The 113,761-nt window shown below is 37.4% G+C and overlaps 1 pseudogene; it reads left to right on the top strand.

Moving 5' to 3' along the window:
* Nucleotides 1–8,555: 8,555 nt before the first annotated feature.
* Nucleotides 8,556–68,704, top strand: LOC108302437 (annotated as a pseudogene).
* The last annotated feature ends 45,057 nt before the right edge of the window (nt 68,705–113,761 follow it).

Here is a 113,761-nt window from a genome sequence, read left to right as displayed (position 1 = left end):
TGCTGACTGATGTGAGATGGTATCTCACTGTGGTTTTGATTTGCATTTCTCTGATGATTAGTGATGTTGAGCATTTTTTCACTTTTGTTGGCCATCCATATGTTTTCTTTTGAGAAGCGTCTGTTTATGACCTTTGCCCACTTTTTGATGGGGTTGTTTTTTTCTTGTAAAATTGTTTAAGTTTTTTGTAGATTCTGAATATTAGACCTTTCAGATTGATAGATTACAAAAATTTTCTCCCATTCTGTAGGTTGTTTGTTCACTCTGATGATTGTTTCTTTTGCTGTGCAGAAGCTGTTTAGTTTCATTAGGTCCCATTTGTTAATTTTTGCTTTTGTCGCAATTGCTTTTGACATTTTTATTATGAAATCATTGCTCTTGCCTATGTTCTGAATCATATTGTCCAGATTTTCTTCTAGGGTTTTTATAGTTTTCAGTTTTACTTTTAAGCCTTTAATTCATCTTGAGTTAACTTTTGTGTAAGGTATAAGGAAGGTGTCCAGTTTCAATTTTCTACATATGGCTAGCCCATTCTCCTAGCACCATTTATTAGATAGGGAGTCCTTTCCCCATTGCTTGCTTTAGTCAGGTTTGTTAAGGATCAGATGATTGTATATGTGTGGTCTTATTTCTGAGTTCTCTATTCTGTTCCATTGATCTGTGTATCTGTATTTGTACAAGTACCATGCCTTTTTGGTTACTGTAGTCTTGTAGTATAGCTTGAAGTCAGGTAGCATGATGGCCTCCAGCATTGTTCTTTTACGGTTAGGATTGTCTTGGCTATACAAGCTCTTTTTTGGTTCCATATGAACTTTAATGTCGTCTTTTTCTAATTCTGTAAAGAATGTCAATGGTAGTTTGATGGCAATAGCATTGAATCTATAAATTACTTTCGGCAGTATAGCCATTTTCACAATATTGATTCTTCCTATCCATGAGCATGGAATGTTTTCCATTTGTTTGTGTCCTCTCTGATTTCCTTGAGAAGTGGTTTGTAGTTCTCCTTGAAGAGATTCTTTACTTTCCTTGTTAGCTGTATTCCTGCTTATTTCCCTTGTTAGCTGTATTCCTATTTATTCTTTTTGTAGCAATTGTGAATGGGAGTTCATTCATGATTTGGCTGTCTGGTTGTATGTTTTTGGTGTATAGGAATGCTTGTAAGTTTTGCATATCGATTTTGTATCCTGAGACTGCTGAAGTTCCTTATCAGCTTAAGAAGCTTTTGGTCTGAGATGATGGGGTTTTCTAGATACAGAATCATGTCATCTGCAAAGACAGTTTGAGTTTCTGTCTTCCTATTTCAATACTGTGTATTTCTTTCTCTTGCCTGATTGCCCTGGCCAGAACTTCTAGTACTATGGTGAATAAGAACGGTAAGAGAAGGCAACTTGTATATGCTTTTGATAACTTCTATAGATATGTCTATAAATAATATGTAACTTTTAAAAAAATTTTTGAATTTACATAAATATTTTAACGTGTGTATTATTTAGGTACTTGTTTTATTTTTCAGATTTTATATTTTAAATATTTATATTGATATATGTGGTACTAGCTCATTGATATTTATTGCTGTAAAAAAATCATTGTGTAATTCCACCACAATGTATTCATTTTTCGACTAGATATGTATTGTATTAATATATGCATACATATTTGCATATATATATTTTTGCTGTGGTAACCCAGGATTAATAAAAAATATGTATATATACACACACACATATATATAAATATATATTTTGCTGTGATAACCAATGCTTAATAAATATCCCAGGCATAGCCTTTTGTGTAATTGTCTAACGATTTCTCTGCAGTGCATTTCTAGAAATAGAACTGCTAGCTCATTTGTTATATTCATCATCAACTTTGTTATAGCTACTACTATATGACCAACTATTATTATTTTATTACATGTCATTGTAGTCATATAGATATTATTGTCAGTAGCCATTACAAAGTGTTTGTTTAAGTTTATTCTCCTTATAGTAGTATTTAGAAAGTCTCATTTCTTCACATTCATGTCAACACTTGGTATTACAAACTTTTAATATTTATGAACATGATAAATATAAAGTAATAATATTTTACTGTTGTTTTAATTTGGATTTCTCTGATTACTAGTAGATTAATTATCTTATGTGAATTGCCTGATATATTTATCATTTTTTCATGTTTTTCTTGTTGATTTATAAGTCATAGAATATTTTTATTATGGATAATCTTTTGACGAGTCCATGGTTTTAAAATATCCTTTTTCATTCAGTGTCTTTCGATTGAACTGTGTTTATGAATCTTTTTTCATTTAATTCCAATGTAGTGAAATTGTCACTTGTGCATTTTATGTCTTTTTTAACAAGCCCCCTTCCCCCCGCTTTTTTACCCTGAGGTTCCAAGTTTTGAAATTTTGCTTTTTCCATTTGAATTATTGAACTTTCTGGAATGCATACTTCTTTATTTAAGGTTTTGAGTCCCATTTTCTCCCATAAATGTAAGCACTTGTTCCAGGCATTTTTAAGTAGTTTGTACTTTTCTTGCTTCTTTGTGATAGCGGTTAGAAAATTCTGATATTTGCATGGATCTCTGGTCTATTTTTTCTGCTCTCTTTCCTATGCATCAGTACCACATAGGATTATTTTCTGAAATTTCTGTATCTTAATAACAACTTGATTTGTATGTTCTTTATCTTTCTTATTCAAAATATTTGTGGCTATTCTTGGTCTTCAAATTCTATAAAAAATTTCAGGATCAGTTTTCAAGTTTCATGAGCAACTTTTTGGCATGTTTATTAGAAATATATTACTGTCTGGAGAATTAGTAAATATATTTATAAGTTTAGGTATTCTATTCATCTTTATGTTAGATAGTACCCTTCAGAAGAGTACTGTAATTTTCTCATGTAAATCATTTCTAACATAAATTTCTTTTCTATTTTTTTCTTTTTTTTTTGCTAGAATGCTCCTTTTTGCCAATTTGTCTCCTTCAACTGCTTATCATTGGGATAAAGGAATGCTATTGATTTTTGTATTCTGGTCTTGAATCCACCCTTGCTCAATTTTCTTATTAGCTTGAATAATTTATCCATATATTTTCTTGAGTTTTCTGTGTAGGTAATAAATAATGACAAATTTATTTTTAATCTCTCATTAAATTTCATATCTTGTGGCATTAAGTATTTGTTTCACTAAAGCATGTACTAGCAGTAGTATCTGGCTTCATTGAGAATGTCCTATAACTGGCTTTGTGAGCTGTCAATAATTGCTGAAAATATACATAAACTGGTTTTATTTTTTCAAGTATGCCTATTGCATGTCTACTGGATGTCCACTATTTGTGCCCATTGAATTCACCTTCTTCTAGATAAGACTATCAATGTCTCTTTCATACTGTGTAATTTTCTGGTCACTTTTGGTTATCAAAACAATTTCACTTCTCTTCTTTTAGACCCGCCTTATTTATTTTATTTTAAAACTGTGATCTGATTCTATCAAAACATTCTTTTCCTTTCCTTTCCTCCTCCTTCAGTACAAGCTAAACTTTTTTTTTTTTTGACACAGTCTAGCTCTGTCACCCAGGCTGGAGTGTAGTGATATGATCTCCACTCACTGCAACCTCCACCTCCCAGGTTGAAGCAATTCTTGTGCCTCATCCTCCTGAGTAGCTGGGACTACAGGCACACACCTCCATGCCAGCCTAATTTTCGTATTTTTAGTAGAGATGGGGTTTTACCATGTTGGCCAGCCTGGTCTCAAACTCCTGACCTTAAGTGATCCATCTACCTTGGCCTCCCATAGTGCTGGGATTACAGGTGTGAGCCACCATGCCCAGTCGAAACTAAACTTTTTGACATTAATGCAGGAGTTGAACTTTCTTTATGTCCTGGGTTCCTTTGGAAATCTGACACCTGTGGCCTCTCAGAACAATGTTTTCAGATGCATGCAATAAAATATGTAGAATTTATTTGAAATCTTCTCCATATCTATACACACACACACACACACACACACACACACACACACACACACACACACATATATATGGGGGGGAGAGAGATGTGTATTTATCTATCTATCTGTCTATCTATCTATCATCCATCTATTTATCTACTTACCTACCTACCTGTCTTCCTTCTAGATGCAGGTGCGTACCGCCATGCCCAGCTAATATTTTCATTTCTTGTAGAGATGGGGGTCTTGCTATGCTGCTAAGGATGGTCTTGAGCTCCTGGCCTCAAGCAATGCCCTTTCTTGGCCTCTCAATACGCTAGAATTACCAGTGTGAATTACCAGTGTGAACTACCTAAAAATGCCCTACATTTTTAGGAAAGGAAAAGATTGTGAGAAAAATGTCTTCATATAGTCAAGATACAAAATCAGTGCTCAAGAAAATACAAAAACATCCATTCTTTTGGAACTTCTGAAAAAAGCCATGCTGGCAGGTAAATGCTTCTAGAAGGTTAAAAAAATAGTTATAGTAGGTAAAAGCTTCAAGATCAATGAGCAGATCCAGATTTTAGAATTAGGATTTCTTGCTGTATGCGGAGCCTCTACATGTATTCTTACACTAGGTGTTTTTAGGACTAAAAGGCACATTGTTTTGCCTGAGTTTACCAACCAATTCAGGTGACTGGTTGATTTTCCCACTAAACTATATCAATACAATGTCTAAACATTGTGAACTTTTCTGTGGAAAACTTATGGTTCTTTGTGGAAACCAATTTTAAATTTTCTGTAGACAACTTATTGGCACTGCAGATAGACTCTTTTGAAATTAAATTTTTAAAGAAAGATTCATGGCAGTGTATATCTATCTCCCCGTCTTTCCCACAAACGTAAACAACAATTGCCATGTGTCAGATTCTTAGCCATTTGTAGGAGTTTAGGTGCCTCAGAGTCAATCCTTGAGAAAACATTTTACATCAAGTACTTTTTGGGAGATCATCTCAAGACTGGCGTGGGGACCCAAGGAAGTGAGCCAAGGTTATGACGGCAGCCAATGCAGGGTACATTATCAAGCTAAGTACCGCTGTTGGTGATCAGAGCTGAATCCTGTTGGAGAACTCTGGGCGTCAGTCTCTAACACGTGCCTCAGGCTGTTTTCCCACCCACGAGGTGGGAAGTTGTAATGTTTACACGCCACTCCTATCAAGTATTAAGTATTGCTGGAGTTTGCTCCTGGGTGGCAAGGGAGGCTTATATTTCCTAGCCCTTCTGTCCTACTGTGGAAGGAGAAAGAGACCACTCCACTTTCAGGGAAGACTCACAGTTGAAAGAACTTTATGTAAGGCTCAGGTGGGTATAGACAGGCACCAATTGCATTTATTACAAAACACTCTGGGTGACTGGTGCATGGACATATTAAGTAAGTATATTAGATGCATCCAGCAAAATGTGAATATAAATATAAATTTAATGTTTCTATTTAGCAGGGTAGATTTTCAAGAGAGTAAAGATAGTGGAAAAAAAAACTATACAGCTGTAGACATGGCACACAATGCTGAAGTCAGATAACATTTTGTTATTACGATGGAGAAAGGCTAGTTAAACAATATTAGTTAATAATTAGATAATTTAAAAATTCATAATAGCCCAAAAGCCACCTAAACTAATACTGTCTGTTGGAATGGAGAATTATAATAATAAGAATTTATTTTAGAGGCTCAGAAAAGAGAAAATCAGTGTTTTAAAATGAGTCACTTTAATTATCAAGTATAGAAAGGAAGAAGAATTTGTAATATCAAGAGGGCAAATAAGGTAACATGTACAAAATTCTGCCAAGTTATCTCATTCACTGAGGGTCAAATGAGAGTAAGTGGTGAGAAATGCTTGGGAATTTACAATGTCAGGATGAGGCTGTCAGAAGTGCCAGCTGACTTGCTATCCTGCTAACTCATTTGATTAAGTTCATAGTCTTGCGTATTACAGACTGTGAAAGTACCTGAATTTTCATCAATCACTGACAGTGGAGGAAAAGGCTGGAAAATTCTAACAATGTGTCAAAAACTTTGTTTGCCAGTTTAACTATAACAACTGATGTTACGGTCAGTGCCCTTATGAGGGCCACAGTTATTGAGTTGGGGGGTTCCTAATTAAAAGTACTAACTTTATTTTTGGTTGGAAAAAGAGGTACACCCTAATACAACTTCATAGAGTTTGGGTCACAGATTATTAAAGCCAAGAACATTATTCTTGGGCCCTATGAGTGGTGGAGAAAATGGATTCACTTTGATTTTAGATAATTTTATTCTAAATAAAGCTAAAATAAAACACTCATGTCTGGCAATAAGTAAAAAAAATAATAATAAAAAATAAAAACTCTATGGAGTTGAAAATTAAACTCAACCCCAGACCAAATATATAAATTAGTAAACCAGTTGAAATATAACTTGTGAATGGTGTTCTCTGGGCTGTTGGAGTACCCATATCTGAAAACTGAGACATTTGTTGTTTTCAAGCAAAATGTCATTATTTTACCAGGATCATAATTTTGCCTCAAGTGGGTAGATCACTTGAGGTCAGGAGTTTAAGACGAGCCTGACCAACACATCAAACCTTGTCTCTACAAAACACAAAAAAGAAGTAGCCAGGTGTGTGGTGTGCACCTGTAATCCCAGCTACTAGGGAGGTTGAGGCAGGAGAATCACGTGAACCCAGGAGGTGGAGGTTGCAGTGAGCTGAAATCACACCACCGCAGTCTAGCTTGGGTGACAGAGCAAGACCCCATCTTAAAAAAAAAAAAGAACTATGTCAAAACCCTTGTGACTCATGTTTTTCTCTTGTAGTTTTTAGGATTTTTATTCATTCACTGCTTTTAAAATTTAACTTATTAATAAGTTTAGGGTAGGAAAGGAGAAATACAATTCCCTTTCCTGATTGTTGGCCAGGGATTTCCCCTATGTGATATGCAGTTATGAAACTGCAGTCCTTTCCACGATGTATGCTCATACTTCCATTTTCCCTATCCTCCAATTTGCAGAGAAGCAACTTACAGAAACATTTTACATGAATCACCGTATGCATGTTGCATAAGCCATTTGAAATAATTTACATGAAATATGGGTGATATACATGAGAAAAACTGAATAATCTTATTTTCAAAAATCCCACATTGGTTTTGAGGAAAGCAACCAACACAGCAGATGTTTTGAAAATAATGCAAAAATGTGAAACCAAGAGGAGAGTGTTTTAAAATAGTGTAGCATGCAAATGATGTGACAAATTTACTTGAACCCAGCTGTAGACAGAGGACAACAATACAATGAAATGGACTGAAAATAAGAAAACCACAAAAAATAAAGATTAAATTCTAAAATAGTACCTTTTTTCTTAAAAATCAAGATTGGGAAATCATTCTGAATAAAAGTAAGATAAAGGACCTGAACTAACTCTTCTCAATAGAAGACATATGAGTGGCCAAGAAACCTGTGAAAGAATGTTCATCATCAGTAATCATGAGAGAAATGTAAGTCACAATGAGATACCATCTCACCCCAGTCAGAATGGCTATTATTCAAAAGTAAAAAAACAATAGATGCTGAAAACACTGTGGAGAAAAGGGAACACTCACACACTATGGGAATGTAAATTAGTTCAGCCACTGTGGAAAGTGTTTTAAGATTTCTCAAAGAAATTAAGAAAGAGTTTCCAAGTCTCAGCAATTCCATTATACGCAAAGGAAAATAATTCTACAAAAAAGACACGTGAACTTGTATGCTCATTGCTGCACTATTCATAATAGCAAAGACATGGAATCAATCCAGGTGCCCATCAGCAGTAGATGGGATAAAGACTACCTGGTACACATAGCCCATGGAATACTATCTAGCCATGAAAAAGAATGAAAAATGATCAAAAAACATGAATAGACATTTATCAAAAAAAAAAAAGACATATGAATGGGTGCTCAATATAACTAATTATCGGGGAAATGCAAATAAAACTATATTAAGACATTATCTCATACCTGAAAAAAATGGCTATTATAAAAAAGAGAGATAACAAATATTGGTCAGGGTATGGAGGAAAGGGAATCTTTGCACACTGTTGGTGGGAATGCAAATTATTGCAACCACTATGGAAAACAGTAAGATAGTCCTCAAAAAATGAAAAATAGAACTATGACTGTAAATTATTGCAGCTACAATACTATGGAAAACAGTATAGATATTCCTCAAAAAATATAAAATAGAACTATGACCCAGCAATTTTACTTCTGGGTATGTAGCCAAAGGAAATGAAATCCATACCTCAAAGAGATATCTGCACCCCCATGTTCAGCAGCATTATTCACAATAGCCAAGGTATGGAATCAACCTAAGGGTCCATCAGTTGATGAATAAATAAAAATTTGGTGTATATATGTTCAATGGGATATTTGCCATTAAAAAAAGGAGATCCCACCATTTGAGATGACATTGGGGTGGATCCAAGATGGCCATTTAGGAACAGCTCAGGATTGCAGCTCCCAGTGAAAGCGCAGAGGGTGAGTGGATGCCACGTTTTTATTTCCCACAGACTAGGAAATTCCCAGGCAGAGGAGCTCCACGGGTTGCCAGTATGGCTGCTTCTGCCAGCGAGGCTGTGTCGGCTGGAGCCGCGGCTTTGCCAGCACCTCGGCACAGTGGTACAAAATACACTGGTCTGCGTGCCCTTTTGGCTGGCGATTGGAGCCACGGGAAGTCACCCATTCATCTGTTTAAAAAGGGGACTGACTCAAGCCTGTAATCCCAGCACTTTGGGAGGCCGAGGCGGGTGGATCATGAGGTCAAGAGAATCGAGACCATCCTGGTCAACATGGTGAAACCCCATCTCTACTAAAAATACAAATAATTAGCTGGGCATGGTGGTGCATGCCTGTAATCCCAGCTACTCAGGAGGCTGAGGCAGGAGAATTGCCTGAACCCAGGAGGCAGAGGTTGCGGTGAGCTGAGATCGCGCCATTGCACTCCAGCCTGGGTAACATGAGTGAAACTCCGTCTCAAAAAAAAAAAAAAAAAAAAAAAAAAAAAAAAAAAAGGGGGACTGAACAGGGAACCAGGACAGTAGATTCCAGGGCAAAAAAAGCGCCACGAATCTCAGTGTTGCTGTTTAAGCCAGTGCAGTGAGTCGCCCCATGGGAAAACACATAGATCCCAGGGCCTCTTCAACAGGGGACTGGAACACCAACTTAAAAAAAAAAAAAAGCCTCTGAGGCAGGGAGCCAGGCGATCAGGCTCAGCTGGTACCACCCCCACAAAAGAACAGCAGTCAGAAACTCTGGATTGAGAGTTTTACAGCAAGCGCAGCTGAACCCTGGATGGTCCAGCTCTGTGGGGGAGGGGCGTCCACCATTACCGAGGCAGCCCACCACTATGGAGGTAGTCAGCCAATGCTGAGGCAGTCCGCCGTTGCCGAGGCAACCCGCCATTGCTGAGGCATCCCGCCTTTACCAAGGCAACCCGCCACTACAGAGAGACTCCGCCTTAACAGAGGTGGGCCACCATTGCCGAGGCAGTTCTAACTACACCCATATAAACAGGACTGCAGGGATGTTCATTTGACAGCTGGGTGGAGCCCACGGTAGCTCAGCAAAGCCTCTACAGGCAGACAGTGACTAGGCTGCCTCCTTGCTGGGCAGGGCAGCTCTGAAGGAAAAAAAAAAGAAGGCAGCAGTATAATGGAAACTCATAAATAAAGCCCTAAATCCCTGGGCCAGAGCACCTGGGAACAAAAAGCGGTTTATGAGTTCTGCTGCAGCAGACCTAAACGTACCTGCCCAGCAGCTCTGAATGAACAACGGAGCTCACAGCTCAGCATTTTAGCTCCTATAAAGAACAGACTGTCTCCTCAAGCAGCTCCCTGACCCCTGTGTATCCAAAGAGCCACCTCATAAAGGGGAGATCAGACTGACACTTGGCAGGTATCCTTCTGGGACAAAGATAGCAGAAGGAGAAAACTGGTAACAACCCTTACAGTTCTGCAGCTGCTGCAGGTGATCCCCAGGCAAGCAGGGCCTGGAGTGGACCTCAGAAGACCTACAGCAGAGGGGTCAGACTGTCAGAAGGAAAACCAAGAAACAGAAATAACCTAATCATCAACAAACAGAATATCCACTCAGAGACCCAATCTGAAAGCCAGCAACTACAAAGACGACAGGTGGATAAATCTGTAAAGATGGGAAGAAACCAGCACAAAACGGATGAAAACACTCGAAACCAGAACACCGCTCCTCCTACAAGGGATCACAATTCCTCACCAGCAAGGGAACAAGGTTGGAGGGAGAATGAGTGTGATGAAATGACAGAATCAGACTTCAGAAGGTGGGTAGTAAGAAACTTTTGTTAACTAAAAGAACATGTTCTAACCCAACGCAAAGAAACTAAGAACCTTGAAAAAAGATTTGACGAAATGCTAATGAGAATGGACAAAATAGAAAGGAAAATAAGTGAATTGATGGAGCTGAAAAATGCAACACGAGAACTTTGCGAAGCATGCACAAGTATCAACAGCCGAATTCACCAAGCAGAAGAAAGGATATCAGAGGTCGAAGATCAACTCAATGAAATAAAACAGGAAGGCAAGAATAGACATCAGTGAACCTGCAGGCATTAGACTAAGTGACATAAGCCAGATATAGAAAGACAAGTACTGTATAATTTAAATATATGTGGAATCTGAAAAAGTCAAACTCAGTAGCAGAGAGTAGAATGGTGGATTCCAGGGGCTGGGCCAGGTGTGGTAAGAGGGGGAAGGGAGATGTTGATCAAAGAGAAAAACTTTCAGTTATAAGATGACTAAATTTTGGGAATCTAATGTATAGCATGGTGACGATAATTAATAGTTAATGCTATATATGTAGTTACTAACACTACAATTCCTTGAAATGTGATGAGAGCAGATTTTACATATCCTTACTACTTCCACTTCTGCCAAATGGTAACTATGGGTAGTGATCAATTAATTAATTTCATTGTGGTAATTTATACAATGGGTTTATGGATATGTATGTATATAATAATCATATATGCATTGAATATACATGATTTTATTTGTCAGTTTAATATTTTTTTTAAATAAAGGGAAATGACATACACATAAAATCTCTCAAATCTCCAAGCCTCTCAAAGATTACTTAGTGGTCTTTTCTTATCATTGTTATTAACATAAATTCAACTCAAACCAGCTTAAGAAAACAAAAAAGAGATTTTTAGAGTCATAAGTAGAATATCCTTTGTAATCTAAGTTCCAGGATGCATTCCAGGTATAGACAAAGAAGGAATTAGAGCAATGTGTGGGACCAGGGATGGCTATTGCTTTTCATATGTTTTGTCTTAATGTCTCTCGGTGTTAACAGCATATATCAGCTCTAGTTTACATGTACACAGTTGACCCTTGAATAACTTTGGGATTAGAGGCACCGAACTTTCATGCAGTCAAAAATCTGCATATTAATTTGACTTTGCAGATTTAACTACTGAAAACCTTGCTGATATCAAAAACAGTACATATTTTGTATGCTTTATGTGTTATATATCTGTACAATAAAATAAGCAAGGGAAAATAAAATATTAAGAAAATGGTTAAGGAAAAGAAAATATATTTACTGTTCATTAAGTGGTAGTGGATGATCATAAAGGTCTTGATCTTCATCAGCATCTTCATGTTGAGTAGATTGAGGAGGAAAAGAAGAGCAAGTGGAGGGGTTGATCTGGATGTCTCAGCAGTGGCAGAGTTGGAAAGTGTGGAAGAGGAAGAAGGGGAGTCAGGAGAGACAGGCACACTCAGTGTAACTTTTGTTGAAAAAACTCCAAATATAAGTGGACCCATGTGGTTCAAACCCATGCTGTTCAAGGATCAATTGTACATATGTGTGTTTTTCATTGATTTCAGATACAATGAATAAAAGTGATATGCTGATACACACACACACACATATACACACACACATACACACACAGAGAGACACAGACACACACATATATACATTTTTTAAAATTGTACTTTAAGCTCTGGGGTACATGTGCAGATCATGCAAGTTTGTTACACCATGCCACGGTGGTTTGCTGCATCCATCACCCTGTCATCAATATTAGGTATTTCTCCTAATGTTATCCCTCCCCAATCTCCCCAACTCCTGTTATATCCCCCAACCCCGCAACCCCTCGACATCCCCCTGTGTGTGATGTTCCACTCACTGTGTCCATGTGCTCTCATTGTTCAACACCCACTTATAAGTGAGAATATGCCATGTTTGGTTTTCTGTTCTTGTGTCAGTTTGCTGAGACTGATGGTTTCCAGCTTCCTCCATGTCGCTGCAAAGGACATGAACCAATCCTTTTTTATGGCTGCGTAGTATTCAATGTTGTATATGTGTCACATTTTGTTTCTCCAGTCTATCATTGATGGGCATTTGGGTTGGTTCCAAGTCTTTGCTATTGTGAACAGTGCCACAATGAACATATGCGTACATGTGTCTTTATAATAGAACAACTTATAATCCTTTGGGTATATTCCCAGTAATAGGATTGCTGGGTCAAATGGTATTTCTATTTCTAGATCCTTGAGGAATCACCACACTGTCTTCCACAATGGTTGAACTAATTTACACTCCCACAAACAGTGTAAAAGCATTCCTATTTCTCCACATCCTCTCCTGCATCTGTTGTCTCCTGATTTTTTAATGATCACCATTCTAACTGAAATGACATATATCTCAATGTGGTTTTGATGTGCATTTCTCTAAAGATCAGTGATGATAGCTTTTTTAAAATGTCTGTTGGCTGCATAAATGTCTTTTTTGGAAAAGTATCTGTTCATATCCTTTCCCCACTTTTTGATGGGGTTGTTTGTTTTTTTCTTGTAAATTTGTTTAAGTTCTTTGTAGATTCTGGTTATTAGCCCTTTGTCAGATGGCAGAAATTTTTTCCCATTCTGTTGGTTGCTGGTTCACTCTAATGATAGTTTCCTTTGCTGTGCAGAAGCTCTTAAGTTTAATTAGATATATTTTTGATTTTGTTGCCATTGCTTTTGGTGTTTCAGTCATGAAGTCCTTGCCTATGCCTATGTCCTGAATAGTATTGCCTAGGTTTTCTTCTAGTGTTTTTATGGTGTTAGGTCTTACATTTAAATCTTTAATCCATCTGGGGTTAAATTTTGTATAAAGTGTTAGGAAGAGATCCAGTTTCAGCCTTCTGCATATGGCTAACCAGTTTTCCCAACATGATTTATTAAATAGGTACTCCTTTCTCCATTGCTTGTTTTTATCAGGTTTGTCAAAGATCAGATGGTTGTAGATGTGTACCATTATTTCTGAGGCCTCTGTTCTGTTTTGAGCCTATGTGTGTCTTTGCACGTGAGATGGGTCTCCTGAATGCAGTACACTGATGGGTCTTGACTCTTTATCCAATTTGCTAATCTGTGTCTTTTAGTTGGGACATTTAGCCAATTTACATTTTAGGTTAATATTGTTATGTGTGAATCTGATCCCGTTATTCTGATGCTAGCTGATTGTTTTGCCCATTAGTTGATGCAGTTTCTTCATAGTATTGATAGTCTTTACAATTTGGTATGCTTTTGAAGTGGCTGGTATTGGTTATTCCTTTCCATGTTTAGTGCTTCCTTCAGGAGCTCTTGTAAGGCAGGTCTGGTGGAGAAACAATCTCTCAGCACTTGCTTGTCTGTAAAGGATTTTATTTTTCCTTCACTTTTGAAGCTTAGTTTGACTGGATATAAAATTCTGGTTGAAAATTATTTTCTTTAAGGGTGTTGAATATTGGCTCCCACTGTCTTCTGGCTTGTGAGATTTCTGCTGAGAGATCCATTGTGAGTCTGATGGGCTTCCCTTTGTGGGTAACCTGACCTTTCTCTCTGGCTGCCTTTAGCATTTTTTTCTTCATTTCAACCCTGGTGGATTTGGTGATTACGTGCCTTGGTGTAGCTCCTCTCAAGGAATATCTTTTTGGTGTTCTCTGTATTTCCTGAATTTAAATGTTGGCCTGCCTTGCTAGGTTGGGGAAGTTCTCCTGGATAATATTCTGAGGAGCATTTTCCAACTTGGTTTCATTCTTGCTGTCACATTCAGGTACACAGATCAAATGTAGATTTGGTCTTTCACATAATCCCATATTTCTTGGAGGCTTTGTTCATTTCTTTTCACTCTTTTTTTCTCTAATCTTGCCTTCTCACTTTATTTCATTGAGTTGATCTTCAATATCTGATATCCTTTCTTCCACTTGATCGATTTGGCTATTGAAACTTGTGTATGTTTCAGAAGTTCTCATGCTGTGTTTTTCAGCTCCATCAAGTTGTTTACGTTCTTTTCTACACTGGTTATTGTAGTTGCATTTTGTCTAACCTTTCTTCAAGGTTCTTAGTTTCCTTGCATTGGGTTAGAACATGCTCCTTTAGCTTGGGGAAGTTTGTTATTACTCACCTTCTGAAGATTGCTTCTATCAGTTTGTCAAACTCATTCTCCATCCAGTTTTGTTTCCTGCTGGTGAGGAGTTGTGATTCCTTGGAGGAGAAGAGGTGTTCTGATTTTTAGTAATTTCATCCTTTTTGGGCTAGTTTCTTCCAATCTTCATGGATTTATCTAACTTTGGTCTTTGAAGCCAATGACTTTCTGATGGGGTCTCTTAGTAGACATCCTTTCTGTTGATGTTGAAGCTATTTCTTTCTGCTTTTTCAAAGGTTTTCCGTCTAACAGGCCCCTCAGCTGCAGGTCTGCTAGAGGTCCACTCCCTACCTTGCTTGCTTGGGAATAACTCAGGAGGGCTGCAGAGCAGTAAAGATTGCTGCCTGTTCCTTCCTCTGGTAGCTTCGTCCCAGGAGGTTACCCACCAGATGTCAGCCAGAGCTTTCCTGTATGAGGGGTCTCTTAGTGTAAATGGGGTTCAGGAAGCCACTTAAGCAGGCAGTCTGTCCCTTTCATAGCTCAATTGCTGTGCTGGGAGCTCTGATGGTCCCTTCATAGTTGCTGGGTAGGTACGTTTAAGTCTGCTGAGGTGGAACTCACAACTGCCCCTTTTCACAGGTGCTCTGTCTCAGGAAGTTCAGGGCTTTACTTTTAAATCCCTGATGGGTCCCACCCCCACAAACACCAGCAATCTGAAATACTCTGGATTGTGAGTTTCACAGCAAACTCAGCTGGACCTGGAAGGTTCAGCTCTGTTGAGGGAAGGGCGTCTGCCATTACTGAGGCAGTCCACCACTACCGAGGCAGTCCACCATTACCGAGGCAGTCTGCCATTATTGAGGTAATCTGGCAAAACTGAGGCAGTCTGTTATTACAGAGGCAGTCCGCCATTACTAAGGCAGACCATCATTACCGAGGCAGTTCTAACTGTATCTCTATAAACAAAACCACAAGGAAGTTCGCACAGCAGCTGGGCAGAGCCCAGGGCAGCTCAGCAACGCCCCTGCAGACGGTGACTAGGCTACCTCCTTGCTGGGCAGGGCATCTCTGAAAAAAGGCAGCAGCACATCAGGAACTTTTAAATAAAGCACCACCTTCCCAGGACAAAGCACCTGGGAAAAAAGGTGGCTATGTGTTCTGCTGCAGCAGACTTAAACATACCTTCCCAGCAGCTCTGAATGGAACAACAGAGCTCACAGTTCAGCACTTGAGCTCCTATAAGGGACAGATTGTCTCCTCAAGCAGCTCTCCAACCCCTGTATATCTAAAGAGACACCTCATAAAGGAGAGCTCAGACTGACATCTGGCCAGTATCCTTCTGGGACGAAGATAACAGAAGAAGAAACTGGCAGAAACCCTTACTGTTCTGCAACTGCTGCAGGTGATCTCCAGGCAAGCAGGATCTGGAGTGGACATCCAGCAGTCCTACAGCAGAGGGGCATGACTGTTAGAAGGAAAACTAAAAAACAGAAATAACTTCATCATCAATAAAAAGGATATCCACTCAGAGACCCCATCCAAAGCCACCAACTACAAAGACCACAGGTAGATAAATAAACAAAGATGGGAAGAAACCAGTGCAAAAAGGATGAAAACAGCCAAAACCAGAATGCCTCTCCTCCTCCAAGGGATCGCATCTCTTCACCAGCAAGGGAATAAAGCTGGATGAAGAATGAGTCTGATGAATTGACAGAAACAAGCTTCAGATGGTGGATAATAACAAACTCCTCTAAGCTAAAAGAACATATTCTAACCCAATGCAAAGAAACTAAGAACCTTGAATAAAAGGTTTGATAAAATGCTAATGAGAATTAATGGCTTAGAGAAGAATATAAATGACCTGATGGTGCTGAAAAACACAACACAAGAAGTTCATGAAGCATACACAAGTTTCAATGGCTGAATCAACAAAGCAGAAGAAAGGATAACAGAGATTGAAGAACAACTCAATGAAATGAGAAAGCAAGATTAGAGAAAAAAGAGTGAAAATAAATGAACAAAGTCTCCAAGAAATATAGGATTATGTGAAAAGACCTAATCTAGGTTTGATAAGTGTACCTGAATGTGACGGAGAGAATGAATGCAAGCTGGAAAACACTCTTCAGGATATTATTGAGGAGAACATCCCCAACCTAACAAGGCACACCAATATTCAAGTCCAGGAAATACAGAGAACACTATAAAGATATTCCTCAAGCAAAGCAACCCCAAGGCACATAATCGTCAGATTTACCAGGGTTGAAATGAAGAAAAAAATGCTAAGGTCAGCCAGAGAGAAAGGTCAGGTTACCCACAAGGGGAAACCCATCAGACTCACAGTGGATCTCTTGGGACAAACCTTACAAGCCAAAAGGGGGGCCAATATTCAACATCTGTAAAGAAAAGAACATTCAGCTTAAAATTTCATTTGCAGCCACACTAAGCTTCATAAATGAAGGAGAAATAAAATCCTTCATGAACAAGCAATTGCTGAGAGATTTCATCACCACCAGGCCTGCCTTATAAGAGTTCCTGAAAGAAGCACTAAACATAGGAAGAACCAGTACCAGCCACTCAAAAAACGTACCAAATGGTAAAGAGCATCGACACAGTGAAGAGACTGGGTTAACTAATGGGCAAAACAGCAGGCTAGCATCAAAATGGCAGGATCAAATTTATACATAACAATATTAACCTTAAATGTAAATGGGCTAAATGCTCCAATCAAAAGACACAGACTGGCAAATTGGATAAAAAGTCAAAACTCATCAATGTGCTGTATTCAGGAAAACCATCTCACATGCAAGGATACACAGAGGCTCAATATAAGGGGATGCAGGAAGATTTACCAAGAAAATGGAGAGCAAAAAAATGCAGGAGTGAAGTCCTAGTCTCTTATAAAATAGACTTTAAACTAACAATGATCAAAAGAGACAAAGAAGGGCCTTACATAATGGTGAAAGAATCAATGCAACAAGAAGAGCTAACGATCCCAAATATATATGCAGCCAGCACAAGAACACCCAGATACATATAGCAAGTTCTTAATGACCTATAAGAGACAGACTCCCACACAATAATAGTGGGAGACTTTAACACTCCACTGTCAATATTACACAGATCAATGAGAAAGAAAATTAACAAGGATATCCAGGATTTGAACTCAGGTCTGGACAAGCAAACCTAATAGACGTCTACAGAACTCTCCCCCCCAAATCCACAGAATATACATTCTTCACAGCACCACATCACACCTACTCTAAAATTGACCACATAATTGGAAGTAAATCACTCCTCAGCAAATGCAAAAGAATGGAAATCATAACAAACAATCTCTCAGACCACAGCTCAATCAAATTAGAACTCAGGACTAAGAAACCAACTCAGAACCGCACAACTTCATGGAAACTGAACAACTGGCTCTTGAATGTTGACTGGATAAACAATGAAGGCAGAAATAAAGATGTTCTTTGAAACCCACGAGAATGAAGGCATGATGTACCAGAATCTCAGGGACACATTTAAAGCAGTGTGTAGAGGGAAACTTCTAGCAATAAATGCCCATATGAGAAGCAAGGAAAGATCTAAAATTGACACCCTATCATCAAAATTGAAAGAGCTAGAGGAGCAAGATCAAACAAACTCAACAGCTAGCAGAAGACAAGAAGTAACTAAGATCAGAGCAGAACCGAAGGAGAGAGAGACACAAAAACCCTTCAAAAAATTAATAAATCCAGTAGCTGGTGTTTTTTGAAAATATCAAAACAAGAGACAGACTGCTAGCCAGATTAATAAGAAAAGAGAGAAGAATCAAATAGATGCAATAAAAAATGATAAAGGGGATATCACTACCAATTCCACAGAAACATAAACTACCATCAGAGATTACTACAAACAACTCTATGCACATAAAGCAGTAAACCTGGACGAAACAGATAAATTCCTGGACACTGCAACTCTCCCAAGCCTAAACCAGGAAGAAGTTGAAACCTCGACTAGACCAATAACAAGGGCTGAAGTTGAGGCAGCAATTAATAGCCTACCAACCAAAAAAAGCCCAGGTGCAGATGAGTTCACAGCTGAATTCTATCAGACATAAAAAAAGGAGCTTGTAACACTCCTTCTGAAACTATTCCAAACAATCCAAAAAGAGGGAATCCTTCCCAAATCATTTTATGAGACCAACATCATCCTGATACCAAAACCCGGAGGAGACTTAACAAAAAAAGAAAACCTCAGACCAATAACCATGATGAATATAGATACAAAAATCTTCAGTAAAATACTGGCAAGCCAATTGCAACAGCACATCAAAAAGCTTACCCATCATGATCAAGTAGGCTTCATCCCAGGGATGCAAGGCTGGTTCAACATGCACAAGTCTATAAATGCAATTCACCACATAAACAGAACCAAAGATAAAAACCACATGATCATCTCAATAGATACAGAGAAGGCCTTTGACAAAATTCAACAGCCTTTATGATAAAAACTCTCAATAAACTGGTATTGATGGAATGTGTCTCAAAATAATAAAAGCTATTTATGACAAACCCACAGCCAATATCATACTGAATGGGCAAAAACTGGAAGCATTCCCTTTGAAATCTGGCACTAAACAAGGATGCCCTCTCTCACCACTCCTATTCAATATAGTATTGGAAGTTCTAGCCAGAACAATCAGGCAAGAAAAAGAAATAAAGATATTCAATTAGGAAAGGAGGAAGTCAAATTATCTCTATTTGCAGATGACATGATTGTATATTTGGAAAAACCCATTGTCTCAGCCCAAAATCTCCTGAAACTGATAAGCAACTTCAGCAAAGTCTCAGGATAAAAATCAACGTGCAGAAATCACAAGCATTCCTATACACCAATAACAGACTAAAAGCCAAATCAAGAACAAACTGCCATTCATAATTGCTACAAAGAATAAAATACCTAGGAATACAACTAGCAAAGGATGTCATGGACCTCTTGGAGGAGAACTGCAAACCACTGCTCAAGGAAATTAGAAAGGACACAAACAGATGGAAAAACATTCCATGTTCATGGTTAAAAAGAATCAATATTGTGAAAATGGCCATACTGCCCAAAGTAATTTATAGATTCAATGCTATCCCCATCAAGCTACCTATGACTGTCTTCACAGAACTGGAAAAAAACATCTTAAACTTCATATGGAACCAAAAGAGAGCCTGTATAGCTAAGACAATCCTAAGCAAAAAAAAAACAAAGCTGGAGGCATCACACTACCTGACTTCAAACTATACTACAAGGCTACAGTAATCAAAACAGCATGGTACTGGTTTCAAAACAGAGATATAGACCAATGGAACAGAGGAACAGAGCAGAGGCCTTGGAGGCAATGCCACACATCTACAACCATCTGATCTTTGACAAACCTGACAAAAACAAGCAATGGGGAAAGGATTCCCTGTTTAATAAATGGTGTTGGGGAAACTGGCTAGCCATGTGCAGAAAGCAGAAACTGGACCCCTTCCTGACACCTTACATTACAATTAACTCCAGATGGATTAAAGACTTAAACATAAGACCTAACACCATAAAAACCCTAAAAGAAAACCTAGGCAAAACCATTCAGGACATAGGCATAGGCAAGGAATTCATAACTAAAACACCAAAAGCATTGGAAACAAAAGCCAAAATAGACAAATTGGATCTAATTAAACTCCAGAGCTTCTGTACAGCAAAAGAAACTATCATTAGAGTTCCAACCAACAGATTGGGAAAACATTTTTTGCAATCTACACATCATCTGACAAAGGGCTAATATCCAGAATCTACAAAGAGCTAAAACAGATTTACAAGAGAAAAATAAACAAACCCATTCAAAAGTAGGGGAAGGATATGAACAGACACTTTTCAAAAGAAGGCATTTATGAGGCCAACAAACATACAAAAAAAATGCTCATCATCACTGGTCATTAGAGAAATGCAAATCGAAATTGCACTGAGATACCATCTCATGCCAGTTAGAATGGCAATCATTAAAAAATCTGGAGACAACAGATGCTGGAGAGGATGTGGAGAAATAGGAATACTTTTACACTGTTAGTGGGAGTGTAAAGTAGTTCAATTATTGTGGAAGACAGTGTGGTGATTCCTCAAGGACCTAGAAATAGAAATTCCATTTGACCCCACAATGCCATTACTGGGATATATCCAAAGGACTATGAATCATTCTATTATAAAGACACATGCACGTGTATGTTCACTGCAGTACTGTTTACAATAACAAAAAGTTAGAACCAACCCAAATGCCCAGCAATGATAGACTGGACAAGGAAAATGTGGCACATATACACCATGGAATACTATGCAGCCATAAAAATTGATGAATTTGTGTCCTTTGTAGGGACATGGATGAATCTGGAAGCAATCATTCTCAGCAAACTGACACAAGAACAGAAAATCAGACACCACATGTTCTCACTCATAAGCGGGTGTTGAACAATGAGAACAAATGGACACAGGGAGGGGGACATCACACACTGGGGTCTGTTGGTGGGAAATAGGAGAGTGACAGCAGGAGATAGGGAGGTTGGGGAGGGATAGCATGGGGATAAATGCCAGATATAGGTGTCAAGGGGATGGAGGCAGCAAACCACATTGCCATGTGTGTACCTATGCAGCAATCCTGCATGTTCTGCACATGTACCCCAGAACCTAAAGTGCAATAAAATATAAATAAATAAATAAATAAATCCCTGACTGGCTGCTGCCTTTTTTCAGAGATGCCCTGCCCAGCAAGAAGGGAATATAGTCACACTCAGCCTGCAGAGGTTTTGCTGAGCTGCCTTGGGCTCCGCCCAGTTGCTGTGCAAACTTCCCAAATCTGTTTACACAGGACAGTTTAGAACTGTCTACTGGAGCCTCAGCAATGGCAGATGCCCCTCCCCCCAGCGAGCTGGAATGTCCCAGGTTGAGCTCAGACTGCTGTGCTGGCTGCAAGAATTTCAAGTCAGTGGATTTTAGTTTGCTGGTTGTGGGGGTGGGACCCACTGAGCCAGAACATTTGGCTCCCTGGCTTCAGCTCTCGTTTTTTCAGGGAAATGTATGGTTCTGTCTTGGCATTTCAGGTGTCACTGGGTATGAGGAAAAAAAACAAAACTGTTGAGACAACAGCCGCCTAGTTTTGTGCTGGAAACCCGGTAGGCACTGAAGGGACTCTCCTGGTATGAGATTTGTGAAGACCATGGGAAAAGCGCAATATCTGAGTCAGAGTGCAGGAGTGTCTGGAAAAGTCCCTAATGGCTCCCCTTGGCTAGGAGAGGGAGTTCTCTGGCCCCTTGCACTTCCTGGGTTAGGCAACGCCCCTCCCCCAACCCCCACTTTGCTTTGCCTTCTACTTGCACTTTCTAACCATTTCCCAGTGAGATGAACTTGGTACCTCGGTTGGAAATATGGAGATCGCTCACCTTCTGGATGGCTCTTGCTGAGAACTGCAGGCTGGAGCTATTCCCATTTGGCCATCTTGGTGGAAGGTCTTTTTATATACATCTTTAATAATGTTTTCAAACATAAAAAATACAGAAGATATTATATCAGACAACCATATACCCATCACTACTAAAATTTAGCAGTTTGTGGTATTTGTTCAAAACCCAACTCTCATCTTTCTTTACTCTGCATCTCTATGTTGAAATAATCACTATTCTGAATTTCTTTTCGATATTATTCCAATACATATATCTATATTTTTGTACATAGACTGTTAGGGATACCATACCACATTTGGGGACCTTAACTGTTATGTAGGTGATGTCACAAAGTTCACATTCATTTAAATTTTCTTCTTTCTCCCCAGGTATCTTTCCTTGAGTTTTGCTTTTGTTGACAGGCAAAACTGTAGTTTATTCATTGTAAATAATTCGCAATATCTGTTGAATGAATAGCTTTAGCCCATGCTCTGTTGGCTACCATGTTTTTGTGATTATTAAGGGTGCTGCGGCAAACATCTGTGTGAGTGTGTTTCCTGGAGAACATCCTAGAATTTAAACTGCAGACTCAGAGGGTTTGTGCCTTTCATCTTCAGCTTTTACAAGGTATTTCGAAATTGTTTTCTAACTATCAATTTACCTTTCCATCAGAAATGTTTGAATTTCTCTATCTTCATGTCCCCACACAAACTATTTTATAGAAGGAAATTAGCTTTCTTCTGCATGGTTTCTAGCGAAGCTGAACATTTCACTTTATTTATTTATAAGATAATTCATGAGTCTAATACTGTATTCCCATGGAAATTGGAAAATATTAACACCATCAGCAATGAAAGCGTAACATATTAAAATACGTGGGATGGAGTGAAAGCACCAAAGAAAAGTATCTTTTTTCCTTTGGTTCAGAGTGAACAAAGTCCTCCTCTGAGACTTTTGTCTGCAGGTGCCTTGAATGTGTTTGAGTTTAAAATGAACACTACTCACATGGTCCAGGAACACTGCAGTAGACTAAATGTTTTGTGGGAGCAGGGGGAGGTGTCCTTTGGGAGAGTGTGGGATGTGAGACAGCACATCATAAATCCCACTACCCTTATCCTGGCCAAGAGTCAAACACCAGATACTCGGGCTTCCCCAGAGATAAAGCTCCAGCATTTCCAGTCCAGCTGTAAGGCAGCTCTAACTCCACCCCTGGTGTGTCCCTTGATGATGGAGTGAGAAATAGGCAGTTCCCACAAAAGGAGGCCTCTGGGCACATACAGCAAAAAGGTGTCCATTGATATCGGAGTTCAGATTTATTCTTTAGGCAGCTACATCCAATCTTGGATTTATGAAAAATGGAATGCAAGGAGGCCAGAAGAGAATTTTATGTATGTGATCAGAAAAAAATTCTGTTATTCTCTTTTTCTGTGCCAAGACTAATAATTTTTAAAGGCAGCATCTGCCCCCTCTGTCTGTGCGTATATCCCATCTATAATGATTTGTGGTATCTGAGTCTGCATGAAGGAAGCCTAAGGCCTGTAGAGAATATAAATGGATGAATGCACTCCTGTGATGCTGTTCTCACTATCAGAAATTCCCTAGTCCCCGAATCCCTGAGTTTCTACAGGTCCTGCTTTGCTCTCTAGCTCCTGGAAACAGCTCCTTTGCTTACCTTCTCTTTGCCCTCACAGACTATTTCTGCTGAGGTTTCCCCACCCCCATTCTCATTTTTAAATGAGAACAAAACTCTTAGAATGCTGGTAATAGCCTTCTGTGTTCCTCAAGATGTTATACAATGACTTTGCCTTTTCAAAGCCTTTAAGTTAGCTGAAAAGACAAGAAAACAACTTGTGTGAAACAAAAAGGAGGAGGCTAGAATTTTGAATAGTTCCAAGAATGACAAAGCAACACTGATATATGTTTCAACTTTAGTGCCAGAGCAGGGCAATTGGTAGTGACCCTGTGGTTATGTAAAGTGAAGAGTAATTGGTTACAGAGATGTGTAATAATTGGTCGTTGAAGATGACAACCACAAGAATAATGCCATCTACTGTGGGCCAGGCAGGTTACTAGGTCTTTTAATTCACCATTCAATTTTCTCAACCATCGTATGATATAGGCACTATTACAAGATGCAAAAACAGAGGCTTACAAAGGTTATGTAAATTGCTCAACTTCATACAGCAATATTGCCATGGATATGGGAGGGAGCAATGGTAGCATAAATGTCACTGGGTTTTCAATTCATTGTAAAAGAAGCTGTACTTTATTACAGTGGTTGGTAAACTACAGCCAGGTGGGCCTTGCCTCTTTTCATAAATAAAGTTTTATTGGTACACAGCCATATCCTTTAATTTACATATTATCTATAATTGCTTCCACACTACTATGGTAGAGACTGATAGTTGTGACAGAGACCATGTAGCCTGCAAAGCCTAAAATGTTTGCTATCTAGCTCTTACAGAGAACATTTGCCTAGTTCTGCCTTGTGGTTCATTACCTTTAGAGCAGCCTTGTCCAACCTGCAGCCCCATGGGATGCATGCGGTCCAGGATGGCTTTGAATGCAGCCCAACACAAATTCGCAAACTTTCTTAAAACATTATGAATTTTTTTTTGTGATATTTTTTTTTCTCATCAGCTATTGTTAGCATTAGTGTATTTTATGTGTGGCCCAAGACAGTTGTTCTTCCAGTGTGGCCCAGGGAAGCCAAAAGATTGGACACCACTGCTTTGGAGCCTTTTGGAGAAACCCTGTGCTAATTTCTTCCTCTTCACTCCTTCATGTTCAATTCTAAGATCCAGCCTACAGTTGGAGGAGGACCATTCTTTTCAGATAATTATCCAGTGATTTTTAGAATCTCAAGTCTGCACAAATGATTCAAGTTTGGCAACTGCCTTCTTTCAATCTGCTTGGTAAAGCTAATATAGCCCCATATTTTCCCTATGGCTTCAAGCAGAAGTGTATTTTTCTCTGTGCCTTCTAACATAGGGCTCCTTTATGATTCCAAGGCTTCTGAAAGACAAAGGTTCTCAAAAATCTGGATGTGCTATTTTGTATTTTACTTACATCATTCTGTAGCTCTTCTTCATGTTTTCATTATGGGAACTATAAACATCAGTAACCAGTTCATAAATCCCTGCCTTTATCACCATGTTGAATCTGCCTTGCCAAGTGTGTTTTTGGCATCTACTGAGCATATGTTTTAGCATGTTCAGACAATTTTCAAGGAGAAAAAAAGCGAAGAAGCTATTCCTCATGAAGAAGGGTTCTCACTAGTTTTATGGAGTTTGATGCACAGTTCCATGAGGTCAAGTATTTTAGCTGTTGTCTTCTCATCTCTGGCCCTAGCATTTAGCAGCCTGGCTCACTGAGTGTTAATGAATGAATGAAGAAAGGAATGAATGAATGAATAAGGGAACATCTCAAGGAATGAGATGACAGAGTTGACTCTAATATGGTTCCACTAATTTCCAAATTTCTTGTTCAGTGTCTCATTGGCTCCTAGGACCAATTGAACCTCTAGACAGAATAAATATATTAATGCACTGGTTCTCTAATTTTGTAGGTTGGTACAATCTCAGATTTGCAATTGGTCTCATTTAAACATTTTTAGGCCTTTACTATGTGACCAACCACCACCTAGAATCCTACCAAGTCACATTTATAAGAATAGACATATTTCTTTTCATTAGTTTCTCATTGCTGCTGTAGAAAATTACCACAAACTTGGAGGTATAAAACAGTACAACTCATTATTATACTTCTGGAGGTCAGAAGTCCAAAATAGGCCTAATTGTGCTTAAATCAAGGTGTCAGCAAGGCTGTGTTCCTTTCAAAGGGTTAGGAGAAAAGCTGTTTCCTTGCCTTTTCCAGTTCCTAGAGGCCACCTGCATTCCTTGGCCCATGGCCTCTTTTCATCATCAAAACAAGCAGTCTAGCATGTTCAGTCTCTCTCTTTCTCCCTCTCTGATCTCTGCTTCCTTTGTCACATCTCCTCTAACTCCAAGTGTCCTCTCCCTCTTATAAGGACCCTATTATTTGTTGGACCCACCAGAATAATCCCCCCAATCTCGAGATCCTTTACTAAGTCACATCTGCAAAGTGTCTGCTGCCCTGGAAAGTCACATATTTACAGGTTCTGGGGATTGGGAAATGAACATCTTTGAGAAGGTGTTATTCAACCTACTACAGTATCTTTTCCTCCTTATCTAGATCGATCCTTCGCTTTCTACTTTGTATCCAAAGCATCCCAGAGAACAGAATGTCAAAAAGGAGGCTTTCGGGGGCCTCTGCCTTCGGCTTGTTACAACTCTCCTGAGGCCCTCTTGCAAGGCTTCCTGGGATCTAAAGTGACTGCATGATAGTGATGAATCTCTGTAAGTGTTAAAGATAGAAAACATAAGTCAACATGTAAACACTGAAGCCAAACTGAAATCTTGAGTACACTTCATTTGCAAGAAAATTGTCAGAGAAATCCTTGACAGGAAGATTAACAAGTAAGGATGCTCATTTTAATCACTAGGAGATAAATAGAGCTTTTTACAGCTTGAAAACAAAGACTCAAAAACGAGAACTGATCATGTGTTCAGCTGACATATTTTTTTTAACCAACTGATTCAAAGTTTGACCCGTCTTAATTATTTTCTTACTATCCACTGTTTTTTGACTTGATGTCACTATCTAAAAATATTTCAAAATCTTTGAAACTAATTAAAACAGAGAGCCTTTTGTTGAGGCAGCTGAAGCTAGTGACCTGCAGGCTCACACCAGGCTTTCTGGAAGGGTGTTTATTAGGAGAAACTCATGGAAAAGAAGTGGGGGCCCCATCACTGTTCATTACATTTTAGGCAGTGTATAGGGATCTAGCAGGGTTAGAAGTAGGACTTGGATAGAGAAACCTAGCCAAGGCCTCTAGGGTTTTTACGCTTCATGACTGGAAAAGCGCCTACTCCAACCTGGTCTAATCAGGGGCTGGGTCCAGGCCTGATGGTCATAACCTCAGCAGTCTGCCCACACTGTTTGCCTTCAACACTTGGCTCAGCCGAGCAAGTTTCTCTGGATCTCTGCAGGAGGCCAAACTCTGGGATGGTGATATTTAGTACATCAGAGAATGAATCAGAACAAGTTAACCTTACCTGTCAGTCTACTCCCCCAATCCCAAAGAGTTCATGGTTCAGGTTGGAAAGCCTCAGGTCTGGTTGTAGGGTTGGCCAGGCAGTGCCTAGCAAAAGAGTGGTGTGAAGTTGAACAAGGCTGGCATCTGTAGCTGCAGCATGGGGTCAAAAACATGTGAAATAGGGCAGAACTCTCCCTGTTTTAATTGATTTTAAGGATTTTGAAATACATTTAGATAGTGACATGAAGTAAAAAAAAAACAAAACAAAAAAACAATGACTAGTAAGAAAATAATTAATGAATGGGTCAAAATTTGACTTTTTAACTTTGTTGCTTTAGACCACTGATTGCCAGTTAACAGAGAGCAGTGTCTGCGAAGTGAGCAGTTCTCCCCACAGTTTGATGGGCAATGTGTCAAGATTCCCCAGTTGGCCTAGAATGGTGGCTCACATCTGCAACCGCAGCACTTTGGAAGGTGGAGGACGGACAATCACTTGAGCCTAAGAGTTTGAGTCCAGCCTGGGCCACGTAATAGACCTTGTCTTTACAAAAAAATTTAAAAATTAGCCAGGTATGGTGGTGCATACCTGTGGCCACAGCTACTTGGACTATGTCACTGCTTTCTATCCCTGGTGATAAAGTGAGACCCAGTCTCAAAAAATAAAAAAAATAAATAAAAAAAAAGAGAAAGAGAGAAAAAGATTCCTCAGCTGCCCAAGAAAATCACAGGAGAAGAAATAAAAAGAAGCGTAGAAAAGATGTCTAGGATGGAGGACATTTTATTGGTGGGCTGGATGATATCTGGACATCCCAATAGCAAATTTCATTTTCACTCTAATGATTGAATCTTTCCGAGGGCAGTGGAGATCTGGATAAAAGGGGAAGCTCACAACTTTTCAGTCTTCCTTAATTATCCATCCGCTAATCCTTGTGCTGACTGACCACTTTGCTATCGTAAACTCAGAAGAAAAATGCACAGCTTTGCCCTTTGGGTCCTCCACAGCCTCATCTTCTGGATATTATCTGCCTTATGTCCTCTGAGGTTTGTCTGATAGTTTCTGTTAAAAAGAAATCATTTGTGGGGCCGGGCACGGTGGCTCACGCCTGTAATCCCAGCACTTTGGGAGGCTGAGGCAGGTGGATTACGAGGTCAAGAGATCGAGACCATCCTGGTCAACAAGGTGAAACCCTGTCTCTACTAAAAATTCAAAAAATTACCTGGGCATGGTGGCGCGTACCTGTAATCTCAGCTACTCAGGAGGCTGAGGCAGGAGAATTGCCTGAACCCAGGAGGCGGAGGTTGCGGTGAGCCGAGATCGTGCCATTGCACTCCAGCCTGGGTAACAAGAGCGAAACTCCATCAAAAAGAAAAGAAAAGAAAAGAAATCATTCATTTTTTAATAACGCAGTAGTAGGACATCAACTATCTCATTCCATCTGACTTTTTGTCTGAAAACCTGTGACCACATAGCCTAGCAGAGGTGCTTCATCAAGGGGTCTCACAGGATGCATCTCTCAGGTCCATTTACTCCACTTTGCTGTTACTTCCTTCCCTTTTTCAGGCAATTAGGTTGTCACTCTGGACAACGCCTTGGTTTTCCCGCTCCCTGCTGCACGTTACTGGGCACGTAGTAGTTCTGTGTCATCTTGAACTCACAATTCTGTCTTAGGAAGAGAGTCTGGGAAATAACTTTACTCAGATAAAATTATCTAGTATTTCTCTTGTAAGAAGGTGATTGACATGAGTTACTTTCTACCCTCCCAGGTGACAGTTTATCTTTTCCTTTACTGAAATCTCCTTCTTAAGCAACTTTCTCTAAGCTTGTAAATAACCTGGTATATTTTCGTAGGCGACAGTCTCTTGTCCTTCTTCCTTCTTTCATTTCTCCTGTTTGTGCTAGATTCTTGAATAGGAGAGCCTCAGGATTTTCATCAAGAGTTGTCATTTTTTTTCTTTCTGTCCTTCTCATCCTGGGCCATTCTTTCTAAAGCCACTGATAATAGCCATGGAGTATAAGTGATCACTACGAGCAAGTGTAGAACTTCATTGTTGACTGGGGGCATGATCATCTGTTTAGAAAATCTTGGAAGTAAGGTACGAAGATCTTTGGAGTACTCCTTCTTTACTGTACTTTCATTTCAAGTCCATTTTTAGTGAGATGGATATTAGAAATCACTGTGGTTCCTTGGAGGAGGATTCTAGACAGTTGCAAAGCAAGTTAATTTGCTTTTTCCTTTTTTGTTCTTCAATATAATAGTTTTGAATTTAGTCCCCTCCCCTCCCCCTTCCCTCCCTCCTTCCTCCCTCCCTCTCTCCCTCCCTCCCTCCCTCCCTCCCTTTCTTCCTTCCTTCTTTTCATTATTTTTAACAGAAAATAAAACTTGTATCCATAGAGATAAACTGGCTTCTTAAGATCACATACCTCATTAGGAACATAACTGTCATTAGAATCTAAATCTCTGACCTGGATTTGTGTTCTAGTGACCCACTCTAATTGGAAAGTGACCAGTGTGGCAGATTCTACAGCTGACTTTATCATAGAATACAGTAAAAAGAGGACTGAAGTCAAAATTGGAGTTCTCTTTTCTCATGCTAGCTCGGCAACTTAAGGGCTATGCAAGTTTGACAAGTCATTTAAACATTTTAGATGTAAATTTTTCACCAGTATAATATATATAATAACTTCCTTATAAATAAAACATAAAATACGTGTGGAATGTTCTGTATTTTTAAAGGCACTCAATGTAAGTTGTTATTTCGTGGGGTAATTTCGACCCTAAAGATACTTCTTTGTCATAATTTCAGTTTCAATTTAAATTTTATTTGAATATGTAGATTTAAGGTCCCCAGAACCTTCAAGGGCTTTACAGCTGAGCTTCATTGTTGTGTCTTCTGAGATTTTCGTTTCTCTTATTTATAAATTTTCTAATAGCGGCTCTCAAAAATGCAAATGAGTCTCTAATGATTTGCCTTAGGCTATATCCTCATGTATCTCAGGGAAGATGGAAGGTCTTTAACAATCTGGATTACCGAACTTCCTCATGCTAATAAAGCCACAGCACATGGATTTACACATTTGTATGCAGGAAGAGCAAACAGTTGATGGAAGCTCAGGGCTCCTCTGACCTTCAGTGGGCATTCCCCTGAGTACAAAAGAAGCTCAATTGTGCAGATTTAAAAATGCAAGTGCAGTTCTCTCTCCACAGGCTTTTTAAGTTGAGCAGATGAAACTCCTGAAAGATATTCTATGAAAAGTTCAAGGTGGACTTCACCTAATTAAGAAGGATAAGTTTCTGCCGCAAAATGGCACATGAAACCCAACTCTGTTCATTTTTTTCCTCAATGTCTAGAGACTTTACCCATAAGCTCCGGTCAGTGGCTGAGAATCAGTTTTGCTGAGCCACTGCTAGGCCCTATATGCTGTTGAGCTACTGGTCATAGAAAGAGAGCCCCTTCTCGGATCACCTGAGGTCAAGAATTTGAGACCAGCTTGGCCAACATGTTGAAATCCCATCCCTACTAAAAATACAAAAATTAGCCCAGCGTGGTGGCTCATGCCTGTAGTCCCAGCTACTCTGGAGGCTGAAACAGGACAATTGCTTGAATCCAGAAGGCAGAGATTACAGTGAGCCGAGATCATGCCACTGTACTCCAGCCTGGGTGACAGAGAGAGACTTGTTTCAAAAAAATAAATAAATAAAGAGAGGCCCTTCTTCCCTGGAGGACAATTTTATTTACACTATAGTCATGTTTTCTTGAGTCAAACACTGTTTTTGGCAAGAATAAAACCTCAGCATGTAAATCTAAAAGGAAAAAAAATGAAGTGACTAAGTGACTACAGTCATGACACTAAAAGTTCAAATACAAAGAAGTCAAATTGTGTATCTGGAGGAATTAAACATTAAAAAGTAGTGAAATGAATCTGTGTTACCTGTGTCCTGGGACACATCACCATCTAATTTTCTATTCCTGGGTCGCGAAGCACTGCGGGAATAATCTGCAACCTGTCTCTGTCCGCAGCTGCTCACATTCATGCTACCTCACTTCACCTTGCTGTTCTCCATTTCATTTTATTCATCCTACATCACTTTTGTTTCCTCACAAGTTGTTCTTCATATTTACCATTCACGTCAAGCCAACAATTCTACCGCTGTGTCTTAGTAATCTTAACAGAAGTTGTAAAATCCAGTGTCCTTAGGAAGAGTAAAGCTGCCTGACATTGACTGTTTGAACTTCTTTTCTCTCAGCTGCAAACTTTTTATTCTTACTCATCTTCCCACAAAGAACATTTTGGTCATTTTCTTTATTTTGAAATCCCTTTTCTTTTTCAGGTCTAGCTATTCTATCTTTTGTATCCATTTTTTGACCTTATCTGAATTTAGTTTCATAAGTTATTTTCATCTCTTGTTTGAGGAAGTTTCCTTTCAACTGGATTTTTTTTTTCTCTTTTTAAATGGACAGCTTCGACCACCTTATCCTAAACATAAAATGAAAGAAAAAAAAAGATAGTAAAAAAGGTTTTCTAAAAAAATTTCCTTTGCCCTTGCAAATNTTTTTTTTTTTTTTTTTTTTTTGCAAATATGGGATTTTGCTTTGTCACCCAGGCTGGAGGTTAGTGGTGTGATCCTAGCCCACTGCAGCCTTGAACGCTGGGGCTCAAGTGACGTCTTACATCAGCTTCCTGAATAACTGGGACTATATATCCAGACACCTGCACACTACCATGCCTGGCTAGCAAATCCCTCCTTTATTCCCAAACTTCACAGAACTCTAGTCTCTACATACTACTTATGCTCTCTCACTTTCTACTCTACCTCAACCCTAGCATTCAGCATCCAGACTTTTCCACTGTCTAATTTACTCAAATGTGTCAGTTATGCCCAACAATTTAAGAGCAACCTCATATTCCAAAATCAAAGCACTGAATCACATGCAAAAGGAATACTGTAGCTAGATTCAGGATTTTGCAAAATTGACCTCTTCTGCGTCAACACATCCCTTGATCTCTTTTAGATGCTGACGCCAGTCTCTGTTGCTCATTTGGTTACCTGTACTTAAGATGTGGAATAGATACTAAGTGCAGGTAACAAAATTTTATGATCTGGAATCCCACTTTTCTTCGGTGTATTTCTCTTTCTTCTCACAGGGCCTTGTCCTTCATCACTTCAGCAGTCTCAGAGCCCACATGGGCTGAAGAAGTGTTGCTGGGGCTCTACCTTCCTCCCAAAGCAAGTTCAGACAAAATTCTTTACTTAACAATTAGCGGTAATCTTCCACTCATGACATCCAATGGCTTTATCTTTCTTTATTTGTCCTTCTCATCTTCTCTTCATCCTGAGCTACTTTTGACTGCTTGCTTCTTGATATTTTCCTCTGCTTGGACTCCATGACTATGATGTTTCTATTTTTTCTGGACTCTTCATCATTGCCTTGACCTCAGCCTTCCCACCCTCCCCCAATGTCTTCCTTCCATTGCCTTCTACCATCTTTCCACATTTTCTCTAGGAATTGTTATTTACCTGTTGAACTTCAAATATCACTCCAAAGAATGTCAGCCTTCAATTTTACCTCACATTTTCTCACTCTGAGCGTGATCTACTTAGCAAACCCTCTTTGTTACTTTTACCTCAATTTCCCCCATCTATTCTTACCACCCAGGGCTAGTTCAGGCTCTTCTTAACTCCTCTTTCTAGTATTGCAGTAGCTTCCCAAGGACTCACACCACTTCTACTGGCTCTCCCCTTCGTTTCTTCATGACTAGCTGCTAAATGAACTTCCTTAGATCATGGTTTTGATTCCAGACTCCTTTCCTTATAACCTGAAAATGACTGTTTATCATGCAACCTTCTAAACTTCTCCTCACAATGCCTCATACTCTAATAGCTGTCTATTCTACCACTCATTATCACATAAACCCTTCAGTCACTGGCCTGCCCCTCCTGTTTCTTCACACTTCACAGTTTCCTACAGTGTTGCCTGAACTAAAGAGTTTCCTCTTATTCTTCTTGTTGAAGTCGTATCTTTTGTCCAAGGACCAGGCACAATGCCACGTCTTTTATAATGCCTTTCTTAAGGTATTTAGACTAAAAGGAGTTCTCCCTTTGAACTCCTATAGTTCTTTGAATTATTAAAATGTCAGTTATCATAATGAACCTTGAATTACAACTTTTATGCACATATAAAGTCTTATTCCTCCAAATCTCCTGCTGTATCTATCAAACTAACTTGAAAATTGTAGGGAATAATATATGTTTCTTAAATGAATAGTAATTACTTATTTTGGGGTGTTCAGAGGCCATTCCTTCATCATAGGTCAGTTGCAGAGGGAGAAACATAAAAGCTTTGACATCATTAAAAAATGTTTTTATTCCTATGAATTAGCGTATACTGATTATTGCTTTTGTTTTGTGTTTGGTTGCAATCTAGGATGACAATTAATCATTGAAATGTTTGCATGTCTCTCATCCTGCTTTCTCATGACAATTTTGTTTAAACACTTGTTCCAACTTGGGTTCTTCCTTATTTTCTTCCTTCCTTCCTTCTATCCAGAAATTTACATTTGGTGAGAAGCTTTCTTCCTTGGAGTATGCGTAAATCTAACTCACGTGCACTCTGAAAAAAAAATACTCTGGATGTTCTTTGGCTTCACTTTTGTTATGAACCCTGAACTTTGCTGTCTGTTCACACACTGTGACCTTTGGTTCTGGTAATGTATGGTGTTCAGTATCCTGAAAAGAGCACACAAAGCATTTGCTAATCAAGTCAAGGCTTGTCTGAGGAGTTTTTATTGCTGTCACATTCTCTCAATACAAGCTTAAGAAGCAAAATAAACCTAAGCTTTCATACTCTAAAGTTCAAGTGTTACAAATTCAAAAATTGTGGCTACGTTGGGAATATGCTGAACTGTGTAAGAGTTTCCATTTATTTCCTTTTAGGGCTTGAGTTGACTAATCACAGCTGTTTTACAGTTTGCTGTTATGCATAGAATTCAGAACTAGTTTAGGGAATTAGCATTCACAGAGATAAAAATTACTTTTGGATAAACCCTTTTACAATCCTTATATAGTCTCCCATACAGGCAAGACTCCAGTGTGACTTGGTTACTAAAAGTCCCTTGCTGTTTTGCAATGCTGTAATTACACTTAGATATGTATACAATAGCATGTTGTTAGAAAGTTACTTCATGCCCATGGCAACAAGCAGGTATCTGGGAAGTAATAAGACAGTGCTTTTGGCCGAGTGTCCAATGATGTCTTAGTGTCTTTATTAGCTCCTCCTCCTCCCTTTTTTCTCCTTCTTTATCATGCCCAACGGCTTCAACTGTTGACTTTCCCATCATTCTGGAGGGGTCCCACAGCAGATTTCTTTAGGTTGCAACATGTTACACAGGTGAGTCACTTTATTTGGGGAGGGAGCAGATTTGATAAATGAGCATTTGTTCCCTAGAATAGTGAGGCCAGCATGTTGCTCCACTGGGAACAGAATCCATGAACATCCATCTCTGAAAACTCAAACTCTCTTCAGTTTGGTTTTCAGCCTTCTTGCTAAATCTGATTTTTATTGATTTCATCTGCAAACTTTCTGATATACTATCTGGGTGGTCATAGCCTTTCTTTCCCAACATTTAGTTGCTTGGATGTGCCTCTGCTTCCCCAAGCTAGATGCTAGGTGCGTTGATTAGCCAATAAGAATTCATACATAAAGGAGCTCTTATTGTGAAGGAAGTTTGAAGAAATTTTATTAACTTTCTTTATATACCTTTATGTGAAAGATATATGTGGGTTGGATGATAGTATATAGTAGGGTTCAGGGTTGGTTACACGACCAGGATGCTGTTGGTGAGACCACTCCAAATTAGAAAGAAACATGTGTTGAAGGACTCCATCACCACCTGGGTCTTGGTTTTGTTTTCATTGAAAATAAAGACACCAGAGAACGCTGGTAAAATCTGTATATGATGTGAAGTGTTGATGAGAGGTTTATCCATGCCTAAAAGCATACTGGCAAGCATAAATGTCAAGATCTAATAGGATAACAATGTGTAGGAATAAAATTTTCAGCACATGCTCCAAAGGGCAAGTTCATAGGCGTGGGTCAGAAGAGACATAGTTTGCCGGTAAGTTGACTTGTCAAGAAGGCCTGGAGTATTACTGATTGGTTCAAATGCCTGTAGGGAGTTAAGTCCATCACTGGTCATGAAAATCTCAGGTGTCACCAATGAAAGCACTTTCAGATTAAAAGAGATTACAGTCAAGTTTGTGCTGGACATATCATACCTAGAATATTGTGTTCTGAATGGGGCATTACATTTTGAGTGGAATGATGAAAGGCTAAAGTAACTAGGATGATGTACTAGCTCGAAGCCAAGAAATAGTAGAAAAAAATGTGGATGGCTCTGAGCTTGACATAGAAGAAAATGGTGAAGATATTATAGCTGTCCTCCAGCATCAATACATGCTGTCTTTACTTTGCATCACTCCTGAGAGAACGAGAGCAGAAAGAAATCACATGTACTTAGTACCCACCACATGCCCAGCCTGAGCTAGGCTTGTTTTGCACACACACACACACACACACACACCACACACACAGACACACACACACACACAATTTTATCAAAATCTCACAGCAACTTTATGAAGCAGGGGTTGTTATATTAATTTCTAATTTAGAATCCTGAAACACAGGGAACTTTAGAAACTTCTTCAAGGTAACGTGCCAAGTTAGGAAATATAGTTAAAGCTGTAGTATTTAGATTCTATGACAAATACCTGTGATTCTCTGGGGATGCAACCCCTCTCCCTCCGCATTCCATGTGGTCTGGGGGGCTCTGGACTCCCTTTCTGAATGGAAGGATGAGTAAGACAGTTCAGTCTTGCTCAATCACAATATGGGTCTCTGTATTTGAATGACTCAATCCATGCACATGGGATTCATTCTAAGACCTTTGTTAGTGATGTCAGGGAAGAGGCATGCTTGTCTTTCAATGGGATTCTGAAAGTCTAAGATATAAGTCTTGAGCTGCTGGGAGACATTTTGCCATCATGAGGCAAAGTATGGTACGTGACAATGGTGCCAACCCAAAGGGATATGTTGTTAAATTTAATCAGTTCCATGTTTGTAAGGGTAATTCCATTATCATTCTAATCTCATAAGGAATAAAACGGAGTTGTTGGCAATATCAAGTTCACAGTGTTATTCCAGGGAGAGCCAAAATTCATATCCACTTTGTCACATTTCTTAGGTACTCATCAAATATTATCACTGTTTTTACTTGGATCTTAAAAACCAGAATAAGACTGAGTACATGATTATCCACAAGCTATCTGTCTCACCTCATCAAATCTGACCTAATTATAGAATTTCATGTTTTGGGGGTGGGTTAACAGAGTACCACATTTAGGTAGGGTTACAACACTAAGTAACTTTTCAGATGAGCTTTCTCTTAGAGCTTTCTCTTTCCTTTTGTCCTGCCTCTGCCAAATTCACTGCATCAGAAAGTGTTCGCAATTCTCTGATTACATTTGACTATACATGCTTTATTTACTTTTTAAAATTATGATAAAATAACATTTAGATCGACATTTTACTTTGGTAATTTTGCCATTCCTCCTTGTCTCTACTGCTGAGAAAGCCAAAGAAAATTATTTATCATCTGTTTGCACTGCCTCTTGCAGTGAGATGCATAGTGGTTGCCTTTTTTATTATGATTTACTAGTAGTTGTATGAACATCTAAGGACTCAAAACAGGTGTTGAACTGTTGCAGATTGCTAGGGAGTGGTGAGAAATGGTGCTAACTGCTCATAGATTAAAATGATTCCTGAGCTTTTTTACTAAGTCCTAGACCTTCAGCTAACAGATTCATACTGGAAAGAAAAATTAGAAATCCAGCAACACAGAGCACAGGTCCTATGCTCTGCACAAAAATCATGTCTCTAGATCAAGTTTTCGCTCTTACATAATGGTTATGAACTTTTAACTGCTAGCAAAAGGTAAAAGTAATGGAGGTCTTTATACAATAAATGAGAAATATTATTGACTCTTTTTTCCCATATAACACTGAAATCTAAATGTCATTATTTTAGTAGTTTGTGATTTGTCACATTTCACCAAGTCACTCTTTAAAAAAACAACATATTTTAATACCACGCGATAGTGAGCGTCCTCATTGACAGTCCCATTCATTTATAAGCCACTGAGTTTTCTGGCTTATTCAATAGAGCATTTGAAGCTGAATTTATATAAAGACACCAACAATGATAGGATGTGAACCTTATAGATGAGTTATATTTAAATATGTTACTTTATTATTCCTATAGCTCTAGAAAAAAATAGAAATATATTACTCACAGATGATTTAGAACTGAAGTATGCTTTCGCCAACCTAGCTTTTATAATCATTATATTTAAGTTTCCTTTTGTCCTGCCTCTGCCAAATTCACTGCATCAGGAAGTGTTCACAATTCTCTGATTACATTTGACTATACATGTTTTATTTATTTATTTTTTAAAATTATGATTATTATTATTTTTCCTTCAAACTTTTAGGTTCAGGGGCTACATGGGAAGATTTGTTACATAGGTAATTGCATGTTGCTGGGGTTTGGTGTACATGGGAGGGTGGGAGGAGGATGAGGATCCAGAAACTACCCATTAGTTACTATGCTCTTTACCTAGGTGATGAAACAGTTTGTACCTACATTTCCTAAGCCCTTGTTGCTAACACCTGACAGCTCTCGGCTAGGCTGCTACCACAGTCTTTAACCTAGTCTTTCACCTTCTCCAATGGTCCTTCTATATTTCATTCTTCAAACACCAACCAGAGTGATGTTTTTAAGAAATAAATCAAGTTACATTATACTCTGCTTAAAATCCTTCTGGGCTCCCTATGGCACTTTTGAGAAAAATTCTATCCTCTTTATCTTGCCTCCAAGGTCCTATGTGATCTTGGCTCTGCCTCTTCCTTCTCCCTCGTCAGCATGTTCCAGCCCTAGCAGCCTTGTTTCCGCTCCTCAAACAGACCAAGTTCATTAATGTCTTGGGGTTTTCCATCTGCCTCATCTGCCTGGGATGCTTTTTTTTTTTTTTTTGCGATCTCCTCATGGCTGGCTCCTTGTCCTTCAGATCACAACGTGTATAGTATCTCATGAGCAACAGCCTTTCCGATTGCCCGACTGAAGCAGCCAGTTCCAGTTCCGGTTTAGTTTTAGCATACCAATCATCAATTCCTGTATCTGTGCTTATTTATTTGTTTTTTGCCTAGGTTACATCACTAGAATTTAGTTTCCCCAACAACTTGGAAGAGTGGGTGAGAGAGGTTCTTAGCACGTTTGGTGAGAGTTTATATTTTACCGCTTTTGTCGATATTATACTGGAGGTTCTAGCTGGTGCAAAAAACAAAACAAAAACAGGAAAAAGAAATGAAAACTGTATGACTTGTGTTATCTGTCTCTCTCTTTGTGTGTTTGTAGTTTGTGTCTGACAAATATAAAAAATGTGTTAGAAGATTTTCAATAAATTTTAATTTAATAGATATACTTGGTGACGTATTTTAAGTTAACCAAGTTTATAAAAAGAGCAGTTCTTTTATCAGATTTTGAACTAGTGAACACTTGAATAGTCTATTTGCTCATTTCCAGTACTTGCTATTAAATCTTTTTTGAGCCTTTACTTTGTACCAGGCAGGGTACTAAGTAGTTTATCTGCATGACTCTTACTACAGTACTATTCATTTTATTATACAAATGAGAGGATTAAAGAGGCTAAAGTCCTACCATGAATAAGAGTAGAACTGTTATATAAACCCAGATAATCTAACAAATATAAATACCCCCTAGTGGACAGTAAAAGAGTCCAGAAAAAGAGAGAAAGAATAAAGGTCGGGAACGATCAACAAGCTCCACTTAAAGTCATAAGAAAATCAATCTAAGGAAATCTGAGAATATGTAAGAATCAATGTTAGGAAAGAGATTAAGAGTATCACCTTACCTTTATTGATATCTCTATGTAGACAAAGAAAAATATTAAAGGTTTTTGAGAATTCAGGATGATTGGACCATGTTTGTTATTTGTTTATAACATCCCCTTTACCCAAGAAAACTCCTAGAAAATATTCAAAACTTTAAAAATTGAAGTTATTTCTAGATTAAAAAGGAAGGGTGAATGTTGCATTCTAAGTCAGTTTTGACATTGAATATATTTAATAAAGTAGGCATATGTAAGTAGAACAAATAAAAATGAGTAGGCAAAACCCACAGAACTTCAGGAAGAACAAACAAAAAAGAATAATCAAGGACTTCAGCTTCTGTCTGAAGAAACAAAGAAGAATAAACCAAAAGCAAGCAAAAGGAAAAAAAATCAGAGCAGAAATCAATGAAATATAAAGCAGGAAAAAGAAAAGAGAAAATCGATTGAATCGAAGGCTGATTCTCTGAGAAGTTGAATAAAATTGATAAAACTCTAGAAGACTGATCAGGCCAAAGAGACACAGATGAGATAGATAAATAGAGATAAGGATATAAGGAGAAATATATGAGAGAGATGGGGAGAGAAAAAGAGAGAAGGAAGACAAACTACTAATATCAGGAATGAGAGCAGAGACATAGCATAGATTCTACAGATGTTAAAAATATAATAAGCGAATACTATGAGCAACTATTTGTCAATAAATTCAATTAAACAATTTTGGAAAAATGTGCAAATTGTTGAAATTAAAGAGAAAACCTGACTTGCTCTGTATCTGTATCTATTAATAAAATTAAATTTGTAGTTAAGATTCTTTCTTCAAAACAAACCTCCAAGTTCAGATAGTTTCACTGGCAAACAAAACATTTAATAATAGCAGTGCTACCCAAAGTCCTCCACAAAATTCCAGAGAATAGAACACTTCCCAACTTATTCCATGAGTCCAGAATTACCCTGATATCCGAACCAGGAGGAGATAAATACAAAAAAAAAAATGGAGAAAATTTTCTCATAAACATAGATGCAAAGTTTTCTAATAAATGTTAAGCAAATAAAATCCAACATTATATAAATAATATATCATGACCAAGTGGGCTTTATCCAGGATTGCGAGATTAGTTTAACATTTGAAAATAAATCAGTATAGCTCAAAGTGGATGAAAGACATAAACATAAAAGCTAAAACTATTAAACTCTTAGAAGAAAACAGAAGAAAACCTTCATGACATTGACTTTGGCCCTGATTTCTTAGATATGACACCAAAAGCAAAGGTAATAAAAGAAAAGACAGATAGTTTCATCAAATTTTAAAACTTTTGTGCATTTAAGAACACTATCATCAGAAGGAAGGCAACCCACAGAATGGGAGATTTGCAAATTATATATCTGATAAGGGAGTAATGTGGAGAAAAAACAAAGTGCTGCAGCTCAATAACAAAAAAATTAAAAAAAACCTAATTCAAAGATGGACAAAGGACTTGAATGGACATTTCATCAAAAAAGTTAGACAGATGGCTGATAAGTACATGAAAAGATGCTCAACATCACTAATCATCAGGGAAATGCGAATCAAAACTGTGAAATACCACTTCATACCCATTTGGATAATTAATATTAAAAAGATGGAAAGTAAGAAGTATTGGTAAGGATGTGAAGGAGTTGGAACTTTTGTGCACTGCCAATGAGAATGTAAAATTGGGCAGTCATTGTGGAAATCAGTTTCTCAAAACAATTAAATATAGAATTACCTCATGAACAGCAGTTTTACTCTGAGGTATATATCCCTAAAGAATTGAAAACAATAACTCCAACAGATTTTGAACACTAAGGTTGTTTGTAGCAGCATAATTTGCAATAGCCAAAAGGTGGATGCAGCCTAAGTGTCCCTCGATGAATGAATGGATAAACAAAACGGAGTGTAGCAATTACAATACACACCACACTAATAAAGCATAAAAACATATGTAAAGTGAAATAAATCAGACAGAAAAGAGTAAATATTGTACATTTCCATTTCTATGATTCTATGGTCTGAATGCTGTGTCCTTCACCTTCCAACTTTATATGATGAAATACTAATCCCCAAGGTGATGGTATTAGGAGGAGTGGCCTTTTGGAAAGTGGGTCCTAGAGGCAAAAACCTCATGAATAGGTTTGGTGCCCTTATAAAAAAAGCTCTGGGAAGCTTATTTGCTCCTTCCACCATGTGAGGACAGAGCTAGAAGTCGCCATCTCCTGAACCAGGGAATAGGTCCTCACCAGATACCAAATCTGTCAGTGTCTTAATCTTGGACTTGCCGGGCTCCAGGACCGTAAGAAATAAATTTCTGTTGTTTTTAAGCTACTCAGTTAATGGTATTTTGTCATAGTAGCCCAAACAGTCCAAGACATATGCAGTACTTAGAATAGTAAAATTAATAGAGACTGAAAGTATGATCGTGGTTAACAGGGACTTATGGGAGGGAGTAATGAAGAGTTATTGCTTAATGGGTGTAAAGTTTTAGTGTGGGATGATCAAGATGTTCTTGAGCCTGGGAGCGGTGGCTTACACTGCCAATCCCTGCAGTTTGGGAGGCCGAGTTGGGAGAATCACCTGGGGCCAGGAGTTTGAGGTTACAGAGAGATATGATTGCACCACCACACTCCAGCCTGGGAGAAAGAGAGAGATCCTGTCTCTAAAAAAAAAAAAAAAGAAAAAAGACAAAAATGTTCTGACAAAAACAATAATGGTGATAGTTGCACAACAATGTAATGTACTTAACACCTCTGAATTATATACTAAAAAATAGTAAAAATGATAAATTTCATGTTATATGTATTTTACCACAATGAAAAAATTGACTATAGGCTTACATTTAAAACTGCAAACTATAAAACTTCCTTAAGAAAGCATAGGGGAAAATTATGTATGACTTTGAATTAGGCAAAGATTTCTCAGATATGACATTTAACACAATTTAGGAAGGAAAATGATGAAAATTAGACTTCATCAAAGTTAAAAGCATTTGTTCTTCAAAAGAGAGACTAAAAGAAACTATTTAAAAAATACTAATCTGTTAAAGGGTTTGTAGTCTGTATTATAAATTACTCTCAAAACACAATAAAAAAACAAATAACCAATAACATTGAGCAGAAAGTTTGGACAGTCACCCCCTAAATATGAGATATGGATGACAGACGAAAAAAGCACGTCATCCATTGTTATGGAAATGCAAACCAAAATCACAGTGAAATATCACTATATTATAATACCAATTAAATTTAAATTTAATGATTAAAATGGCTAAAATTTATAAGGCTGAGCATGCCAAATGTTGGTAAGAATGTGGAACAATTGGAGCTCATATGCAACTTACAGGAAAGTAAAATCATACAACCACTTTGGAAAGGAGTTTAACAGTTTCTTAAAATTTTAGATATACACTTGGCATATTATTTAGTCATTATAATTCTGAGTATTTACCCCCAAATATTATATCATGTACAAGTGATGGCAGCAGTGGGCCTTTTGGAGCGGCTGCTGCCATTGTGCCGGCTGCAGTGGGTTGTGGGGGCAGTGGCCATGGCGACGGAGATGGCAGCAGGAGTGGCTGTGGGAGCAGTGGGAGCCCTGTGTTCCCCGTTTCCTGTACCCTGGTGTCCCTGAGACATCTGACTGTATGGTCCCTACCTTCATGCAGCTGAGCAGGACCTGCTTCCAGGCCTAGAACTTCCAGCACTCTGGACCCTAGCCCCCCACTGTCACTCTTGCCTGCCACTCTGCTGCAGGTATGGTGTGGGGAGGAGGCAGACAGTCCCCAGAGCCCATTCCTTGGAGACCCTGGAGCCTGACATTCTAGGGGCTGTGGCAATGGGGCTGGGTCGAGTCATCAGCTGGCAAGGGAGCAGTAAAATTGGGTATGGAGGGGCAGGCAGAGAGAGACCAGAATGTGGAGATGGGCCTGAGTGGTGCCACGTTCCATGGAACCAGCAGGAGCCAGGAACAGGCATCAACCCAAGTCGTGTCTGTGCATATGGGCCTCCCTGTGCTCTTGAGGGCTGGGAGCAGGCAGGAGTCCTGCCCACCCTGGGTACAGATACAGCTGCGCAGCTGTGGCTACAGACCCAGGCATCTCGGGCTGGGAAGGCCCCACTCACCCCTGCATTCTTGGAGGTGTCTGCTCCCACTGCCTGTCCTCTCCCTGCTTCCAGTGCTCTCTTTGATTTTGGAGCAAGGATGGGGCTAAGCCCATCCCGGCTGGATGTGTATGTTCCTGGGTCAGCACTGAAACACCAACCCCTTGCCTTCTTGGCCACCTCTGAACTTTGGGCACCAACAAGCATGAGAGGGAAATCAAGGGCAGCCTGAGGACAACCTGGAGCTAGCCTGCAGGTACCCCTTGGCATGAACAGCCTGGGTACTACGAATGGCGGCAGGAGGAAGACAGGCTCCTGGGCAGAAGGGGGCTAGTCCCTGGTGAAGCCCCACCTTCAAACCAGGGGGGGCCTGAAGCCTAGGGGCTGGGCCACTAGTCCCACCAACAGAGGGGTATCTTGTGCTTTTCCCTGGGTCCACCCACAGCCACTGATGGACCAGTCAGCACCCACTTTCTTTGCTATGAGGCCCATAAAAATGCCCGGACTCAGCCAGACTGTAGAAGAGGATGAAGAGAGGACAGGAAGACAATGGAATGACTGGTTGCTGAGAGGCGGTATCCTCTCTGCTGACAGCCCAACACTCATGGGGACGACCTGCCTAGCAGAGAGGAGCTACCCTCTCTGCTGAAAGCTGAATGCTGGTTGCAACACCCTAACTGCAGAGAGGAGCTTCCCACTGCAGATCTCTGAGCTGTTCTCAGTAAAGCTCCCCTCATTCTTCCCGGAGGCAGAACAAGAACCCTGACTCCCCAAATGGTGAGGGGGAAAAAGAGCTGTTATTCAAACAGTGCGGAAACACATCCCTTGCTTGCCACATTGTGGGTGACAAGGAGAAGAGAGGAGAGTAGAGCTGTGGCCCTTCGGGAAGCCCAAACCTGGAAGTTCCCTGAGCCACGGCTGTGAGTCCTCCTTTGGCGCCCTGTGGTTCCTGGAGTTTCCAAGCTTCTGGGCACCACTGCATTCTCTGGTGCCAGCCATGTAAGCTGCTTGCCAGGTCCGGTGCAGACTTGCAGTGTGTTAGCACCTGGAGGAGCTGCCTGCCCCATTGCAGCAGCTGGAGTGCCTGACTGATTGTGCAGTGGCTGGACCCCATGCCAGCTTGCTCATGTACCCCTCACTGTTCCACACCAGTCTCTTTGGAAGTGTAGAGTCTAGGCTGGTAGCATGAGCCAAGTGCAGCCTGTCAGGACGAGTGGGCCCAGTGGGCCCGAGCAAAGCTCGGGCAAACGTGTTTCCAGCCAGAAAAGCAACACCCCCTTAGGATCCCATAACACAAGGAAGTTAATAGCAGCTGTATTTGTAATAGTCAAAGACTAGAAACAACCCACATGCCCACCAATAGGTGATTGACTAAACAAATTGTATATCCGCACAACAGAATACTGCTCAGTAACAGGAAGGAATGCATTATTGATATTTGCAACAAGATGGATGAAGCTCAAAATAATTTTGCTAATTGAAAAAGTCAGATAAAAAATACAGTCTCTGATGCCATTTCTATAAAACTCTTGAAATTACAAACTAATATAGGGACAGAAAGCAGATCAGTGGCTGCCTTCTTCTGAGAAGAGAGTGAGAGAGGGAAGGCGGGATCACAAAAGGCCAAGAAGAAACTTTTGGTGGTGTTAAAATAGAGATCATAAGACTGACAGAACAGTCTTTGAGGCAATCAGATACAAATTATGAATAAGACCTAAGGTGATGCCAGGCAAGGGTTATGTCATGCACCTCTGCACTTAAAGAACAAACTCTATTCTAAGGGCCACAGGATTTTTCCTTTTTTCTGTAGCAGGTAAGAACTGCACTGGCTTTGAGATAAACAATATTGAAACAATTGCGGCTCACCTATCACCGGACATTGATTGACACCCCTGTTCTATAAGCCATAACTGCAGCTTTGATTGGACAAGAGACTGATTTCAGTAACTTTCCCTGAGGAGACACAATTGACCATAAACCGGTCTTGGCTGGTACACAGAGGTTGTACACTGAGTGCCTTCGTGTCCCTCTTTCACTTTTCAGGTATAGAACCTAATTGTAATACATTTACATGTTAAGTCTCCACCCCAAAGTGAATATAGGATGCATGTAACATGCATGCTTGCTTATTATGCATGTGCACATGCCTGTCTTTGTGAATATTCATAGCTTCCCTTATAGCCTGTTGAATATGTACACTTGGCCAACCCATTCTGCATAAATTCCTGTCTGCCTTTCTTTCTGCGGCGTGCCTGCTTTTGGTCTGTGCTGAAGGGTACGCTTTCCAGCTGTCAGGATGGCTAGCCTGCATGCTGCAACCCTTTATGAGAAACAAAGCTCTCCTCTCCAAATTTATGAATCTTGAGATTCTTTGATTGACAATAGTGATGAATGTGTTCTTTATCTTGATCGTGGTGATGAGTTTATTTGTGCATACATGTTACACACTATTAAATTGTGCCCTTCAAATAAGTATAGTGTATTTTTTTTTTTTTTTTTTGGAGACGGAGTTTCGCTCTTGTTACCCAGGCTGGAGTGCAATGGCGCGATCTCGGCTCACCGCAACCTCCGCCTCCTGGGTTCAGGCAATTCTCCTGCCTTAGCCTCCTTAGTAGCTGAAATTACAGGCACGCGCCACCATGCCCAGCTAATTTTTTGTATTTTTAGTAGAGACGGGGTTTCACCATGTTGACCAGGATGGTCTCGATCTCTTGACCTCGTGATCCACCCGCCTCGGCCTCCCAAAGTGCTGGGATTACAGGCTTGAGCCACCCCGCCCGGCCAAGTATAGTGTATTGTATGTCAATTAGACCATAATAAAACTGTTTAAAAACATAATGAAAGAGAAAGAATGAAAGAAGAAAGAAAAACGAAAGAAAGAAAGAAAGAAAGAAATGTATGATGATGTAACTATTACCCTTCAGTAGTTTGGTTTTTAACTTAATTCTATTGAGTGTTAGTATTTAAATGTTTAGAAACTATCTTAGTCTTCTTACTTAAAACTCCCATAAAGAAATAATTTTTAAAAACAAAGTTAATTTTGTGTGAAAGAATTTTATTCACGATTTTGTCACTATTTTGGAAGGGCACCTATTGATAATGTTTAGGATGAATGAGAAAGAAATTTAATCAAGATTTGCTTTTTTTAGCTTGCTTTGGAAAAATTTTTCCGAGAGAAATACAGCCTTTAGCTTTTCCTTCCCAATGCACTGACAGATGTCCAATTTTGTCTTTTCTCCCTATAATACAATAAAATTATTCACCTTAATAATGTAATAATTTACTGTAAAGCATTCTACATTATTTTATTTTAAAATAATCACAACTATACATAAAGTTAGTGTTAAATGCTTGTCTTTATAATTTTCTATCCTAAAACTTAATACATTTTTATAGAAACAGCCTTACATTTTACAGTATTCATACAGCACAGCTAGCAGGTGGGGTGGAGGGATCTCTCCTGCTCACTGTGTTCTCATGCTGCCTCATGTTTACTATCTTCTGATAAGACCATTAGATATACAGTAAAAGAGTGAGACTTTGATTACATTACTCATTCCTTAGTCAGTTTTTCCTGCTCTTCCTGGAGTGCATTATAGTGCAAGTAAAACAGACAATCTTCCTGTCTCTGTTTCTTTCTGTTCTTCCTATTCTACATGGATTGAATGATGTACAGAGACACACACAGTTTTATACCGTATCTTATATTTTAAAAATGACTTTTACATGACAAAAAGGTGGATGGCTTAACTTTACCACCCAGTATGTAGGCTTTGAAGCTAATTAAAATCTGGTGGCTTCTGAATTACTTGTGGGTCCCTACAGTGATGGAAATTGCCTCTTTCAGTATTATCGACTGACAGAACAGGTGATAACTTGTTTGCATCCTTTGAACAAATTCGTTAGTTTCCCATGATGGCTGTTTCAGGTAAATACTCCAGTATTTAATTAGCTGATTCTCTTTGGTGAACGCATAAACAATTATAGAACCTTTTCTCTCCGTTTGTATTCAGGACTCCCATGCTTTTTATGGCTTGTGTGACTCATCTTCAGTCTATAGTTGTATGCCTGACAGTTGCCATTAATAACTATTAAAGCAGCTGCCTATGTATTTTTTCATGATCTAAAAATAAGATTCTATCAATCTTGAAGATTAGCTGCTCGAACAGCAAAAGTTTTAAGCTTCTTCAATCCAAGTTCTCCAGTTGACATCACTAAATCTAAATAATCTACATCACTGCCTCATACATTGAAGTGACTTGTCAATGTTGAAAATTTCTATACGGAGCTCATACAAGTGTTACATCGACAGTAACCTGTGCAAGTGAACATTCAATGTCAACACATATTGAGTACCATCCATAAGCTTGTCCCTAAGGATACAAGGGGTACTCAAGACCTAGTCTCTGTTTTAAAATAATTACTAAAATAGTAGAAGAATAGATAAATATTCAACCATATTACCTTTTTAAAATTTAATGTTAATCTGATGAAACTCAGAGAAGTAACTCAGAGGAATATTTGCACATGGGACAGTAGGACTTTGAGGTAGTTTCTGTTACCACTTGTAAAGGGGGGAATAAAGAAGAGAATATCATAACATTGAAAACAGTTCTTGAAGAAAGAAGATAGCAGTTTTTTAAAAATAGCACTTTGTGTGACTCTCTGGTAAGATGGAGATATCTCTAGAGAGGATGTTAGGAAATTTTTGTCAAAATGCTTTCCCTTAAAATGTGGAAGCCTGTAATGAATATCTAAATTATTACTCAAGGCTTCTTTTTTGGACTTATTTTTCCCTGGAATGTTCACTATACTCAGATTAATCACTTGACTTAGCTTTATAAGTTGAACATTTTGGAAAGCATCACGTTCTATTTTAGACATTAAGGTAAAGACTGAGTGGCCTTTTGAATACAACCATTACTCTGGAACTTAACCAAAACCCCACCTTTGCAATGACCATTCAAATGTTGAAATTACAGTGCAAGAAATTGGATATTCATAGGACAAAAAGTGCAGCTAGTTTTTTAAATAACCTAAATCAGGAAGAGGACTTTCTGGGATTAGAATTATAAAGTTTATAAGAATTTGCTCTTCAACGCTGGATTTTAGCTAGGTGTGGTGGCTCATGCCTGTAATCTCAGCGCTTTGGGAGGCCCAGGTGGAAGAATCCCTTAAGCTCAGGAGTTTGAGACCAACCTGGACAACATAGTGAGACCCTATCTCTACAAAAAAAAAAAAAAAGGAAACAAAAAAACATATAAGTGTACATGGTGACATGTGCCTGTAGTCCCAGCCACTCTGGGTGACAGAGCAAGACTGTCTCAAAAGACAAACAAAAAACAAAAAAACTGGGTTTTATTAAAGCAAGAAGAACTAAATTTATTCAAAATTTGTCAAGTCACTAAATTGTAGAAAGTTAAGCAGCTCCTTCTTTATGAAGTTGTAAACTGAAAAGTGTTTTTTATGCAACAATCTTAGATGCAAAGTTTCCTGACAAATTAAGTCTTTCTTGGATAGAGAGAAAAGGACAGTGGTCCAGTTGAAGAGTTTTACTTTCTAAGTCATTAGCTCCTGATCCTCAGGAACTTGGCAACTCCTGGGAGATTCAAAGACAACTAGAGTTTGGTATTTGAGGTATGGGTTATTTGCTACTGGAGTAAAACAAGACTGCTAGAGGACTTTAAAGCAAGTGTCTCAAACTCAATGCCAGCATTGGTCAACATAAATTAATGCAGCAGGTGGGTGTTTCAAGACATAAAACTGAAAAGCACAGGTCCTGTCTCTCTAAGGAGTTCAGCCACTATGTGGGTCTTGTAGACTATTGCCATGCAAGAGCTAGTGCCTAATTTTTGCCATATCTTCTCAATTTCAGACAGCAACTGAAATACAGCATTTAAAAAATATTAAATTCCCCAATTTAAAACTATTATATACCAAAAATGTCACCAATTTTTAGCATACTCTGGACAATCCTTATTAGAACCAATAAAGCAGCTCTGTAGCCCAAGTCTTGCAGAAAATTAGTACATACAGTTAATAACCTTTGTTGGCAGATTCCATATTTGCAAATTCATTTACTTGCTAAAATTTTGAGACCTCGAAGTCAATACTGTGACAGTTTCACTGTTATTTGTGGATATGCACAAAGTGGCAAAAATTTTTAGTTGCCTGAAGCATGTCTTCCCAGCTGAGGTTGAACCTATCAACACTCTGCTTTCTTGTTTCAATTATTGTACTGTCAAGTGCAAGAAGACTGTGGTGTGCCTTATGGAGAAAATACCAGTGCTAGAGAAACTACATTTGGCCACACCATGAGTTATCGTGCCTTTGCTTGTGAGTTCCTTGTTAATAAATCAATAATATATATTGATATGGTTTGGCTGTGTCCCCACCCAAAATCTCATCTTGAATTGTAGTCCCCATAATCCCTATGTGACAAGGGGGAGACCAGGTGGAGGTAACTGAATCATGGGAGCAGTTACCCCATACTGTTCTCATAATAGTAAGTTCTCATGAGATCTGATGGTTTTATAAGGGCCTCTTCCCTCTTAACTCATTCACTCTTTCTCCCTCCCAATACCTGGTGAAGAAGGTGCTTTGTTTCCCCTTTGCATTCTGCTATGATTGTTTCCTGAGGCCCCCTCAGACATGCAGAACTGTGAGTCAGTTAAACCTCTTTTCTTTATAAATTATCCAGTCTTTGGCAGTTCTTTACAGACGTATGAGAACGGACTAATCCATATATTAAATAATATGTCTTTAAACAGAAACAGATAAGTTTATATCTTGACTGGCTTACAAATATGTTGTGACCAGAATCTTGCATGACCCCAACACTGTATTTTCTCAAGGAGCAATGGCACAGTATTTGCTAATTCAGTACTTGTGGTGACTTTTAAGAACATAACTACTGCAAATAATAAGAATCAACTGTAATCTTTTGTTATAGTTATGAGTTACTAAACAAAGCCAAGCTTCATAAAAAACTCAGAGTCTCAGTTGGTAAAGCGAGTTGGGACTGAGGAATAGTGGATCAACAAGTGGAGCTCTGAATGAGATACCTGGTAGAGTGGGGAGCTCTGAGTGACCCAAGTGCCCTTCACACTCCCAAAGATGTTTCTCCTTACACACACAGTTCTGTTGAGTGTTGGGGAGAAACGATTTGCTAGTCACCTATGAGGAAATTCCCACAGCTAGCCCAGCACTCAAGTCAGAGATTACCCCTTCTAATTCACTTACAGAGCAACTGAATTAGTAAGAGGTAGGACGACTATATGACTACCTGGGAATTAAGCCTCTGGCATTCTCAGTTCCCATTAGTACACTGAAAATTGAGACATCCTCACATCATTGTACTCATGAAGTGATGAAGGTATTTGTGGACTAACCACACTGACAAAGAAGAAGGTAGGGTGAATCATGCACCTTGTCTCCAAACTGATGACATAGACATGGAGGTGCTGGATTGAAATTGAATTCTAATAATAATAAGTTTGCTCATTTGTACACTGCTAATATCCCAATTGCAAGGTTTATTAGAAGAAGCTTTATTATTGTAGCCAGGTGGACAAAGGTATCCCATCCACCTGAGTAAGAGAGAGGATTAAACCAGCATGCAAAGAAGAAAGGGGAGTTTGAAAATCAGTCAGAAAAGGCTGAGGTGTCTCAAATCAACATTGAGCTTTCTCTTTTCACCTGTTCATTTGAAAGAGTTACACAATAGTTTTGTTAGGGTGTCAAACAGATTTTTCAGAGGGAAGAGATAGCACAATGAATAAAATGAATTTTATTCTCCAAGCTTCCAGACTCCTCCTTTTAAGAAGCAGTCGGTTCAGAAATAAATTATATTTCTTGGGGGACTTCCCATGGATGAGAAGATTGCATGATTGAAAAGCAGGGCTTTAGAAATGGGCGATTGAGTGGATCTGAGGAGGAAGGGAAAAAAGAAGCATGAAAACTGGGTAGTACTGTAGCAAGAATAGTAACGTGGACAGGTTAGAAGAAATTTCTAGTAGCTGCCATAGAAAAAAACTGCAATTGGATGTTAAAAAACATAAATTATTTACTCCTGATTCATCATTTCAGTCTTACTTAAATCAAGAATTGAATCAGTAACCTTCAGCTCCAATTGAATAATCATGAAAACACCTGCTTGATTTAAGTTTTATTCTGCAGACATCTTTATCACTGGCTTTTGTTCATTTGCTTGTTTGTTTGTTACTGAGACAGGGTTTCACTCTGCTGCCCAGGTTGGAGTGCAGTGGTGCGATCACAGCCCACTGTAGCCTTGACCTCTTGAGTAGCTGGGATTACAGGTGGACACTACCGTGCCTGGCTAAGTTTTGTATTTTTCATAGAGATGGGGTTTCGCCATGTCGCCTAGGCTTATCACTGTTACTTTAAAACTTTTCTTTAAATCCCACAATGTATATTTGTTTCCAGCCTCTTGTCTTGCCTTAATATATCCTCTGGTTTATCAAGGATTTGTCTCTGGTTCTACCAGGCAACGATTCACACTTCTAAGCCAAGGCATGCATAATGAGGTAAAATTCCATGGGCAGCAACCCTTGCCTTATGATGTAAGCAGAGTCCTCTACACAGCCTGCTTCTTCCTTCGTATTTCAGAGTCACCGATTGAGAAGTGACTGTTTGAGAACATCTAAAAGAGTCACTCCAATATTTTATTTAGCTTCCTGAAGCAGAAGAGACTTCAGAACAGTTTCTCACATTGCTGACCTTGTTGTATTTCAGGTTTGCTCGAGTGGGATGCACATGAGACAGCTTCTCATGGGAAGCTATACACATGAGATTTGATTCTGGCTACAAACTGGGTCAATTAACTCTCCCACACCTCTCCTCCTGTCATGCTATGCTGGTAGATGTAATAATGTAAGGTCTGCAATGAATTTACTTATAGTTACATTTTTTTTTTTTAGGCAGTGTCTCACTCTGTCACGCAGGCTGGAGTGTAATGGTATGATTAAGGCTTGTCTTCTGGGCTTGACCTCCTAGGCTTGAGCAATCCACCCTACAGTTATTTTTATATTGTGTGCACCCTCCATTTTTATCTTCTTCCCACTTTTGATGTACTTCCAAATCTATATTACTATAGCCTGTAAAAAAAAACAGTTCCGGCCAGGCATGGTGGTTCATGCCTGTAATCCCAGCACTTTGGGAGGCTGAGGTGGGCGGATCCTGAGGTCAGGAGTTTGAGACCAGCCTGGCCAACATTATGAATCCCCATCTTTACTAAAAATACAAAAATTAGCTAGACATGCTTGAGGCTGAGGCAGGAGAATTGCTTGAACCTGTGAGGCAGAGGTTGCATCAAGCCAAGATAGTGCCATTGCACTCCAGCCTGGGTGACAGAGAGAGACTCCATCTCAAAAAAATCCAATGCATTACAGGTATAAATGTATACACTTACTTTCTTAGACTTCCTCTGAGCTTTTCAACCCTTTGGCAGAAAGGAAACCCTATATTCCTCAAGGCACAACCTCCTGGAGTGGCCTGCACTCTCAATTTTGGGCTTATATTAACTCCATATTCCATATTCGACTGAACCACGTAGCAGCCATTTTCACAGTATTCCCTTAGGTGCTATTAATCCTCCTGTATGCAAAGCCTTAGCCTTTTATGAGGCTATGCCCTGCAACTGTACTACCATCTTACACTCTATTTTTGTCATCTACTGATTAGATTACTATTTTCAGAAATTATTGAAGCTCTTGGCCTTTGGCTCCTACTCTTCCTTCTTATGGTAACCACTGCTTTCCTCTTCGCTACTCCGTCCTGTGATATTTCAAACTCCAAGTGGCTCTGGAGTTTGAAATATCCTACTAATATAGCTAACTATTGCTTCAAAGTTTTGTGACTTCCTCAATATATGCTATTGTATCTTGTTTAAGAAATCTTTCCCAAAGTCATAGAAAACTTTCTTTTATTGTCTTCTAAAATTCTATAATTTTGCCCTTCACACATAGATTCACACAATTCCACTGGAATTGAATTTTATGTATTATAAGAAGTAGGGACCTAACTTTATATTTTTCTATGGTAGATTCCTAATTTCTACCACATTTATTGAAAAATAGACAGTTCTTCAAAGATCTAGATTTCCAGCTATGTGATAAAGCAAATTTCATTCTCTATGGGTACATCTGTTTTTGATATTTTTATTTTATTTTATTGTTTGATTTGTTTATCCTTGTGCTTATGCTACACTAGCTTAATTATAGCTTTATAGACATTATTCATATATGTTAAGGCAATTCTTACTATATTGTTCTTTTGCAAATTTTTTGTGGGGGCAATTTTAGGCCCTTTGATCTACCATATCAATTTTAAAGTCAGCTTGCCAGGCTTCCTAAACACTCTGTTGGTATTTTATTGGGATGGCACTAAAACTATAGATCAATTTTGGGAGAACTGACATCTTTATTATGCTGAGACTTGCAATCCATAAACATGGCATATTTCTCCTTTTATTTAGGCTCTCTTAAATGTCTGTCAACAAAGGTTTATGATTTTCTCTGTAGAATTCTAGAAATCCTCTGTTTGACAAATTCCTGTATAGTTTATAGTCTCTGATGCTGCCTATGATAAATGGTATTTGAAAATGAAATTTTCTAAATCTTGGTTCTTGGCATATAGATACACAATTAATTTTTGTGTATTAATTTTAATCCAGATAATTTGATATACTAAAACACGACTGAGGATATACTGGGTCTGATACATTGACTCATGAAGATTCATTTGCAGGTGACATTATTTTTTTTTCCTTTCTTATTTTGTAATGTTTCTTTCTTTTTAGGCCTTCATGTGCTACTGTGATCCCTAGTATAATATTTATTAGAACTTGTGATAGTTCTTATACTTGCCTTGTTCCTTAAATTTAAAAAAATTCTTTTGAATTTTGCACCCTTAAATAAAATGTATATTTTAGATTTTGTATAGTTATTCCTCATCAGCATAAGGCTATTATGTTCCGTTGCTGCTTTCCTAAGAATTTTTACTATATTGTACAGCAAAAGAAACAATCAACACAATGAAAACCCAACCTACTTATTGGGAAAAAATATTTGCAAACTATATATCTGATAAAGGATTAATATATAACTTTTACATAGAACTCTGACAACTGAAAGAAATGAACAAACATTTGATTAACAGATGAATGGACAAAGGACTGGAATAGACATTTCTCTGAAGAAGACATAAAAATGTCCCACAAGTATATTAAAAAAGTACCACCTCATTGATCATCAGAGAAATGCAAATTAAAACCACAATGAGATATTGCCTCATACCCATTAGAATGACTGTAATAAAAAAGACAATAGATAAGTATGGGTGAAGGCTATAAAGTAAAAGAAACCATTGTACACTATTAGTGAAGTATAGATTGGTGCAATCATTATGGAAAACAGTATGGAAGTATGTTAGTTCATTTTGTGTTGCTATAAAGAATACCTGAGGCTGCTAATTTATAAGGAAGAGAGGTATATTTGGCTCCTGGTTCTGCAGGCTGTACAAGAAGCATGGCATCAGCATCTGCTTGGCTCCTGGTAAAGCCTGAGGAAGCTTTTACTTGTGGCAGAAGGCAAGGGCGAATTAACTGTGTCACATAGAGAGGGAACAAGATGAGGGCAGACATGGCAGGTTCTTTTTAACAATCGGATCTCATGGTGACTCATAGAGTGAGAACTCACTTATTACTATGAGGACAGCACCAAACCATTCATGAGTGATCCACCACCATGACCCAGACTTTTACTGCTATGTCCAACTCCAACATTTGAGATCAAACTTTAACACGAGATTTGGAGAGGACATACATTCAAACCGTATCAGTTTACTCCTGATCCCCCAATCTCATGTCCTTTCCACATTCAAAGTACAATCATCCCTCCCAATAGTTCTCCAATGTCTTAACTCCTTCCAGCATCAACTTAAAAGTCCAAAGTCTCATTCGAGACTGGAAGATTAAGCTCTGATTTTTTATCTCACACAATTTTCTACCTAATGGGTCTAGGGAGTCATGCCCTATAAACCATAAGTTATCATCAAATGGGTTTTATTTGACCCTATATATTGTAACAACTTTTCAACTTGACTCTGCCATATATTATGAGACAAGGAAAAAAAAATTAACCCCCAAATATATTTCCTTGACATACCTTGAAATTGCCCTGCAAAGTCTCTTGTGGGGAAAATCCACCTTCTACAGAGAACCTCCTTGTCCCTTTGTTTTTCTTCCTTCCTTTCCAGATCCGGGAGATAATCAACTAAGAGCCAGGCACTCTTTCAAGTCTGATAAAAAACAATTTACTACCTGCTCTCTTTAAAGTCTGCTATCTAAGAGCTTCCTCTGTACAATAAAACTTTGTATCCGCAATCCTTGATCTTTAAACTGAACATTCCTTTCTATTGATCTAGGTCTTTAGAGAAACTCAACCAATTGTCAACCAGAAAATGTTTAAATTTACCTATAGCCTAGAAGCCCCCACTTTGAGTTGTCCCACCTTTCTAAACCAAAACAATGTATCTCTTAAATGTATTTGATTGATGTCTCATGCCTTCCTAAATATATAAAGCCAAGCCGTATCCCGATCACCTTGGACACGTGTTCTCAGGAACTCCTGAGGGCTCTGTCATGGGCCATAGTCACTCATATTTGACTCAGAATAAATCTCTTCAAATATTTTACAGAGTTTAACTCTTTTCATCGACACACTCAAGGCAAGTTCCTTCTACCTATAGCCTGTAAAATTAAAAACAAGTTATTTACTTCTAAGATACAATGGTGATACATGCATCGGGTAAACATTCCCATTCCAAAAGAAAGGGATCAGTCCAAAGAAAGGGGCAATAGTCCCCATGCAAGTTTGAAACCCATCAGGGCAGAAATTACACCTTAATGCTACAAAACAATCTTCCTCGACTCCATGTTCTGCATCCTGGTGTGAGGGCGGGCTCCTAAGACCTCAGATAACCCTGCCCCCATGGCCATGCTGGGTTCAGTCCCCATGCTTACATTTATGAGTTGGAGTCTCATGCCTGCAGCTTTTCCAGGCTGAGGGTGCAAGTTGCCAATGACTACCATTCTGGGATCTGGGACGATAGGAGCTCTATTCCCAGAGCTTCAATAGGCAGTTTCCCTGTGGGGACTCTGTGTGGGAACTCCAATTCCACATTTTCCCTAGGCACTTCCCTAGTAGAAGCTCTCTGTGGGGGCTCTGCCCTTGTGAAAGGTTTCTGTGTACCCACTGAGGCTTTCTCATATATTCTCTGAAATCTAGGTAGAAGCTGCAAGGCCTTCACTTTTATAATCTGTGAACAGCTAAGGCTTAGTGGTGGCCCAAGCAGTACCTGTGGCCATTTGAGCTGTGGCTGTAGCTGTAGTGGCCAGGATGCAGGGAACATATCCTGAAGAGGCACAGGACAGTGGCTCCTTGGTCCTGGTCCCCAGATCCATTCCATTCTCCTAAGCCTCTTGGCCTGTGATGGGGAGGGCTATCCTGAAGGCTTCTGAAATGCTTTTGAGGCCTCTTTCTCATAGTCTTGGCTGTTAGTACCTGTCTCCCTTTTAGTCATGCTAATCTCTGTAGCAAGTGGTTGCTCCACCGCACAGCCCACTTGTATTTCTTTTCTGAAAATGCTTTTTTCTTCTCTACCACACAGCCAGGTTGCTAATTTTCTAAATTTTTAGGTTCTTTTTCCCTTTTAATTATAAGTTCCAACTTTAAACTCACTCCTTTGCTACCATATCTGATTACAGGCTGTTAGAGGCAGCCATGTCATTTCTTGAATACTTTGCTACTTAGAAATTTTTTACACCAGATACCCTAGGTCATTACTTTTAAGTTCAGCCTGCCACAGAGCCCTAGGGCATGAAAACACTGCAGCCAAGTTCTTTGCTAGGGTATAGTAAGGGTCGTCTTTGTTCCACTACTCAATAAGTTTCTCATTTCCATCTACACCTCTTCAGCCTGACCTTCACTGTGTGTATTTCTGTCTGTATTTTGGTCACAACCACTTAACCAGTCTCTAAGGAGTTCTAAAATATCCACCTTCCTTTCTTCATTTGAACCCTCCAAACTCTTTCAATCCCTGTGTGTTACCCAGTTCCTAAACCTTTCCACATTTTCAGGTATGTTTATATCAATGCCCTGCTCCCAGTACCAATTTTCTCTATTAATTAGTCCATTTTTTATTGCTGTGAAGAAGTATCTGAGGCTGGGTAATTTATAAAGAAAGGAGGTTCATTGGGCTCTTGGTTCATGCTATACAAGACGCATGGTACCAGCATCTGCTTGGCTTCTGGTGAAGCTTCAAGAAGCTTTTACTCATGGCAGAAGGCAAAGGGGAAGCAGGCATGTCACATTATAAGAGAGGGAGCAAGAGAGCTAGGGGAGGTGCCAGGCTCTTTTTAGCAGTTAAATCTGGTGGTAACTGATAGAGTGAGAACTCACTTATTCCTGCAAGGACAGCACCAAGACATTCATGAGGGATCTACTCCTATGACCCAAACACCTCTCACCAGGCCCCACCGCCAACACTGGGCATCAAATTTCCACATGGGATTTGGAGGACACACACATCCAAATAGTATCAAGAGGCTTCTAAAGAAATTAAAAATAGAACAACCATATGACCCAGCATTCCTTCTGCTGGATATACAGCCAAAGGAAAGGAAATAACAACCTTCTAAAGATATCTGTATTTCCATGTTCATTGCATCAGTAGTCACAATAGCCAAGATATGGAAACAACCTGAGTGTCCATCAATGGTCAAATGAATTTTTAAAGACTGTGACATGCACACACACACACACACACCACACAATGTCACATTATTCAGCCTTAAAACTGACATCCTGCTCTTTGCCATGAATGAACCTGGAGGACATTATGTTAACTAAAATCAGCCAGACACAGAAAGAAATATATTACAATTTCACTTGCATGTGGAATTTAAAAAAAAATGTCTGGAGATAGAGAATAAAGCAGTAGTTACCAGGGATGTGGTCAGGGGCAGGAAAACGTTGCAAAATAGCAGATATGTAGGAGGGGCAAGTCTAGAGACCTAATGTACAAGAACTATGGTTAGTAACATTATATTGCATTTAAGATTTTTGCTAAATGAATAGATTTTAGCTGCTTTTGCTACAGAAAAAAAGGTTACTATGTGAAATGATGGATATTTTAATTTGCTTCACTCTAGTAGCTATTTTTTATTATCTATATGTATCTCATATCATGTTGTATATTTTAAATATATACAATACAATTTATAGGAAGGACTTTTTACTACAAAAGATGTAATATCCTTCTTAAAATATGTAAATGGAATGAAGTACGTTAATAGGATTTCTAGTGTTGATTTGTTCTTATATCTTTGGGTCAAGACGTATTATTGGCTTACACATTGTTGAATTTGGTTGCTAATTTATACAGTTGTTAGAAGTTTTCATCTATGCTTGTGAGTGAGGTTGACAAGCAACTTTCCTTTTTTCTTAGTGTCTGTACATGAAGAGAAATATTTTTGGTATTGAAATTATTCTATACTCAAAAATTACATGTAGAGTCTGTTCTACACCTTGGAATAATATTTATATAAGTTGGAATTATTCAGGTTTTCCCTTTCATAATGTCCATGACTTTCGGAGTTACGTATTTTCAAAAAATAAAATATATAGATGTTCATTTCATCTAAGTTTTCAATTTGATTGTTATAAAATGTTTACAAAATTTTCCTTTAATGTTATTAGTGTTTTTATGTATGAGTTCTCTTCCTTTTATTGCTTAATAATGTTCATTTTTTCTCTCTCTGCCTCTTCTCTTTCTTTCTTGCTCTCTCAAGACAAGCCAGAGATTTGTCAATTTTATTAGTGTTTGTTGGGGAACTGACTATTATCTTTAGAAATTTTATTTATTCTATGCTTATTTTCTGTTAATCTAATGATCATAAAATACAAATGTACACACAAGACATTTACATCTTAACTTGCATTTTTGTCTTCTTTTTGGTGTACTTTGAGGAGTAGCTTCTAAAAATTAGATTCAGTTAATTGTATCAGTCATTTTGGAGGTTTTTGTCGTTGTTACCTAGGTAAGAAATCTTTGCTTACTGTAAGATTGAATTATTCCCTCCTAGCTGTTCTTTTGAAAGTTCTGGGTTTTAGCTTTTGTGTTTAGGTATATGATTTATTTTGAGTTAATTTTTGTATATGTAGTTAGATAGCATCAATGTTTATTTTTTCTATATGGATCACTATTTGTTGAAAAGACTATTATTTCCTAATTCCCAAAAAGCATTGATAACTTTATAATAAATCAGTTGACTGTATATGTCTGGGTTTATTTCTGGTTTCACTATAGTGCTCTATTGATTTATATATTTATTTTAGAAACACTGTACAGTCTTGATTACAGCAATTTTAAATTTATCATTAAAAGTGGTGTCCAATACATTTGACCAACAAACATATTTTAAAAAGCTCAACATCACTGATCATTAGAGAAACGCAAATAAAACCACAATGAGATCCCATCTCACACCAGTCAGAATGGCAATTATTAAAAAGTTAAGAAACAACAGATGCTGGTGAGGCTGTGGAGAAACAGGAATGCTTTTACACTGTTGGTGGGAGTATAAATTAGTTCAATCATTGTGTAAGATAGTGTGGCATTTCCTCAAAGACCTAGAGGCAAAAATACCATTCCACCTAGCAGTGCCATTACTAGAAAAGGAATATAACGCATTCTATTATAAAGACACATACATGCCTATGTTCGTTGCAGCACTATTCATGACAGCAAAGACATGGAATCAACCTAAATGCCATCCACTAGACTGGATAAAGAAAATGTGGTAAATATACAATATAAAATACTATGCAGCCATAAAAAGGAATGAGATCATGTCCTTTGCAGGGACATGGATGGAGCTGGAGACTATTATCGTTAGCAAACTAGTGCAGGAATAGAAAACCAACTACCATATGTTTTCACTTATAAATGGGAGCCAAATGATAAAAACACATGGATACCTGGTCTAGGGGAACAACACACACTGGAGCCTGTCAGAGGGTGCAGGTTAGGAGGATGCAGAGGATCAGGAAAAATAGCTAGTGGGTGCTAGAATTAATACCTGAATGATGGGATAATCTGTGTGGCAAACCAGTATGGATACACATTTACCTAAATAACAAACCTGCACATCCTGCTCATGTACCCCTGAACTTAAAATAAAAGTTGGAAATAGAAAAAAAAATAAAATAAAAGTGGGGTCAAATTTTATTTCTCCTTTCTCAAATTTACTTTGCTATTTTATATCCTTTGCATTTCAGTTTAAATTTTAAAATTAATTTGTTGATCTCTATGAAAAACTTGACATTTTCAGAATTGCACTGAGTCTCTAGATCAGCTTGAAAAAAAATTGAATCTTTCAATTTATGTATCTATTCTCTACATCTTGTAGAACTAGTCAATTTTTAGAAGTGTTATTATGTCTTTTGATGGGTTTACCCCTTTATCATTATGACACATACCTTTTTCCTAATTTCTGATAATATTCCCTGTCCTAAATTTTTCCATATCTGATATTAATACAGCATTCTTCTAATAATTACCATTTTCATGACATTTTTCCTATACTTTCCACTTGTTTTTGTTGTGATATTTGTGTCTATAATAGTAGTATCTTTGTTCCCCTATTTGTAGTGTATTCTTTTAACTCTGGCAATTTTTCAGATACTTTTTCCTTTATCACAGTTGTTTGTTAATTTGTTTTCTTCACTTTAATTATCATATATGTTGATTCGTGTTTACTTTTTTTTTTTTTTTTTTTTTTTTTTTATTTGTTTTTTTTTTTTTTTAAGTTTGAGTTTTCATCAAATTTGAAATTTTTGGCAATTATTTTTTAAAATATACTTTCTGTCTAATTTAGATCACCAATTAAACAGATTTTGGACTGCTTGATATTGTCTCACACATTTTCATTTTCTTAAGGCCTTCCTTTAAAAAAAACTGTATTTATCTCAATGCTTTAATTTGGATAATTTCTATTATTATGTCTTTAAGTTAACCAGTCATTTATTCAGCCCGATCGAAACTTCAGCTAAGTCAATTTTGTGGATTTTTCACCTCAGATAATTGGTTGTGTTTTTAGCTCTGGGAATTCTTTTTAAAAATATATGTCTTTCCTTCATTTCCTTGTTATGTTTATTCCTTTAAAACATTACAGATATTTAATATTAGTTTCAAGTTCCTGGGTTTTGCTATGTTTGCTTCCAGGCTTCCTACAGGCTACTCAGGCCTTGCTAGAGAGTCCTTGTTTATGCCATACCAGTTGATCATGCAGACTAAATTTCCTGTAATGAAGCGGATATCATTTTATCTAGCAAGGCATATACATGGGTATAAGCATTAGCAATTTATCACTAAGTGGAAAGGACATAAAAGACAATTGACTGAGTCAGGTATAGAAGGTACAAATAAGTTGTGAGTGGGTAACTCAGACTCCTTTATCACCAACTTCTGCTACATTGCCTCCTCTCTCAATCCATCTGGGAAGTACTTTATGATCAGTTGGCTAAAGAAGAAAAAACTCAAAGCCTAGTTACAGAGAGGTAGGTCTGCAAGAAATGCTGATGCCAACTGAAAGAGGATGACTAGAGCATTCTAGCCCCACTCAGAGGTGATCATAAAGGAAAACAGTGAAGGAAATCTTTCCCTGTGGGCAAAATTTGGTTGCTTAGTTTGAAGCAAGTTGCCAGAAATATACTGTTGACCCTTAAGCAACAAACATTTAAGTGTGCAAGTCCACTTACACAAGGATTTTCTTCTCTGCCACCAGAGACAGCAAGAATAATCCTTTTCCTCCTCTTCAGCTTATTGAATGTGAAGATGATGAGGATAAAGACCTTCATGATGGTTCACTTCCACTTAGTAAATAGTAAATATATTTTATCTTCCTTATGATTTTCTTAATAACACTTTCTTTTCTGTAGCTTACTTTATTGTCACGTCATGATATATGATACAGGTAACATGCAAAATATGTGTTAATCGATTGTTTATGTTAATGGTAAGGCTTCCCATCAACAGTAAGCCATTAATAGTTAAGTTTTGGGAAAGTCAAATGTCATACATGGATTTTCAACTTCATTAGTGTCTCTGCCCTTAACTCCTGCATTGTTAATGGGTCAACTGTGTATCTACAACAGTTTGAGGGCTGTTGCTAAGTCTGGTTTAATGGGTGGAGGCTTAGAAGAAACAGCACTGTAAAGTGGATAAAAAGGAAGTCAGGGGAGAGGCATGTAGCTGGATTGCTTGGAGGTGGCACAGACTGTGAAGATAAATATGTCTCATGTGAATACCATAAAAGGGTATCTTACTAAGGAGGGGGCTGGTAATATTAGAAGGCCAAAATGAAGCACTCAGAGGATGTCAGTTAACCTCTTTCATCAGCCACCCTGGTGCTTACTCAATGGGCCTGTGGACATAGTAGCCAAGGTGGCAGCAATGAAGGCTATGCCTGAAGTCTACAACATGGCATCCCTTTGTTGTCTGATTTGGCTGCTGTGACTGCTGAGTGTCCAATCTGCCAAAATAGATGCTAACATTGAGCCCCTAAGATGGCACCATTGCTTGTGGGATCAGCCAGCTACCTGTGGGTGGCTGATTACATTGACCTTTTGCATTATGAAGGTGGCAGACTCAGACTCATCCTCACTGGGACGAACAAGTATTCTGCATATGAATTTGCCTTCCCTGCCTGCACCGTGGTACCACCCATGCACTCACAGAATGCCCCGCCTGCAATCTTGGTGGTGCTTCACAGCGTGTTGCTAATCATCAAGGAATTTATATCACAGAAAGAAAGTGACTTGGTCATAGTTTAGTTTAATGGTGACATCTTTTTCTTTCTAAATGGTTTATAAAATAATAGTCTGAAAATTATCACATATATTCTCTGAATATGATAAATCATCTTTACAGGTTTGAAATGACATGTTACATTAATTAAAAACTTGCCTTCCTATAATTGCTGTTAAGTTGACCTATTTCTGAGATCTGGCAATATTGATTCAGAATAAATGTGGAAACTAAGGCTCAAAGAGGTTAAGAAATTAGCTCTCATGTCACCCAGCTGGATAGTGGCAGAGACAGGTCTAGAACTGATTTCCTTGTCATACAATAGTGAAATGTATTACCACCTTAAACTGCCTGGGCAAACAAACATAAGGAAAGACATCAGATTTCAGAGTTAGAAAGAACATCTTTTTGTCACTTACTTGGGTTATCTCCTTAAACAATTCATTTAACCACTCTGGAGTTAGTCTCAATTTCCTTGTATTCATTATTAAGCAAATAGTGCCTCCATTCACTATAAATGAAATTTGTCTGGCATATAGATGGGTATACAGTAAGTAGTTACTAGCCGAGCAAAGAATGCAAAAATTTTAAACCTTTCATTTTGATACTATTATCAACTATAACAGAGTATTTTCTAAGGAATCAGTGAGTTCCTGACAGTAGATGCCTTGCAACTTGCTGTCCGGCACTAGGAAACACCTCAAGCGAATCCCGAGTTTTAGATTGTTTTATGCGTGTTGCTCAGTTCAGGAAGGAGAGGAAACAACATCAGTTTTATATTTTTACAACTCTGAACATGTTTTTTTATGTGAGAAAGAATTTTTTCTATAATTGATGCTGGACCATGCTTTGCTACCTAAAGAGTAATTTAACCACTTCTTGGGAAACTAAATTCAGGTCTTCTCTGTTAGTTCTCTTTTTGGATGTAGACATATTTCAAATAGATGGTGATGTTAAAAGTATCAATTTGCTAGATATTCACTTCATTAAAACTGTACACTGGAGGCCTGAATGGTCTAGACTGCTAGTCATTTTATGCTGATCAAGCATGTTTGGTCTCCTGCCATTTCCCATGGTACTGCAGAGACATATTCTGTGGCTTTTAACAGCTATAGATCAAAACAAAAATACAAAACCGTCAATACACAAGCTCTGGTCATAAAAACCACAGAAACAAAAGAACTATTATTTAGTAGGAGTATTCAACATATCAAGTGGGAAAAAAAGCTCTCCGTAATATGAAATTAACCCATTTTTGAAGCTCTAATCTTTAAAGCAGGCAACAGCTCCTTAACTTCTGTGCTGTAGGTTAAATACTTTTATAATGATTGAAACAAATGTAAGCACATCTGAGTTTTGCTACTTTTCTACTCTTTATCTAAATGTGTGATGTAACCTTCAAATGTGTCTTTTTTTTTTAACCGTTTTTTGCAAGGTACAAAATAAATTAAGTACAAATATATATAATTAAGCTAAAAGCCATATAGTATAAATTAATTAAAAATTATTTTGAAGTATTTTAGTGAATTAGTAAATATAAAATTGATAAAATTCTATTGACAAATCAAAATTCTTTAATAATATTAATTTTGTTCATGTTTATTTAATGTCATATTTTACATAAAAATGAGAAAATCATTCTCAGGAGTTAGCTTTGCTGCTAACCAGAAACCATCTAATGTTTGGCTGCCTGTAATGAATAGTGTGCTTCTACGATTTTATCAACTGAAAAAGATTTAGAATTAAGGTGGAGATTTGATTCTAGTTCTGGGATAATAAGGACACTTGGACAAATTATAATCTGCTTCAACCTAGTTTTCCTTTTTTAAAACATGAAAGAATGAGTGTTGAGGACCCATTTAACTCTAAAAGTTAAGATCGTTGATAAAAATGGATTTGATAGCTATTATGATCAGCCTAGGAAAACTTACTTTTAGGTGCCTATCTGTATCCCTTTTTAGCTTGTAAATTTTACAAATGCGAGATTGCAACGTGTTTATCTTAGTACATCAATGACAAATATGATGTCCAGTATATATCCAGTGCTCCATAATTGCAGAATAAATAAAATGTCATTGCATCAAAGTTAAAAACCAGAAAATAGTGTTCTATTGTGACTTGCTAAAACAAAAATAGGAAAAAAAAAAACATACACCCCCCCTGCCGCCACACACACACCTCTTGAACCTCGTTAGAGGACTTACAGGATAACATGAGAAGTTTCACATGGCAATTGTTAACGTGAAATCTTAAACACTGTGACATTATAAATGGTGCAAACATTCAATTAAAACTATAAAACCCAAACTTAAAAGATCATGTGTAATTTATCTGATGAAACAGTGTCTTCTAGCTTGATGCGGATTCTTCTTAAATTACTAATGAGCTAGACCTTTAAAACCACTTGGCAAGATAGTTTTATTGGCTCGCTAATCAGGCTGCACAGTTTTACAACACAGTCTTATGTAAAACTGAAAGACTCAACAACTTTTCAGATATTTGAAAAACAAAACTCAGCATTTGCCTATTTCATTGATTCTCTTCTTATCCTTTCTATTTCGAGATCATTTTCTTTCATTTAAGGTATGTAGATAACACTGGAAATAACACTAATCTAATTTTTTCTTATAGAAAACCTTTCATTTGGGCCTTTTGAGTTTCTTTAGCCACTTTTCTTAATGCTTCACTGCTAGTGAATATACATAATGTCTCCCTGTTCTGTGGAAAGTCGAAACATCAAACTATTTGGCAGGACCAATTCAGAATTTCTTATTGCTGTCTTTTCAGGCCCCAATTCTTGTTATCAGAGAGCCTGTGGTGAAGTTTTGCTGGGTACAGGGACATCAAGTGGTCTTGTCCCAGGGCCTGTGTCTGCAGTGGCAGATGGAGAGTGCCTGCCCTTGGGCCCCAGGGCAGCACGTCCTGTCCCCAGCAGTAACTGGTTCAGGTGGGCTGGTTGTTGGGCTTCCAGGTGTCCTGCTTCGGTGCCAGCAGTGGCGGCAGTGGGCAGGTTTTCAAGGCCTTGGGCAGTAGGTGTGGTATGGGTGACAGCAGTAGCAGAGAATGAACAAACCCTTGGCTCACAAGCTATCCACACTGGTGCTGGTGTTGGCTGTGATGGGCTGAGAGCCCGTCCCCAGGTCCCTGATAGGAGTGCTCAGGTGACACCAATGGTGGACTCAACTGAGCACTGAGTAGCTCCCAGGTCCCCAGATGGGACAGCATGCTCTGGCCCTGGAGGTGCTGAGCCAGCCCGGCGGACCTGACCTAAGGGCCCTCAGTGGTGCCTGCAGGGGCTGTGGTAGGCAGGAGCAGGGTGATCCCTAGGACCCAGGTGAAGTAGGTCTATTTTCAGTGGCAGTAGTCCTATGCAGGTGGCTGGGGAGCTCACGCTTTGCTCAGGCTTTGGCCCTGGCTGCTGTAGCAGCTCCTGTGGATAGGGGAATTTGTCTTCAGGGCATGTGAAAATGTATAGCTTCTTCACTGCTGGGGGCAGTAGGGTCAGCGGAGTCTTTGGAATGCTTCACCACGCTTCAGCCCTGGCAGCAACAGCACCAGCCAGTCACAACAGGGGCTGCAGGCAGGGAATATTGATGTGTGGAGGATGTGTGGGGGCAGGGCTGTTGGGGCCCCGGGGCAGGATGCCCTTTGGTGGGAACTGAACTCTCTGCATGGTACTGTGCTGTTGTAGGGATGATGATGTATCTCGTGTCAGCGTCCCCTGTCCCCTCTGGAGCAATGCCATCCTGCGGCCTCCAGGCGGCACCCTCTGTTAAGTCTGCAGGTGGATGGAGGAGCTTTCCTGTGGCTGGGATTGCAGGAGCCTGTGGTGAGAACGTGCACTGCTGGGATCACACATTGAGGAGCACCCCTAGGCTCCCAAAGGATCCAGCCCAGCAGGCTGCCTCAATTCCTTCCTCCTTGCTGTGTTTCTTGCCACTTCTCTCTTGATCCAGTGTTCTTTCAATGATCTATTCAAAGTGTGATTATCTACTCACTATGTTGGTTCTTGTTTTGGAGGTGGCAGTTCCAGATGCCTCTAGTCAAGCATCTTGAAGCTCTTCCTCTTTTTGTATAGTTTTGGCTTTTAAAGTATTTATCCCACATATTAGAAATGTAAGATTAATCAGTAAGCATGGGAAGAGGGAACAAAAACTGAAAGCAATGTGAAACAAAGGAACCTACTATGTTCCAAATAAATAAAAAGAAAGAGGGAGAGAAAAGAAGAGAAGAGTGGTTGCAAATAAGCTTGTGTGGCTCCTTGGAGGGTGGCAGAGTTTGCTATAGTGGTTCCTCCTGGCCCTGTCAATACTGGAGTCAGGCCCAGCCAGGATGGTGCCTAAAAGCCCGGCCTTGCCAGAGTAGGAACAGGAGGGGATGGGGTAAGGACTGGTCAACTTTGTGACCCAGAGTCTACTACGGCACTGGGGAACCAGTTTTAGGAGAGGCACCAGCTTTGACTCTTGGAGCCACATGGTGGAAGTGATAGACAAATATTAGATATTAACAAGACTTCTACAAAAAGAGGCCCAAGCTCAACACTAGAATTCACAGAAGAACAAAAGAAAACCACGGGCAATGTTGCCACATGCTTGGAATTGTGAAGTGCAGCTTTATGCTCCACACAGTCTCAAAAGGAACTGAAACTGGAGGACCTGAAGAAACTAGAACCAATACTAAAAGAACATTTTTTACATATAATAAAGAATTTCCATTTGATGTTCAGCCTGTTCTGTTAAAAAGAACTTTAGTACCTGGTGAAAAACAGCATTTGGAATTTGAAGAAGATGAAGAACAGGTTGGTGCTGGAGGAGGATCTCCCGATTCTTTTCCTGCTGGATTTCCTGGCACTTTATTGCTTGTGTTAGTCTATTTTCATGGTGCTGATCAAGTCATACCTGAGACTGGGCAATTTACAAAAGAAAGAGGTTTAATTGGACTTACAGTTCCACATGGCTGAGGAAGCCTCACAATGATGTGGAAGGCAAGGAGAAGCAAGACCCATCTTACACAGATGGTAGAAGGCAAAGAGAGAATAACAAAGACGCAAAAGGAAAAGCCCCTGATAAAACCACCAGATCTCGTGAGACTTATTCACTAACACGAGAACAGTATGGGGGAAACCACCGCCATGATTCAATCGTCTCCCACCAGGTCCCTCCCATAACACGTGGGAATTATGGGAGTACAATTCAAGATGAGATTTGTGTGGGGACACAGAGCAAACCATATCACTATTTTATTACCAAAGTTGCTATCAGACCCAAGAGCAGTGTTTCTCACTACAAGAACTAAGAAAACTGGTCTAAAATATGCTAAGAAGCACATATCAATACTTTATTACCAAAGTTGTCCTCAGAATCAGGAGCAGTGTTATCCATTATTAGAACTGAGAAAATTGGTCTGAAATATGCTATATTACAGTTAGTATAAAGGAGCTGAATGACACAGATTTAAGTAATGTGCAAGATACTTCTGTGGCTTTAAGAAGATACATATGTTCATTTTAATGAACACTGAGCTGCAGAATTATATTTAAAAATTAACCAAAGGTGCAGCTCTCTCCTTTAAATTCAAAGACTACAAGCCTACAAAAATGTTTACCAGCACCAAGTGTTCTGCCTTCATGGAGATGGATGTAATTAAACCTGGGCCACTTGCAATAGAACTATACAAGAAACCTACTGACTTTTAAAAATGAAATTGCAATTACAGACCAAGAAACCTCTTGATCTTCATTTATTAATACATCAAACTTTGCAAAGGAATGATCCTGACATGAATAATTTGGAACTTTTGTGAATTTTATTACTCATTAGAAACCATCATAGCTCTGTATATCACTTTCACTCTCAGTAGGCAGGAAGCGTGCCATACCCATGTCAGTAGACCGGAGTTTCCATACATCTTCTGAAATCTAGGTGGAGGCTCCCAAACCTCAATCTTGATTTCTGTGCACCCTCAAGCTCATCACCACATGGAAGCTGCCAAGGGTTAGGGCTTGCCCCCTTTGAAACCATGGGCCAAGCTGTACCTTGGCTCCTTTTAGCAATGGTGGGAGCAGCTGGGACGCAGGGCACCAAGTCCGTATGCTGGACACAGAATGGGGGCCCTGGACCCAGACCACAAAACCATTAGGCTTCTGGGTCTGTGATGAGAGGGGTAGCCACGAAGACCTGTGACATGCCCTGGAGACATTTTTCACATTGTCTTTGGCATTAACCTTCAGCTCCTTGTTACTTATGCAAATTTCTGCAGCCAGATTGCATTTCTCCTCAGAAAATGGGTTTTTCTTTTCTACTGATCATCAGGCTGCAAATTCTCTGAACTTTTATGCTCTTTTGCCCTTTTAAAATGGAATGCTTTTAACAGCACCCAAGTCACCTTTTGAATGCTTTGCTGCTTAGAAATTTCTTCCACCAGATACCTTAAATCATCCCTCTCAAGTTCAAAGTTCCACAAATCTCTAGGGCAGGGGCAAAATGCCACCAGTCTCTTTGCTAAAACATAGCAAGAATCACCTTTGCTCCAGTTCCCACCAAGTTCCTCATCTCCATCTAAGACCACCTCAGCCTGGACCTTATTGTTTATATCACTATCAGCATTTTTATCAAAACCATTCAACAAGCCTCTTAGGAGCTTCCAAATTTTTCCACATTTCCTGTCTTCTTCTGAGCCCTCTAAACTGTTCCAACCACTGCCTGATCGCCAATTTCAAAGTTGCTTCCACATGTTCAGGTATCTTTTTACCAATGTCCCACTCTGCTGGTATCAATTTACTGTATTAGACCATTTTCACGCTGCTGACAGACAAGCCAAGACTGGGAAGAAAAAGAAGTTAAATTGGACCTACAGTTTCACATGGCTGGGGAGGCCCCAGAATCTGGCACTACTTACGTGGCAGCAGCAAGAGAAAATGAGAAAGATGCAAAAGCAGAAGTCCCTGATAAAACCATCAGATCTTGTGAGACTTACTACCACGAGAAGAGTATGGGGGAAACTGCTATCATGATTCAAATTATCTCCGGCCCGGTCCCTCCCACAACATGTGGGAATTATGGGAGTAAAATTCAAGATGAGATTTGGGCAGTAACATAGCCAAACCATATCACCTATGAACAACATAAAGCTACATCTGTTACCCAGAGCACCTTTTAGTGGGAGAGTCCATTTACATATTTACAACCGATTACAAGTTTACAAATTTAGATTGTGTTCTATGTGCTTTCAATCCTGCCCTATATATTTAACTTCTTTTTGGGTGTCTATATTTATAGTTTTGTCTTTCCTCTTTTTCCTTTTTCTTTCCTTTGACTTGGAATGCATTTCCCTTCACATTCCGTTTTGTTTTATTCTTTGTTACTCTACAATTTTTGGATTGAATATTTAGCTTAAATTCTGGCCTTAATAACTATGTTTACTCACTTCTCAAACAGTACAAAGGACCCATTACAAAGACTTACTTTACTAGTTGGTGTTCAAGGACATCTGTGGTTTATTTATTGAGAAAACCAGAATTGCCAAACTGGTTTGAGTAATCCCCAGTTCAGATCAACTGCCAGATTATGATATCAGGGGATCCAGGAGACACCAGTCAAACTGATGTTTCATTTTTATGAATGACTGGAGGGTGTTGAGCAGCAGAGGCCAGGAGGCACAACTAGGCGAGAGAAACAGAGGAAAGAGGGGACCAACAAAAGAAAAGCAGACTTTATTGATAGCACACTTTGCCTAAGCAGTTTTCACAGAGATTTTGGAATCAAAAGCTTGAGGAAAAATGGGTAGGATGCAGTGGCTTACAACTATAATCTCAGCACTTTGGGAAGCTGAGGCAGGCGGATCACCAGAGGTCAAGAGTTCGAGACCAGCCTGGCCAACATGGTGAAACCCCATCTCTACTAAAAATACAAAATTAGCCGGGCATGGTGGTGGGTGCCTGTAATCCCAGCTACTCTGGAGGCTGAGGCAAAAGAATCATTTAGAACCTAGGAGGTGAAGGCTGCAGTGAGACAAGATTGTGCTATTACACTCCAGCCTGGCTGACAGAGCAGGACTCTGTCTCAAAATCAAACAAACAAACAAACAAAACTTGAGGAAAAATGAAATCGTAAGATGTGGCTAATGTTTTCTTGAACTAAACCTAACACAGAAATGTCAACAAATTACTTTTTGTTGCTTATACCCAATCCAAGTGACACGTAACTGGTGACAGGCAGATTGGGTCAGCAGTCTCCTTGGGGTCAGCTCATGGATTTCTTTTTTTGTTGTTGTTCAGCATGAATGCAGAGGAAATGTCAGACCACAGGTACAATTAGAAAATAAAAGCAACTTAAGAACAAAAGATAAATTTAAGAATATTACCACCACACTTGCTAGACCTTATAAAGTAATAAAGTAAACTGTTTGAACTTATCTTAGTTTTCAAGGTAGAAGCTATTTAGGGATAATTTTTTATAGAATGAGTGGGAGACTTTTTTTTTAAATGAATGTCACTGTGACTTACACTTGCATTCATTTTTATCTTAGAAAAATATTGAAAGAAATTATACATGTCTAGGGACATTTACATTTCCAGTAGTTTCTATAAAGCAGATTCCATAATGTATAAAGGAACAGGATTTGTTATAATATTGAAGCAAAGATCAAATTTCGCTGCTTCTATCTTGACTAAATAAAGACAGTTGGATTTTCTACCTCAGAGAGACATTATAAAGTCTAATGTGCAGGAGATTTGTGATAATGACCTGGGAAATGAAATGATAACTGTGGGGCTACCGACACGTTTTTTTGCATCTACCATTTTACTTCTGACATCCTACTTACTAGAAAAGAATATATGGTTTTTTAATTTCCTATGCGAGAACTTGGTTATTTCATTGAACTTTCGCGACTGATCATTTTTTCCTTTTTTTAAAAAAAATTGAGTATAATTATTTTTGTTGTGCTTCTAACTCAGCATGCAGAATTTCTCACTTAGCTTTACTAAGTGAGAATTAAAAATTATACACAATTTTTAAATTCTAACTCTGTACCAAAAAAAAAAAAAAGAAAGAAAGAAAAAAGAAAAATCTGCCAAGACAGAGTTAGGAAGGAGACGTGTTAGTTAAATTTTGGACTGACCATTCTGTCTGCAAGGAGATTTTGAAATGATCTCTAATTCCTCATTTCTCATTTGCTGTTAGTTTGGGGTTTTATCTGTGTGAATATAATGCATTTCAACACTGTCTTTTACATGTTTATCCTGCTTGGTATTCATTGAGATCTTAAATAAGTATCAAAATTGGGAAATTTTGGACTATTTTTTCAGATAGACTTTTTTCGTTTATTCTACCTTTTCTCTTATTGTGGAACTCCAATAAATTGTATGTTCGATGGTTTGTTCCTATCTCTAATAGGTCCATCAGGCTCTATACATTTTTCTTTCTGTTCTTCACATCAGATGAGTTCTATTAATCTATCTTATGAGTTATTTGCTCTTTCCTCTAATTTGCTGTTAAGTTGCCTCAGTGAAAATTTTATTTCAAATATTTTCATTTCCAAAGTTTCATTTCTAAAGTCTTTTAAAATCATTTCTCATCTACTGAAGATATTTAATATCTTTGGATTAATCGTAAGCCATCTTTTTTCATGTTCGAGCATATTATACTAGCTGCTTTAAAATTCCATCCTGATAATTCTAACATACGGTTCAAGTCAAAGTCGATCTCAGGTTGATTTTCATTTTATCTGGAGTTTATATCATTTTCATGACTTATCAGCATAATTTTAAATTGTATATTGTACATTATGACAACAAAGTTGTGAAGCCACTGGATTTGGTTATTTGTCTGTGATGCATTATTTTGTTTGTCTCAGCAGGTCATGACCTCGATTAAACTTTAACTACAAACTCTGCTCCTTGGACAGCAGCTCTCATCTGAGTTCAGATCTGTCATTAGCTGTGTGGCTTTCAGTTTCCCCTGAACATTTGTGATCTGGGATTAACCATAGATGTGGTAAAATAAATTTGGTGACACCCTTCTAGCCATTTTGGGATTATTCCTTTTTCCAGTGCCCATGTGTTTTTCTGTATTTATTTTTCTGGCACCCCAGAAAAGTTTGACTCTGTGTTTCCATCACTGCCCACCTGCTATGCTGATTGTTTATAGCTCTAGGCTAACAACAAAAGAAAAAACATCCAAAAAATTGCGGATGCTTAACATGCAAATCTCCTCTACTTTTAAACGCTTCAAGGAATCTTCCATGCTTTATGTAACTGTGCTCATCATCAGGTAGGTATCCCTTTATAAAATGTTTGGGACTTATGGCTGTTATATGAGGAAGATCTTTCCAGGAGAATCTTATCTCTTACTAGATGTAGAAATTCTAGATGTTTTAATACTGCCTGTTGTTGTTGTTTTTTTTGTAATCAGCATTTTTAAATTGCTCTGTAATTTCTATTTTGATTTTTTTAACCCAATTTTAAAAAAAATTATACTTTAAGTTCTGGGGTACATGTGCAGATTTTGCAGGATTCTTGCACAGGCACACACATGCCGTGGTGGTTTGCTGTCTCCATCCCCCTCATCACCTACATCAGGCATTTCTAGGAGTGTTATCCCTCCCCAACCTCCCCACTCCCCACTATCCCTCCCCTAGTATCCCACCCCTAAACAGACCTCAGTGTGTGATGTTCCCCTCCCTGTGCCCATGCGTTCTCATTGTTCAACACCCACCGATGAATGAGAACATGTGGTGTTTGGTTTTCTGTTCTTGTGTCAGTTTGCTGAGAATGATGGTTTCCAGATTCATCTATGTCCCTGCAAAGGAAACAAACTCATCCTTTTTTATGGCTGCATAGTATTCCATGGCGTATACGTGTTACATTTTATTTATCCAGTCTATCATTGATGGGCATTTGGGTTGGTTCCAGGTCTTTGCTATTGTAAATAGTTCTGCAATGAACATAAATGTGCATGTGTCTTTGTAATAGAGCGATTTACAGTCCTTTGGGTATATACCCAGTAATGGGATTGCTGCATCAAATGGTATTTCTATTTCTGGATCCTTGATGAATTGCCACACTGTCTTCCATAATGGTTGAACTAATTTACACTCCTGCCAATAGTGTAAAAGTATTCCTTTTTCTCCACATCCTCTCCAGCATGTGTTGTCTCCAGATTTTTTAATGATTGCCATTCTAACTGGTATGAGATGGTATGTCAATGTGGTTTTGATTTGTATTTCTGTAATGACTAGCGATGATGAGCATTTTTTCATATGTTTCTTGGCCTCATATATGTCTTCTTTTGTAAAGTGTCTGTTCATATGCTTTGCCCACTTTTGAATGGGTTCGTTTGTTTTTTACTTGTACAGCTGCTTTAGTTCTATGTAGATTCTGGATATTAGGCTTTTGTCAGATGGGTAGATTGCAAAACATTTTTCCCATTCTGTTGGTTGCCAGTTCACTCTAATGATTGTTTCTTTTGCTGTGCAGAAACTCTTAAGTTTAATTAGATCCCATTTGTTTATTTTGGCTTTTGTTGCCACTGCTTTTGGTGTTTTAGTCATGAAGTCCTTGCCTATGCCTATGTGCTGAAATTTTTTCCTAGGTTTTCTTTTGGGTTTTTTATGGTGTTAGGTTTTATGTTTAAGTCTTTAATCCATCTGGAGTTAATTTTAGTGTAGGATGTAAGGAAGGGGTCCAATTTCAGCTTTCTGCACATAGCTAGCCAGTTTTCCCAATACCATTTATTAAACAGGGACCCCTTTCCCCATTGCTTGTTTTCTTCAGGTTTGTCAAAGATCAGATGGTTGTAGATGTGTGGCATTGCCTCTGAGGCCTCTGTTCTGTTCCATTGGTCTATATCTCTGTTTTGGTACCAGTACCATGCTGTTTTGATTACTGTAGCCTTATAGTATAGTTTGAAGTCAGGTATAGTGTGATGCCTCCAGCTTTGTTCTTTTTGCTTAGGATTGTCTTGGTTATGTGGGCTTTCTTTTAGTTCCATATGAAGTTTAAAGTGGGTTTTTTCGAATTCTGTGAAGGCCAATGGTAGCTTGATGGGGATAGCATAGAATCTTTAAATTACCTCAGGCAGTATAGCCATTCTCATGATACTGATTATTCCTAACCATGAGCATGCGATGTTTTTCCATCTGTTTGTGCTCTCTCTTATTTCATTGAGCAGTAGTTTGTCGTTCTTGAAGAGGTCCTTTACATCCTTTGTTAGTTGTATTCCTAGGTATTTTATTCTCTTTGTAGCAATTGTAAATGGGAGTTCACTTCTGATTTGACTCTCTTTAAGTCTGTTATTTGTGTATAGGAATGCTTGTGATTTCTGCACATTGATTTTGTATTCTGAGGCTTTACTGAAGTTGCTTATCAGTTTCAGGAGATTTTGGGCTGAGACAATGAGGTCTTCTAAATATACAATCACGTTATCTACAAATAGAGACAATTTGACTTCCTCTTTTCCTAATTGAATACCCCTTATTTCTTTTTCTTGCCTGATTACTCTGGCTAGAAATTCCAATACTATATTGAATAGGAGTGGTCAGAGAGGGCATCCTTGTCTAGTGCCAGATTTCAAAGGGAATGCTTCCAGTTTTTGTCTATTCGGCATGATATTGGCTTGGGTTTGTCATAAATAGCTTTTATTATTTTGAGATATGCTCCATCAATACCTAGTTTATTCAGGGTTTTTATCATAAAGGCTGTTGAATTTTGTCAAAGGCCTTTTCTGCATCTGTTGAGACAATCATGTGGATTTTGTCTTTGGTTCTGTTTATGTGGTGAATTACATTTATAGATTTGTGTATGTTGAACTAGCCTTGCATCCCTGAGATAAAGCCAACTTGATCATAATGAATAAGCTTTTTGATGTGCTGTTGCATTTGGTTTGCCAGTATTTTATTGAAGATTTTTTCATTGATGTTCATCATAGACATTGGCCTTAAGTTTTCTTATTTAGTTGAGTCTCTGTCAGATTTTGGTATCAGGATGATGTTGGTCTCATAAAATGAGTTAGGGAAGATTTCCTCTTTTTGTATTGTTTGGAATAGTTTCAGAAGGAATGGTACCAGGTTCTCTTTGTACCTCTGGTCAAATTCGACTATAAACTCATCTGGACCTGTCCTTTTTTTTAGTTTGTAGGCTGTTAATTTCTGCCTCAATTTCAGCTCTTGTTATTGGTCTATTCAGGGTTTCAGCTTCTTCCTGGTTTAGTCTTGGGAGAGTGCAAGTGTCCAGGAATTTATCAGTTTCTTCCAGATTACTCGTTTATGTGCATAGAGTTGTTTGTAGTAATCTCTGTTGGTAGTTTGTATTTCTGTGGAATTGGAGTTGATATCTCCTTTATCATTTTTTATTGCATCTATTTGATTCTTCTTTCTTTTCTTCTTTATTAGTCTGGCTAGTGGTCTATTTTGTTGATTGTTTCAAAAAACTAGCTCCTGGGTTTATTTATTTTTTGAAGGTTTTTTTTTTATGTCTCTATCACCTTCAGTTCTGCTCTGATCTTTGTTATTTCTTGTCTTCTGCTAGCTTTTGAATTTTTTTTATCTGGCTCCTCTAGCTCTTTCAATTTTGATGATAGGGTGTTGATTTTAGATCTTTCCTTGCTTCTCATGTGGGCATTTAGTACTGTAAATTTTCCTCTAGACACTGCTTTAAATGTGTCCCAGAGATTCTGATACGTTGTGACTTTGTTCTCATTGGTTTCCAAGAACATCTTTATTTCTGCCTTCATTTCATTGTTTATCCAGTTGCCATTCAGGAGCCAGTTGTTCAGTTTCCATGTAGTTGTGTGGTTTTGAGTGACTTTCTTAATCCTGAGTTCTCATTTGACTTCACTGTGGTCTGAGAGACTGGTTGCTATGATTTCCATTTTTTTGCATTTGCTGAGGAGTGATTTACTTCCAATTATGTGGCCAGTTTTAGGATAAGTGTGATGTGGTGCTGAGAAGAATGTATATTCTGTGGATTTGGGGTGTAAAGGTCTATAGATGTCTATTAGGTCCACTTGGTCCAGGTCTGTGTTCAAGTCCTGGATATCCTTATTGATTTTCTGTCTCAATCTGTCTAATATTGACAGTGGAGTATAAAGTCTCCCACTATTATTGTGTGGGAGTCTACGTCTCTTTGTAGGTCATTAAGAAATTGCTTTATGTATCTGGGTGCTCCTGTATTGGATGCATATATATTTAGGATAATTAGCTCTTGTTATTGCATTGATCCCTTTACCATTATGTTATCCCCTTCTTTGTCTCTTTTGATCTTTGTTGGCTTAAATCTGTTTTATCAGAGAATAGGATTGCAACTTCTGCCTTTTTTTGTTCTCCATTTGCTTGGTAAATCTTCCATCCCTTTATTTTGAGTCTGCATGTGTCTTTGCATGTGAGATGGTTCTCCTGAATACAGCACATTGATGAATCTTGACTGTTTATCCAGTTTGCCAGTCTGTCTCTTTTGACTGGGGGTTAGGCTGTTTACATTTAATGTTAATATTGTTATGTGTGAATTTGATCCTGCCATTTTGTTACTGGCTGGTAGTTTTGCCCATTAGTTGATGCAGTTTCTTCATTGCATTGTTGGTCTTTACCATTTGGTACATTTTTGCAGTGGCTGGTACTGGTTGTTCCTTTCTGTGTTTAGTGCTCCCCTCAGGAGCTCTTGTAAGGCAGGTCTGGTAGCGACAAAATCTCTCAGCAATTGCTTGTCTGTAAGGATTTTATTTTTACTTCACTTATGAGGCTTAGTTTGACTGGACATGAAATTCTGGGTTGAAAGTTCTTTTCTCTAAAGATGTTGAATATTGGCCTCCACTCTCTTCTGGTTTGTAGGGTTTCTGCCAAAAGATCTGCTGTGACTCTGATGGGCTTCCCTTTGTGGGTGACTTGGCCTTTCTTTCTGGTTGCCATTAGCATTTTTTCCTTCTTTTCAGCCCTGGTGAATCTGACAATTGTGTGCCTTGGGGTTGGTCTTCTTGAGGAGTATCTTTGTGGTGTTCTCTGTACTTCTTGTATTTGAATGTTGGCCTGCCTTGCTATGTTGGGGAAGTTCTCCTGGATAATATCCTGAAAAGTATTTTTCCAGCTTGAATTCATTCTCCCTGTCCTCTTCAGCTACGCCTATAAAACATAGATTAAGTCTTTTCGCATAATCCCATATTTCTTGGAGGCTTTTTTCATTTCTTTTCACTCTTTTTTTTCTTTTCTTGACTTCTCATTTTATTTTATTGAGTTGATCTTCAGTCTCTGATATCCTTTCTTCTGCTTGATGGATTTGGCTGTTGAAACTTGTATATGCTTCACGAAGTTCTTGTGCTCTGCTTTTCAGCTCCATCTAATTGTTTATGTTCTTCTCTAAGCTAATTATTCTAGTTAGCATTTCATCTAACATTTTTTCAAGGTTTTTAGTTTCTTTGCATTAATTTAGATAATGTTCCTTTAGCTCAGAGAAGTTTGTTATTACCTACCTTCTGAAGCCTCCTTCTGTCAATTCATCAAACTCATTCTCCATCCTGTTTTGCTCCCTTGCTGATGAGGAGTTGTGATCGCTTGGAGAAGGAGAGGTGTTCTGTTCTTTGACAATTTCATCCTTTTTGCACTTGTTTCTTCCCATTTTCGCAGGTTTATCTACATTTTATATTTTAAGTTTGTAATTTCAGCTGAGGTCTCGGAGTGGATGTCCTTTCTGTTGATGTTGAGGCTACTTATTTTTGTTTTTTAATTTTCCTTCTAACAGTCTGGCCCCTCTGCTGTATGAGGCATTTTTTTTTGGTTATACAGGGGTGAGGGAGCCTCTTGAGGAGGCAGTCTGTCCCTTGTCTGCCTGCAGAGGTGCTGTGGGGGTAACTCAGACTCAGCCTGGCTGCTGTGCAGGCTTCCTCTGGCTTTTGTTTACACAGGTGAGATTAGACCTGCTTTGTCAATGGCAGATACCCTTGCCCCCACCAGGCTTGACCATCCTGGGTCGAACTTGAACTGACGTGCTGGTTGCGAAACTCTCAAGCCAGAGGGCTTCAGTTTGCTGGTCTTTTTGGGGGTGGGAAGCGCCAAGCCATATGACCTGTCTCCCTGCTTTCAGCTCTCTCTCTTTCTGGGCGGGGGGAGGGTAGATCCATCCTGCAGGTGCTCTTGGTGCTAGCCAAAACCTCTGCCCAGTTCTTTGCAGACAGCTCATGGTGCCAAGCTGGTTGGAGCTGTCACTCAGATCTGTGCTGGCAACTTGTGACACTTCTCATCCCAGCAGCGTTCTCCTGGACTGTGGGTTGCAAAGGATATGGGAGAAGAGCAGTACCTGAACTGGAGTGCTGAGGAGATAAAGTCCCCAATCCTCTGGTCAATTGCAGTTTCTGGGTGGGGTAGTGCCCTGTCCTGCCTCAGTTCACCCTCTCTGGGCTACACCCACTGTCCAGCCAGTCTCATTGAAATGAACCTGTTATCTCAGTTGGAAATGCAGAGATCACACGTCTTCTGTGTCTCTCTCACTGGGAGCTGTGCTCCGGAGATCTCAAGTTTTTTTTTTTTCTCAACAGTTAATCTCTTTTAAAGATATTAAATTTTCTTTCATCCTTTATCCTCCCTTTTGTTAATTTGTAGTTTATTGTTTTCTTGTCAGAGAATATATTGTATGCTATTTTACTTTTTGGAGTTTGCCCATGTATTCTTTGTGATCAAATATCACATCAAGTTGTCAAATTTTTAAAACACTTGAAGTTAATTTCTGCTATCAGCATACATAGGTTGCTATAAATCATTATTTATTTTATTTTTCTTCCAAACTTCTAATATTTTGGTTACTCAAGCTCTTTTCTACACAGGTAACTTAGTATTTCTCTTTTCCATAATATTTCTGTGGCTTTCTCTTGCATTTCCTGCTGTTTTACATTTAAATATTCTCACTGATACATTATTTGTTATATACATTTATGGTAATTATCAAATGTTCTCATTTTTAATATAAAATTTTTTGTTAGGAAGTACCTTTTATTGTCTAATTTATAAATTTGCCCTGAATTCAACAGTTTCATATAACAAAATTACTATTTGAGCTATCTATTTGCTGCATATTTTTAAGTATAATTATCCCTTTCTTTTTGGGGTTAGGTTTTTTTGTGTATTTTTTATTTATGACACGGATTGAATCTTCTTTTTTTGACTCAACCTGAGAGTTGTATTTTTTAAGTAGTGGGTTTTTTCCATTTATGCTTAGTCTTATTTTCTGTTGCTTTTTGGTTTTTATTATCGTTCTCTGTATTAATATTGTGTTAGTTTAGCCGCTTCTGGTAAACACTGATTTTCCCTTTTTAATTGTGACAGAGACTACTGGTTGCCAATCCCACATTTGTACTCCCTGATTTTTTCAGGAGACCAGTACACACAGCTAGGAGACAGCTTTTCCAGTTTAGTTTGCAAATAGGTGTGATGTATAGTTAAGTGTGATTGAGGAAGTGTAACATAAGTGTGCTATGGGATTTCCGAAAACTTGTAAAAAGAAAGAAGGCATGTATTTCTTCTGTCATTTTTTCTTCCTGTCACCTGGAAAGTGAATAAAATTGCTAGAATTTGGGAAAACCTTTGTGGACCAGGAGATAACATACAAAGACAGCAGAGTCACAAGGTGGAAGAAAGAACCTTTTTCTTGACATCAGGCAACTCCAATCCAACTCCTTAACAATCAGGAGTTAATTTATAAGGAAAAGAAATAATATATCTTTATACCTGTGTTATTTTAGATTTATCTACTTCATGTAGTAGAGCAAAACCATAACCAATGCATAATTCTTTTTCCTTTTATAAAATTTATACTTGACTCTATGTTTATCAAATTTAGAAATGAAATAGTATATTTTGACTTCTGAAAATGGAAGATGAAGAAATTGTCTCAACTACAGGTTCTGTCTCATGACTAGAATTAATTAGCACTGGATTTTTTGGTTTATTTCATTATTTGATAAAAGTATTATTTTGTTTACATTGTGAAGCCTTTGCCTCAGGATTCATCCCATTTGTATTATATTAATTTATATTATGTTCATGCCTATCTAACATTTATTCCCTCCTTCTCTGTTATTAACTGAATTAGACTTTTAACGGGTGAAGTTAATCAATGTACCCTACTAAATACAATATTTTCCTTCCTGCTTTGTAATTAGGGATGGCCATATGATTGCATTATGTCCCATTAAACATAATTGGAAGTCTGAAGATGTCTAGGGAAGTTTTTCATTTCTTATATAGGCCCTGCCCTTTCCTGAAATGAGAACATGATGGCTGAAGCTGCAGTATTGTGCCTCCTAGAATTATGAGGGAAAGGTCAAAGGAATCACAACAATCTTGGATTATTCATCTTTGTGCAGCTGCAGCAGAGCGAGCAATAACTAACTCTGAATCTCTTGTTTCATGAGAAAAAATTAACTTTTACTGTCCTTTGAATGCAACTATATAACCAATGTATTCTCATAATATGTTTTTTTAAAGAAATTGAATACATTTCTTTTAGGTGATTCAGTTTGTTGAGGTACAGCTGTTCATAACCGTCTTTTATGCTCCTTTTTGTGACATCAGTTGTAATGTCTCCTCTTTTATTTTTTTGAAAAAAAAAAAAAAGGAAACAAATAATAAAGAATAGGATAAAATAAGGAGAATGAACCCCCTTTCAGGCATGCTGTATTTTTTATGGCACCTCTACTTGCCAGAGTTGATATAAAAAGGAAGTAATATGGTCTTAGGGCACATTGACATTAAGGAGAAATAGTCCTAAGGTCGACCTGCAAATCACAGAGTTTCTAGGTTCTATTTTTTTTCTGCCTGCTTTAAATCAGCTGTTACATTTCTACAGAGATAAAAACCACTGTTTGGATCTAGCAATGTTGTGTGGTTTTTGCAATCTGGCAAAACTGTATTTATCTCATGGCTAAAGTACTGAAGTAATAGCTATGGGAACTTTATGTGTGTGTATGTGGGTATGTACATATATGTCTATATATTTGAAGGTTTTTATAATAGACTTCTATAATTTTATTTTCAATTGGCAAATGAATCTATTTTAAATTTCTAACATGCCAGGCTATCTCTTCTTACCTGAGGATGTAAGTTTTGCTACCTGATTTTCACCTGAATTTCCTTTAATATGAAAATTTAAGGTGATTTAGCTGACAGCTTTCTAGAGTAAGGAAAAAAGTGGAAAGGAGGAGATCTTTATGAATCTATAAGATGTGCTCTCTCTACATATATGTTGTGTACACATATTTTAACTTCTAAAAATATATAAGGAGCTCTAATCAATTGACTTAAAAATACATAAACACGCTTAACGTTAGATACTTAAAAGACTAGTCAAATGCTTTCTCAAGTTCACATGACTTAAGTAAGATCTTTACTATAATCTAGTTTTAAAATTATTGGCAAAATAATATCAGCAATGTCTTTAGAATTGTTAGCACTTTGTTTGCATTTATTAAGTCATTTTATGTTTATTCCTGCAGAAGACTGTAAGATTTTCCATAAGGGTTATAAACTATAAAACCCAGCCCAAGACAGAATGATTTTTGCTTGTATATGCTTAGGAAATATTGTTGCCTTAAATAAAAACAGCTAAATCCTAAGTTATTGGTATAAATACCCTTAAATTTAATCATAAGTTTTATTACTTAAGTAAGTACCTGAAATCCATAGCTATAAAAATGGTAATTAGGAAAATAACTTTAAATATTGGCTATCACAGTTAATTGTAAATAATCTAGGTAAACTATTAAATTAATGAGATAAATGTAATGGAATAAATGCTTGCAAGCAAACTTGTCATAATTTAGGATCTAAGGTTATTAACTGATATTAAGTATTTGGGCAATTTCCAATTTAAGAATTATAAAAAATCATTTAAAAAATGTTCTTATTAAAGGTAAAGCTTATTTTAGAGTTATATATGAAACAAGGTAAAGTAATCAGGAAATAAGAGCTGTAGAGAAAGTTAAAGATAGCAAGTGGTATTTCTGATGAAAGAGGAAAGTAATTTTATATAAGAAATAATCTTGTGTGGTAAATTTTTGTCCTAAAATAAACATAATGAGGTTGTTCAAGAAAGAGAGATATTTAAGGCAAAACAGTCTAAATGTGTTGTGAATGAACTATGTAAGTTGTAATAAGGTTAGTAAGAAGGACTTTTTAAAGGGTGTAATGTAAAGGAATTGTTCCATTTTGTAGATTCGTATCATTCAGCTTCTTTAATCACTTTAAGGACAAAATTCTTAATTTTAAATGCTATAGAATTTAAGAGCTTTTCTGAATTAATGCAGGATGTACAGCTCATTACTGAGCAATCACTGAATATATGTGATCCAAATGCACGGGGGATTATTCCTGAGAAAGCAATCAGCCTAGTGGGCCAGATAATGCCATTATAAGATCTGTTTTCCCTGAAAAGGGGACTGCCCAACTCTCCCTATAAAGTATCAAGCAGAATGTCCAAGATGCAACAGTTAATATGTTTCATATACAAGCCATGTTAGACTAGCCTTATAACAACTGGGATATCCTCCCATCAAACCATGTCTGTTACCTAGGTCCTGGTAAATTTGGGGGTTAAGGGAGCTTCCTTTACATGGGTGCCCCTCCCACAGAATCATAGGTCTGTTTAAGAAGCCTAATCAAAACTGCTGTCCCTCAGATCTTACAGATGCAATTCCCTACTGGGGACGCCAACCCTTTTCACCAGAAAAGGTAAAATGGTCTGGGGGTAAAAAAATGCTTCCTGGGACCAGAACATAAAAATATACAGGTTAATAGAATTATAAAATGTTTAAACAAACTTTATGTAAGATAGTTGTAACTCCTTTTACCTAAATGTCTTATGAAAATGAACTGTATCTAACTGGAGGATATTTTCCCCTTTCTAATACTGTAAAACTGAAGACACGTCAGTCTGCTCACGTAAATCCACTACTGTATAGCCTTTTGTGTGGAGCATTTATTGGGGCTTATGGCAAAAATTGTGAGTACTTTTCCATAACAACATCTGAGCTAGAGAAGTTCTACTTGATGGGACATTTACTGCCTTGCTTTAACTGACACTACTGCTATATGAATGGAAATGTTTCCCAAAAAGTTCCATGATAAAATAACAATGGTTTACATAGAATCTTGCCACCTAATAAGCAGAGGGCCTTTCTCTTAGGACTAATTATAAGAGGCTGCTAAATTATATAGTGCCTAATAGCTCTAAATAAGCTGTTTGGTTTGTAAATAACATTTCCAAGATAAACATCTAGTCTTAAAAGCTGCTGCTCTGGTTAAAGGAGGGTCAGGAAAATCCTTTTTTTTTTAAGTTATTTGGGTAAAATATGTTTTTGTAAGCAAACTTAGCTTTCTGAGTTCTCCAAAATTCAGATTATAATTTTGTAACAGTATAGTTGTCTGTGCAAGTTCAATAATAGTTAAAATTGTGACACTCAATATTAGATTTCAACCCTAACCTTTTAAGTACAGATTAAATAATTATTTCTTGGCTACAATAATCCTCTAAAAGGTACCAGATTATAATTTTTATTCAGGTTTTTAGTTAGTACACTAATGAAATAGGTTACTTTTTCCGTTCTAAGACACAAATTACTCTTATAACTGTCAAACTATAAATGTTATTTATCTCTCCTTGTTTTGCTTTCAAGAAAACCAAAATCATGGTATTCTGAAGACCAGAGATATGAATCTCCCTCATTTGACATCCTACTCGGTCTGAATCTATTTCACTGCTAATGCTCAGCTGCCAAAACTATACAAGCTGCCTCCCTCTAGGCCCAGGGCTTATCATGGAAGAGGTGGGCGCAAAAGATTTTAAGGGCCAGTTTTGCAAACCTTCTGTATCAAGAAGGGGGTAAAAAAATGCCCAAACAGTTGGAAAAACAGGATTACTTGCCTTCTAAACTATGATGTGTCCCTTTTGCATCTATCTCAACTGTAAAATTTTTCTGTTTGTATAGAATTAAAGGAAAATATTTACTAACAGGATAAAATATCTTGTAACAAAGCCTGCTGGTTTCCCAACTATACTTTGTAAAGATCTCTCTCTCTTTTTAATTTACTTTTCAGAACAATGCTTATGTTTTGTATAGCTAATTGCTATAAGTCTGTAACAGAAGCTAAGCTTACAGTAGCTCAATGCATGAAAGTTAAAAATAAGTCAGTCTTGTAACTTTGTCTTTTGATTTTATTGTCTTTTTTTACTTAAAATAATAATTTTAAGAAGTAATGAATGTCTGTCCATATTCATTCTTCTATGGCCTAGAACAATTAATTGGCTATAAGTCTTTTGACTCTTAAGGCCCTCAGCCATAGGGAGTCCTGGCAAGGAAAAATAACACTGCAGAATTATATAACTTCTCTTACGACAAAACCTTTTCTCTCCCAAATACCAATATATGGTGTAATCTGGGAAAAATAGATTTGACTGCTGTTATCAAGTCTCTAACAGTTTAGACACTGAGGACCAGGCATTTTTTTGCATTTAATTTATACCCTCCTATGGAGATAAATTGCCCAGAAGAGAATTTAAGTTTATTAAATTCAATTTAATGTTGATCATACAATTTTTAAATAAGATTTATTGTTGGGATTCACTCAAGGTGGTTGGCAAAATATTAAGGGAAGTATTAGGGAAAGTTGTATGTAGCCTCAAACCTTTTGGAGGGTTGAAAGGTTTTCATTATCTTGTAACAATGGGGCAGGCTGAAGGCAGCCAGTTCTTAACCTTAGAACATTAAGTCATAGGATGAAGGTTAGGGATAGTAGAAGCTTCCCAGTTAAGTCTTTTTACCCCACATTCCTTTGTCTCTACTTGTTTACTCATGTAAACTTTGTGCTGGATGGTCCTCTCGGGGTGGCTGAAGGGGGGTTACCCATTCATAGTGTTTACTCTGGGCTCTGAAACCAGGGCTTTTATCATTCCTAAAACCAGTCTTTTAACCATGTTAATTATCCACAAGCATGCTGATTTAGAACCTCTGTTATTAAATCTATACTGAATAAATACAAGGAATAACAGCTAGTAAAGAGTTGGGTAGCTACAATCGCCCTCTGAGAGCATCTGACGGCCTCCCTAGCCCACTTGTTCACTGTACTTTGTGTGTTTGAGAGCATTTATTCATCTGTCTTGGAGTCAGGGTTTCCAGGACAGGCCCCCAGACCCCCGCGGGTGGTGATCGATGTCTCCACGTATCACGGGATTCAAATAACCCTTAACAAGGAGGGTTAAACACATTGTGAGTCTGATCAAAAAATATGATGATGTATGCAGGGTTTCTCCTGGCTATTGGGCTGTTTACTGCCCTTTGACCCTGTAGCCTTCTTGGACACCTAATCTTTACTATCTTTATGGTATTTGTCACTGTAGTAGCATTATGTATCTCTTGTAAATGTCATGCCAGATACAGCAAAAGGAAGAAGGCACAACTGAAGACCCAGATCATGAGAGCTTGCAAAATATATATGATCTAGGATTTTTTTAAGACTAAATTTGAGGCCTGACTCCATGTCACCCCTTAAACGATTGGCTATCACATCAGGTCAAACCATGTTCTCCCCCATTATCCAAATCGCTAATATTTAAAACTATTACCATCAAATCAGAGGACTCTAGAAACAAGCCTTCCTAGCACTGTGGGACCTTGCCAGATGGCCACATTAGACAACTCTAGGAATAAGACTTCCTAGTGCCATGGGATGTACGGCTGTTTGTTGGTCTGCACATGCATTCTATGGAATGCTTTTTGGCCAAGAGCGGGGACTGAGGAATAAGCTCTGATTTTTTTTTTTATCTTGCCCAATTTCCTACCTATGGGGTCTAGGGAGTCATGCCTTACAAACCATACATTCTCATCAGATGGATTTTATTTAACCCTATATATTGTGACTTATTTTCCAATCTGACTCTGCCATAACAAGGAAGAAAATAAAAATATTTTACCCCAAAATGTGTTTCCTTGCCATACCTTGAAATTACCCTGCAAAGTCTCTTGTGGGGAAAAATCCACATCCTTTAAAGAATCCTCTTTCCCCTTTGTTTTCCTTCATTTCTTTCCAGATACAGGAGACGATCAGCTAAGAGCCAGGTACTCTTTTAGGTCTGATAAAAAAAAACATTTTACCACCTGCTCTCTCTCTCTCCGAAGTCTCCTATCTGCAAACTTCCTCTGCACAATAAAACTTAGTCTCCACGTCCTTTATCTTAACGTGAACATTCCTTTCTACTGATCCTAGGTCTTGCGATAGATTCAACTAATTGCCAACCAGAAAATGTTCAAATTTACCTATAGCCTGGAAGCCTCCACTTCTCACCTTTCTGAACCAAACCAATGTATTGCTTAAATGTATTTGATTGATGTCTCATACCTCCCTAAAATATATAAAACTAAGCTATGTCCTGACCACCTTGGGCACATGTTCTCAGGGCCTCCTGAGGGCTGTGTCACAGGCCATGGTCACTCATATTTGGCTCAGAATAAAGCTCTAAAAATATTTTACAGAGTTTGACTCTTTTCATCAACAGACCTAATGTATGGTATGAAGACTAAAGTTAATAATAATATTGTGTTGTATATGAAACATTTGCTAAGGGAATAAAGTTCAGGTGCTTTTACCAGATACACAAAAATGTTAACTATGTGAGGTGATATAAACTGAATTTATTTGACTGTAGTAATCATTTCACTGTATGGGAGAAATACAGATAGTGGTTAATGTATATTCATAAATACATTTCAAAATCTCTTCTTTAGATTAAAATTGATGAGTGTATGGATACTCCTAATCCTAGATTCTCCCGTATATGTCTTCTTTTTGAGATGGAGTCTCACTCTGTTGCCCAGCCTGGAGTGCAGTGGTATGATCCTGGGTTACTGCACCCTCTGCCTCCTAGATTCAAGTGATCCTCCCACCTCAACCTCTCGAGTAGCTAGGATTACAGGCATGAACCACCATGCCTTGTTTATTTTTGTTTTTTTTAGTAGAGACAGGGTTTCACCATGTTGGCCAGATTGGTCTCGAACTCCTGATCTCAAGTCATCTGCCTGCCTTGGCCTTCCAAAGTGCTGGGATTACAGGTGTGAGCCACCACATCCAGCTGATGCTCCCATATATATCTTACTGTGAGTTTAAATGAGGCAATACCTGTGAATGGAGGAACTCTCCAAGAAGCAAAGCCTGATTGGGTCTTAAAATGTGAAGAGAATTCATAAAGGTAGTATTAATGTAAAAACCAAATTATGTAAAATAATTGGAAAAGGTTTATTCTGAGCCAGGATGAGTGACTTCATGGTTTGTATGGTGTGACTTAACCCTTGCCTTACATAGCCCTAGCTCTTGTTTATAATTTGGTACCTTATCACTACAAACAGTTTGTTTTGTTAGTCTTGTGATCTCTATTGTAAACTTAATGCTGGTTAGGTGTGCCTAAATTCTAAAGGAAAGGTGGTATAACAAGGTATGTCTAACCTCCTTTCTCATGATGTCCAGGAATTCAATCTTTTAGGTTTCTTTAGGGTTCCCGTGGCCAAGAGTAGGTCTGTTCAGTTGTTTGGGGGACTTAAGATTTATTTTTGGTTTACAATAGAAATACAGAGAGTAGAGGCCTGCAGTACAGTAAAAAGTGTAATTAAAAAATGAAGACATTGAATTCACTACTCTCTTATCAACAGAGAATGCCCGTTACTGCCTCAGAATAAGTTGTTTTTTATTCATGGCAGTCTTTTTAAGAGAATATCTTAAGAACCTGTACAAACCTTCAGATAAGTGTTCCTGTAAAATATACCTTATATATTTTTTAATTATAATATCTATCATTTTAATTCAGCTGTATTAGTGCCAAGTACTAAGTGCATTTAATGTGTGTTATTGTGTTTAACCACAGGCCCTAGCTGCTATTGTTCTTTCCATTTTTATTTAAAAGGCCACTCAGTTTCAACTCAGTTTCATAACAGTGACTCTATTGATAAGCAGTACTGCCCTCAGACAAGTACTTGGGGCTGGTGATGGCCCTGCCCCTCAGAAACCCAGTTATTTGGAGTGCCTTCCTGGAAATTATCTTGAATTCCTACCTGGTGCCTGAGATTTGCTAAGCCAGCAATGCTGTTTAGGAGGGATTGCCTGTGCCTGGTCCAGGACTGAGGCAGGTGGTAGGTGCAGGGGCTAGTCCTTGTCTTACCCCTTGTGAGTCTCTTAGGTTGTAAATCAGACATAAGGTTGACCTGTTACCCTGAGGAGCTCTAAGCTTTCCTGCTATAGAGTAATTGGCTACCCTAAAATCTAGGGGAGCTTCCAGGGAAATACATCTCTCCCACTGGGCTTGTCAGTACTTATTTCCTGGAATTGTGTGGTACTTGGCTACCAGCATGATCCTGGCTTGTTTTGGGCAACTCAAATTAGAGAAGACAGAAAATTGTCTTCTCAGTTTTCTTGTTCTCTCTTATAATTTACTGTAGCTTAGTATAGTCTCATTCTTCACATTGATGATTCCAGGGAATTGGTAGTTAGGGTAACTCCCAGGTCACTGACTTTTCTTTCGTCTTCTGAATGTCGTCCTTCATCCACTCAATTGCAAAACTGAATCAATTCTTTTTGGAAACCTACATTTGTTTATATACATCTTTATCTTTTAAGGAAAACTTTTAGACACTCTGATCTTCAGTCTTAAAATTTTGCCTTTTTTTTTCTGTTGTGAAATGTTTACTTGTCCCCTCTGTTGGAATTCTCATGACTTTCTTTTGTGCTTTCTGAATCAGCAGCCTGGATTATAACTGTGAATAGTATCAGCAGTGTATAGGTGATGAGGCAGTCGCAGATGTGAATGTCTGGTCTTATTACAGTATATGACCCTTTTCTCCTATTCCCAATTTATAACCTATCCACAGCTCAATGTGAGATCATTGCTAAAGGGTAAAACTACTAATTTATATGGAAAACTAAAAAGTCCAAATATGTGTGTTCTCATCTCTAAGGGAACCAGTCAGATCAGGTAAAAACATGCATATAATTAATGTGCAAATAGAGGGGAAGAGTGAAATAATATAAAATGAACAATTAATATAACAACAGAAAATATTTTCTGGTAAGAAAATAGGCAAAATAGAACAGACAGTGCAAGTAAAACACAAACAGTAAGATGCTAAATTTAAACCGAAATATATGAGAAATAATATTAAATATAAAGTAGGCTATCTTACTTTTTATTAACAGTCTATTTATATTCTTAAAACAATCCAGAATAATCTAAATTATTAAAAAAAATGAATTTAGTAAGGTCAATATAAAAAGTCAATTTTATCTTCATATACTAGCCCCAAAACAATAGCTGAATTGAAAAAAAAAAAAAAAACCATTCACCATAACCACAAAGTATAAGAAATGCTTAGAAATAATAAAATGTGTGTAGGATTTTGCCAATGAATGTGAACTTTATGCCTCCTTCCCTTGAATTAGGCCTGGTATTTGTTATACACTTGTTGTGGATAGAAAGCAATAGAAGTGACACTTATTGTGAGATTTTTGAGTTTTCACCTGGTTCACTGGGAATCCTTGATTTATGAAGGTTCCATGATACTATTCTTCCAATCAGAAACCATATTCCATGCTATGAGAAACCCCAGCCATATGAGAGGCAGTGTGTAGGTGTTCCAGTCAACAGCCCCAGCTAGGCCACAATTTTGAGTCTCCCCAGGCATATGGTAGACACAAAAATGAAAGAGCCACTAGGTGATTCTAAAGTCTTTCCAGCTGAGGCCTCAGACATGATGGAGCAGAGAGAGGCAAGGCATCCCCACTGTGTCCTTTCTGAATTCCTAATCCACAGAATCTATGAGCATAAAAACATAGCTGTTTTACGCCAATAGGTTTTTAAGTAGTTTGGTAAGTAGCAGTAGTTAACCAGAAAAGGCCTCTGAATAAAAATTTATAAATTATTCTTAGGAGAAGTTAAGACATTGTTAATGGATTAAAAGACTTAATATAGTAAATGTGTCATTTCTTCCTATATAGATTAATATAATCAGCAAGATGACTATAAAAATCCAGAAATATTCTTATTGAATTTGACAAGCAGATTTTCACATTTATATGAAATGCAAAGCCCAATATTAACGAATTTCATATTGAATAAGAAAAAAAAATGTAGTTTTCACACTACTAAGATCTACTGCAAAGCTACCATAAGTAAACTGTGGTTTTTAAATCTATGGCTAGGCAGACCAATGGAATAGAGTGAGAGGGTCTATGAGAAGACCACACACATATAGTCACCACATTTATGATAAAGGTGACCCTGCAGAGCAGCAGGGAAAGTTGATCTTTCAATAGATAGTGTTGAGTTCATTGGATATTCACACATGGAAAAAGGATCTTTATCCTTAGTGCACAGTGATCAATTCTGGGTGGCTTGTAGATTTAATTATGAAACAATTATAGAACAGTGATGTCCACTGAAACTTTCTGTAATGATGATACTATCCCATATCTGTGTCATCTAGCATGATGGCCACTAGCCACATGTGGCTACCGAGGACATGAAATGTAGCTAGTGTGACTGAATTTTAAAAAATTAAATTTCATTAATTTTAATTAATATAAATTTAAATATTTAATATGTGGCTACTTGTCCTTGTATTGGACAGCACAGTTCAAGAATATATTAGAATATTTTTGTGACCATATGATAAGCAAGATATCTTAAGTATGAAATAAATATAAGGAAAAAGATTGATAAAATTTACTAATTGAAAATTAAAAATTTGTCATGAAACCATGTTATTAAATTGTGAAGATATAAGTATATAGGATAAGATCCCTTGTAAAACACAGAGCCTACAAAAGACTAACATCCAGAATATAGAAAGTACTCCAACAAATGATTTAGGAAAAAAAACCTTAGTAGTAACAAAAGTCTTAAAAAGACACTTTATAAAGAAGTTATCCAAATAGTCAATTAACATAATAAAAAGGTGTTCTTTTTAGGATTAGGAAGTTATAAAGTAGAACCACAACGTGTTAATACTAACTTCACCCACTACAATGGCTGAAAAGGGAAAAACCAAGGTGTTGGCAGAAATATGAAAATTCTGGAAATTTCATGTGCCGTTTGAGTAGGCATGCTCTCTTAAAGTTGAACATATGAGTGCCTGTGAACCAGTCATTGCACTCACTTATATACCCTAAAGAAATGTTTGTATGTGCACCAAGGCTTCTATGTGAATATTTATATCAGCATTATTCATTATATCCTCAAAAAAGAAACAACACTAATATCCATCAACAACAGCACAAACACGTAAGTCATGGCATATTTATATAGTGGAAGATCATACAACAGTGAATATGATCAAACTGCTGCTATACCAAGCAGTGTAGATGACTCCCACAAACATAATGTGCAGGTAGGTAAACCATGCAGAGATAAATGTGTAACATATGATTTCGCTTCAAAAAAATTCTGAAACAGAAACACCATTCTATAGGGTCACCTTATTTATTTATTTATTTTCCTGTGTAATTAGGGTTCTTCATTTCTTCATATGGCTTCTAGTCACTATCTAATGTCCATTCATTTCACCTTGAAGGATTCCCTTTAGCATTTCTTATAGGGCAGGTATACAAGCAAAAAACTGCCTCAGGTTTTGTTTACCTGAAAGTGTCTGTTTCTACTTCATTTGTGAAGCCTACTTTTTCTAGTTAAAGAATTCTTGATAGTCTTTTTTTTTCTTTTAGCACTTTAAGTATGTCTTTCCACTCCCTTCTAGTTTCCAAGATTTCTGATTAGAAATTACTATTAATTTTATTGAGGAATGTGTTTAGAGGACGAGCTGTTTTTTACTTGTTGCTTTCAAGATTTTTCTGTATGCTTTTGGTTCTCAACAATTTGACTATAATGTGTTTTGGTGTGCCTCTTTCTGAGTTTATCCTTCTTGGAGTTTGTTAAACCTCTTCTATGTGTATGTTCATTTGTTTCATCAAATGTGGTAAGTTTCAGCCCTTATGTCTTCAAATATTTTCCTTCCTTCCTTCCTTCCTTCCTTCCTTCCTTCCTTCCCTCCCTCCCTGCCTCCTTCCCTCTTTTCTTTCTTTCCGCCTTCTCTCCCTCCTTCCCTCCTTCTCTTTCTCCTTCCCGTTCCTCCCTCCCTCCCTCCCTCCCTCCCTCTCTCTCTTTCTTTCTTTCATTCACTCTTTCTTTCTCTTTTTGTTTTAAATATAGATGATATGTGTATAGATTTGTTACATGGGTAGATTGTGTGTTACTAAATATCAATGATCCTATCACCCAGGTAGTGAGCAGGGTACCTGACAGGTAATTTTTCAACCCTTGCCCCCTTCCTACTTTCCTACCCTCTAGATGTCTCCAATATCTGTTGTTTCTATCTTTATGTTCATGTGTTCTCAATGTTTGGCTCTCACTTATTAGTGAGACTATACAGTATTTGGTTTTCTGTTCCTGCATAAATTCACTTATGATAATGTCCTCCAGCTGCATCCATGTTGCTGCAAAGGATATGATTTCATTCTTTCTTTCACTTAGTAATAATCATTCACATGGTAACTACACACATGAAATACTATTTAGTATTCCATGGCATGTATGTACCATATCTTCTTTATCCAGTCCAGCATTGATAGGCATATAGGTTGATTCTATGTCTTTGCTGTTGTGAATAGTGCTCTGATAAACACACAACTGCATGTGTCTTTTTGGTACGGTGATTTATTTTCCTTTGGGTATGTACTCAGTAATGGGGATTGCTGGATCAATTTTAAATTCTATTTTAAAATTCAATTTTATGTTTTATCTTGAAATTCTATTTTAGTTTTTCGAGAAAGTTTAAATTCTTTGAGATTTTAAATTCTATTCCAAATTATTTAAGAAATCACTAAATTGCTTTCCATAGTGGCTGAACTAATTTACATTCCCACCAACAATGTAAAAGTGTTTCCTTTTCTCCAGAATCTCACCAATATCTGTAATTTTTTGCTGTTTAGTAATAGCCATTCTGATTGGTATGAGAGGGAATCTCATTGCAGTAGTTTTTGATTTACATTTATCTAACAATTAGTGATGTTGAGCATTTTTCATATATTTGTTGATTGCACGTATGTCTTCTTTTGAGAAATATCTGTTCATATTCATTGACCTTGTTTTTAATAGGATTAGTTGTTTTTGGCTTGTTGAATTAAGTTACTTAATCCTCTGGATAGTAGACATTTGTTGGATGCATAGTTTGCAAATATTTTCTCTCTTCTCTGGGTTGTCTGTTTATTCAGTTGATAGTTTCTTTTGCTGAGCAGAAGCTCTTTAGTTTAATTAGGTCTTGTGTGTTTTTGTTTTTGTTGCGATTCATTTTGGAGATGTCATCATTCAATCTTTACCAAGGTTTGTTCTCAGAATTTTATGTCCTAGGTTTTCTTCTAGGGTGTTTATAGTTTTAAGTCTTACCTTTAAGCCTTTAATTCATCTTGTGTTAATTATTGTATATGGTGAAAGGCAACCAGTTTCAATCTTCTACATGTGGCTAGTCAGTTATCCTAGTACAATTTATTTAATAGGAAATATTTTACTTATTGCTTTTTCTTGTCTAATTTGTCAAAGATCAGATCATTGCAGGTGTGCAGCTTTATTTCTGGGTTCTCTGTCCTATTCCATTTGTCTATGTGTTTTTGCTTTTGTTTTTGTACCAGTACCATGGTGTGTTGGTTACTGCAGCTTTGTAGTATAGTTTGAAATCTAGCAATGTGATGCCTCCAGCTTAGTTCTTTATGCTTAGAATTGCTTTGGCTATTCAGTCTCTTTTTGGTTCCATATGAATTGTAGGGTACATTTTTTCTATTTCTGAGAAAAATGATGCTGGTAATTTAGTAGAAGTAGCATTGGATCTGTGAGTTGCTTTGAGGAGTACAGCCATTTTAATGAGTTTGATTGTTCTGATCCATATGCATTGAATGTTCATGTTTTTTCATTTGTTTGTGTTGTCTCTGATTTCCTTCAGCAGTGTTTTATAGTTCTTGTAGAGATCTTTCACCTCCTTGGTTAGTTGTATTCCTAAGTATTTGTGTGTGTGTGTGTGTGTGTGTGTGTGTGTGTGTGAAGGTATTGTAAATAGAATTGTGTTCTTGATTTGGCTCTCAAATTAAATGTTATTGATGTGTAGGAATGCTACTAACTTTTTACAGTGATTTTGTACCCTGAAATTACACTGAAGTTGTTTATCAGCTCCAGGAACATTTTGACAGAGTCTTTAGTATTTTCTAGGCATAGAATCATATCAACAAAGAGATAGTTTGACTTCTTTTTCTCTTTGAGTGCCTTGTATTTCTTTTTCTTGGCTAGTTGCTCAGGCCAGAACTTCCAGTACTGTGTTGGGTAGGAGTTGTGAGAATGGGCATCCTAGTCTTGTTTCAATACTTATGTAGAATGCTTCCAGATTTTGCCCATTAAGTATAATGTTGCATGTGAGTTTGTCAACACAAAGCACCTTACAGTAAACAGAGATCATGTCCATACCCACCTACTTGTGTGGGAGCTGACTCTTAACTGCAAATGCCATTTACTGGCCTATAGGTTTAAATGAACAGCTTAATACAAAGCCTGCCAACAGAAGTGCATGGGTCTACAGAAGAAAACCCAAAAGACTCTATCCAACACAATTCTCCCTAGATGAGAAGAAACCAGTGTAAGAATTTTTCCATCATAAAGAATCTGAATGTTGTGACATCACCAAAATATCACTCTAGCTCTGCAGCAGTGATCCCTAACCAATATGGAAACACAGAAATGACAGATGAAGAATTCAAACCATGGATTGCAAGGAAGCTCAACAAGGTTTGAGATAAGGTTGAAAATCAGCACAAATAAACTTCTAAAGTAATCAGAGAAGTCAGGAGATATAAACATCTTTAAAAATCAATCAGAGCTACTAAAGCTGAAAAGCTCACTTAAGGAATTTTGAAATACAGTTGAAAATTTTCCTTACCTTGTTAGATGAGTAGATATCCAGATACAAGAAATCCAGATAAGACATGCTGGATACTATAAAAAAAACAAATATCACTAAGGCATGTAGTTACCAGATTGTCTAAAGTCAACACTAAAGAAAAAAATCATAAAGGCAGCTAGAGAAAGTGTGCAGATCATATACAAAGGAATCTCCATTAGACTAACAGTGGATTTCTCTGCAGCAATCCTACAAGTCAGAAGAGACTGGGGACCTATTTTCAGCATTTTGAAAGAAAAGAAACTCCAACAAAAAATTTTATATCCTGTCACAGTACATTGAATAAGTGAAGAAGAAATAAAATATTTTTCAGACAAGCAATTGCTAAGGGAATTTATTACTACTAGACCAACCTTACAAGATATTCTTAAGGGACTACTAAACATGGACATGGAAGAACAATACCTGCTGCCACAAAACCACACACAGACCCTTTTAAGCAACTACACAATAGAAACTGCAAAGCAGCTAGCTAACAACTTCACAATGGGAGCAAAACCTCACATATCAACATTAAATAAATGATCTAAATGCCCCACTTAAAAGGCACAGAATGTCATGTTGGATTTAAAAATAACATTCATCCATCTACTGTTTTTACTGGACCCATCTAACACATACCAACACCCATAGGCTCAAAGTAAAGAGATGGAGAAAGATCTATCACACAAATGGAAAGCACAAAATAGCAGGGATAACTAGTCTTACATTAGATAAAACAAACTTTAAACCAACAACAGTAAAAAAAGACAAAGAAGGACACTACATGATGACACATAAACGTTCAATTCAACAAGATGACTTAACCATCCTAAATACATATGGACCCAAATTGGAGCACCCAGATTCATAAAACAAGCACTTCTAAGACTATGAAAAGACTTAGACACCCACACAATAACAGTGGGAGACTTCACCTCACTGACTGTATTAGGCAGAATCATAGAGACAGAAAACTTACAAAGAAATTCTGTACTTAAGTTTGACACTTGGCCAGTTGGACCCAATAAACATCTACAGAACACTCCAGTCATCAACCACAGGATATACATTCTTCTCATTTGTACACAAAACATACTCCAAGATCAATCATATTACTGGCCATAAAATAAGTCTCAGTAAAGTAAAAATAATCAAAATCATACTAACCAAACTTTTGGTCCACAGTGAAATAAAAATATACATCAATACCAAGAAGATCTCTCGAAACCACGCAATTACATAGCAAGCAAATGACTTGCTCCTGAATGACTTTGGGTAAACAATGAAATTAAGGCAGAAATTAGAAAATTATTTGAAATAATACCACATACCAAAATATCTGGGATGCAGCAAAAGCAATGTTAAGAGGAGTGTTTATAGTGCTAAAAATACCACATACCAAAATCTCTGGGATGCAGCAAAAGCAATGTTAAGAGGAATGTTTATAGTGCTAAACAGCTATATCAAGAAGTTGGAAAGATCTCACGTTAACAATCTAACATCGCACCTAGAACTAGAAACACGACGAACTAGCTCCGAAGTAGTAGGAAAAAAATAACAAAAATCAAAGCATAATGGAATGATACTGAGAACTGAAAATTCATACAAAATTTGACAACACCAAAAATAAGTTTTTTGAAAGGATAAACAAGATTGATTGACCATTAGCTATATTAAGAAAAGAAAAAATGGGAAAAATCCGAATAAGCAAAATCAGAAATGACTAAGGTGATATTACAATTCCACAGAAATATTAAGAATCTTCAGGGTATTAGGAGAACCTCTATGCACACAAACTGGGAAACTAGGGGAAATGGATACATTCCAGCAAACATACAGTCTTTCAAGACTGAATCAGAAAAATTCAAAACCCTGAAGTTTTGAAACTTCAATATCAACTTCCAAAATTGAGTCAGTAATAAAATAAATCTAACAACCAAAAAGAGCGCTGAACCAGATGGATTCAGAGCCAAATTCTGTCACATGTACAAAGAAGAGCTGGTATGCATCCTACTGAAGGAATTCACAAAAATTGAGAAGGAGAGACTGCCCCTTAAATCATTCTATGAAGCCAGAATCACTCTTATACCAAAACCTGGCAAAAACGCAAGAAAAAAAGAATCTATAATTCAACATCTCCAATGAGCATAGACACAAAAATTCTCAACAAAACACTTGCAAACCAAATCTAGCAGCACAAAGAAAAGTTAGTTCACTACAATCAAGTGGGCTTTATTCCTTTTCAATATCTGGTTTATTGTGATATAGCTGGGTCTTATATTTTTTTCTGCATTCAATTATTAGCAATATGTTGTTTCTATAAGTACATAAAGAAAATTCAGACTCACAGAGATTTAGAGTTGAAGTATTTTAATTGCTTTTCTGAGGAGATACAAATATTCTTTCATTTTTACACAAAAACTCAGTGTTTTTTTCTGTTATAAGTGAGTTGAACTATGGGATCTGCAACCTTATCAATGAATGTTTTATTCTTTGTTATAGTAAAGTCTCCTGACCTTCTTGTATGCTCACAGTTGCAGATATATTTTCCTAAATTCTAATTTTTTATTGAAAGCTCAAATTTTGTAATATAAAATAATAGCATCAGTTGTTTTCCTGACAGTGACAAATTCACCCTATTTTTGAGAAAATGATTGTTAAATTCACAAGTCTGTATGGCCTCGCTTTGTCCTTTCAAATTTATTTTCAACAGTAAAACTTCTGTTTCATGAGAAAAAAGAAAGCTAATTCAGTTTCCATTTTAAAAAATGGCATGAGTCATTTACTTCCAGACAGCCATTGTACTTAGATATGCTACAGAAGTGCTTTGTATATATCTCCCATTTCGTCACACAGAATATTAAAAATAACTTGGTTTCAATATAGACATTTTATACAATTAAAGATTTTTATTGCTTTATCAAGAACATTCTTGAGTGGAACTGACATTCTTTGTGAATGGCAGATGGCAAAAAAAAGGACTATTAGTACAGTTTGGGGCCCTGAGGTTATGCTAAGTTCCGATAGATTTACCCACCATTCATTTTGCATCATTAATACAAATGTTAACCCAGTCAATAAGGCAGAAAAGTCATAATATTATTTTAAAAATAGTTTTTAATCTCATAAACTTCCTAAAAACAACCTGGGTTTCCTTTAGAGGTCTGTAGACCACACTGTGAGAACTGCTGGCCTACATGCTTTGAGGGTCCTGTGTGTTCTTATAAAATTTTCTTAGAAGCCAGTTTGTAATATGCAAAACACATTGGTCTCATTTCTAAATTATTTACTCAGTATGCAATAATGGAAATACTCTGTGGACAAGAAGTAAAGTGGGCCACCATCTAACTGCCTGGAGTACTGTGTAGTCCTAAAAGAATTAGGAAGACTGACACAGAAGTCGATGTTGGCAGCATATGTGAGTTATATGACTGGATTGCTGCTTCCAGCTATTACATAGACGGTCTGATTTCCTAGGCAGGAAGGCATTTGAATTATCCTGGCTAGAGAAAATCATGAAAAAGATAGAACCAATTTCATGCAAATTTTCTAGGCATCGATGTTTTCTGTTATTTATGAGCCTGATCCAATGTATAATTATATTCTCAAAACAAACAGCAAATTTCTTTGGGAGAAAGTTAATTCCTGCTGAATGTTACAAACCTTTTTAAAATTATTATATACTTTTCTTATCTGAGTGATCAGTGATATTCACAATTTTTCAGCATTAACATTTAACTCAAAGGAGCAAGTTTACAATTATCCTGTGAAAACATTTAATGAATATTTTAATAAAAACATTCACATTCCAAAGTGGAAGAAAATGATTTTAAGTCTGACTCATACATTGAGATTTACTAGGCCTGTGCCCTAAAGGATATAATTGTAATTCAATTACGTTGTATCTATCTACATCCATTGCAACTAGAGTCAAGAGACATTTATTGTTGGTAATAAAATAATTTAGTGATGCATATAGAGATTTTTAATGGATCTTTGCTTGGAGAAATAAATTACTATCAAATTCAATACAATTCCATTTGATTTTTGTAGGTATTATGAATGCTGAGTAGCATTTGTTCTGAAATCAAAACTCAAATAAGGAGAAAAACAGAATCGATCCTAAAGAAAACTTGTTTCATATGATTTTGTTTTAATTTTATTGACCATTCAGTCATAAGCATTTTGAATGAGCACTGTGCATTATTGATGAAACTATTTCTAGTTAATGTTTTAAGGGATTGGCAAATAAATGCATGTAGAGAAGAATTTACTGCAGGAGGCACTGCCTAAGAAAAACGTGTTTATCTGTCTCACTTAGTTCTCTTCAAAATGAAGGAGCTTGATGATAAGAAACCGAGGTTTCAATTACTAGGAGTATACTATTTTAGAAAGGAGTAAAGGAAGAAAAGAGAAAAGGATGAAAGGGAAAGAAGAAGGATTTTAAAAGTAATGGTTTCATATTTATTTGTATTTTTCACAATGTCTGGCATAACGCTTCATGCAGTTATGAATGGTGGATGTTGGAATGTTTCTGCATCTCTCAGTAATTTGAAGAAAGTGACATCACATTATGATCTAGCCCCACTTAATATATTTGTAGTTTATTTTAAAAATGTTATTATTTATAATTGTAATAAAACTGTTCCACTGACATAAAGCTTTGAATCAGAGAACTGGTTTAGTTCTTATTATTAGAGATAAAAGGTGACTTTCAGAAAGAAAAATAGATAACAGTGCAAAAATAGTGAGGGCCAAAGAAACATCAGGGTTCCTTGTGTTCTGAGAAAATACAATGTCCTGCAGGGATCCTGACATTTAAATAAAAAATTTCAAGCAACTTTAATGTGCTTGGCTTGCAGATTGCTGGAGGTCAGAAAGTAAGACAAATAACAGCTCACCTGTCTGGGTTGTTGGAGCAACAAGAAACTTTAAGAGCAATCCTCCGTTTGCCAGGTGAGGACATGACATTAACAGCTGGAAATATTAATATGTTGGTGAAGTACCAGGAAAAAGAAAACTGCCAGCTTCCTATACCAACCACAGAGTTAAAGTTTGTGCTATTGTTTCAAAGTTTCCTTGGCAATTAGACTTGTCAATAGAATAAGCTCTGCATCCATAATACATAACGTTGTGTAAGGTATGTCGGTATATTGAGTATGATCACCACTTGAATGAATAGAATGATTGTTACAAGGTACAACATATAATGAACAAAGTGGGAAATTAACAAATTCTTTTTTTAAAAATATATATTTTATTGCATTTTAGGTTTTGGGGTACATGTGAAGAGCATGCAGGATTGTTGCATAGGTACATACATGGCAATGTGGTTTGCTGCCTTCCTCCCCATCATCTATATCTGACATTTCTCCCCATGTTATCCCTCCCCAACTCCCCATCCCCCACTGTCCTTAATTTGTACATTCTGGCCCAGGAAAAAGAAATGCTGAGATTATCTTAGATTGTGTTTAGATAACTGTTTTGTGTTTCAAAATACTTTCAGAATCATCTTATTTTAGCTTTATAATCTAGAGGTTTTTTTGTACTTTTTTTTCTATTTCAGAATACTGACAAATATTGCTTAAACAAAGGTTAGCCTGACTCCTGAAGCTTCTCCTACATCTGTTTGTGCACTTTCTTGTAAAATCCAGTTTCAGCAAGAACTCTGCTAAATCATTTTAACCAGAACCTCCCATTCTTACTTGATGCCAGATCACCTCAATATCTTAGTAGGTTCTTCATCCTCCACCATCCTCCAGGGGATGTCTGGTCACCCTGGCCTGTCTTCAGCAAGAATCCCATTAAGTCAGTTTAGCCAGAATCCCTCGTAACCCTGATGTTTCCTCTGAGTAATTTTCCACCCACTGCCCCCCACTCTATGCTCTGCCTATAAGCTCCCACTTGGTATGCTGTGTTAGGATTTGAGCCCAATCTCTCCACCCCATTGCAAAATCCCATTGCAGTGGTCCCTGTAGGAAACATGATTGTCCCGAATAATCTTTCTTGCTGTGTTGTAATAAGCATTATTGAGTCATTTTTTCTTTAGTAATACCAGTGGTTTCTAAATAATTCTGAATTAGTAGGCACTGTTGAGTGGTGATTTTCAAGGATGCTCCTTTTCGGGGAAGATTTAGCTAGGACATCTGTATCACTTTTGAATCTGTTAGATAATAGAAATAGAGATTCCATTTTCTATGGTTAAAATTTAAAAAGTTATCAAACATGTTATTTGTTAAATACAATATGCTTTGGTTTTATATGTTGACAAATATGCCTACATAAGTTATTAATAAAATATTTTTAAAAGCCCATGGTCTTAATATGATTACAAGTCAGGAAAATATAAAAAAATGCAGAATATATTTACTGTCTTTCTACAGAATGATGATTGAAGAAGAAAGCACACAACTCATAAATCATTATACATGTATTTCTTGAAGTGTTTTTCTTTGACTAAAGATCAGCAAAATTATAAATCATTCTATTATAAAGACACATGCACATGTAGGTTTATTGCGGCACTGTTCATAATAGCAAAGACATGGAACTAACCCAAATGCCCATCAATGATAGACTAGATAAAGAAAATGTGTCCCATATACACCATGGAATACCATGCATCCATAAAAAAGAATGAGTTCATGTCCTTTACAGGGACATGGATGAAACTAGAAACCATCATTGTCAGCAAACTGACACAGGAACAGAAAACCAAACACCATGTGTTCTCACTCATAAGTGGGAGCTGAACAATGAGAACACATGGACACAGGGAGGGGAACATCACACACTGGGGCCTGTTGGGGGGTTGGGGGTTAGGGGAGGAATAGCAGGGTATAGGGGGATTGGGGAGGGTTAACAGGAGAAATACCTAATGTAGATGACGAGGTGATGGATGCAGCAAACAACCGTGGCACGTGTATACCTATGTAACAAACCTGCACATTTTGCATATGTACTCCAGAACTTAAAGCATAATAAATTTAAAAAAATAAAAATAATTATAAAAACTAATAAAGATCAGCAAAATTATGCCTTATAGAGTTACGATTAAAATGCTCACATAACTTGTGGATTATCAATGGAAATGGCACATTATGCAAAATTTCCGAATTTATTGTTGTTCTTAGGTAATTTTCATTAATTTCAACTTGGAGATATTTTGATCTGTGAAGCAGTAGCAACTGGAGTTGTCAATAAGACATCTAATGCAATACTTTGGAGATAAAATAATATATTCAAAATGATTTCATAATGCAGTTTCAAAAAAATGATGAGGTCAAATATGACATCACCATAACCAAATAAACTAATACAAATTATTTTAATTTAGTATATATATTTCTGTTGCTTATTAGTGTGCTTTTTACTGTTTCCTAAATAGATAACACAATATTCCTTATGTTCTCATTCTTTAAAATACTTCAGTCCTGTAAAATTAAACAAAAAATATCAGTTAGTAGCTACATTTAATTTTTTAAAAAATTAAGTCTATGTATTTGTCTTTAATGACCAGAAACTAATCATTATAGTCAAGATTATTTGCACATAAATCTTCCTCTTTATACTTACAAAAATTATTTTGTTTCATGTTTTTAATTTATTTAAATTTGGTTGGAATGCCACTTTTGCTTTATTGATGTGGAGCTTCTTTCAAATTAGAAAAATTTTGTGTCTAAAACTTTTATGTGGTAGTTAAGTCATTTTGAAAGTTAGTGTAAAATTTGAATTTGTTTGTTTTTTGGTATGCTTTGCAAATATTAATAGCAAGGAATATTTAATAAATATAACTGGATAGCATAAATTCAAATAATTTCATTTTTCCACAAAGTTCACGTTTTTTAAAATTTGAGAATCTTCCGTTATTTTATAAAACTATTCTTTTTTTAAAAAAAAAAAATTTATTTATTTTACTTTAGGTGCTTATTATATCTGGCATTTCTCCCCATGTTATCCCTCCTCTCCCTCCCCACCCCCAGCTGTCTCTCCCCTAACCCCCAACTACCCCCAGTGTGTGATGCTCCTCTCACTGAGTCCACATATTCTCATTGTTCAACACCCACCTGTGAGTGAGAACATGCAGTGTTTGGCTTTCTGTTCTTGTGTCAGTTTGCTGATATTGATGGTTTCCAGATTCATCCAAGTCCCTACAAAGGACATGAACTCATCTTTTTTCATGGCTGCGTAGTATTCCATGGGGTATATGTACTACATTTTCTTTGTCCAGTCTATCATTGATGGGCATTTGGGTTGGTTCCAGGTCTTTGCTATTGTACACAGGGCTGCAATGAACATATGTGTGCATGTGTCTTTATAGTAGAACGATTTATAGTTCTTTGGGTATATACCCACTAATGGAATTGCTGGGTCAAATGGAATTTCTATTTCTAGATCCTTGAGGAATTGCCACACTGTCTTCCACAATGGTTGAACTAATTTACACTCCCATCAACTGTATAAGAGTGTTCCTATTTCTCCATATCCTTTCCAGCATCTGTTGTCTCCAGATTTTTTAATGATCACAGATTTTTTAATTCTAACTGGCGTGAGATGATATCTCAAATGTAGTTTTGATTTGCATTTCTCTAATGACCAGTGATGATGAGCATTTTTTCATATCTTTGTTGGCCTCATATATGTCTTCTTTTGAAAAGTGTCTGTTCATATCCTTTGCCCACATTTGAATGGGGTTATTTGTTTTTTTTCTTGTATATCTCCTTTAGTTCTTTGTAGATACTGGATGTTAGCCCTTTGTCAGATGGGTAAATTGCAAAAATTTTTTCCCATTTTGTTGGTTGCTGATTGACTGTAATGATGGTTTCTTTTGCTGTACAGAAGCTCTGGATTTTAATTAGATCCCATTTGTCTATCTTGGCTTTTATTGCCATTGCTTTTGGTGTTTTAATCATGAAGTCCTTGCCTATGCCTGTGTCCTGGATGGTTTTGCCTATGTTTTCTTCTAGTGTTTTTATGGTGTTAGGTTTTATGTTTAAATCTTAATCCATCTGGAGTTAATTTTAGTGTAAGGTGACAGGTAGGGTTCCAGTTTCTGCTTTCTGCACATTGCTAGCCAGTTTTCTCAACACCATTTATTAAACGTGGAGTCCTTTCCCCATTGCTTGTTTTTGCCGGGTTTGTCAAAGATCAGATGGTTGTAGACAGCTCACACCTTATCTAAATAAAGTCAAATTGGTTTCATAGCATTTAGTCATGAATGATTGTAAAAGTCTATTTGATTTGTGTTTTGTCAAGTTGTTCTTATTTTTCAAAATTGTATTCGTTATTCTTGATCTTTTTTATTAAAGTGTAAACTCTCCAATCAGATTGTACATCTCCACCAAAAACAGCACCTTCAGGAATATTGATTTTGACTGCTTTAAAACTACTTAACAAATATGGGAGAATTAATATAATTTATAATCTATGAACAAAGTATATTTCTCCATTAATTTAGATCTTCTTTGATTTATATCCATAACTTTATTTAGTTTTCTCTGTAAAGATAAAGCACATTTTTTGTTACATTTATTCTTGGAATTTGACTTTTTGGATGCAAGTGTAAATAACATAATTTTAATATTTTTTTCTATTCATTTGTTGCTAGTAAGAATTCAATTTATTTTCATACACTGAACTAATATCAAGCATTTATTCTAAATTCTATGTTAATTCAAATAGTTTGAACAGAGGCCGTGGTAGGAGATAACTTTATGTTCTTTCTCATCACAGGGGAATAATTTCAATCTTTCAATGGCAGATATGTTTTTCAGCAGATTTTTGGAATTATGATCAGATTAGGGATGTGCTCTTTTATTCTTGGTTTATAAATAATTTAAAAAGATCGGCCGGGTGCGGTGGCTCAAGCCTGTAATCCCAGCACTTTGGGAGACCGAGGCGGGTGGATCACGAGGTCAAGAGATTGAGACCATCCTGGTCAACATGGTGAAACCCCGTCTCTACTAAAAATACAAAAAATTAGCTGGGCATGGTGGCGCATGCCTGTAATCCCAGCTACTCAGGAGACTGAGGCAGGAGAATTGCCTGAACCCAGGAGACGGAGGTTGCGGTGAGCCGAGATGGTGCCATTGCACTCCAGCCTGGGTAACAAGAGCAAAACTCCATCTCAAAAAAAAAAAAAAAAAAAAAAAAAAAAAAAAAAAACCCAAAAAAAAAAAAAAAAAAAAAAAAAAAAAAAAGATCACCGTCAATGGGCATTAAATTTTATCACATTTTCTATGAATATTAAGACAAGAATAATTATTTTCTCCTTTATTTTATTAATGGTGTGAGTCACACTGTTTTTATGAATGTTAAAATAATTTTTCAGCCTTGGCCAAGAAAACAAACAAAAAATGAAAACAAATTTGGTCACGATGTATTTTTATTTTTATTTTTACCATATTCAGTTTGCTAATATTTTAGAGGCATTTTATTCCATATTAATGGCATGTACTTTTGTAAAATCCTTGTTGGATTTTGGTATCAATGTGATGCTGGCCTCATAACCTAAGTTGGAAAGTATTTTTTCTCTGAGAGAGCTTGTGTTAGATTGTAGTTTTCTTCCTTCCTTAGATGTTTGTGAGAATTCGCAAGTAAAGCCACCTGAAGTTTTCTTTGTGTAAAGGCTGACTATAAATTCAATTTCTTTATGGAATATAAAGATATAAGATACTTCAATTTTTTTCTAGAATAAGTTATAGTTTGTTTTACCCAGATGTTTTGGATTTTATCTGAATTTCCAAATTCATTTACATTTTTCATGAATTCATGTATATGTATATAATTTTAAAAATCTGTTTAATGTATAATATTCTGTTAATTTTTTATGTTAATTATTTGTACCTTTGCTTTTTTTCCTTTAACAGTCTTCTGAGTGGGTTTAACAATTAGCCAATTATTGACTCAGTTGATTTTCACTTTGTTGATTTCCATTTTATTTATTTTTTCTTTTATTATTTTTTCCTCACTTTTCTTTGGATATAATTTTTCATTATTTTTCGAACTCCTTGAAATCCTCAGGTAATTCATTTTTTATTTTCCTCTTGAATGCCATAAAATTTTCTCCAAAGACTAGCTGCATCCTTTACATTTTGACTAATTATATTAACTATCCCTCAGTTCAAACATCTTTTAATTTCCATTTTGATTTTTTTCTGTGATCCATGGATTTTTTCAAATATATTACTTATTTTCCGTACATTTGTGGGTTTTTACATTCAGAGATATCTGTTTTATTTCACTCCTTTGAAGTTAATAGATATTTGCTTTGGGGTTTAATATACAGTACATTTTGACAAATGTTCTTTGTATATTTGACAGGAATATACATTGTGTAGTTGTTGGAGACTGTGTTTTATATGTATATTATTTTACATTTAAATATTCTATTTCTTTCTTGATATTTTGGCTGCTCATGGTGTCAGTTACTGAGAGAGAGCTGCCAAAATTTTCTTCTAAGCTGGTGGACTTATCTTTATCTCCTTTTAACTTTTGCTCTCTATAGTTTAAGGCAGTGTTTACAAGTGAATATAAATGTGCATCTTTCTACAGAGTAGGCCTTTTTACAAATTTCCTTTCTTATCTGTCAGGATCACATGGTAGCTGTGTCAGAACTGACACTAGAAATTCAATCTGCATCAATCATTAAGTATGTATTAAGCACTGTCTATGGGTGGCAGTGGGTCTGAATCTGACCTATCATGACTCAAACCTTCACTGGAAAATGTCTTAGCCTTAAGAAACTCCAGGCCCAACATTGAGAGGGCATCATTTTTGACAGGAATTTTTCCTGTTGCCCATGTCAAAGGAAAAAGACAGCCAAGATTAATTAATATTAATTATTAATCAGTTAGAGGAGAAGAGTTACAAAACCTTAAAAGGCATGCCTTACATATTTAGTGAATAAATCATTTATGCTTATGTTTTCTCTTACTTTGGAAAATTACAAGTAATCATAAAAAAAAAAGATGGAGCTTTGAGTTAACAACCGAACAATATGGATGAGTTGTAAATACAGGCTTGCATATTAAATTATGGATACATTTTTATCACAACTATAATTTTCCTTATAAAAAGGGTCATTAAATATTTAATCCTTTGATGTTTGCAAATTGTTTTGTAATGAAGCTTTTAACCACTCATTCAAAATGTATTTCATGCCTACCATGTGTGAAACCCTCATTATAGATTTAAACTATGAGCCCATTCTTTCCAGGTATAAACAATCCTATGAACTTTATTTTAAGAGCACAGAAAGGTTACAGGCTGAATCTTACTGCCACAGAAAATAAAAACAAAACACCTAGATATTACTAAATTGACTTGGCAAAATTTTCATTCCTTTGGAGACAGAATGTCAGCTTCTCACTCCTAATTTTTTAAAAGTAAAACATATTCAAAGGTAAAATATAAGTGGCTCCCAATTACATTTCGACTCTTAGCTGAATGCAAGAACAAAGAATAGACCCAGCAAAACTAGTTATAATGGACACACCATTAGCAATAGAAGATTTGCTTTTTAGATGGTGGCAAAAATATTTAGAAATATGAAAGAATTGCCTACCAAAATGTCTATGTTTATTTAAACATTAGAATCTTTAAATCAGCTAATGACATGGCAGCAAATGTTGAGTGGAAGTAATGCAAGATGGCAATTATTAATTTACCGATGGCCTCATCTCTAGTTGACTGAAACCACCATGACATGGGACAGAAGTGTAACTCCAAAAGCAAGAAGCCATCCCAGGTGGCATAGCAGATCTACAAGAGAATACATTTCAACGATCATTTCCATACAAGAGTAACACTTAAGGAATTGAGATTTACTTTCATTTCCATGCAGGGCATCATTCTGTCATGGGGCATTTACAGAAATATCTAAGAGCCAGAATCTAGGAAAACAAATTCCACTCAATTTCTTTCTTTCTTTCTTTCTTTCTTTCTTTCTTTTTTTTTTTTTTTTTGAAACTAGATATCCAAGCATGAAGTCTTGAAGAGTCATCTTTTAAGACCTTAACTTATAAAATGAACACATTCATGCAAAGCAGATTTCTAGGCATCTCAAGAAAAGAACAAAGTTAAAATGCATGGTATATATGACTATACTCTTGTAGCCAATAATTACTAAGAAAAATCCATGTAACAGTACAGATTTATGTCAGATGTACATGTGTACAAATTTATGGTTTCCAACTTCAGTTTGGTGCAGCATAGCAATCTTTTATATATTCCTATTTTACTTGATCTTTTTTTTTGTTTTTCACACAGACAGCTCCTAACACTTAACATGGTTCCAAATGTTTCACATGTTTTTGAAACTATTCCTAATTCCTTACTCTCAAAAGCTAACTGTGCATTCTATTTCATGGAAAAAATAAATATTCCCTTACACATTGCCCAGTTGGAATATCATTTATTTTTACATTATTTTCTTCCTTCTTAGTGAAAACATTTATTCTTCCTTTCTCTAATCTATACAACTTCAAATTATCTTCTCTTTCCCAAAACATTTACCTCTTCTGTACTACTTTCTTCTCATTTTATACTTTAAATATACTCTCCCTTTAGCCACATTCTTTTCATAAAAGTACTTCCTAAGAGCATCACTGATGTCTGATTCTTCCAGTTCCTCCAACCCACTGAATCCTTAACCCAACACATTCTGTATTCTGCCTACATTATTCTACCAATACTATTTCTACCAGTGCTTATTGTATTTATCCTCTTTCTCACCTTTGGTCCTACTGAGACATCCTTTGCTCTTCAATCTTTCTACTTTCTTGGACTTGTGGAGTTTTCTTACCAATTTCTATTCTCATCCCTCTGTTTCAGTCTCCTGGGCAGGTTACTCTTCTTACATTTGCCTTTGAGTAATTGTGTTCCTCCAAGTGCCAATCTTAACCTTGTTCTTCCATTAATCTTTACTAAATCATCTCTTCTACACTGATGGTTTTGAAAGCCAAAGATACATAACTGTGTCCTTTCTTGAGACCCAAATCAATCCACCCTTTTAGGGAGCTCCAGTGAGTATTATGTAAACATTTCAAGTTCAGTATGTGAATTCATTATCTCTCATCTGAGCCTCAAAACTGATCCTTCTTAATAACAATATCATAATATTAATTGCTAAGATCTCTTCAAGATTTTCCTAAATGTTTTATCAGTATCATCTCCATTTTCTGATGAGCACAGTAAGACGAGAACATTAAGTAGTGTACCCAAGGTTATGAGCCTAGTAAGTGACTGTATGTCCAGGGCCCATGCTCTCAGCCATGATACCCATGGCACACCGAGATTCATAGTTCCTCCCTTCTGCAAATTTTGTAGACAGATTACTATTATTCTTATTATTTGAGATGGAGTCTAGCTCTTGCTGCCCAGGCTGGAGTGCAATGGTACAATCTCGGCTCACTGCAACTTCCGCCTCCTGGGTTCAAGCGATTCTCCCGCCTCAGCCTCTGGAGTACCTGGGATTACAGGCATGTGCTATGATGCCCGGCTAATTTTTGTATTTTTAGTAGAGACGGGGTTTCTCCATGTTGTCAGGTTAATCTTGAAATCTCGACCTGAGGTGATCCACCCACCTCAGCCTCCCAAAGTGCTGGGATTACAGCCATGAGCTACGGTGCCTGGTCCAATTATGTCTTACTCGATCAAGACAATACCCTCCCAACTGGTCCTCTTAAATCTAGTTTATTGTCCTTCCATTCTGTTTTCCGCGTAGCTGCCAAAGTTATCTTTTTAGAAGACAAATGTGATCTCATTAAAATCTTTCCATGGTTTCCAGATATTTAACATGGATTACAAGATCCTGCAAAGTCTCATCTTTGGCTGATGGCTCACTGATTTTGCTTCTGATATTTTGCTCATGTTCTTCCTTTGAGTGGTCCTTCTCCTGGTACATTCACCTGGGGAGCATCTTCTCATTTTCAAAGTTGCCCAAATGTGAACTTCAAGACCCTCTTACCAGATTATGTATTTCTTTTCATACCTTCCTGTAACACTTTGTACATATTTTTATTGCAGTTTATGTGAAATTGCTATGCTTAAACTTGCTTACATTTCTCTTCTGCACTAATCTGTAAGTCTCTGGTTTGTTTTTGTGTATGTTTTCTCAGCATTGAACATACTGCCTAGCAGACAGTTGGCATTTCATGTGCCTTTTATGTATGGATGGAAGGAAAGAAGGAAGTAAGTTTGGAAGAATGGAAGAAAAGAGAAAAGGGAGGGAGGAGAATAAAAGGAAGAAACTGAATTTTGGAAATATAAATCAATGACTTTAATATTGAATCGATAAAATTTTATAGCAGGTGATGAAATACATGTTTCTAAATATTTAAAAACAAATAATTGTTGAAATACAACATTAATTAATTAAAATAAATCAGACTAGGCTGACATGATTTACTTTTTTAATAGGGTTAACAGTTTTATAAACCTACAGTGTAAGTACAGAGTAAATCGAAATTTCTATAAAGCATTTGGTCAATACCATTGTTATATTCTTACCAGCAAGATAGTTAGAACCAAATGAAATAATAATGCTGTTAAGTGGATCCATAGCTGATTCAATCCTCCATTGAAAAATGTTTTGATTTCTATATTTTTTCACCCTTGGAGGGGATCTTTACTTGCCTTTTATTCTCATTTTGCTTTTGACATTTTCATTGCTTTGAATAAAGTTATAAAAATATGTCAAATTTGTTAAGTGACAAAAAGCTATAGGACTGTAAAATATTGCAAAGGACTAAGGTTTTGGAACCAGACACATTTAGGTTTAAATCTCACTGCAACATGTAGTTGCACTGTAACTTTAGGTCCCTTAATCTGACTGACTCTAGCTTTCCTTATCAATAAAAAGAGAATAATATCTAATTCACAGAGTTGATATGGACATTCATTAATAAGACTTGTAATGCCTGAGAAATTAAAGACTCATTAAAATATGCCTTCTAATTATTTTTAAGGGTTATGACTTCAAAAAATCATAACCTTTAAAAATGCTCAGCCCTGAAACTGACAATATATAATCTAAACAGGATAATTGTTAACTATTATATCTTAGTATAAATATTAACCGTCATGCAGTACTCTGATTTATTAGCTATTTATAAAAAATTGGGGGCTTTAAACAAGTACAAACTCATTATGCATCAACAGTGTAGCATGATTGACAGGCAGAAAAATGACAAATTTAATTTTAGCCTGTATAAAAAGAAACACAGCATCTAGAACAATTTGTGGAATGTCCCCCTTCTTCCCTGCCCTGCTGCCTGGTTACATTAGTCAGTCCGCAGTGGCATATTATGCTCTACTACGGATGCAAGAGGAGTGTGATTAGACATCATGTCATGTAGAAACAACGGAAAGATGCAGATTTATTTATTTGTTATTTAATGGAAATAATAGATACTGGAGGCTCCAAAGGGGAGATCTTGGGAAGGGGGTGAGCGTTGAAAGATTGCCTGTTGTTGGGTACAGTGGTCACTATTTGGATGATGGGAGCACTAGAAGCTCACCCTATGCAGTAAATCAATGTAACAAACCTGCACGTGTACCCCTTGAATCTAAAGTAAAATAAAACAATGATGCAGCTCTAATTCCAGTCAAGGCAGTCTTTGGAAAAAGCATTATAGCTGCCTTGCCTTTTAAAAAAGAGTGTTATGTGAGCTGCGTACTAACTTTATTCAGTGTGTTGTGAGAATAGAAAAGATAGACATCAAGGGAGGAGCACTTTTGCTTGATATAAGTAAAAACTTTCTTACATTAAGAGATTTTCAAATATTGAATGGGCTGCTTTATAACATAATCTGTTTCTTGTCATTGTGTCCCCAGGAATATTCAAACTTGGACACTCACCATTTAGACCATTGCAGGAGCTTTGATTGCATGGAGTTGGAAGTGAAATAGAAGCCCTCTAAGAATGAACATGCTTTGAGAACTCACAAATTTTGAAGCCATAGACAGCCTAATATTTTTAAACTTGTTTTTAACCTTAGAAATGCATTAGGATATACATCACATATCTATAAGAAGTAATAGTAGGTCCATAGAGAGTGTTGCCCTGGGTTTACACAGCTTTAGTTTGATGCTCAGTTCCTACCCTTACTAATTTATAACATTGGTCAACTTATTAACCTTTCTGAATCTAGTTTCTCATTTGAGAAAAAAAAGGGAAATTTATGGGATATCTGGCAAGATTAAATACAATAGAGTATTTAATGAATATTTTGAGCACACGTTAGCTCAATACAGATCTGTTTTGCTTTACCCTTGGTACTGTGGGTGGGAACATTAAATTATAACATTGGAGAAAATCCACCGCCAAATCATTGATTGGCAGGTGGTGCAGCATAAGAGTCTGTCACATACACTTTAATACCAGGTGGGCTTCTGGAGACAGCTTTGTTTTCATGGATAATATCGTTGGCATGGGGAAAGAATCTAAATTTTCAGCTTCTCTGAGGAATGACATAACAATGACATGGGCTACACAGGTTGTGGTCAAAGGCCACGTTTTCCCATATCATCCCAGCCTGGAGAGCGAAAATAGAATAAGTCGTCAGAGTATACCAAGGCAAAAGCAGTGAAGTGATTTTACAGTGCTGATGTTCTCAAGAGCAAGTGCTGCCTACGTAACTGCTCCATCTCTGTTGTGCTGTGACAGAGTCCGTAGTAGTAGTAACAGCACTGTGCAAGCTATGATCTCTGACAGGCTTGAAATGAAGACATCTGCTTTCCTTTGGAAAGTGTGAGACAATGTGTTGACACAGAGGCACTATTTAAATCTAGGGAATACACATACTTGAGCTTATCCAAAATTATATATGATAATAGGGGATTATTTCATCCTCTTCTCACTTGTTTTTTTTTT

This window comes from Cebus imitator, unplaced genomic scaffold (assembly GCF_001604975.1).
Source record: "Cebus imitator isolate Cc_AM_T3 unplaced genomic scaffold, Cebus_imitator-1.0 Scaffold41, whole genome shotgun sequence".
NCBI lineage: Eukaryota > Metazoa > Chordata > Mammalia > Primates > Cebidae > Cebus > Cebus imitator.
Note: the sequence above shows the minus strand (reverse complement) of the source record. Positions and strands in the feature narration are given on the sequence as shown.